Source organism: Neovison vison, chromosome 2, assembly GCF_020171115.1.
Source record: "Neovison vison isolate M4711 chromosome 2, ASM_NN_V1, whole genome shotgun sequence".
NCBI classification, from domain to species: Eukaryota; Metazoa; Chordata; class Mammalia; order Carnivora; family Mustelidae; genus Neogale; species Neogale vison.
Window position 1 is genome coordinate 192,505,476 of NC_058092.1, and position 113,305 is coordinate 192,618,780.

Consider the following 113,305-nt stretch of genomic DNA (forward strand, 5'->3'; position numbering starts at 1 on the left):
TCAGGGAGACAGACCGGCATTATCCCATCTTACGAGAGAGGAAACCGGGGCTCAGAGGGGGCGGTGACTTGCTCAGGGCGACAGCTGATGAGCTGTGGTTCCGTGTCCAGTCCATCTCACCCCGAATCCCGGCCAGGATGAGGGCGGGCAGGCAGAGATGGAGGTCAGGGCAGGGGCCATAGTCCCAGACTTGGACCTCAGATGGCCCCGGCGGGGGGGACGCAAGAGCTGTGCGAAGGGGCCCTGGAGGCTCAGCCCGGCCTCAAGGTGTGACCAGAGGTGGGGGCGGGGGCTCGCTGAGCAACTGGTAGAGGGGACGGCTGCTAGGCTCCCAGCTTGGACTGCGTGGGGACAGGAGAAAGTGCCCTTCGCTTCCTGGCCAAGATGCAGGATGTGGGAAGGTAGCTGGCCTGCGTGTATGGCTCTGGGGAGAAGGAAGAGCAGCGATCTGGGGGAGGAGGTACAGGTGCGGGGCCTGGCTGGGCCTGGCGGGCCCTGGGGGTGGCGGAGGCAGAAGCAGTGTTCCCCTTCGTTACCCCCAAACTTTTCAAGGACAGAGGTGACCGGCAGATTGGGGGGCTGTGAGGGGGCTGGGCCCGGGCTCTGGCTCCCACACAGGCCCGCTCCCCACTCCGACAGGACTCCCCACGGGCCGCAGCTGGTTGTCTGTGGGCGGGTGTGAGTGCATGTGTGTGAACGTGTGTGAATACATGTGTGTTGGGGCGAGGTGAGCATGGGGCCTCTGACAGCTCTGGATAAAGTGAGTGAGTTTAGAGGGGCCTCTGTGCCTGAGGACAGACTGTTCCTGGCTCTGCACAGAGTTCCAGGAAACAACCAGATGCCTGACTCTGGAGGGGGCAGCCCTCCCCCAGTAGACTGCCCCCCTTGTCCCAGCCCCTCCTGCCCCTTCTCCCTCTCCCAGAAGCCATGGGGGAGCCTGGCCAAGGCAGCACTGGCCTGGGAACCGCTTGGGTGGTGTTTGGGTCCCTGACCCTGGTTTCCCAGGCCTCGGGGAGAAGGGTCAGGGTGTCAGAAGGCAGGCAGGGATCTGACTCCCAGCTCACTGGGGGGACCAGCCACAGCTCAGGGCCCTAGACCTGGAGCTCAGGCCCAGCACTGCCTCCACACCCCTGCGTGGGGATGGAGAACTCGGGGTTCAAACTCTGCCACTGCCACCTACCTGCCGGGTGACCCTGGGCAAGCCTTTCTCCCTGGGGGCCTCACCATGGCCCCGACAGAAATGTGAGGGGTGCGAATGGGTGCAGCCTCCAAGGGAGGCAGGAGCCAGCCCAGCGCACGGCCACCTTCCCCAGCCCGCTGACACCCCTTTCTGAGGTGGACTGTCCACTCTCTCTGGGGCCTTGCAGCCAGCTGTCTCTGGACACGGACATCAAGTCTGACCGGAAATCCTTCCTGTCCAGGGGAATTACTGGTTTGCACAGCTCTGGGAGATGTCGAAATGCAGGCTGTGTTTGCCTTGGGTTTGTTTTCTTTCCACGGAAGACAACACCAAACACACATACGGGCGCAAGCACCCTGGCACACCAGGGCAGACAACAGAATGTTCACCCCAAAGTCCCAGCTGGTGCACAGCATGCTCCCTGTGATGCCTGCAGGGCCGGTCAGTGGACCTGGGGGTCCTGGGCAGGAAGCTTGGCTCCCACTCTGACTTCTGTGTGTCACTCTGACTTCCTGTGTGATCTCTGGGAGATGTCTCTGCCTGAGTCACAGACAATGACATTAAGGGCGCCACGTCCCTGGCAAACCCCTGGGTGCCAAGCCAGGCACTGGGCCGTGTGCTTACAAAGCCCTCTGATCTGTCTGATCGCCACACTATCCCTGGGGAGGCCCAGGGCTCAGAGAAGTGGAGGAACATTATCCCCAGAGGCGGCAGGGCTGTGGGGCACAGGGGCACTCGACAGGGCAGGGCTCTGGTGCTCAGATCTGTTCGGATCCCTACTGGGGAAGGCAATGGGCACCACACAGGCACTCTGAGGAGATATCCCCTCCTCCTCCTACCGTGTGGGGGTTGGGTCCCCTTCTCCCCTGCCCTGCTCAGCTCTGATTCTGAGTTCCGGCCCTGTCAGCCACGTCACCCACACTGAGGATAGGCATCTGGGGGTGAGTGTGCCAGCAAGCAGAGAAGGGTTGGTGGCTTCTAGGAGTCACTGGGCACTCCAAATAACACAGGGGGAACATTCCCTATTCCTGAAGTCGGGGATCTCTGCTCCTGCCTGTTTTCTGCCCCTCCCCCACTGTGGTCCCTAATCCCAAGGACCCACACTTTTTCTCTACTCTGTCTCAGAGGCTGCAGTCTGTTTAAAGATTTTTTTTTAATTTATTTATTTGACAGAGAGAGATCACAAGTAGGCAGAGAGGCAGGCAGAGAGAGAGGAGGAAGCAGACTCCCTGCTGAGCAGAGAGCCTGATGCGGGACTCGATCCCAGGACCCTGAGATCATGACCCGAGCCGAAGGCAGCGGCTCAACCCACTGAGCCACCCAGGCGCCCGAGGCTGCAGTCTGGAGGTGAGGGCTGGCCCACAGACACATGATCTGACCTATATACTATCTATAATTTCAGTAAACTAGTTGCCAAAATTTAAAATTGGAAAATTTCACATAACCACCTGGCTTTCTAGGACCACCCCCCTCCAAGTAGCACATTCTTAGACAGCAGTACCTGGCCGGAGCAGAGGATGGGGGCGGGGGGCGCCACCAGGGTGGCCAGAGCCTCTGCCCACCGGCTTCCCCACCCCGGACATCACCACTGGCCCCACAGGACCGCGAGAGACCATTTCAAAACCTGGCATTTCTCAACCTTGTACATGGGACTTCTCTGGGGAGCTTTAAAGACCTGAGGACACAGGCCAAGTCCTCGAGCATCTCTCAGGTGGGACCACAGCATCCATCGTGATTCCAAAGAATAGCAAGGTTGAGAGGGACCAGAGCACTGGCCCCGGTCCGAGGGGCCCCGTGTGTGGGTAGCTTCTCAACATCCATGGCTTCCCATCCGTGGCTCTCAGCTAAAGCCTCACCTTGTGACAGCTCGGCCTTATCCTGGCTCATTCAGAAGAGAGATCCTCTGTTCCCTCTCCTGGGGACTTCCCAGGGGGCCTGGACATTTCCAATTGCTCATTGGGTGATGCCCAGGGTCTGAGGCCCAAATCCTGGGCCTGGCAAGAGGGCCAAGTGTGGCCACAGGCGGTGGGGCCCGGGGTTGTTGCCTCCAAGGAAGATTCACTCCTATATATGGTCACCCGGGAGTCCCATTGCTGAGCTAACGTGTGACCTAATGTGCTGACAATCTGGCCCAGTCTGGGCCCGAGTTGGGAAGGGCCCGGAGTCTGGAGAGAGTGTCCACGTGGGGGCAGAGGGGCTGGGAGCAGGCAAATCAATGGCATGGAGGCAGGGCAAGGACGAGGTGCCCCAGACCTGGGACAGGAGAAAGGCAGCTCGGAGCCCCTCCCACCCGGCTTGGCCTCACGCATCTGTGACGGCGTCCAGCTCCCCCTGATGCTCTGCGTAAACAAGGAAACCCATGAGCCACTCTTGCTTTTAAAAGTTCTTTTAATACAGCATGAAAAGGCTATATTGCTATAGGCAAGCCGTATACAGATTTTCCAGGAATAAGGCACACAACGGAATGCCATCCCGAGGGCGGCCCTTTGGAGAGACCGGGAGCCTTCTCCACGCACCCTCCGAGCTGGGCCCACGGGTTCTGTTTGTCTTTTTAGCTGGACACACACGTATTAACAGATACAGACATGGACAGGGTCACCACACGGGAGCGAGGAGGTCCGACGGCAAGGTTGGCAACAGACGGCGATGGGCCCTTCTGCCACCAGCCCTTGGGGACGGCTCAGCCACCTCCCTGAAGGCCGGAACGCCTCCCACACTACCGTTTAGTTGTTGTTCTGGGCTACAATGTAGTGATGTTGGGTTAAATATGCATTTAGAGTAGATTCAAGTCTATTTGATGCTGGAGGCAGGTGTAAGGGCTCTGGTTGGCACATCCCAGTTCAAAAAGCATGGGGTCCAGAGGCGTGGCTCCGATGACAATGCTCCAAAGAGGGCCGTGGAGAAGTCAACCTCCTGTTTCCTCTTCCCTCCTGGGCCCTGCTGACCGGAGCCCTCCACCAGGCCAAGGAGGCCATCTTTGGAGCTGGCCAACCACGGAGGGGCTGGTGAGTCACCTAAGCCGGCTGTGTAATACTGTTAGGCCCCCTCTTCCCCTGGCCTACTCCCTGCCCCCCCCACAAAGTTAATAACCATAATAACAAGATAATAATAAGAAGGTGCAAAAGAACTGATTACAATGCTGTGTTTTTACCCTCAGCTGGAGAGGCTCAAAGGGGTCACTATTCCCTTTTTGGCTACATTATCTAATAATAGCTTCCCTTAAAAAAAGCAATACTTTCCAAAATACACACATGTATAAATACAGGACATGAACATATTAATAAGTCTAAGCACTCAAATAATATGCTTGGCTACATAATACTGATATTTTCATCCAAGGAAAACAACACAGAGTAACAATATGGCTTAAAGAATTGCAAAGATTTTTTTTTTCCTCATCAGAATTATGTACCAACTTCATATAATATTCTATGTAGACAATATTTCCTTCTTAATGTAGTTCAGTTGCATACTTTTTACAGATCAAAGCATAGTAAAAAATCAAACCAAACACAAAATGAAACAAACAAACAAACAAAAAAACAACAATAAACCCAACAATAGGAAAAAAGAGAAAAGTTCTCACCATAAATATTTTCTTGCAGCTCAAACAGAAGGTTTGCAAAAATACTTCCAGACATCTTCATTTGATATTCTAGTGCCCTCCTGAAAGCTCCGAAGTTTTGAAAATGCCTCTCTTTTTTTTTTAAATCTCAAAAATCAAGCAATTATATTTTTCTTTTTCTTTTTCTTTTTTTAAAAAAAAGGCCCTCAAATATATACAGACAAAGATAACCGTGAAGATTTTGTTTTTTCGGGAGAAGGTAACAAATTCAGTGTTGTGAGAAAAATTGGTAACCAGAAGAAATTTTAACATCTATGATTTTTTTTCAAAATACACACATAGTATTTTTCTTAAAAAAAAAAAAAGGAATTCTGTGTCAAGTATAACTCAAAATAAATACAAATTCACAAGTAGAACTATTGAATACTTCCTACGGGTTAAAAGCCGTTATCTCTCAACTAGGTCACCAGATCTACTAACTGCAGGCGATTGTCCCTTTTGAACATACAAGCCACACACTTTCTTGTCTCCCGGGCTCTCGGGCCCTCTGAGCACTTAATCCTCACAGTACCCGGCGGAGCCCCCAGATTCAGCCAGAGCCATGCAGGGGTGGGCAGTGCAGAGAGGGGCTGCCTAGGGCAGGAGGGCCCAGCCCCCACCTCGGCCAGCTCTGCACAGACGACAGACAGGCCTACTGGGAAGGTCACTTTGGGGGGATATCCCATTTCCTACCGGCCCCAGGGAAGGTCCCGGCCTTCAGCAGTCTGGAGCCTTCCTTCTTTTTAGGGTGTGGGCCGCCCTCACCACCGCAGCAGGGTTGGCAGGCTCCGGGTCTCCCGGGGCCCCGTCCCTGGAAGGGCTGGGTCCGGGTCCTCATAGCAGAGACCAGCACACCGCCCACCACTGCGGACCCCACCTTCCGCACTGCGCCAGGGTGACTGACAGTGACAGCTTCTCCTTGCGGACAGAGAGCCTTGGGCCGGGATGGCTGCAGCTCCTCTCGCCACCATGGAGGAGACAGAGGACGCTCGGAGGGACTCCTCGGTAGCAATCCCCATGGGAGGTAGGGTGTTCACAGTTGGCTGCGGGGCCCTCTGCCCCTGTGGGCAGCGCAGAGGTGGTCACGGGCTCAAGCAGGAGCAAATAGCCTCTTGTTAAGTGCTCAGAGGACAAGCCCCCCCCCCATCGCCCCTGCAGGCCCGCCCCCCTCCCCGGCTGCAAACGCACTCACACCATCTCTTCAACTTGCTCCCTGGACCCCTGGTTATCACTTCCCTCTAACCCCTCAGTTGTACACAGCATTTTCATTTGAAAACAAAAGGCGACCAGGCCCCAGTTGGGTGACCTTGAGCCGTGGTAAACACTGAATTTCAGGCCCATTGCACGGTCTGAATTTGTTTGTTTGTTTGTTTGTTTGTTTTTCCACAGAGGCATAATGCTGGGGCAAAACCAAGTGACCCAGTCCCCGCCAGCCGGCTCTCTCCCACTCCCTGGGAGAAAGGAGGGATGAGGGGGCAGTAAAAATAGGGCTTCTCACGGGGGAGAGAGCATCGAGGCGAGCGTGATCCCTCCCGGCAGCCGGGACCGCGGTCGCCCTGACCAACGTGACTTGCCCAGAGGCCTCCCTGCTCCCTTGGGAGGTAGGAAATCATTGTCCCATTTTATAAACGAGAGGTTCTGTAGCTTACGACGGGTCGGCCTCGCGTGAGGGGGATTCTTCTCCCTCATTTTTGCAGAGGTGGGATGGGGACATCAGGAAGGGCAGGGGTTACAGGTGGTGACAGGGGAGGACAGGCATCCCTCAGCTGTGTTCAAAGCGACTGATGGGGGACCACGTGCAGTGTGGGGCTTGGTGGGCCTCTCTGGACAACGCTTCATGGGAACCCCACAACACCGGAACCGAATTGGGCCTGCACACCCTGGAGACCCTCCCTCACTTAACTAGCGGGCGCCCTGAGGGCCAGAGTCGAGAAGTCCTTCCTGAGGCCTCGTAGTGTGTGAGCAGGAGGGCTGGCACATGAACCTTGGTCTCCAGACCACCAGGCCTGTGTCTGTCCTGCCAGAGGGCCTCCCACACCGGGCCCTGTGGCCTCGATCAGGGGGTGGACCCCAGTGTGGGTGTGAGTGAAGGACAAGGATAGGGAAGGGGCCTGACACAATCCAAGCACAAAATCTAATCCCAAATGGGGGAAGTGTGTGGTGGGGGCGGGGAGAGGCATTGTCTGATGTGTCCCAGGCCACACTGTGGGACACTGGCCAACATTCAGCACCTCCCTGTCCCTGACCTCTGGGTCTAGGGTATGCAATGCTAATGACATCACAGGCAGTGGGGTCTGGGGCTCATGGTGGGCAGGGGGCAGAGATGCCCACTCCCCAGCAGCTGCTAGAACAGGGGTCAGCTCACCAGGATTGCTGACTCAAACAGGACACAAACGTAGGGCTTTTCTGAGAGTGGCTTTGCACACATGGCAAACTGGAAGGTTGTGGGCAGAGAAGGAGGCCTGGCTAGTCTTGGGGAGACAGTCCCCTGCAGGCTTTGGGATTCACAGTACATTTAGTGCACTTGTGGCCAATACAAGGCTGCTCACCCCAAAGGGAGTCTCAGAGGAAGACCGCCAGCAGGGGACACCAAGAGCTTTATGGGGTCCTGGGTGCTGACCTCTGCTTACCCCTGTCCCCTCCACACAGACCCCAGGCCCACCTGCAGAGAGCCCCAGCATTCGGTGGGGGCAGCCACGTCCATAACACTGTTTGGCAACACACATGAGACGAGAACCTAAGACACCCCCGCCCAGGTGTGTAAGGCTGCAGGACACACAGCAACGAGGAGAGGCACAGGGAGTGGCGTCCCCTCCGGCCGCTGGGCGGGTGGCTGCGGGCATGGTGGGCTGGCTCACTGCACCCGGCGGCAGTAGTAACCAAGCACCTTGCACTTCTCGCAGAGGTGCTGGGGGTGCTCCTTGCTCTGGTCGGACACGTCCAGGCCATCGGGCTTCTCCAGGGGTCTCTGCAGAGAGGAAGGGGGAGGGGAGAGAAAGACAGGAACACGAGAGATGCAGGGAGAGTGAGACAGATGCAGAGAGAGGGATGGAGAGAGCATAAGATAGACAGGGGTGGGGGTGCCCGGAGACAGTCTGGGGTCACCGAGGTTGTTTCCCTAGGGACCCAGGCCCTTCCTGCCTCTGGCCTGTGGCAAGTGCGTAGCCCAGGGAGGAGGGGCTCTTGGACCCTCAAGGTCTGGATGCCACTTTGGCCTCCCCCTGGACTGTCAGAGCAGCCACCCCTGAAGCTCATGAAAGCCCAGGACACAGGCAGGACGGTGATGCACAGACATTACCCAGATGAGGAAAGCGAGGCCCAGAGCAGGGAGGACCCAAGCCCATGTCTCCTAACCCGGCACACTCAGCACTCCTTCCCAGGCGACCTGTCACTGCCATGCTTCGGGCTTGGGGTAAATGAGCTCTTGGCTCTGTGAGGTTAGCAGCCAGTGTCCCTCATCCCAGGGCCTGGCACAGTCCTTGCTCTGTCCATTGAGTGGCCAAAGGAGCAGAACTCTACTGTGTCCTAACAGGGTAACTGAGACCCAGAGAAGGGAGGTGGCTTGCCAGACCTGTGATGCTATTCACGCACTTTGTGACCTCAGGGGGGCCTCAGTTTCTGCATCTGGAAAGTGGGCCCTCATCGCACCTCAGTTGTGGAGCAGTGGGAGGAATTGGATGTCTAGATGTTTGTAAACTAGGCAGCATTAGGCACGCAGGAGAGCACTTATGGGACATAAGGAGCTTCCTGCTCCCTCTTTCCCTCCCATCCTGTCTCGCAAAAGCCAGCAGAGACTTGTTTCCCTGGAAAATTTATGAAGGCTATTAGGCACACCTCCTGAGGCACAGAGTCTCTTGGCTAGCAGTCGAAGCTCCCGCCCAGAACCCCCACCTGCAGAAGGGTCCCCTGCGTAGATGTGGGGGGATGCAGAGGAAGCTGGTCAGGGACAGCTGGGACCTACATGCTGAGGAGAGGGGGCAGGAAGCACAGGCTGCTGCGGGGCCACGGACCTTGATGTCAGTGGCTGTGACCAGAGATGGTCCTGGAGGGAAGCCACGGGCAGACTGTAATCTTCCCCAAAGCAGTACACGGGCTTTTCGGGCCCGTCATGCAATCCCCAGTCCGAAGCAGATACTGAGAGCAGTTTGGGAAATGAAAGAACCCTAAACCTCCAGGAGGAGAGCACAGAGATGATGGAAGGCCAAGGTCCAAGGTCTGAGGGTCACAAAACCCATCTATGTGCTTCTAAGCCTAAAGCCACCCAGAGAAGGCTTGCAAAATGGACAGGAGCCTTGGCCTCGTCCAAGGGGCCTTAACATGACCAGTTTTCCTGGCCAGGGGAGAGGAGGAAGACTTTAGCTTTGTGTCAGACAGGGGCTTGAACAACCTACAAGCTGTGTGACCTTGGGCAAGCTACCTGGTCCCTCTGATTGTCCATCTCCCTGTCTGTAAAAGGGGGCGTTGGCAATACTTTTCTCGTGACGTTGTTGTTACAACTCAATGAAAAGAAAGAGCAGAGCTCCTCACATTGTTCGTTGTGATTACTGATGGGGTGGGGGGTACCACCAGGGAAAGGGGCACTGAAGCTGTGATTCCAAGCTGAGCGGCCCGGAAGGCCCCCAGACCTGCTGTCCCAGGCATCTCGGGAAGACCGACAGCAGCCCACGGCATGGCCTGCAAGCTAGGGCTGGGAGCTCCCTGCCAGCCAAGCTGCCTGGCTCTAATAAGGGCTTCCTGACCTGGAGCTGAAACCTGGCTCCCTATCCCTTTTCCCACATCACTGCCACACAGGGGCTCCCACAGATCTGAGAGGGACAGTCCTCAAGTCTCCCCTCCCCCAGGTCAAACTTGGCCTGGTTTCCAGCTCTCCTCCCCAACTCTCCATGCTAGCCAGGGCACCCCCCTGAACCAGTCTTCCGGGTGGGGTCAGAGAGGCCAGAAGAGGCAGGTCCCACAGCACCCCTGCCCCCATGGTTTACACTCCACAAAGCATGGCCATGCAGACCGTACCACCTGACCAGACAACCTCGCTGCAAGGGGCCCAGTACTATCCTTATAGATTACAGATGAGGAAACCGAGGCTCCAGGACGGTAGGGGTCTTGCCCAGGGGCCTGCAGCTTCCCCTATCTACCCAGGGCTATTGGGTAAGAGCTCTCTGCTCTAGAACCTCAGTGCCCCCTTCTGTAAGCCGGGCGGAAGGTTAAGAACATGTAGAGTGTGCGGAGGGAGTGTGCGGAGGGTTAAGAACACGTAGAGAGTGTGCGTGACAGAGATAGCAGGGAACAAGACGACTACCTTAAAGCACTTTATGGTCATAAAGAGCTCTGCAAGACTTCATAATGGCTGTGTGACCTCTAGAAGCTACTTAACCTCTCTGTGCCTCAACTTCCTCTTCTATAAAATGGGGTAACTAAGAGTACCTACTTGATAAGGGGTTGTGAAGAGTGAATAAGATAATTACATGCAGTGTCCACCAGTATTCCCACAAGGACTTATTGCTGCTATCGCTAATACTATGGAGGACTAGGGGCGGGCGGGGGGCAGGGGAGCTAGCTGAGTCCCCGGGAAAATATCCCTGCCATAGCCTCACCACCCCTCCTCCTTGGCCATGAGCCCATCCGTGCCCTTGCCCTCCACGGGTCCGGGCTCCGCTGAGTGGAGGAGCTGGGGATGCTGTCAGGACTACTCCCCTCCAGTGAAGGAAAACCTCCAGCTGCTGGGATAGATCACCCCAGGGCTGTCCCCACCCCCAGCAGGGAGGCAAGGCCCTTCAGTGTTTTCTTCTCCTGGGGGGCAGGGGAGCTGCAGCTGGAGCCTGACGGGAAACAGATGTGGCAGGGGAAGGAGGAGAGGGAAAGTGGAGGGTTCTCAGGGAATGGATGCCAGTACAGGTCAGAGCTCAGTGGGGGGTGGGGGGGCAGGCGGCAGGAGAAGTAAAGGAGCTCTTCTCCACCACGGGGGTGGGGGGTGCTGGGGGGTGGGGACTCCAAGTCCTCCTCTCAGGGCACCCCCCCTCCCCAGCCGGCCTATAATCTCCCTGAGGGAGAAGGGCCAGGTGAGAAGTACAAGGAGCCCAGGAGAGGGCCCCTGTGAGAGCAGAGTTCAGCTCAAAGGCAAGTGCGCTCTTAATTCAACACAGGGGAGAAGGGGTTTTTGGACTGGGATCTCAGACCTTCTCAGGAATTGGCAGGAAATCAGGAACCAGGACACCATGTCTCCTTTAAACTGCCCACCCTTGGCCCCAGACCCTGGACATGTTCCTACAATACCAGGCCTACCCAATGGGTCATCAGGCCTGTCCTGGCACTGCGGGGCCTCGGTCTCCCCGCCTTGACGCCATTAGCATGTGGGCCAGGAGACCCCTGTCCACTGGACTGCCATGGCCAGTTTTGAGTCTGTTTGTCCGCGTGATGCAGTGTGGCTGATGGGAACCACAGAGACCCTGGGGTTGGGGGGAGGGGTGGTAGGGAGGGTCTGCAAACAGAGGCAGTGGAAGCCAGCATAAGGGGCATGAAATCACACAATGTTTCCAACCACAAGAGTCTGCTCAGACGGCTCCCTCCTTTCTTTACCCGCCCCCCACCACCACCCCGGCCGTGCTCCCAGTAGAATAAAGACCAATTTCCAAGCCAGGGCTTCGGAGCTAGCCCCATGCAGCCTGGCCCCCACCTCTGACCACTGCTTCACCCCTCAGCTCCTCCAATGCTCTGTACCTGACCCTGGCCTCCCCACTTTGCAAAAGCTCTTCCCTCCCCCTTGGCCACTCCCTCCCAGTCCCCTCTACCCTCCACCAGAGCTCAGCCAACATCAGTGCCTTCCCCAAGAGCCTCAAAATCCACCTCCCTTTCCATCCTGCCTCCACCAGACCCCCAACCCCTGCTCCCACCATCCTTAGTGACTCAGCCTCCAGAGGGAAGACTGGCCCCAGCCCTGGTTCCTCAATGCCCCTACAACGTCATCAACATGACCCCTCCCACTGCCCCCTTGGCGGCCCCCTTGGCCACACCCTGGACGTGGTCTTCTTCAGAACACCGCTCTCTATGCTGGGCAGCCCCCCCACCTCCCTGTCCACCGGGGCCCCCCTGGATCACGCACCATCACACTTCTGCAAATGCACCAACTCTGCAGCCTTCTACCCTCAGAACCGCAGTCCTGGCGAACCTCTGCCCTGTGCTGCTGTCCACAGACTCTGGCCCGCTCCTGCCCCTGCCCCGTGACCCCCGCTGAAGCAAGTCATAGAACCAGGCTGGCAGCGCTGGTGACAGTTATGACCTCACACCTCCCTGGGCTGGGGATGCAGTTCGATCTCTCTGGGAGGCCCACTTCCTCCTTCGTCCTTCTCCAAGGCCACCCCACCCCTCCTCACCTTCACATCTAGTTGAAAACCTCCTGTCCCGTTTCTCTTGAAAAGACAGAAGCCTTGGAAGGGAAGCCCCTCTTCTCTGCACCAGTAAACCCACCAACCATGTCCCTCCCTCCTGTGCCCATGGTAAGGTATTGCCCTCCTGTCCCTGCATCATCAACCTTTTGCCTCCTTCTGACTGTGGCTCTCTACAGTCAGACCCCCTCGAGGGAGTGGACAGTGAAGGTATTCCCACTGCAGCCCAGCCCCACCAACCCCTTCCTCCCCCGTCATGGCTCCGTGGCCACTGCCCCAGCCAGTGGGTCGCTGTGAATCCACATCCCCATTCCGCCCGTATGCCTGACCTGCAGGGCATCGACTTCCGGGCTCGCAGACCCAAGCTACAGTTCAACAAGGTCTCCAGGTCAAAGTGATGCCCCAGGAAGTCTGAGGACCACCTCCTTAGTGCCAAATCCCCAAGGCACTTCTCCATGGTCAGGATCCCTGACATCTCTACATGAGCCTCACCTGTCCCCTCAAGTGGCACGCCCCGACCCCAGGACTCTGCACTCCCTAGTTCTCCTCCTTGATGGACTTCTCCATCTGACCCCTCAGTGCTGGGATTCTGCAACACATAATCGGGGGAGTTCTGTCTCCACTTCACCTACAGTCTGCAGGAAATCCCATCCACTTCTTGAATACCTTAAGGTCAATGACACCCAAGTATGTAGGAGTCACCTTGACTTCTCATATGAGCTTCAACATAACAAATCCAACTGCCTTCTTGACATTTGGACTTAGATTTCCAGACACATCTCAAATGTAACATGTGTATCAAAGAACTCTTGGTTTTATCTGGGACACCTGGGTCTCACTCTGGCTTGCCTACAGTCCAGGTTGCCCACCCCAGTAAGCCCACTTCCATCAACTCAGGCTGATGACCGTTCTCGTGGGTTCCTGCCCCTTCCTCACTTTCCACATCCAACCCAGGGACACTTTGCATCTGACCCAGGTCCAAGGCCACCCCTCCTCCCAGCATGCATGGGACTATAGCCATGAATTTTCCACTAGTCTCCTCATTTTTGACCACCCAGATGTACAATGACTAGTCTCTGCATACATCAGAAGAGTCATCTCAAAATAAAGCTGAAAGCTCTATTGCTTGTGGGTTTTGAGTGGCCCCCAAGACTGGGAAGCACCCCGTTCAGCTTCCCACCCCATTCCTCTTGTTCAGTTCTCCTGATACTTCACTGAGGTTTGGGCCTCGAGCATTGAAGTCCGTAAGGCCACAGGGCATTTGCACCTGCTGTATGGTCTGCTTGAGATTGCTGTCCCCCACTTGTGACAGGTCTGGCTTCCTCCCATCCTTCGGGTCCCAGAGTAAACAGACCTCCTCTTTGCAGCCTGCAGTGAGTGGATCCTCCCTGGGACAAGCTGCCTCACCACGTCTGCCACCCCCCCCACCCTCCAACATGTCCATGTACACCTTGGCCACCAGCCCCACGCATGGTGCCTGGAACACTGGAGCTGCAGGCGAGCAAATGAAGGAGACGTGTTTTCTGCAGCACGCTGTTGTCCCCGCATTCCCGCTCAGCCTGCAGCGGCACCCCAAGCTCAGTTTCAGAACTCGCCTGGGTCTGCAGTCTCAGGGTCTTGCTGAACTCCACCCCTTTAACCTCCTTCCCTTCCCAGGGAAGTGGTGACCTCTCACTCCCATTTCAGAGAAGACTGACAAAGGGCCAGCCTGGAGAGGTCTGGTCTCATCCTTGTCACATGCAGGTGTAAGCTGAGGCCCAATAACGATCCAGGTCAGCCCCCAGGCCCTCATGACGGCCCCTCTGGCCACCACCTCTTCCTCCCAAGCCCTGCCCCGCTCACCTGCTTATGCGGATACACGTTGATGTGGCACTTAATGCACTCCTGCCCCATGTTGGCCCACGAGTTCCCGCTCATCCATTTTCTCTTGCACTTGGGACACTTGTACTCGCCGAAACAGCGCTTTTTGCCCTGGTATGGGGTCAGACCCTCGCCTTTGGGGCGAGCCTAGAGGACAGGAAGCAAACACAGGGCATTGGGGCCCACCAGGCCAAAATGATGCCCTTACAGGATCCCCACCGTCTTCTCTGTGCAGGCAGTGGGTAAAGCACTTTCACCCCCACCCAGAGAATGCCAAGGCCAGACCCAGAGTGCGCACGCGCACACAGACACACACACACACGGGAATCCCAAGGCTAGGAGACCCATACAGGGAGTCAGAGAACAGGAGGTGGTGGGCGAGTCACATCTTTTCTAGATTTCAGGGAACAAAGTACGAGACCATGGCCAGGAATGACTTCTCTGACTCACAGCATAAAAAGGCAGCTAGCAGTTCCATGCACCTGCACACAGGTGATCTCTAGCATGCCCTGTCCCCTCTGGAGGTGTGGTCTGCATGGTCGTTGGTGAGACAACAGGGGCGCAAGTATGCAATCTAGGATACAGCGAAGGGGTGTCTCCCCTCCCCTGGGGCCCAGCCCCTGGCTCCCCTCCTGGAGGCCACCTCCCTTTCCTTCCCACCAGCCCAGAGGTGGGCTCTGCATTTACAGACACACGCAACACACACAGACACACATGCATCCTTGTCCCTCGCTCCATGGGCACACCAGGCATTGGTTCTGTGCCTTCCCTGTTTCACTTCATAATCTAGCTCGGGCATATTATTATTATTGTAAGATACATAATGGTATATCTTCTCCCCGAATCAGGACACACAGTCCTACTGACTTGTGTTTAATGGCTGTACCAGTGTGGAGTCTCCAGGAGCTCCAGGGTCTGCCTGGTGCCATTACCGAGCTTCCGGGTTGGTGTACAGACAACCCTATGATGAATAATCGTGTGGATGTGTGGGGGGGCGGGTGTCACATTTTGCACATGGGAGAGGACATTTGCGGGACAGATGCTCAGAAGTAAAACTGCGGGGTACATGCACTTTCAATTGTGAAAGGTAATGACGAGTTAGTCCCAGCTTCCACCGCACCACAATGCAGGGGCACCAACATAACGTCCTATCTCCTTGCTGGAAGTTTCCGCCGTCGCCCATCTAAGAGGCAGAAAATCTTCTCAGAGTGGATTTGATGTGTATGTCTTTTATCACGAACAACAGAGAATTCCCCCACGCATTTAAGAATCGTCGTGTTTCCTTTGCTGAGTCTTGGTGTATGTCCTTGGTGATCTTTTTTTTCTGCTGGGGTTTGTTATTTTTCTTGTTGATTTGTAACTGCACTTCATCTATTGAAGAGACTGGTTCTCTCCTGCATGGTGGTTTGTTTTTTTTTGTTTGTTTGTTTGTTTGTTTTTTAAAGATTTATTTATTTATTTATTTGACAGAGAGAAATCACAAGTAGGCAGAGAGGCAGGCAGAGAGAGAGAGAGGGAAGCAGGCTCCCTGCTGAGCAGAGAGCCCGATGCGGGACTCGATCCCAGGACCCTGAGATCATGACCTGAGCCGAAGGCAGCGGCTTAACCCACTGAGCCACCCAGGCGCTCCCCTCTTTTTTTTTAAAAAAGATTTTATTTATTTATTTGACAGAGAGAGATCACAAGTAGGCAGAGAGGCAGGCAGAGAGAGAGAGAGAGGAGGAAGCAGGGTCCCCACTAAGCAGAGAACCCCATGTGGGGCTCGATCCCAGGACCCTGAGATCATGACCCGAGCTGAAGGCAGAGGCTTTAACCCACTGAGCCACCCAGGCGCCCCATGGTGGTTTTTTTTTTTTTCCTTTTTGTTTTAAACCGCTTCAGCGAGCTAGGACTCATACACCCCACATTTCACCTGTGTAAGGTATACAATTCAATGGGTTTCAGGATACTCACCAAGTCTAACAACCATCATTACCAGCAAAGTTTAGAACATTCTGTCATACTCTCCCGAAAGAAACCCTGTATCTATTAACAGCCACTCGACAGACGACCCCTACCGTCTCACCTTCCCCAGCCCTGGGCAGCCACCAGTCTATAGATTTCTGTGTGGTAACTAGTCCATCCAGAAGAGTCATACAATAATTGTCCTGTGGGGCCTGGCTTCTGTCTGTGTAATGCTTTTTTTTTTTTTTAAGATTTTATTTAAAAAATAAAATCGGGCAGAGAGCCCGATGCAGGGCTCGATCCTGGGACCCTGAGATCATGACCTGAGCCGAAGGCAGCGGCTTAACCCACTGAGCCACCCAGGCGCCCCCATGTAATGCTTTTAACCTCCATCCAGGTAGTAGCACCTATCAGTACTTTATTCCATTTTGTTGCCAAATGGTACCTCATCATATGGCTAGGCCGTGTTTTATTTCCTTGTTCGTCAGATGACAGGCATGTGGGTTGATTCTAATCTTTGGCTCTTACAAATAATACTGCTATGAACACTTGTGTACGAGCAGCATGGTGTTTTATAAAGTTGGATTCGTTACCCCAGTGTTTGAAAATGGAAGATGTCACCTAGAACTATGACCACATTGCTCCAGAAATCTCGGTGGTGACCATCAGCTGGGGTCAAGGAGGGTCCTCTCCATTCCGGCCAGCGGCTCCCTGCACTGACATCGTATCTTCGGGGCTTGCACGCTCCGGGTCTGAGACACGCTTAAACGCAGGTTCTATGTCAGCAGTCTTCAAAGTGTGGGTCCTAGACTGTGTCCGCGGCATTCCCCGGGAGCTTGTTAGAAATGCAGACTCTCAGCCCTCACCTTACATCTACTGAATTAGAATCTGCATTGTAACGAGAGCCTCCGGGAACCCATGTGTCATTATGCTTATTACGAGGTGATCTGTTTCTACAGTAATGTTCCTCTGGGTAATTGCCCATGTGCGAAGGACTGCATAAAGGTTAAGCACACAGACTCTGGATCCCAATCCTAGCTTTGTGATCTTGGGCAAGTTATTTCACAAGAATAATGACAGGAACTACCATATAAGGCTGTTCTGAGGATTAACTGGGATAATACGCAGGAAACACCTAGAACAGTGCCTGATACATATAACAGCGGTGTTAGTTATTATGACGATTTACGAACACAGAACAATAGCAGCACACAAAGTGATCATTGCTACCTCTGGGAATCATGTCTTATCCCCGGGGGGCCAGTACCACCACTTGGTGACAGCCTACTAGAATTTCAAGCAAAACACTAAAAAGGGACATATGTGCTGAGTATGTGAATCTAAATCTAGAAAGTGACAAGAATATTGCCCTGATCTCTTGGGCCTGCGGCCGAATGTCTTTTGGATCTTTCCTGGCCTTCCTGGCAGCCATGATATCCTGGTGAGGAGGTTCTGTCTGAGCGCTAAGACAGGGCTGGCTCTCGGCACTGGCAGGTCGGGGAGAGAGGCTGGTCATGCCAAGCCGAGCCCTCAGTGTCCAGGCTCCAGGCGCCCTGCAGTACAGGAGTCAACTTATGCCTCGCAAAGCACTTTGAGCTCTGTTGGTCTCAAGCTAGTGGGTGTGCGGTAAGCCCTCGGACCCCTCCCAGGGCTACCTTTCCTACCTGGTGCCTGGAATGTCAACATCAAAGCCACTCTGGCGTCTGTGGCCCCCCTTCCTCATAATCCCGAAAGAAGCACTACGTGAACTCTTCTCTCCATTCTCCAAGGCACCTCCACTCAAAAGGGAATGACAGGTAGGCCTGGGGTGACTCAGTGACTCACCAGGGGTTAGGATTTGAGACCCCTTGACTGAAAGGGGACTGCTTGATCCTTGGCCCTGCAGCTGGGGCAAAGGGCGGTGGGGGTGGGGGTCAGAGGGAGGGGGCACCCAGCCGAGGGAAGGATGATGATCCCTGGCAGGGCCGACAGTTTGGTCCCAAAGGGTTTCTGCTTCAGAGACGAGCGGGAAGGAAACCCACGCGAAAAAGATGATACCGAGAAACCGGTACCACAAACAGAAGCCGGCAGATGAGAGGCAGGAGTGAGGGGAGGGTCGGAAACTACACGGTGTAATTAGAAAAGCAGCCGTTCTGGAGCCGTCCATCAGGGAGTGTGAACTGCTGGGCAGGGCCCAGGGACGGGGGCCCCAGCTCCTGCAGGACCAGAGGTCCTCCGCACACAGTCCCCACCCTGGGAGGGCCCTGCTCTGACACCCCCGTGCTTGGGACATGACCCACAGCACAGAAGTCCCAGTCAGATGCCAGTGACGGCCTTCCGCCCCTGCCCGGGACAATCTGGGGGACCCTCCATCAGTTACTCAACCTCTCTGTGCCTTGGTTTCCTCATCTAGAAACCTGGGAGAATGGTAGGGGCCTGCCTTTCAGCGCGGCTGGAAGGGTGGGAGGCATTCATGCCTCCGAAGGGTTGGCCGGCTGGCTGGGCATTGCAAGCGCTCCCTGACCATCAGCAAGGTGATTTTCTGCTGGAGCTGGTAGCCAGCTGCGTTCTAGGTGAGGCAGAGGCTGGGACTGAGATCAGGACGTGGAAATCATGGGAGGAAAGCTCCAAAGATGGGAGGGGGCCTGGGTGGAGGGTGGGCTTGCTATCCCCGGGGGCCGGGAGGTAGCAGGCAAAAAAACGGACTGCGTTAGGTGTCTTCACCTTCTAGAATTTTCAGAAAGGAACCAAGAAAGAGAGAGGAAGACCACGGAAGCTCTGCAGGGGGCTGCTAGCAGAGAACAGAGGGAAGAGTGAGGGCAGACACTTATGAGGCACCACCACGGCCTGTCAGCATCCCACTCAGCTCTTCCTGTGGGGTACGGAATATCATCAACCCATTTAAAAGATGGTGAAACGGAGGCATGGGGCAGGGGCAGGACTTGCCGAAGAGGTTCCAGCTTCCGGCGTGTGAGGCTTTGCCACAAGGCTACTCTGGGCTTCCTTTTGCTGTCTGTCACCCTTAAGTGATCCCCACCATGAAGCTGAAACCCCCAGCCCCTCTGCTCAGCCCAGCCTGGTGGCTTTTGCACTCCTGCGGGCAGAGGGGAGAAGTAACCCGCAGGGCAGGGGTGAAGAGGCAGATGATGCAGGGAAGGAAAGACGGGCCAGCGGGCAGCTCTCTCAGCCCAGCAGCGAGAAGCCGAAGCCGCTTCCTGGAAGGACTTATCCCAACACTGTTTATGCTTACAGAGGAAGGCAGGGCCAAAGGGAGGAGGAATTTTTGACGGAACAAAGGCTCCTCTACCCCCCACACTTTCCCCCTGCCTCCTCCCAGAAAGGCCGGCCTCTTCTCATAAACTTCAACATGAAACAGACGCTGAGTGCCCAGCGCGCTGCAGGGGCGGCCGCCCGCCCTGGCTGGGAAGGGTGCCAGGTCTGACCTGCTCTCTTGACACGGGCCCCTGCCACGTACCCCTCTGGGGAATCACATCAGCCAGCAACCCCGGGCAAAACTCAGACACCACCCCTTGTAGCACAGATAGGGCCTCTGGGGGCCAGAGAGGCAAGGCAACTTGCTCAAGGACACACAGCAGGCCACGGGCTGAGTTGAGAGATGGGGCTGGGTCCCCAGACTTCCACACCACGGCTAGAATCCCTGCACGGGGCAGCCTGGGAAGTGGACGGTCGTGGCTGCTGTGGGGGAGGGGAAAGGAGCTGGGCCTAGGAGCCACAAGAGCAAAGCTGGGCGGGTTGTGGGAGGAGCCATCCAGAGATGAGAGCCTGGGAAGAGAGGCGGATGATGCTGACATTATCTGGGCACTTTCTCAGAATGGCTCCATGTTTTTTTCCCAACAGTTCATGCAATTTCTTAGGGTTGATGGTAAGATGGTGAGCTCCCTGTCATTGGGGGTATGCAAGCAGGGGGCTGGGTAAACAACTATCAGGAAGGCTGCCAAGGGGGCCTCTGTCTTGGTCAGGTTATTCTGAGGGCACTTCTCCCTCTGTAGTACTCCAGCTCTTGCTGAGGAAAGCCGACCAGCAGGTGTGGAGAGGGGGTCCTCTCAGACACTGCTGGTGGTAGGGCTGAACAGGTGTATTTCCTACTAGATTCTCAGAGCACAACTAGGCAACAAGCCTTTACACTTTTTAGAAATGTCCATCCCCCCAGCAAATCTATTTCCGGGCAACCATCCTAAGGACCTGATCAGAGTTGGGGACCAACAGGGTGTTCAAGAATGTTCATCACGGGGGTGCCTTGGGTGGCTCAATGGGTTAAAGCCTTTGCCTTCGGCTCAGGTCGTAATTCCAGGGTTCTGGGATCGAGCCCCGCATCGGGCTCTCTGCTCAGTGGAGAGCCTGCTTCCTCCTCTCTCTCTGCCTGCCTCTCTGCCCACTTGTGATCTCTGTCTGTCAAATACATAAATAAAATCTTTAAAAAAAAAAAAAAAAAGAATGCTCATCACAGCATGGTTTATGACGTGCAAAACTAGAACCGTCTAAATACCAACGCCAGTGCTCTGGCTCCCTCAGCGATGTTACGCTCATTGGATGAGTGACAGCGAACCATTAAAATACTCATGAGGAATTTTTTTAAGGGTTTGGGAAAATGTTTATAAAGAAAGCAGGACAAGGGATAGGCTATAAACGACTCCCTAAAGTAAAACCGTAAAAAGGAAAAGTGGGCATGAAAAAAGCTGTGAGGAAAAAGATCAGAAGTGTTCAGAGGTTGCCTTTAGGAGACAGGATTCTCTGTTCTAATTAATGAATTGTCTTAAGGAGTATGACTTTGATGGAGAGGAGGAGGATGGCTCATCCGCCAACTCCCTGGCCTGCCAGCCCCTCCTGCCCACAAGGGGGCGCCCCACGCTTTCCCACGGAGGTGGCAACCCACAGAGATGGCAACTCTGTCCATACTTGCCCCCGCTTTGCCCCTGCAGGTGCATCCACTGGGGCCCGCGTGCTGGACACTGGCTGACCTCTGGATGCTGGTCATCCTGTTGGAAGAGCTGCCCTGCCCCCAGCCACGGAGCAGACTTCCCACCTCCTAGATCCTACCCGCTCCCTCAACTGAGGACAGCTGGGAAGTAGCCACACCTGTCACATGACATAAGAGCTTGGCTAGTCATTCTGCCCGTCCTTTTCCCTGCCCCTGCTTCCTGGAGTCCCACCCAGAGTAAGCCTTGAGGGTGACGCTTGCTCTTCCCTCGGCCCCTTTTTAGATAGAGTCCCTTTGGCAGCAGGAGGACATTGTCACCTTGGTAACTTGTGGCAGAGAATCCCAGGGACCCAGTGCCCAGGAGGGGGCAGCAGGGTAGGACTGCGGAGGCTCATGTCATGTCAGGACTCCATGCCAGGGTCTGCCCCAGGATACACGGCCTCTGCTCTCGGGATCTAGGGTTCTGGCTGTGCCCCAGCCACACCCCAACCCCAGCCACATCACCCCCACCTGCCTGGGAGGGCAGTCTGCGGCCCGCCAAGCTCTGCGACGTTGGAATGGCCACACTCCCCACAGGTCTCGCCAGGGCCAGGCTCTCTTGGTATTCTTACAAACACCACCGCCTCGTGCGCTAGGCCTGGTCTGTCCCAGTCTTCGGAAAAGAACACTGAGGCAAAAAGAGGTTAAAAGGACTTGCCCAAGGCCACATTGTCGGCAAGAGGAAGAGTCTGGATTTGAACTGAGGCCACCTGACCGAGCCCACTCTCTCCATTGCCCTGCCAGGCTGGCACAAAGATGAGAAACCCACCCAGCCTCAACGCGGAGAAACAGGGATCAGCTGGTACCGTCGCACACGGGTCCTGGCACGCTGGGTGCCCTTGGGGGCCTCCCTTCCCCTCGCTGGGCCTCAGATTCCCCATCTCCAGAATGAGAGCGGCACTGACTGCTGGACCTGCTGGACAGGGTCACTTTTCTCTCCGGGGCCCGCTAGTCAACGTGCGTCTTGGCAGCCCCACTCCTACGCCCCTGTCTGCTGTGGGGCGCGAGTCCAGCCCACAGTGCGTTCAGCGAAGAGGCAAGGCCACAGCCGGGAGCAGCAGGGGAAGGAAATAAGGACCAGATGGGCTCCTTGCCGGCTCCCCATCCCACCCTGTCTGCCTGCTCTGCTGCAGCCGGGTGCCTGTGGAGCTCTGGGCCCAAAGTCAAGAGAGGAAGAGCTCTGGGTTTAGGGAGTTTGAGATGCCCTTCCACAAGGAGGCCCTGTCATAGTCCCAGGACCATTTGTGCAGCTGTTCTGGACCTTCCTGGATAGTTCAAGAGGGTTCTGGGGACTCTTTCTGGACCTTAGGGGTCCTTCCTGGAGGAGGCACTGCCCTGCTTCTGGATGCTCCTCTTCTGACCCCCCCTTCCTCAGGCTTACCCTTTTGCCCTCCCTGCTGTGTGGGCCAACGTGGGTTGAACAGGGGCTGTGGCCAGAGGCCCAGGTTTAGGCCCTTGCTCTCCCACACTCATCACCAGTTTCTTCGCCTGCAAGCGAGGGGGCTGTTCGAGAGGATCTGGGACACCGACATTTAATGAGCACCTACTATGTGCCAGCCACTTTCCAACCACAGCCTCCCCATTTGACAGAACAACAAACTGAGGCCCAGAGAGGCCAAGTAACAGGTGGCAGGTCCCACAGCCATGGAGTCTAGACTTGAACCCAATCTGCTAGCTCCAAAGCAACCGTTCCCTCCTTGTGCACAGCCTCTCCACGGAATAGCTATAAGAAAACCAGAGTACACGCCTGTTTCTAGGAACATGACCCCACCTCTGACCTCGGCCTGTGGACCCTGCCTCAATCACTCATTCATTCAACTAACAGCTATGGACTACCTAGTCTACACCAGGCCGGGTGAATACTCCAGGAAGACAGATGAGGAATGTTCTCACAGTGGGGCCTTCCAAAGGGCTCAGTCAGTCCCATGACCCATTCTCCAACTGCGGCCTACACCAGTCACGGACACGGTCAACCACACACTTCTAGCTCTGGCCCAAGTGAGACTCGCACCTGTAGAAACACTCTTGGACCCATATCCTCAGGCAGAACCTACACATCACCCTCCCAGGCGACAGGCATGGAGCCTGTGTGTGACGCTTGAGATGATCTCTAATCGATGCTTGAGATGATCTCTAATTGATGCAACAGCCCTACTAAATCAAGACTCTTAACCCTAACGATAGAGAGGGAAACTGAGGCTTGGAAAGGGGCAGTGACTTTGTCCTAACTGACATAATTAGTAGGCAGTGGCACCAGGTTCTGGGCTCAAGTCTGTCCCATGCTGAGACCCACTCTTTTCCTTCCCTGCTTTGGGGACCCTCCAAAGACTCCCACACTCACGTGTCCACACACGTGGCCCATGGAGGCAGGCAGGAGGGCCGCCTCGGTGTCTGCAGCCTGCAGGTCCATTCAGCTGCAGGGTCCACGGAGGCCCCAAGCAGGGATCAGAGGGACAGGTGGGCTGGGCTGGGCGGCCTGCAGGCTGCTGGGAGGGAGGAAGGACGCTCCAAGAGGCCACCCTGGGTTTCCTCTGGAGCCTCAAGGGCCCCCTTGTCTGAGCACAAGCGTCCTGGCCGCCTCCCCCGCCCCGGCCCCCTCCCCTTTTCTGGGTTTCTGCCGCAGCCCAGCATGGGCCCAGAAAGCCCAGCCTCCTGTCACCCCTCCCGCCCCGTTCCCAGCCCAAAGCCGCAGCAAAAATGCCATCCTGATTCCACAACACTAGGGTTTGTCAAAGTGCCGGGAACAATGGAAGCTTTCACAGTGCCAGGAAAAGGTCTCAGGAAAACCCTGGGGAGGGGGCACAGAGTGGGGGTGTGGAGAGGAGGGAAGAGCCCAGAGAGAGGGGAAAACAAGGCGGGGGGTGGTGGTGGTGGTGGTACGGCAGAGAGAGGCAGGGCAAGGGGAGGCAAAGACATCAGTTACAAAGGACAGAGAGGGTGAGGTGGGGTGGGAGCCAAGAGCCCCTGTTGGGGACAGGGCAGCAGGACAGGGCAGTCTGGGAGAGGAGGACCAGGGAGGGACAGGACGAGGTTAGAGAAGGCGGGAAGCGAGCTACAAGGGAAAGCGGAAATGGACACACCGAGACAAGAAGCCCCTCCAGGCACCCCGCCCGCCCCCACAGGCCTCTAGCTCCCTTCCTGTGCCCCAAGGAGCCCTGGTGACAGCAGGGCAGAAACCCCTCTCTCCAACCCCACCCCGAGGCCAGGCAACGTGAAGCCTTTCAGGGCTAAACTTTTTGGAAAGCAAAGACTTTTGAATCACATGAACAACCCCTCCCTGAGTTATCTGTTTCCTGCTTCTGGCCTTCCTCCACTAGCAAACCGCATGGATCAGAACTCAGGGGCGGGGGGAGGGGAAGAGGGGCCCGTCCGAAGGGGTGAAAAACATCCGAATCACAGCGATTGCAAAAGATGTGGATTTTCCTCCCCTCGTGCGCCTGCAGAGAACAGCGGCCCACACCGCGGCGGCTGCAGGAGGTGGATGGAAGACTCGCAACCAGCCTGCGGTCGGCCCATAGCTGGATGCTACCGAGTCTGAAACCGCTGGTTCCGAGTAGGCCTCCCTCTCCCCGCACATCCCCATTTGGGTGGCCCGTCTGACTGTGGCCCCCCTTCCCCCACTGCAGACAGAACTTGGGGTCAGCAGGGCAGCCTCCCCAGCGTATTTTAATGAGCACAGCAGCCTCGGACAGCGCCCCTCCCCACCCCCAACTGCAGGACTGAGCCAAAAACACCTTAGGCATTTGAGCCCCTTCCCCACGGGGCCCAGATGACCTTCTCACCTTAGTGCCAGCTAGCTACTCCCCCTCCTACAAAACCTACACTCAAGGACAGCAAAATCACTTTCTCCAAGTGCTGTGTCCTCCTCCCTACCCCCACCCCTACCCCCCCCTCCCCCGGGGCCTCTGCTCTTGCTGTTTCCGATGCCCTAAACATTTCTCTACCTGGGGACTGCCCCTGCATCCTTCAAGGCCAAGCTCAAAGGCCACGCCCTCTGGCCTCCACCATCCCAGACAGAGTTAACTGCCCTCCCAGAGGACTCAGTTCTGAGTCCCAGGCTCCTAGCTGAGAACCCTCCCACCGCCTCCCCCAGAGAAGGCCTCAGCTCCCCAAACTCCCAGGGGACTGTGTGGTCTGCACCACTCGCTTGGCTGCGGGTCATGTCCTGCCCTGACCCTGCCTCCAGCATGCCGGAGATGATACAGCATGCCAGAGACTGCATCCCGAATTTAACCACTTCTGCCTTCTTGTTTCCCACCCATCTGTATGTGTGCGGTGGGGACGGGGAGCCCTCCGTATCTCCCACTTCCCTCGGAGTCCCAGGTGGGGCTCGGAGCACGTGGGCTCTAAGGGCACACGGGCATGGGCAGTGCCCATGATGGGTGAAGTGTGCAGGCCAGGGCTGAAGTCACGTTGGCGGGAGGGGGCAATGCTGGGTCCCGGTGTGGGCTCTTCCGCTCACAGGACACCCCTCCTGGGATGCACTGACCACTCTGGAGGGCCACCTTGGGCCGGCAACACTGTTTTCCCAGGCTGGGTGGTCCCCAGCTCCACATCTGAGACCATCCCTGGCCAGGCCAGGCCACATGTGACCAGCCCAGCCCCACCTGCTGGAGGAAAGCTCTGCACTAATCCTAGGGGTGCTTCTGGGGACAGGAAGGTTGCAGTAGGGTACCTAGTGGTGATCTTCACCTGGGATGAGGCTTTGGTACAAGCGCCAAAGCCTTAGGAGGAGGGGACAGGGGAACTCAGCTCAAAATAGCGATGGGGGAAGGGTGTGGAGGGTGGCCCAGAGCCAGAAAAGAAATCTGATCTGTCCTGGCCGGTAAAACCCTGAAGTCAGCAGTTTGGGGCCACTCTGGCAAGAGCCAGTGCTGGGGCTCCCACGGCTGCCTGGAGGGAGGCTACAGGCCCGACCTCCAACCTCAGCTCTACCCTCACACCCGTCCCTCCTCTCTCTGGGCTTCGATCTCCTCGGTCCTCGGAGGGGTGGAAAGAGAAGCAAGCTGTCCACTTCTGAGAACCTTCCACGGGTGAGTGCTGGAGCCCGAGTCGCTCAGGAGACCACAGCCACCGCAGACAGGAAAGGACTGTGCTGAACGTCCACTGCCCACCAGCACTGGCCACATTCCTGGCCTGCAGGAGGCTTCATTGTGACCCCGTTTCCAGATGAAGAAACAGAGGCCCAGAGAGGTTTTGTCACCTGTCAAAGGCCATCCAAGCAAGTAAAAGGCAGGCCTTGAACTCTAGTCTTGTTGGCTGTTGTCCAATTCCCTCATTGCCAGGTGAGGTCCCGAAGGCCACGGACTGGTTTCAAGGCCACCTGTGGCAACTGTGTTTGGGTAGAGCGGAGATTCAGAGGCTCCCACGGGCCAGCCCAGCTAGCCACCGGCTTTTCCTGTGGTTCCACGGTGTCGGACGGGCTGTGGGCAGGGGGGTGGGTGTGCATACAGACCTGTGATGTATATGGGAGCCTCTCATGGCCACTGCCACAGCACAAACCTACCTGTGCTCTTCCCCTTCGGGGTGGGGACCTAGCAGAGGAGGAGCTGCCCTTATGGTTCACGAGGAGACAGAAGCCTCCCATTTCTCACCTCCATAGCCCAGACTGCTGCGGGCCTCACTTCTTCACCCGCGGACTACACACACCTGCAAAACCATCCCTTCCCCGCTGCCCCAGGGCAAGAGTGCTCAGCACAACGCAGCATGGCTCCAGAGAGCTCTGCTTCATGTCCCCAGACGCTCCATTCCCCTCCCTGGGCCCCAGGGTCCCCGCCATAAAACCCTCGCGGGTCCTGCCTGTGTGCGGTATAACCTCCACCAGCCATTCCCTCTTCACTCTGATCCCTACAGGTGAGGGATCCAAGACACAGAGAGGTGGGGAGATTTGCCTGATGTCACACAGCCAGGAAGCAGTAGATCCAAACCCAGGCCTGGCTGACTCCCACAGCACCACGTGCCTCCCAGAGGGTCTCCACTCTGATTTTGGGGAGGTGTCCTTGCCCTTGCCCGTGGCAGCTGCATATGAGGAAAGAGAGTGTGTGCCCATCACTGGAGCGGGGTGGGGGTTCCTGGCTAGCGGTATTCGTTCTCCCGTTCCCCTCTGTGCACATCAGTCTTTCTGTCCGGCCTACCCTGTCTCCCCACCTGATCCAGAGGAAGCTTCCTTGCCCACTTTCTTTGCCCACTCCTGCCTGCAGGGACCTTTCTGGTCTCTGCTCCCCGGGGTGGGGGGACTCCTCTTGTCTCTGGGCCACGACCCCTCAGGCAGCATGACAGCCCACTTCATACCTGTGAGGGCAAGCAGTGCCCTCGCCCCCCACAGCCTGGGTGTGGGCCCCTCTGCTGGGCTTCTGAGCCAGATCCTTTAAAGTGCTGACGTGGCAGCATGAGCCAGACGACCCTGCCCTCACGAGTGTCTTTGCCAGAAGAGCGGTGTGGGAACCTGGCTGACCCGTGCTCAGTGTTGCGCTTACGTGGGAGGAATAGTGACCCATTTTCCTTACCAGGGAACTAAGGCTCACTTCCAGAGCCACACAGCTGAGAAGTCTGCTTTCCATTTCCCTGACTCGAGATCCGCCCACTCCTAATGCTAGAATACAGGTTGTTTCTCAGGCTTGGGCCTGCATCTGAACCATCTAGCGGGGCAGAAGGGTCGGGGGTGGGGGGTGGTTCGCTATAATATAGGCTGCTGGTCCCATCCCCAGTTTCGGAACCAGTAGGTCTGGGATGGGCCCGGGTTTTTGCATCTCTCACAAGCTCCTTGTGCTGCCGGTGCTGTCAGCCCAGGGACGCACTGTGTGAACCACTGCTCTAGATGATATTCAAGTAGGTGTGTCGCTCAGACACTGTCTTCTCTGCCCCACTCCCTCCCCACATGCCCATTCTGTGCCCTGGAAACTGAGGCACCCAGAAGGCAAATGAGTAGTCCCAGCCATACAGCAAGTGAGGGTCAGAGCCGGGAGTGGAGCGCAGGGCTCCTCACCCCAGGAGCAGGGCAGTGAGGCTGCCGGGCTGGAGCCAGGCGACAGCCTGCAGTGGGAGGAAGGGCCATCTCTTTGAAAGCAGGACTGGCGCTGGTGGAGGTGGCCGCGGGGTGCTGGGGGAGGGCTGGCCTGGCGCTCCTGGCTCAGCCCCAAACCTGTGACTCCTCAGCATCTGGAAACCATCACAGGGAACAATGAAGGGAGCAGGGGGCCTGGCTGCTTGGGGCTCTGGCCCTGTCTGTTCAGGAGAGCAAAGGAACTCAGGGCCTACAGGCACTCCCCCCACCAACCCCCGCCCCTGCTGTTTGCCTTGGCACTGGCATGCACAGCTCCCGAGGGGCCCAGCTATCAGGAAAAGTCAGTCTCTGAGCTACAGAAGTGGGGGCTCGTGGCCAGGTTGGGTGCCCAGAAGTCAGGAGATTCTGGCTCAGCTCCCTGCCCAGGTTGCAAGACTCCCCTGCAAGCTCACTACTGTGGCTCTCTGGGTCTCAGTTTCCTCACAGGAAGCTCAAGTACCACCCCGACCGGGCTGACGGCTTACCATGTCCTGGCAGGTACGTGACCGGCTTCACGGCTGGGCCCGTGTTGCCCCTGGGGGGTCCCACTAGTCCTTCTCAGGCCAGTGGGGACCAAACAACCAGGCCTGGAGTGGGAAGGGACTGAGGCGTGGTCGCTGTGTGTGTTTACCCCTCCTGCCACAGGGTCTCCCATTCATGGCCTCAACACTTCATGTACGAGTGCCAACGACCTACAAGGCACTGGAGCAGGGTGCCCAGTGGGACTGACAGAACCCTGGCCCCCAGGAGTTTACGGTCAGGTTGGAAAGAAAAACCCAAGCATCTCATTCAATATTACACTTCGGAAGCAGTGAGGGGCCACCTCGGACTGGCGGGGTCTCTTCTTCACAGGTCGGGGGGGTGGGGGGGTAGATCTGTCCCAGCCTCTGAAGCCTCACACTGGACAGCTGCACCCTGGCCCCAGCCGCCACCAACATGCTCTGTGACCTGAGACCTGCCCCTTCCCTTCGTGGGTCGCGGTCTCCCTTGTATCAGCAAGAGTGGGGGAAGAGAGCCAGGAAGGGCCGGTAGGTCATCCTGGGTATCATTCCAGCTCCTTGAGGAGGATTCTCCGGGCAAGGAGGGTGTGACTGGGGAGGTGCTCGTGGGCTGGGGGTTGATAGGCACCCATGTATTGTGCTGGCATTCCTGCCCTAGGTCCCTTCTGCTGCAGACGGTCTGTAAGTGGACAACACGCAGGCTGGAGAAGCAGCCAGAGTTCACGTCCCAAGGTGGAGACCATGGCTTCCTTCCACCTCTGAGACTGTAAAAGACACCTGTCCGCCTCTGCCATGCCGTACGGCCAGCATGCCTTCAAAATGGAACCCGGGGTGTAGGAACACTTTAGAACTACAACTCCTCCTCCTCCAGAAAGCCTTCCCTACCAGCTCTCCCTGTAGACTCAGCCTTGCCCGTGCTCTGTATATCCCTGTGCAGGCGGTACGTGGGATGTCTAACTTGGTTCGTGCGTCTGTTGCCTCATCCTCTGTCCCCTCCCTGGGGAGAGAGACCGTGTGGGATTCTTCTCTGATCCCAGGGCCCAGCATGGGTCTGGCACAGAGCAGGGAGCCTCTAGGGAGGAGGTGAAGGACAAAGTGACCATTTTGGACCTTACTATCAGCCTGAGAAAAGTAGTTAGAGGAAAAAGTCAGAAGGGGTTGGGGACGCCTGGGGAGGGGGGCAGGCAGCGGCCTGGCGACTTCCTGGACAAGCATGCCGGCTGATGTTCCTGGCCCTCAGTGTGGCTATTGTCCCTGCTGGTCCAGAGACTGAGCTCAATAGGGCCTCTGTCCCTCCTTGGGCAGGCCAGCCTGCGCGGTGGCATCCCACCCGGGCAGCTGGGAGGCGAGGCCCGACACTTCCTGTCCCCACTGAGAGCGTTCAGAAGGGCGGGGGGAGGGGAGGAGGCTCTCAAGACAAGTGCCCATCTATGTCCCCTAGAGGAAGGCTGCCCAGCTGGGGGAGGAGGTGGGAGAAGGGAGAGCAGGGCTGGGGACTTGCTCACTCCTATGCCTCAGCCCCTCTCCTCCCAGCCAGCCCTCTCTCTGAGCTGGAGCTTTCAGGAGGGCCACTCTGGCCCTCCTGCTCGTCTTTGAACAGGCCAAGCACATCCTTGCCTCACCTCAGGCTCTCCGCTCGTACTGTTCCCTCAGCCAGGCCTGTCCTTCCCACAGACCTCTCCCATCACTCCTTCCTTGCTTCACCTGTCCCTAGCAAGCCATCCCTTTCTCAGAGCAGCTGTCCCCGACAACTCCAGCTGACCTGACCTAACCCCTTAGCACACCCATCTGTACCCATTTCTTCACCATCTGACGTCCCACTAAAGCACAAGCTGCATTCTTCTGCTGTTTTCTTGTTCACCATGGTACATGCCCAGTTCCAGGAACAGAGCCTGGCACGTACTAGACACTCAGTAAAGCCATGTCAAATTGACAGAGAAAAGTGCCACACTTCAATAGTGATCTACGTACCAAGAGATGGGCTCTGGGGAGCAGAACCCTGTGTTCTGGGAGCACAGGACCAGGATGGTTGGGGAGGAAGCACAGGGAACGCAGCAGGGCCAGATGAAGATAAAGGGCAGGGGAACCCCTCGTGGAGAGGGCTGGGTGGCAGGAAGCATGGGGGGCTTCCGGAGAACCAGACCACTCAGGCTCCTAGGCCTACACTGCAGGACTGGATGGTAGTCCTGGAGCCGTGAGGCACCAGGGAAGGGTTTACAATCAGGGCTGGCCAGAAGAGCCTGGCATTTCCAGAAGGTCTCGGGCTGCGCATGGAGAATGGGTTGAATGGGGGTCAAGACTGGATGTGAGGACACCAGCCAGAAAGGGGGTGTTGCCCCATGCTGCTGAGAGGAGCTGCTGGTTCATTCTGGGGAGGAGAAGTGGAGAGAGGACAGACAGGGGACAGAGATCCGCTCCCCCTCACCCTCGGCTTTGGTTGGCCCTGGCGAGGGACAGCCAGGAGTCAAGAATGACTTCTGAGGTTGTCTGACCTCAACCATCCTGCATGGCTATGGGGATGGGCCAGAGACCCCCTCTTGGCTGGTGGTTGGAGCAGGGGAAGGGGGGCAGGGGAGGGCAACGGCAGTACCCTGCAGCTGGCAGTGATGGATGGAAGGGGGACAGGCCATCCCTGGGCAGCAGGCAACAGTGGTAGATGGGACAGCCTCATGACAGCTGTCTGTCCTGGCTCCTTCCCAGAGGAGTTGCCGATAACCCTATCACCTGAGCTAGTGAAAGACACCCCTGGGGACAGGGTCCACCACAGAGCTGACGTGGAAGTGGGGTCAGCTCCCCTGCCATGTGCTAATTATCACACACACGCGCATGTGTGCAGACACACACACTCCCCTGCCAGTGAGCACAGGGGCTCAGGGCAGGAAGGGCCACGCTGGAAACTCCCATGCTCCCCATGGCCGGCTCAGCCCCAGAACAACTGATTCTTCAGAGCCCAGAAGGAGGAGGCAGTGGGAGAGGTGTGGAGTCCCCAAAGGCAGAAGGCCCTTTTGAAGGGGAAGGAGCTGGATGTGGCTGGAAGGAGCACCTCCTGGAAACAGCTTCTCCAGGCTGGGGACCCACCAGGGCTCCCGGAGGGCCTCCACGCCACAGAAGAAGGCCGTTGTACCTGACTCCGGCCGCGTCACCAGGAGGGCACATCCCCCCTGATGGCGGAGCAGTAACTCAGTACAGGCACCCAAGACAAGCCCCCTGGAAGCCCACCATCCCACACGTGCTCCTTCCTGGTCCTGGTCTCCCACCCTCGCTTCATTCCCAGCAACCGCAAAGGCCCGGATGGCAGGAGTGGCGGGAAGCACCTAGGAGATGCTGGCATGTGAAGGTCTGGAGCAAAGCCTCCTTGCTCTGCCCACAGAGGGCCATTGAGCTTGTGCACGGAGCTGGGCCTTGGGTGGCCACAGGTCTGCAGACACGCACGCGTGCACGCAACCCGCACAAGGAACGACGCACAGGAATGTCTCAAAGGCACACACCTTAAGATGACCGCCAGCTCCACTTTAAGTCAACCCACAGGGAAGCGAACGGTCAGGAGCACAGCGGCGGCCCTTCAAGCTGCTCCAGGACCCAAAGGGAGCCCGGTCTGCCGAGCTTCCCGTCTACCTCACGGCTCCCCGGGGCTTGGCAGCAGCGAGACCCTCTGTGCAAGTGTGTGTACCAGCATATCGGCGAGGGGCGGACGTGCCCGCACGCACACTCGGCGCTCTGTGCACGGGTGCCGAGTGTGTGGCTGCACAGAGCCCCTGCTCCACACCCATCCCCACCAGCCTCAGTGGATCGGGGGGAGGCCTGGCCACAGGCAGCCCTGGACTTCTCAAAATCCCACAAATGACTGTCTGGAAAACTGAGGGAACCATGCTGAAGGAAGGAAAACTGCAACCGCCCTTCCCTGTTCTGGAAAATGTCTCTCTGCCCTGGCGGTGGGAGGAGACGGCTGCCGTCTAGCTCCTGAGCCCGCCAGGTGCAAAGTGCAAGAGGGCGCGGGCCATGCGGCTGCGAACCGAGTTCGAGGCCTGCCTCTGCCATGACTGGCTACAAGCACCTGGGGGAGCTGCCAAACCTCTCTGAGCCTCGGTACAGGCTCCCCATCGCTCCAGTGGGGGAGGAAGGATGCGTTTTGGGGGGAGCCGAGAAGATTTAATGAGCTGATGAATGCAAAGTGCTCGGCCCAGAGTTGGGACCCAGGAACGAGCAGAGCTCATCGTTGTTACAGGGACACCTGTGTAAACGCTCATATGCCCACCATCTCTATAATCTTTCTTCCCTACCTTGCCGTGGGTAAAAACCCAGAGAAGTGTCTGAAATCCCAAATTACCACCCTCCATCCCGCCCAGGGAATATAAATAAGCCCAGTCTCCATCTCCTTCAGCAAACATGAGGAACGGGCCAGGGCCGGGTCGGTGTTGCGGGTACGGAGTGGGCAATGGACAAGGCCGGTCTCCACCCCATCCCAGCCGGTCAGGGTTTCCTATATAGAATCTCAGTTAATCGTTTAACCAATTAAAAAAAAAATCTCAGTTAGGATCCACCGGTCCACAGAGAGGAGCTTTCTTGAGGTGACAGGGTGAGGATGCCCACCCCATGCCCCACTGCTTCCAGCCCACCGTCTGCCTCCCAGTCCCCGAGCCCGACGCTCCCTGGTGCATGCCAGCCCCGGTCCTGGGAGGTCATGTGGGGCAGAGAGAGCTTCTCCTGGGCCTGGTGTGTGAGCCGCTGGCCAGAAATGTGTGATCCTGAACTGCCGGGCTGGTCCCCATCACCTCGGAGGGACCTAAAGGCTGACTTAGTGCTACAGAAGGTCCATCATTCTGTGCAGAAAGCAAGGCTTAGGGAGGACTGGTCGGAGGGCACCCGGCAGGGGCTGGCCTTGGCCACCAACCAGCTCCCTCAGGCAAGTCACCTCCCGCTTCCAGGCCTCAGTTTTCCCACCTGGAACCAGGGTGTGTGCCCGTGTGTGTTTAGGGTTGGGCTTTGGGTGGGATAGACTGTCATGCCCTGCACCAAAACTGACAGACTGGGAGATGACAGCTCAGTTTTGAGACAGGGCCAACGCACGAAGCGAGCTCGAGATGTTGCTACACGCGTCGCCCACCGGCCTTTCTGCTGCGGATCAGACATGCCCTCACACTTGCCCTGCCCTCCACTCCTCTACCGCGGGGACACAGCCGGAACCAGAGCACAGAGAGCTCTGTGGGGTCTCTGCTCTCCCCACCCCCACCCCTTCCCCCAAGAGAGGCCAGCCAGGCCAAGCAGGGGAGGGGGCACGCGTCCAAGCTTGCACAATCACCACCTTGTCTTGGGGAGACAAAGGCCAGGCTCCGGGCCCTGGCGGCCAACTGCCTTAGATGAAATGACAGATCACAGAGTTGCTGAATTTAGAATTTTTTTTTCAATGTTAGTACCATAATAGCTTAGATTCTTAGAATCCTTGCAAGTCCGTCTAATAATACGTTAGACTCTGAGATGCAAGGGATCTTCATTTTAAAGAAGGCAATAGTAAGAGCAGGTTGAAATCCTGAGAGCGGGGTGAGTGCAGAACCGCACCGTCTGGGTCCGGAGGGATCACAGAACCTCAGACTCTTAAAATCATATGATTCAGAACAACCAAGTGTCAGAATCATCCCGTGTAGAAGCCTCCTCCCACAGAACAGGAACACCTTATAATCATGCGATCTAAGAAATCTGGGACTGAACATCATACAGTGCTAGAAGGGGGACCCCTGGAATGTTCAGTTCCGAGTTTCATGGAATATTGTCGTCTTGCATCCCCAGGTCCTTCCCCTGCAGCACCTGCCCGAGCTCCCCACCACTTCAGACCTGGGCGAAGGTACACACCAGAATCACCTAGAGAGCTGGAAAAAAATGCCATGGGTAGGCCTACCCCAGATTTCCTGAATCAGAATTTCCAGCACCAAATTTTTAAAAAATTCTCCAGGTGATTCTAATGTGAGGCTCCAGTGGAGAATTACAGATCTGGTCCACTTCCTTCCATGCAGGTAGGCAAACAGATGCAAGTAACTGGTCCAAGGACCACAGTAGTGGTCCCTACCCCAAGGTCAAGGCCCTTAGCCTTCCCTTGCTTCCTCTACCTGGACCCTTCTGTCTCCAGGGGCCCTGTTCCCAACTCGTTGTGTCTATCTCACAGTCCCCCTGCTCCAGGGGTGCTCCCGATGGTCTCGGGGACCGAGTGGGCCAGGACAGAGGGAGACACCTGGAGGCTGCTGGACTCAGAAAGTCAGCCTCTCCCTCATCCCCAACTGCATGCTCCAAACCCTCCATACCATTTCAAAGGGAGGCTGGAGGGACACTTCAAAGGTCATCAATGTCAATCCCCAGCCTCCAGAGAGACCTGTAATGAAGAAACGCGCCAGGCATGGCAAGTCACAAGCTTGGGGTCCTCACTGTCACTAGCCTGCTCTGTGGCCTTAGACAAGTCACCTGCTCTATGTCAAAACAGTCTAAGGCTGGACAGAGAACCTCTGGGAATCCCTTCCACCTCTGCCTCCTGCCCTCTTGCAACATAGCTACACATTTAAGGAGGTGGGAGCCCTCAACATCCTTTGCTGGCTTGTTCCCAATCAGTAAGTTCTTTCTTATTTCCAACCAAAACATTCCAGCCACTGTTTCAGCCCTTTGCCTTTCTGGATAAAGATGGAGACTGTCTGGGCACAGATGCCCTTCCCTTGCTCAAAGGCAACCCCCAGCTCTCCAGCATCCCAGCCGAGGATGTCCCCCTCTGCACCCCTGTTGTAGGTCTGGCCAGCCCTGCTGACTCATGGGGGGCTGCGCTCGCAAACAAATGTAGGGGGCCTGATCAGGGCTGCCAAACCACAGAGGCTGTCAGAGTCTCTGCCCGTTCCAGTTTGAATCTGATGTGCTCCTATCAGGGGCAGAAGACCTGCCAGGCCAGAGCGCTTCCGAAAATAAGATGGGGATTTCCATGTAAGAACCCCTATTGGACTATGGAAAGGGGGCCAGGGGGAGCCCAAGGCTCAGAAATGGGGCAGCGGGAGCCCAGATATTCCTTAGACCAAACTGTAATGTGCCCAACAGTCACCCAGGAGTTTGTGAAAATGCCAGTTCTGATTCAGCAGGGCTGGGGGAGGGCCCAAGGCTCTGCATTCCTGGCAGGCTCCTGCTGATGCTGCTGCTGGTCTGAGGACCACACTTTGAGATGTTCATAAATAAAATCTTTTTATCCCTAAGGACTCCTTATTTTTGTTCAGCTTGGCTTGCAATTCGTTCCAGCCCTGATGGCTTGTGAGATCCACACAGCAGCTCTAAGGGGCAGCTAGGATGTTTATCACAGCACAGAAAGGGAAACTGAGGTAGAGCAAGGGCAAGCGGCTTGTTCTAAGTCACCCACCTGGCTGTGCTCCCTCCTCTAAATCCTCCTGTGGTTGGTTAGAACCACACAGCTTAGCAACGAGTGGCCTCACCCAGCAGCTCCCTGTCCTGCCTACCCCATAACTGTGTAGGCCTGGGGGTGGAAGCCAGCTCCTCTGCCCTGAGGCCTCGCGGGGTCCCCATGAGGCTCTTGCTGAACCTTACTGGCTACTGATCCAGCTCCTGGTGGGCTGGATAGGTAGAACGAGGAGTTAGGAATCAGCGAGGCTGCAGAGCCACGCTCCTTGGGCTCATGCCCCAGCTATGCCCTTGGCTCCTGTGTGGCCCTAGGGGAATTTCTTGATGTCTCTGAGGACATTGATGATGTGCAAGGACCCAGAGAATGCTCAGCCTGTGTTAGCTCCCCACCTTCCCCACACTGCACTTGAGTCTTGTTCATTTCTTCCTCCCTCCCTCACAAATTTATAGCAGCACAACCTCTGAAGCAAGACCGTCTGGACAGCATCTGTGCTGTGTGACCCTGGGCAAGTCACTTACCCTCTCTGTGCAATGGGGAAAATAGCATCCCCAGCCAAAGGGCTGTGGCAGGAAGCAGATAAGTCAACATGTGAAAAGTGCTTACAGCAGCACCTGCACGTCGTGCACGCCCCCCACATGTGCAGCTAATGTGCTCTCTCCCCGCTCCAGATGGTGGCCCCAGCTCTGCAGCAGGTGCCACAGCAGACACGGGCATCCAGACTCAAAGCTGCAGAAGTAGCTCACATTTGCTGAGTACTCACTGCACACCAGGACTTCCAAGGCCCCTCCACCCCTGCCCCAAGAGCATAATCAGGACACAAAACACTAAGCTGGTTGTGTGCAGATCTTGGGGAACACAGAAGAAGGAGTAATCGGTGAATGGGCAGAGCTCGAAAGTTCAGTGGGAGGAGGGGACCCCTGGCCCTATTTGAGCTTCATGCTCCCCAGCAAGGGGTAGAGGAGCTTGGGCTTCCGGCAGCTTCTAATCCTTGTCATCAGGCTCACCACCATGGAAATACATCCCCTTCCTCACCATCACCCCGACCTGTGGGATGAGAGACACCAGCTCCCATACAAAGCCTCCCTCCCTAGCCAAAGCCAGGGAAGTGCCAGGACACAAGGCAGTGAGGAAAGCCTGGGGTAAGAGGGGGGCACCCTTTCTCCCACAGCCTGATCGTCGCCTGGGTCTGAGCACAGCAGGTGCACAGTGTGTCCTAGTGGACAAAACCATTCTTGTAGGCAGAGAGGGGCAGTGGGAAAGGCTGGACCCTGGAATGGGGCCGACTTGGCCCAATCTTCACCAGCTGTGAGACAAGTTACTTAACCTCTCCATGCTGCTTTGTTACAAAACAAAGAAGGAAGAAAGGAAGTGAGGGGGAGATGAAGAGAGAGAAGAAGGTGGGCAGACGGACTGCAGAAACAGCCCAGGCTACAGTGAGAATCCCATCAGCCACGGATAGACGTGCTCTGTAAGCCAGGCAGGAGGGAAGTCTCATTGCCCCTGACTCCCCACCCCACTCCAGGGGCATTCCTTCCCTGGCCTGGCTGCCTGACTTCTCTGCAGCCCGATCTGCAGCAGGTGGGGAGAAAGCCCAGCTCTTCAAGGCCGGCCGGGTCAGTGGTGATCAGTCCCTGAATTCAGAGGCCAGACAAAACCACGGGGTGCAGGAGGACCCAATCAGGCCCTGTCCCTGAGCGCCACCCCAGATGCAGAGGGAAGGGAGACTGCTGCCCTCACGAATGTGCCTCCAAGGCCCGGGTGCAGAATAGGGCACTTGCCAGAAGCCCACATACCGTCTAATCACTCAGGCAAACATTCTGTGGGCAGCACTGGGCTGCTCGCTGGGCAGTGGGGCAAATGGCGCAAGCTGACAGTTTTCAAAACACATTAGGGGCACCTGGGTGGCTCAGTGGGTTAAAGCCTCTGCCTTCGGCTCAAGTCATGATCTCAGGTTCCCGGGATCGAGCCCCACATCGGTCTCTCTGCTCAGCAGGGAGCCTACTCCCCCCTCCCTCCTCTCTGCCTGCCTCTCTGCCTACTTGTGATCTCTCTCTGTCAAATAAATAAATAAAAATCTTTAAAAAACCACATCAGCCTGCTCACCACCTCTGGGTCTCACACAGGTTCTGACATGGGCTCCCCGGCTGACCCCATGTCCGAGGCTCAGGCAATGTGGGGGCCCAAGGGCAGGACAGGTTTGGCCAAAGTTGGACAGTGACTGAGAAGCAGGCCTGGGACAAGAGCGGCCCCCAGAGCCCACACGTGCCCCCTCTGCCGGCCAAGAAGACACAGCCCCCGCCTGGGCCAGGCCCCCAGAGAGTAGGACAGAGAGTTGTGTGCAGATCAGCCCAGCGCTAGGTGGGGCTCAGCAAACCGGGGTAGCAGCAAGGCAGGGGGCATGGAGGGGCGCAGAGGATGCTCCACACGAAAGGGGACACGTGGGCTGGGCTGGGAGAAGATGGAGAAACTGAGAGAGAATTAGCAGCCAAGGGTATGGCACAGGCAAAGTCCTGGGGCAGGGAAAGGCTTACACCTCAAATGGCAAACACGCAGGCATTGCTTCCTGGAGCAGCGGTGGGGCCACCTTCCAGGCCTGGGGCAGAGCACAGCCTGCACCCGAGGGACCTGCTCTGTCCTCTGGGGCCTAGATGGAGAGGCAGTACAGGTGAGAAGCCACTGAAGGCCTGGCTTTGGGGTGCTGGTTATGAAAAGTGGGCTTCAAAGAGGAGAGCCGGTCATCTAGGATGGCTGGAAAGGCACCTGAGGGAGGGGGACTCCGCTGGGCTCTGAAAGCAGTAGGAGGAAAGAGAGGAGGGAAGGGTGCTGTGGTGAGGGGGGATAGCATGAGCTAAGGCAGAGGCTGAGGGCCCCAGGTGTACATGTGTACGCGCAGGTGTGGCGTTGCACCTGTGTATGTGGTTAAGCTGCTGGTGGGGGTGGGGCAGGGAAAAGGAAAGAGGAAGGTTCGGTGCCCACTGCACCCCAGGCTGCTTCTCACCTACCTCCCACCAACCCTGGGAAAGCAGGCTCTTTACAAATGAGGGCTGATTCGGCTTGGGAGGCCCCAGAATGCACCGTGAACGACTAACAAGAACTGCCATTTTCCGAAGGCCGTGCGATGCCAAGCTCTGTATCAGTTGCTTTCCGCACCCATTTCCCACAAACACCCTGCAAGGTGGGTGAGCCCATTTTACAGACACCCGGGTGACGCTGTGTGATGGGCACAAGGACATGCAGCTGGGAAAAGGCAGAAGTGTGAACTGAGAGCCCAGTTCTGTGAGATTCTACTGCCCTGCTCTCTCCAGTCCTCAGTGAGGCTGAGGGGGCCAAGGGATGACCCTGTCGGAAGTTTCCATGGCTCTGAGCTACTCCAAGAGGAAAACAGCTGTGTGAGTCGGGGGCAGGTCAAGAGCCTGGCACACTGGAGGTCATGGGCAGGTAAGGAATTAAAGAGTGAGTGAATGGGCTCCTTCAGGTGTTCAGAGGAAAGCAGTCCCTTTGGTCTTAGAGAAAAGGAGAAATCAGAGAAGCCTGCCTGGAGGAAGTGATACTGGGGAGCTATTCAGTCCAAGGATGCAACTGCTTGCCCTCTATCCACTAAGCCCTGCAGGTGGTTCAAGGACCAGGGACGTGTCCTGGCTCCTTGTTCTGCCAACATCTCTGCCCCTCAGGGCCCAGGTGCAGAGGATTGAGAAGGTAAGGCCACCTGACATGGCAAGATTGCTGGGGGCTCCGAGTCACCCTCTGTGGTCCACTTAAAAGGAGAACTGGCAGCTGAGGATGTGAAACTGGCCCTCTCGGGCTCTTTCCTGCCAGGCCCGGGACAGCAGGAAGGATGGACAAGTGGCTGCCCAAGGAGCCCCCACGCCCTGCGCCCTGCCTCCCCCCACAACCGCAGCTGCTCCCACTTGTCTGTGCCAGGGCCAGCACTTGGCTGGGCCATCCCTCGGCCTGGGCCAGAGGGGAGCTAACAGCCCAGAGGAGGCACTGGGCATCTTCCCTCCATGCCTAGCGCCCTCCTCCTGGAGCACCCACTTGGGCAAAATGGAGCCTCCAGGACCCAGTCCCTACATTCCTGCCTTAGGACCCCTGCCTAAGAGGTCCCTCTGCCCCCATCCCAAGGCTCCTCTGCACCTTTCTGGCCCGTCCCAGAGGCAGCCCCTTCTGCCTGGAACCAGGGTGGGATGGGAGGACCAGGCCCCCTCTGATAAGCCCACAGCCCTGAAGCACTGTCTCAGACTTCTAGAATGTCTTAAAACAGTCCGACCAGCTGAGCATAACAGGAATGATGGTCATTAAAAAAAATCCCACTTGGCGTGTGTACGAGGTGCCAGGCTCCCTGTTAAACAGTAGAGATGAGGTAATGCATGTATCCTCATAACATCCCACGATTGCCGTCTTACACAGGAGGAAACTAAGGCCCAGGGACATTCCATTAATTTTGCCAAAGACACGCAGCTAATACATCCCAGGACCGGGTCGATCCCAGGAGGGTGGGCATCAGGGTCTGTGCTCAGAACTACCCCGCCACAAAAACAGAGTCTCAGAAGAGGCTGCCGCACTGGCTCTGGGGTCCTTCTCCAGCGTCAGCACCTATATGCCGATCTGGAGGCCCTCCACCCCCCGTCAACACCCATCCCGGCTAACATTCCCTGAACGCTTGAGACATTCCAGGTCCTGAGCCAAGTGCGGGACATCACAGCCCAGGCCCCTTGGCCAGGCAGCCAGCCCCAGGGTCCAGAGGAACCCTGCAGAACTACTGCGTACACATGCAGGCCGCCAGCCCTGGGCCGGCCCTTCCTTGCTGGAGACACATAATGACGCTGTTTGTCTTCCCACCTTCCCTCCCTCCCTTCCTTCCTTCTTCTCCCCTCCTTCTTCCTTCCGCACTCTATGGATCCTTCATAACATGTAGTCCTGGCCTGGTACTGTGAGAAAACCTCAGTTTCCCCACCAGCACACTGATGGCTCTTAACTAATCAAGGATCCTGAGCCCAGGGTTCTGCAGGGAAAATTCTGCATGTCCTCAGTCCCTCTCCGCCCATCCCCTCCGAGTTCCAGTCCCTCTGGCCCCAGAGGAAACCCAGGCCTGCAGTGAGGTCAGGGCAGGAATGGGGGCTGGAAACCCCAGGAAAGGATTGGACAAGGCCTAGTGGTCACAGAGCCCCACAAAGACCCCAGCCTGCTCTGGACTGGGGAGCGATCCAAGAGCTAAGGTCCAGGGGCTATAGAGATTGGGGTGGGGAAGAAGAGGGGCTGGGCCAGCCTTTGCTCTTCCCTTGCCTCCCATCCCTCATCTGAGCAAGACCCTGAAACTATTTACATGCCGCCTCTAAGGTTTCAGCTGTTCTAGGATCCATTCTCTCCCTGCTCTATTTTTCTTCTTCTTTTGCAATCTCCAAGTAACCCAAGCTGCCAGATGGGTGGGGGCGATGATTGTTTTCTGTCTGACATCTGGATTTCATTAGCAGCCCTGGGCATGCTGACTCAGGAACAGCAGCTCCCCTGGGCTCAGGCCCTCCCTGGACCCATCACAGTGCCCGGTCCTTCACTGGACACAGGAGGCACAGGTGATGACACCCCTCAGACCTCCCTCAAGGATATAAGCAGCCCCCTCCCCACCACCACCGAGAACGTCCAGGGAGTGACAGAGACTGAGAGCTTGGAGAATGTCTGCTCCCAGCTCAGCGCCTGAGTGTGGCTGGGCCTACTAGCCTCCATGAAGGGTGAACAGGGGCCTTAGGGCAAGGACGCCCGTCCTGGATGTCCTGCCCTCATCCACACCCCAGCTTCCTCCTTACAGAGACACTGAGTGGACCATCAGGGCATGGACCCCAAATCGCAGATACATTTAAGCGATGAGGAAAGGCGGCCCAGAGTGGTCACCATGCCCCAGAAACGGTACCTTCTTACAGTGCCGGGAATTTGTCCCCTCACCTCCAACCTTTGCTCACCCTCCCTTGCCCAATGTCTGGTCTTATCATCCGTCCACATTACTGGACCGGTTTTGTTTGCAGTCTTGCCTCCTCCAGCCTGGCCTCCGACCTGCCACCAGTGTGAGCTTTCAAAATGCCAATCAGAGCATGTCACCTAAATCCTTGGATGGCTTCCCCCTGCCCTCCAGATAAAGTCCAAGTTTGTGCAGCTTGGCACACGGGCCCTTCCCCACCTGCTGGGGCCACACCTCCCCTCCTCCCCTCAGGCACCCCGCACGCCAGCCACGGCCAAGGGTTTGCGCTTCCCGGAAAGCATACCCTCATTATTTACACGCTTGCTTGGAAGCCTTTCCCACCCCAGTTCTAGACTCCTCCTCTTGGAGGCTTCACATGAAGCCCCAGGCCAAGGCAGTCCTTTGCTACGAACCTCAACCAGAGCCTGGCTACCCTGAACAGCCCGCAGTGTTTCTGTCTACCCAACTGAGAACAGGGATGGGGCCTTACAGAGCATTGGCCTGGCACACAGGAGGAGCTCTGAGAGGAGCCTAGTGTGTCCTGGGCCCAGCTCTGTCCTGGACAGACTGTACATCCTGGGCACAGAGATGGCACCCACCACGAAACCCCATACCCACGCAGGCTCAAGTGCAGCTGGCTCAGAACAGAACGCTGCCACTCATGTCTTCACAGCCTGTCACGCTGGGGCGCAGAAGCCAACATGAGATGCACAGGTAAGCCTGCAGGGGGGCCCTGCAGAAAGCAACCATGTCTCTCTCACAGCCAGTTGGCATTCTCGCTGCCCCAGCCCACCCCAGCCTTCCTGACTGCACGAGGAGGCACAGACACCCTGGGGCTGGGCCAGGGCTCCAATCTTCCAGACACAACAGCTTGGCCAGGCCAGGTCTGCTATGGCCCCTACCCACATGATCCTCATCCCTCCTCATTTCCAGGAACCCATCTTTATAAAGAACCCTGACTAAAAGTAAAGAAAGAAAGAAAGAACCCTGACATTCTGAAAACGATGAATACACTGTAGGTGAACTAACTTGAATTTAAATATCTAAAAAAAATTAAAAATAAAGTAAAAAAATAAAGAACGCTGACTTCCTGAGAATGACAGGGGAGATCCAGGTCTGGATGTGAAGGCAGATCACAGAACCTAATTTTTAAAATATGGGCCCTGGGCATGCTTGGGCGGCTCAGTCGGTGGAACATCTGATTTAGGCTCAGGTCTTGGTCTCAGGGTCATGAGATTGAGCCCCAAGTCGGGCTCCATGCTCAGTGGGAATCTGCTTGAGATTCTCTCTCCCTCTTCTTCTGCCTCTCCTCAGCCCCTCTCTCTCTTAAAAAAATAAATAAAAAATAAAAAGCATAGGCTCTGGAATGAGGAAGGCCTACATTCCAATTCTATCTTTGCTGTTTTCTAACTACGTGACCTTAGGCAAGTCACTTAACTTCTCTAGGCCTCAGTTTTATCATCTGGAAATTGATCTGATAGAGTTTTTGAGAAAATTAAATGAGTTAATGCATACATATTTCATACTAGCTCAGTGGTCAATTCAGTGTGTACAGACTAGTATCACTGTTATTAATATTATTATTACCCTGGAACTCAACAGCTGCAGACACAGGGTTTTCAAGAACTGAATGGTAGACATTCTTGACTCCCGGACCTTCTAGGGCCAGTGCTGACATTGGCTGGAGATGGACTTTGGCCCAGGCACCACCTCACCCCACAAAGAGGGGCTGCCCTTCAGCATCATTTGTAATTGGTTTCCACCACCTTCTGCCTCTGCTTCAGGGGGCTCCCAGTCTTCCTGTAGTGCCCAATCCCCCTCACACTGCTCTCAGGACCTATGAAAAGCCCCATCAGTCCAATGACTGAACTCTGGACATTTCTCTCCACCCTTAAGTTTGGAAAAGAATCATTTAACAGAGTACAGGGCTCCTGTACACTCCGTAGTATGTTCTAGGCCCAGCTCTGTCCTGGACAGATTGTGCTTCCCGGGCACAGAGGTGGCACCATGCCAAGCCCCCACAACAAACCCCCATACCCATGCAGGCTCAAGTGCACCTGGCTCAGAATGGAACGCTGCCACTTGGGTCTTCACAGCCTGCCACGCTGGGGCACAGAAGCCAATGTGAGACACACAGGTAAGCCTGGAGGTGAGCCCTGCAGAGAGCAACCATGCCTCTCTCATAGCCAGCTGGCATTCTTGCTGCTGCCAGAGCCGGCAGCCCCAACCTTCCTCGGCCTTCCTGACTGCACTGGGGGCTGCAGAGTGTCTCCTGGCTCCTAGGTGCCACTGTTCAGGCTGTTGGCAGTGAATGCCTAGGGTTCCATTCTATCCCCAGTTAGATTTAAGATTTTAAAAGCACTTAGACCACTGAAAAATCATTCCACAAAAGGAGAGGAGAGAAAGGAGCAGAAAAAATATTTGAAGAAATAATGGTTGAAAACTTCCCAAATCCAATGAAAAATCTTAATTAATACATCCAAGCAGCTCAACAAGGTCCAAGTAGGATAAACACAATGAGATCCACAAATAGACACATTGTATTAAGTGCAGAAAGTAAAACAAGGAGAAAATGCTGCTGCAAGCAGCAAGAGAAAAAGGACACATCCTTCACAATGGAATTGCAACAATATTAATACCTGACTTCTCATCAGATATGATAGTAGCCAGAGGGCAGGGGGTAAAATTGAATATGTTCAAAGTTGGGGGGGGCACATTAGCCAAGAATTCTATACCCTGCAAAGCTATCTTTAAGAAATGAAAATGAGATAAAGACATTCCCAGATAAACAAAAACACAGGATTTCATTGCTGGCACACCAGCCTTTCAAGAAATGCTAAAGGAAGTTCTTCAGGCTGAAAGCAAGTGACCCCAGACATAATGCAAATACACATGAAGAAATAAGGAGCTCTGAGAAGGTGGTTATGTAATTATAAAAGATAGCACAAATGAATTTTTCTTTTCCTTTCTTCTTTTAGCTGATTTAAAAAGCAAGTGCATGAAACAGTACATATGTAACTGTACTATCTGGTCCTATAACATTGGAAATGTAAGATATTTGCCAATAACAGCACAGAAGAGGGAGGTAGAAGCAAATCTGTCTTGGGTTAAGAAAATGATGCCAGGTGGTCACTTGAGTCCACAGGAACAAATGAAGAGAGCAAAAAGCTGGAAATAAAAGGGCTAAGATGTCAAAAGTTATGGGCATATAATTGCTCTCCTTTCTTCTTCCAGCTTCTCTGAGACACATAAAATTACACAAAGTAATGATTATAAGTATTGTTGAATTTGCAACATACAAAGATATAATACGTATAATGATAATGCCCCCCAAATCAGGAAAACAGAACAGAGCCATAAAGGAGTTGCATTTCTAGATCTCATTGGAATTAAGTATAAATCTGAAGCAGATTTTACATGTTAAGATATGTAAAATAAGCCCCAGGGCAGCTACTAAGGAAATAGCTTTTAAAAAGTAGAAAAAAATCATTAAAGAAATCAAAATGTCCCATTAGAAAAGTATCACTTAATGCAAAAGAAAGCGGTACAGGAGGAACAGAGGAACAAAAAAAGACATGAGTAATTCAGAAAACAAAAAGTGAAACAGCAGAACTAAATTCAACTGGATCAATAATTGCATATATCAAATGAGCATTAATAAAAGCATTAGCAATAATATGAATGGATCAAACAATCCAAACAAAAGGCAGGGCTTGTTAATGTGAATAGAAAGTGAACTAAGATCCAACTACATGCCTCCTACAGGATACACAATTTAGATCTAAAAATATGAATAGACTGAAAGTTAAGTGAACAAAGACCTATCATGTACATAGTAACCATAAGGAAGCCAGCTATATTAGTATCAGACAAATTAGATTTTAAAACAAACAAACAAAAATGTTACTAGAGGTAAATGGGGACACCTTAGAACAATAAAAGGACCAATTCCTTAGAAAATAAAACAGTTACAACATCGATGTAGCTCACAAAGGAGTATCAAAATACATGTAGCAAAAATTGGCAGAATCGAAGAAAAAATAGTTAATTGAACAATAATAGATATTTCAACACTCCTACACTTATAACAATGATTAGAAGAATGAGACAGAACATCCACAAGGGGACAGAAGACACCAACAACACTGTGAACCAACAGACACCTACAGAACCTTCAACCACAGCAGAATTCATTCTTCTCAAGTGCCCACGAACCATCCTCAAGGACAGCCCAAATGCTATGGAACAAACCACAACAATCTTAGAAGTGCTAAAATAATACAAAGTGGAATGAAAGGAGAAATCATTTTTAAAACACATTTGGGAAACTCACAAATATGTGGATATGAAACAACACACTTCTAAATAACCAATGGGTCACAGAAGAAGCCATAAGGTAAATCAGAAAATACTCTGTGATGAATGAATGGGAAGAGACAACACACAAAATTATAAGATCCAATTCAGAGGAAAATGTATACCTGAATATCTATATTAAAAATAGAAGAAAGATGTAGAACCATTAACGTAACTTTCCATCTTGAGAAATTGGATGAAGAAGAGCAAACTAAACCTAATACAAGCTGAGGGAAGGAAACGATAGAGATTAGAATGAAGAATTGAAAGCAGAGACTCAAAGAGCTATCTGCACACCCATGTTCATAGCAGTGGTGTTCACAATAGCCAAAAGGTGGAAGCAATCCAGTTGTCCATTGACGGGTAATTAGATTAACAAAATGTGGGTCTACCTACCTACCTACACACACACACACACACAGGAATATTATTTGGCCTTAAAAAAGAAAGGAACTTTTGAAACTTGTTACAACATGAACGAACCTTGAGGACATTATGCTAAGTGAAATAAGCCAATCACAAAATGACAAATACTATGTAATTCCACTTCTACGGGGTCCTTAGAGTAATGAAATTCATAGCAACAGAAAATAGAATGGTAGTTGCTAGGGGCTGGAGGGGGGTAAGGGGGTTGTTGCTTAATGTTCCATACAAAAAAGGAGAGTTCCACAGGTGGATGGATGGTGATGGTTGGTGGTGGATAGTGATGGCTGTCCAACACTGTGAATGTACAGTTGACCCTTGAACCATGTGGAGGCTGAGGTGCCAAGCCCTGGAGCAGTCAAAAATCTGTGTGTAGGGTGCCTGGGTGGCTCAGTGGGTTCAGTCTCTGCCTTCAGCTCAGGTCATGATCTCGGGTCCTGGGATCAAGTCCCACTTTGGGCTCTCTGCTCCGCAGGGAGCCTGCCTCTTCTCTGCCTGCCTCTCTGCCTACTTGTGATCTCTCTCTGTCAAATAAATAAATAAAATCTTAAAAAAAAAAAAGAAGAAGAAGAAAGTGCTGTTTAAAAAAAAATCAGTGTTTAACTCTCGACTCCCCCAAAACTTAACTACTAACAGCCTTAAATAGTCAAGTAATCCATATTTTGCATGTTACATGTATTCTATACTATATAAATAAAGTTTGCTAGAGAAAGGAGAATGCTATTAAGAAAATCATGAAGAAGAGAAAGTAGTTACTGTACTGTATTGTATTCACCAAAAAAAAAATCCATGTATACATTCAAACGGATGTGGTTGAAGGGTCAACTGTTCTTAATACCACTGAATTATACATGTAAGAATAATTAAGATGGTAAGTTTTATGTTCCATATATTTTACCATAATTTTTAAAAAGTTTCGAGTGGAAATTAATGTAACAGAGAACAGAAAAACAGTACAGGAAGTCAACTGAACCAAAAGTTATTCCTTTGAAAAATTCAACAAAATGGACAAACCTTTAGCTAGATTGACCAAGGGAAAAAAGAGAGAAGACTCAAGTTATAAGAATCAGAAAGAAAAAAGGGGGATATTATAACTGACCTTACAGAAATGAAAATGATGGTAAGAGACTATTACAAACAACTCTATGCCACTAAATTTGATAACTTAGATGAAACAGACAAATTCTACAAAACACACAAACTACAGAAACTAACTCTAGAAGAAATAGAAAATCTGAATCTACCCATAAAAGAAAGCCCAAATTCACATGGCTTCATGGGTGAATTCTACTAAACATTTAAAGAAGAAATTTTTTAAAGGTTTTATTTATTTATTTGAGAGAGAGAGAGAAAGAGAGAGCGTGAGGGAGGCAGAGGGAGAAGCAAGTAGGCTCCCCCACTGAGCAGGAAGCCCTATGTGGGACTTGATCCCAGGACCCTGGGATCATGACCTGAGCCAAAGGCAGACTACATGCTCTACTGACTGAGCCACCCAAGTGCCCCTAAAGAAGAATTAATATTAATTCTTCACAAATTCTTATAGAAAATAGTACAGGACAGAACACTTCCCAAATCATGGAACTGATAAATGCTACTATGTGCATGAACCTTGAGAGCAATATACTAAGTGAAAAAAACCAGTGACAAAAGACCACATATTATATGATTCCTACATGAGATGTCCAGAACAGGCAAATGTATAGAGATAGAAAGTAGATTACAGGTTACTAGGAGTTGAGGAGCCAGGGGGTAGTGACAACTAAAGCCTATGAGGTTTCTCTTTGAGGTGATAAAAGTGTTCTACAATTGGGGCACTTGGCTGGCTCAGTCAGTAGAGCATGTAACTCTTGATCTCAGGGTCATGAGTTCAAGCCGGACATGGGGTGTAGAGACTACTTCAATAAATAAAATCTTTTTCAAAACTATTCTATAATAGGTCATGGTAATGGTTGAGCAGCTCTGCATATGCTAAAAGTCACTGACTTCTACACTTCAAATGGGTCAATTATATGGTATGTGGATTCTGTCTCACTAAAGGTGTTACCAAAACAAGCACTCCCACTCCACTTTTAAATATTCTATACACTGAGCTCATAATATTTCATTTGAAACAGAGGTTTGCAGGCTTATAAAAACCGCGTCTGCCCATTCCTTCATTCCAGAAGGCTTACACTGAGCGCCTGCTGTGTGTGGTATCTTGGTCCAGCAGGGGAATACAGAGATGGATCCAGCCCAGCACCTGCCCCTGGAGTTTGTGGTCAGGTGAGGGTGGAGAAGATCTAATAAATTCCAGCCTGCCAAAATCTCTAGTACCTTGCCACATAGGCACTCCCCATCCTTACCCAAAGGAAGAAAAGATATAATGCTAGCCAACATTTATTAAGTGCTTACTGTATGCCAGACACTGTGTTAAGTACTTTCCATGCATTACTTCCTCGGATCCTTACAACGTTACTCTGTGTTGGTACTCTCATTAGCTTTGTTTCACAGATGATGAAACTCTCATGACTGGTAGAGGAGGTCCTTGGGCCTGCAGGAGTCTCTGATAGAATCAGGTTTGAGGAAGAGCTCGAAGAGGGCCTCTAACAGCTCGAGAGGGAAACTGAGGCCCCAGAGGTCCTGGGCGTCTCAGCCTGGATTGGTATGGATGCTCAAGAAAGCAAAGAGCACTGAGGTCCCAAGCCTCGGGCTCTCATAGACACTCTGCCCTCTCCCCAGCACTTCAGGTCTCTGAGACTCTGTTTCTTCACCTGTAAAATGGGCCAGTATTCCTTCTGCAGAAGAGGTAAGAGCCCTGCATGAGTGCACTCGCTATGTGTCCATATAAAAGAATATAAAGGAAGAACCAGGTTTTGCACGGTGCTAGAAGTCAAGAGGCACTGAGGTCAGGGACCCTCTGTCCCCACTTTTAGGAGAGCCCTGGCCCCTCTAAAGAGAGGGCTGGGCATGCACACACCCTCACCTGCACACCTTCACCGTCCCTCCACTGCTGCCTCAATATCCCTTGCCTTTGGATACTGCTCACCCTTCTTCCAACAACCAGCCAAGCCCCCTCAACTTCTCCTTCTCCTGGAAGCTTTCCCAGACCTCCAGCTCAGCACAGCCCACCTCCTCAGAGCCCCAGGGGCCCCTGTTGGTGTCTGAATGTCACCTGCTGGCCGGGGTTGAAATTCCAGCACCTCCACAGACTGCCTCAATGATCCCGTGTGAGTGCTTGACTCACTCAAAGCATCACGTAACGAGAGGCTAATGAGAGACTTGACATGTCGGCTAATTGTGAGCCCAGGCTGCAGGCAGAAGACAATGAGGGAAGTTTCCAAGGTATGGTAAGTGACTGAAAGTCTCCTCGGAGAGGCTCAACTGGGGAAGGTGCAAGGGGCTGCTGCCAGGGTGGGCCGGGGGCACATCCTTGAGGACCAACGGGATCCTGAGTCGCCTGCTTGCTCCTCATCCCGTCCGGAGAACCCCTGGGGGGTTAGGGGGTCTTACCCTGTGCTGGGAGCTCCTCATCCCAAGGGCCCCTGGCTTCCTGCATATACTGAGGGCGGACAGCGCCCACTGGAGTCTGGGGTCTGGAGAACAGCCATCAGTGGGCCAGCTCCCACACTCAGGGTCAAGGGTGGGCTTCCCTTAACCAAGGGATGGGGGAGGCTGAGATCACGGGTATACACAGGTCCTGGGACTTCTACTAAAATGCAATTACAGGCTGGGCCTAAGACTGCATTTCTGACAAGCTCCCGGGCAGCTATCCTGGCCATACTTCACGCAGTGAGGACCTAAAGCACGGCACAGCTATTGCTGAAAAGAGCCACAGGCAGCAAGCACATCTCGGCCTCCATGCATCTGGAGGCACCCAGCCCCACCCAGCCACACCCTGGGCTCCCACCATCTGGTGGGTAAGACTACATGGATTTTCTGAGTTTCCAGAATCCCATTTCCATTACATATGTAAAATAGAAGCAAAAAATACACATTACAAAAACATTAGAAATTTTGAAAAAATAATAGGGAAAAGAATCACGGATCCATCTCGTACTGTATTGGAAATGACTTTACCCTCTCTCCCCAGGCTGCCAGAGCCCAGTTGGCCAGAGCCAGGAGTCATTCTGCAAGTGGGACCTGCCCCCAGGAGCCCCAGCCCATCACAGCGAAGCACTGGGTGGGAGATGGGGCTGCTCCCCACATTCTCCATCGCCTGGTCCCCTTCCCACGCTGAAAGAGAGGCCCAGCCTGCAGTGCCGGAGGCCTTCACCCAGACCCACCCTGTGCGGGGCACAAAGTCAGGGGCAAGGCCCTCTCCCCTCCCCCGTTACAGGCAGGAGACTGAGGAAACGCTGCTGCGGAGGAGGGAGAGGTGGGGTCTGGGGGAGGGGGTGCACATCTGGATTCCTGGCCCAGAGCCTGCATTCTTTCCCTGTGAGTGTGAGGAGATGGGGTCTCTCTCGGGAGAGCTGTGAGGAGGCTGCTGGCCCCCGTCCTGCCCCACTGTAACAGGACCCACCCTGGCAGGAAGACTGGCGGAGACGGGAAGGCCCGGAACCTCATTTTGGGGCCCTCACCCAGATTGCTCACTAGCCAGGGCAGGCCCAGGCTGGGGCTCTGTCCCATCCACGCCAGCCAGTGCCTCACAAATACCAGAGGGGAGGAGAAGGTGGAGACCAGAGGGCACAGGGCCACTTGTTGGTGAAAGGGGCCCTGGGGGTGGGAAGGTGGGGGAGGAGGGACATGGGGCCACTCAGCCTGTTCTACCCAGAGAAGCGGGGCGCCTTACCTGGGGGCAGTCCTTGATGTAGTGTCCTTTGTTGAAGCACAGGTGGCACAGGTAGTTGGGTGGGGGCCGCTTGCTGGGCTTGCGGGTCTCAGAGGTGAGGGTCAGGTCTGAGAAGTGCTCAGTGAGGGAGCTGAGGCCATCGGCGATGTTGTTGAGGGAGCCGTAGGGCGAGGCGCTCTTGTACACGCTGCTGCTCAGTGCCTGGGAGGAGGGACAGAGATGTGAGGGCTCCCCGGGCCTGGGCACGCTTGTTTGCAGCTATGGCCTCACGGGTACATGTCCACAGGCACATGCACGCACACTTGTGAATGCACACTCTCTAGCTGCCCGGGAGCTCTGGCCCCCTAGAGCCCCAGTTCATATCCCAACTCCTGCTGTGCATCCACAGGAAAGCCAGTGAACGGCTCTGGGCCCCCGGGGCCCTGTCTGGAAAACAGAAGTAATGAGAGCCACCTCCTAGGGTTCCTAGGAGGCTCAAGTGAGGTCACTGTATCTCCCACCTGGCACTGAGCAACCACTCAGTAAGAAGTGAGGAGGAGGAGGATGGTTCTCATTAGTTCTTTACACATTCCCAGGAGTTAAGCAGGCATAGCAGAAAGCAACCTATTGGATCTGGGGCTTTGCCATTTACTAGTGCTTTAAACAAGTCACTTATCACTCAGCTGACTCAGTTTCCCCATCTTACAAGAAAGAGGGGCATCAGCGTACAGGATTGTTTCCATTGTACAGAAGAGAAGACTGAGGTTCCACGCTCTGCCTGGTCTCCTGTGGCATGAGGCCTGTGCAGACTGTGTCCGGGGAGCCCCGAGGCTGGCCCAGGCCTGCCCTCTGTGAGCCCAGGAGGAAGTGGCCCACCTCTCCCACCTCCAGCTGACAGGAACCAGATGTCTTGCCTGGCTTCAAAGCAGACGCGGCCCAGGCCCCCTCCTGGTGTATACAGCCTCTATTTATAGGAGTCACGGGCTCTGGGCAGCCAGGCACACTGGAATTTAGCAAAGGTGGGGCCTGTGGTGAGGTTGGCAGGGAACAGCCATGGTCCCCTTTTCCTGGGGCAAGGCCAAGGCTGTAAGGGTCAACGACAAACCTGGGCATCCTCTGATCCCCGCTTAAGGTGCTTAAGAATTCCAGGAGGGAACCACAGACCTTGGGGAGCCTTGGGTCTAATGGGAAGACAGCCTTGTTCCTGGAAGTCTCCAGGCCGCTAGAGGAAGACGGCCCCTGAGAAGAGGTAGCCTCAGGCTCCCTTACGAAGACAGGGCAGATGGAGGCTCAGAGTGGGCACAGTCCCTCCTTCCGTGTGGGCAGGGAGGGAAGGGAGCAGAGAGCAGGCCCCTGGAGATCAGGCACCCCTCCCCAAACCAGGACAGAAGCCCCCCCTCACACATGTATACCTCAGCCTCCCCACTTGTTCCATCTCTGGGAGCCTGGCATTCCCTCCTAGAGGACACAATCCTCACCATCTGCGGACCACCACTCTTCTTGGCTCCCTGGACACCCTGCTCTGTGGCCTGGGGCCAGTCCTTTCCCTCTCTGGGCCGTGGTTCCTGCTCCTATAGGTTTAGACTGGAGCCTAGGAAAAAGGATGCAGTGACCACATCTAAAAAGCAGCCAGGCTGAACACCCAGTCAGCCAGCCTATGATGTCTGGGCATGGGACTCAAAGGCTCCTGAGGACCATCTCTGCTCTACCACTGCCCAGGGCTGTCATGAAACCCAGGACCAGTGTAAAATACCACACCTTGCCTACACTGTGAGGGTGATTATCCAGCTCTCAGATGAGCCGAGAGAATGGTCCATCCTGAGAGGCAGAGGGTCTCCCATACCTGCAGGTGTGCGAGATGGTTCTGGACAACCAACCATTCTGGACAAGGGGTGTGGAGAGCGGTCCAGTGTCCACAGGATTTGATCCCAGTCCCATCTACTGAGCAATTACAGTGTCCCAGCGGCTGGAAACTGTACACTTATTAAGACAGCCGACGTTCACCACAACCTGTGGCCCCATTTTACAGATGAGGCAAGTGTGTCCAACTTTGTACTGAGCACCTTGAGAAACTGAATCAATACAGTTTTCTTGGCCCCACCTCAGACCTACCTACCTACCAAAGTAGTCACCTGGCACCGAGAGCCTGGAGCCTACAGCTTTACTGTGGTAAGAAATTCATTACAGAGAATCGACTATTTTAGTTCTGTTTTTTAGCGTATGGTTCCGTGGCACTAAGTACATGCCCATGACTTTGCGACCACCAACCACCACCATCACCCACTTCCAGTACTTTTACATCGTTCTAAACCGAAACTGTCTCCCCCTGACGCACTAAACCCCCACTCCCCCGTCCCCCAGCCCAGATCTGCACGTTCAAGCTCCCCAGGGCAGTCTGTCCAGAGAGCCCAGCTCTACCTGGCCTTTCCAAACACCCAGGTCTCTCCTTAGCTTGAGTGGAAGCTTCTCCTCACCCAAACAGGCCTGAGGGAGGGCAGCACCACCACAGCCTCCTGGAGAAAAGTTCATCCAGAAAAGAAACTCCCAACTCCAAATGGTGTGACTCACCCTCATGGCCGGGAAATGCAATTTCACAAATAACAGCCCTCTTCATTTTTTCCCCCCGTTCTCCCTTTTCTTCTTCTTTCTTTCTTTTTTTCTTTTTTTTTTTTTTTCCTGGATAAGATTTAAGCAAGTTCACAGGAATCGGTACTGTTTTGGCAGCAAACTGTCAAGAGGAAGGGGAAGTCTGGTGGGTGCCAAAAAGTGCATTAATTACACCCTGAACAGCCTCTCCCCTGCCTTGTGGCCACACTGCCCTGCCCACGGGTGACCCCTCGGGCATCCCCGGGCAGCCAGAGCCCTCCGAGCAGGCTGTCCTCTCCCCAGCAGCTGGACACCCGCACCCCCCACCTCACGAGGGTCACAGCTTCTGTCCTACGAGCAGCTCCGGGAAGAGAAGCGAGGTCAGAGCTCTCCTATTCACCGCTTCTGCCCCCCTCCCTCGGGTGCTCTGGCCTGTCCCTCCTGGTGGCTCCAGCTCCCTTCCCCCAGCCTCAATTTAAGACGACACCACCTTCAAGTGGAAAGGAAGAAGCAGAATAGCTGACCCAACTGCTTGCACATTCCAGATGGAGAAACTGAGGCCCAGAGAGGCCCAGGGCACAGACCAGGGCACACAGCCAGGCCCAAGGGCCATGAGTCCTGCTTGCCAGCTGGCTAAAAGAGCGGGTGGGGCAGCGAGCTGTTTCCTCTCCCAAGCCCCAAGGAGCTCCAGCCATGGAGGTGAAAGGCAAGCTGCTCTCAGACCTTTCCCCGGCCGGCCTGCGGGGATGGGTCGGCACAGAGGCCAGGACACACCGTGTTCCGGCCCCTCTGGCTGCGGAGGCAGGCCTGGCCTCGGGCTTCCCGTTTGTAAACTGAACCCGGAACAGGGAAGGAGGGCAACATGGATGACCTTCGCAGTCCCGCTTTCTTAGGGTCCAGACACCAGCTACTGAAAGACCACCCCAGAGCCCAACATGCGGAGGGCACTCGGTCACTCTGGGCACCTCCTTTCCGAGTCCTGCTGCCTATAGCTGGAGGGTGAGGCCCAGCAGGAGTGGCCCTTCATCAGGGAGCCCTGAACTCCCTAACGGCCATGCTTCTCCTCCTGGTGTCCCATGGGGCACCTGCTCTTCCCCCATCTAGTTCTACATTGGCTGTCCCCCCAGGGTGCCCTGTGTCCATCCAACCTCCTCCAGGATGTGGCTCTCGATTTGGTCATACCTCTGGTGGTGTGGCCTTGAACCCATCCCTTCCTCTTACTCAGGCCTCAGATGCCCCTGCCTCCTCCAGGGGCCTCCTGGACCTCATGGCCATAGCCTTGTCTGTCAGGGCTAGGCTGGGTGGGGATCACCCCGTGACTCTGCTGCCCTTGACTGAAGGAGCTCTGAAGCCTCTTCATTTCCCCACAGGGCAGGACATATCAAAAGGCAAAAATTCTGCAACATTCCGTCACCCCCAGAGCCCAGACTGTTTCTGCCATCCCTCATACCTGCCACTGTCCCGGGTACAAATCGTCAAAGGAAGAGAAGGGTCTGGGAACCCTACGCAACAGATGAGGCAGTGAATGCCCTAACACCTCAAAGATTCAGGTTGGGGGGTCTCTGAGTTGCCACAGATGAAGTGGAAGGCACTCTCACCCCAGATTAAGCCGCTCTGGGCACTGGTTGAGGGCAGTCCCACTACTATGGTGGATGGAAGCCACTGGGCCCAAATCACCAGCCTGAAGGAAGAGACCACCTCTCCCTCCTCCCCACTCCCAGCAGCTGGCAGGAAGTGTGGGATCCTCATACCATATCTGGGGGACGGAGCATTGGACTCCCGCCCATTGCTAGAACGTCTCGGAGGCTCTGGCTTGGCTGTTGGGGAAAGTTAGAGGTGAAGACACCGAAATCTAGTCTCATTCTGTTTGTGTCTTAGACTTCACTGGATCCTTTCTCTTTCCTGGTCTTTTTATACCTGCAAGAACACTATTTGGATGGGCATAATTGGCTCCATTTTACAGAGCTGGAAACTGGGGCTCAGAAAGACTGAGTAACTTGCCCAAGGTAAAACAGCCAGCATGTGGCTAAGCGGAGACTCACACCCAGATCAGCCGGCCTGTTACATTTCATCTCCCACATGGCCTCCAGGCTTGGCTTCTCCTACAGTAAGGGGAGCCAAAGGAGAACACAGGGGTGGACCACTCTCCCTTGGGCCTGTGACTTCATATCACCAAGCCCCTCGGCCCTGGCAAGATGAGGCACCACCTTCTCTGTGCTGCATGAGGGGTCTGGGTCCTCGGGCTGGGGGTTCTGTAGAGGGACCTGGAGTGTGCAGGCCAAGACTCCCAGGGCTGATTCAAACTGCCATACACTGTTGGCCCTCCCAGGATCAGAAGAGGGTCCAGAGGGAGGGAGGCAGACAGAGGTTAGGGCAAGTGCAGAGAAGCCTGCTCTAGGGAGAGGAAACCAGTGCAGAGAAGAGAGGAGAGTCAGCTGGCAGAGGTGGAAACACCCACAGAGAAGGACACAGCAGTGCGCAAGGCCATGAGAAGGGGAGCGTTTGAGGAAATTGACCGGAGCAAAGGCTGAGTCTTGCCCGAAACCCGAGGCCAGAAATGGCTCTGAAGGGCGCATGTGGAGGGTGAGGGGGACTCTCCGATCCCAGTTCCCAGCTCTTCTTTCATCAGCTGGACAACTGCTTTCTCATCCCAGAATGTCACCCCGCACCCCCTTCCAGACACACAGACACATGCACACACACGTGCACACACATACGCACCCACACCCTTCTCTTTAACACAAGAAACCATTCATTTCACAAATGGCTCCACCCATTCTCCAAGGAGATCTGCACTTCTTCTACCCCTAGGGTCTGTCTGGGGCTCCAGCCCCAGAGTCACACCCTTACCCCATCCCCAGGAACAGGTGGATGTGTACTGCCCTCAGGGAGAGGAGACTACCCACTGGCTGATGGGAAAGTGAACTCACACCTTGACTAAAGATTTCTCAGGTGTGGTCAGAGAGCAGCTTGGTTCCTGCAGGCCAGGAAGCTGACCTGTGGGCCAGGAAGGTAGCAGGGCTAGCCATCACCAGAGGCAGCAACCCCTCGCCCAAGAATGCCCAAGGGCTCCACAGCCTTCTAGAGGCCCATTCAAACACAGGTCCCCGTACACAGCCGGAGCTCAATGAGAGATTCTAACTTAAATAAGCAGTCTGTGTGCCTTTTGGAGGTTGGGGGGAATGGGGAGAGAGAAATGAGGAAAAGACCCAGAGAGGGAGGAGCACAGTGGTGGCAGGACACACAGAGAAGTCCCAGGGCGAGCCTCCCTCCAGACTCCATCCCTCCAGGTCCTGCCCAGCTCACGGCTCACCCGACAGGTGCCCACATTTTCCAGCCGTATGCCCTCCACCCAGCTAGAGCATAAGCACTGGGGACCAGCTGCCTCTCGCTCTAGAATGTAGTCGTGGAATGAAAGCAGAAAGCACGAATTTGATAACCTAAGGGCTGAAAGGGACCCCAATATTCAGCCAGTCCAAGGGTACCACTGAGGTCTGCAGCCCCTACGGCAGGTGGCCTCGGTTTGGATCTGTTGTCGACACGGCAGGGTGCCAGGAGCCAGTTGAAAATAACAGGAAAGGTGTGTGTCGGTGTGTGCATGGATGCCTCTGCTCTGTGAGTGAGTGCTGAGGAGAACTCTGGTGATATTCAGCTTCTCGAAGAGGTCCAGAGTCAAGAACCATGAGCATACCTAAGTTTCTACTGGAACATCTCTAGGGACAGGGCTTTCCTATCTCCCAAGTCAGCTCTTTTCCAATCAAGCAATCCATAAACATTTTGCCAGTGAGAGAAAACAGGAGATAAGAAGCTGAGGAGGGAGCCCCTGGGTGGCTCAGTCGGTTAACCGGCTGCCTTCAGCTCAGGTCACGATCCCGGGATCCTGGGATGGAGCCCCACATAGGGCTCCCTGCTCAGTGGGGAGCCTGTTTCTCCCTCTCCCTCTGCTGCTCTCCCTGCTTATGCTCGCTCTCTATCTCTCTGTCAAATAAATAAATAAAATCTTTTTTTTAAAAAAGAGAGAGAAAGAGAGAGGCTGAGGAGATCATTCATGTTGTCACAAGTCACCCGTCTACCTAACCACTTAGTACCTGAACACTGGTCAGTCCCAGGCACTGACCAACAACAGCAGGTGGAAAAAGACAGGATTCCCACTCTCCGCATGCTGACAATGTAGACAGACCCACATACAGCGGATGCTCGTCCGCAGAAGCAAATGCTCCGACATGCCTCACCGGAAGCACGTCCCGCTCTTCTGCCACAGCCTGCGGACACTTGGAAGGAGGTGAGCTTCCCCGTGGCAGCTGGGGAAGGCCTCTCAGAGAAGGGGCAGCCTCTCGTGCCAGATAGAAGTTGGAATCTGTCAGTTGTTGAGGGCAGGCAAGAGCATTTGAGGTGCAAGCAGCAGTCAGTTCAAAGCTTAGTGCCTTCTCGAAGCTTTACAGTATAGAGGACAGAATAAAAGATGATGCTCCGGCACCCCCACAGCCACACGGCCCAGACCAAGCCTCCTGAGACCTCGGCTGGAGCCCGAGTCCTGCCACTGATGCCCTGACTGTATCATCCTCCTCTTGAAGAACCTTAGTTTCCCCACCTGGACAATGGGGACACGGCACAACGACTGTGCCATGAGAGAAAAGTGCCAGCAAGTGCTCATGCCCATCCCCTGACTCCCCCAAGCCAGGCCATCCTTGGACTTCCATCCCAGGGAGCCCCACACCCAGTCTCTGGGGAGGGGCTAGAGCCATGGGTACGACTGAGGTAGGGACACCGCGCGACGGCTGGGACCCGTGATGAAGGGACCAGTGCCCACCACTCCTCAAAAAGTCTGGGATTGGGGGGCAACACATCAGAGGCCCCAGAGCTTGACAGAATGTTCCTGGGGATTGCCTGCCTTGCACTGGGGCCCCGAGAACAATCCAGGTGACAGCCAGCACAGTGAGCCACAGAGCCAATTCTAGCTGGAATATGGAGGCATTCTGCATGTAGCCCAGCCACTGACTCGCTGAGGGTGCCTTGCCAGGCCTGCTTTCTCTTCTAGAAAGAGATGAAGAAAGAGATGCCAAGAAGAAAGCACTGCCCAAGAGTAAGGGACCATGACTCGGGGCTGCCTTCTCTGCAAGGAGCCCCTTTAGGCGCTGACAGAGCCTGGCTCACGGCCACGGCTCATTACAGATTACTAACCCTGCCTGCTTTCTTCCCTCCCACCTGACTCAGAAGGTCCACAAGGTGTGGCCTCCCCTCTGAGTCCAGGCCTGCCCAGTCAACTTACTTTGACGGAGGGAGGATAGGGCCACCTCAGCCTACAGGCCCTCGAGTGATGGCCCTCCTTGTCTGAGTCAGAGCTCAGCTTCCCAGGGCTGGCTAAAGGGGCCAGGCAGCCTCCCAGGCTCTGCTGGTCTGGAAGGCCCATCCCTCCTGGGACCTGGTGCTGCCCCCTTCCCACCAACACACACAGACCACGAAAGTTGCTAGGAACGAACTCCAGCCCCGAAAGCCCACTCTCAGCCCCACTGAGGCAAACCTCCATCCTCACAGAGGCTGGGGCTTCGTCTGCACCTGCGCCCTGGTCAGGCAGCCTGGGCTCACCTGCACCTGTGGGCAGCACAGGTGATACACAAAACCTTCACAAGACTGTCAACACCCAGGGGCCCTTGAAAGCAGGACACCTAAGTGGCGCCTCGAAGGGTCTAATAGCCCTCTCTGCAGAAGGGCTTAAGCCCTGTGCATAAAGCCTCGGGATACCCCTGCTGCCTTCAGTGGATAGGCTAGTGCTGCAAAGACGAGGGGGTCTGCAGTGCTGGGGTTGAGAGCACCAGGATCAGGGTGGGGCTGGGGAGAGGGCTTGAGTCAACAGCTCCTGGAAGAATGTCCTAAGGGTTAGAAGAGATGTGCCTTAACGGAGCTGTCCCTGGGCCTGGAGATGTTCAGAAGAACACTGTCAAACGTTCTATGCCAAAAACATTCTCTGGTCAAATACTGATGGAAATGTGGGGCTGACGAGAGGGAAATACGTTTCTATGCCGCAGGACTTCTCAGAGCCTTCACAGTGCTGGGGATGGCGGGGGTGGGGGCATTGTGTGTCTCCAAGGGAAGGACAGTCTTTTGCTTTCCAGACAGATTTGACCCCAAAGCCCTTCCCCCAGCCTCCACAAACCATGATTTCACTGTAAAGCCACGTCTGTCTATCCCTGGAGGAAGAGGGAAAGATAACAGCCGCCCTCAGACTCTGACCTGGAGTGGGACAGCCATAGCTCCTCTTGAGGGAGTACAGGCACAACGCAGGAGGGCTTCTGGGCATCCCTCTGAGGGGCCCAAGAGCTAATTCTCATTCTCACAATGAGGAGTATGTCTCCTTCTCTGGAGGTGCAGTCCCACAGCTCCTACGCTGCTGTGAACTTAAATGCCAAGCTAATCTTGGCAGGGAAGACCCCCACACCACCCAAGCCCCCACTCCCTCTAAGAGCAGCCTTCCTTGGTACCTAAGAGGAGAGCAAAGGGGCTCAGCCAAGAGCCCCCGGAGTCTCTCTTCAAAGACATGTAGTTGTTGCCACAGATCGGGGGTTGAAACTGAAGCTCCCAGGGCCCATATTCTAGACCGAGGCCTTTAAAAAAAACTGCACAAAATGTCTGTGCCTGCTTTGGCCTGGCACCTTTACCACCAGCTGGGAAGCTGAAGAGCCCCCATGGGCATCCAAGACACCTCCTGGTGTCGCTCCTGCCCTCGTACACAGACTCTGCCATCTTTCTGCTCCTGGGGCCAGTGTTCCACTCAGAACCCTTGGCTTATCTTCAGCTTCCAGAGCTGAGGTTCCAGGGGCACAATGGGCTTCTGTGCCCCCATGTCCTCAACCCCCCCGCCCAAATCCCAGCTGCATTCATGGTGTTTTGCTATTGTGGTGGGAGCAGCCTAGGGGTGGTGCGGGAGGGGGTGGGCTCTTGGCACCGGGACCCGCGCAGACAGGCCGTGGTCAGCGGTCAGCATGCAAGTCACATCCGCAGGCACTGCCACCAGGCCTGCCAGGCCTTGTAGAGAATGGCGATGCTCCTGAGTCCCTGGGTCCCTTCACAGAGTCCCCTCCGGCCCATACATGATTTGCTTCTCCAACCAGCCCCTCGGTGGCATTCAGGTGGGGGGTATTTTTTCATGCCTTCTCAGCCAGTTGCTATTTCGGAGCCATATTAGGTCACTGGCTAAGCCCTGGATGCAGGAAAGCCCAGGAGCACAGCTGGGGCTCCAAGAGGCTTTAGGAGGTGAAGTGGGTGAGGGGTGAGAGCAAGTGAGTCGAGAGCCCAGAAAGCCATCCGGAAGTCAGCCAGCACAGCCCTCCAGTCCCTCCAAGGAAGCCACTGGTCTGTCAGCATAGGAGAAGCCCCTCTTACCTCCCCCAGCTCAGCCTGTCTGCTTGTGTACGTATCTCTCAAATCCCATCCTAAGGGGCAGCAGAGACTAAATTCAACGAATGTGTAAACTGAGGCCAAGGCAGAGACAGGGCGTTCCCCCAAAGTCAGGTCATAAGAGACTTTCTTCTACCACTGCTCTGCATAACCTTTATCAGCTTCTTTTACACTGGCCCTCCTCACAAGGGAAACTGGGGTCAGCAGCAGCAAAGTGACCAGAGACAGGTTTCACTGAGATCTCATGGAAATGTTAGACATTTCCAACAGAAGTCACCACTTCCTACTCCTACAGAAGACTTTGGATGGCTCAAAACTTCCAAGCCTCTCAGCAGAGACCCCCATTCAGGGAAGAAGGCAACCATTGGGTAGGAACTGGGGGAGGCTAGTAGAGGATGTTTAGGGACACCCCGCCCCACTTGACCCGTGAGGGGTGAGAGAGTTCATGGTCACATGCGTCATGGTCACTGTCCTCCTTGGGATTCCCACAGCACCCGCATGAAACTACCTACCACTCACGTTGTAACTAACAATCTTGTCTGTCTTCTCATCTGGGGCCCTCACTGATCTGTCCCTGCTTCCCCAAGGGCACACACAGAACTCAACAAATGTTTGGTAAGATAACAACTAAAGAGACCCGGGTAGTGAGGAAACACCCATAACCTGTACTCCAGCCGCCCGTCATTGAAGCCAGTTCCCTGAAGAGGTGGCAAGTCTCTTATAAGAGAGAGGATTTCCAGCCAAGAATAACTCCTCCCGTGGAGAGAGTGCTTTACAGTTTACAAAGAGCTTTGGTGGACAAATGCTTTCACTTGGCCCCAAAGGGTGGCTCTCCAGACCCATCTCCCTGCGCTATGCCCAACAAACCCAACACAGGTCAACCAGTCCTTCTCTCAGCTCACGCGGTACTGACCCACTTCTACGCCTCAGGTCAGCATTTTATGTCCACATCCTCCTCTGGCAGAGTTGAACACATTATGGGACCAGAAAGGGAGACCCTCTGCCTTTCCCCTCTCATCCTAGCACACTCGCACATTCACAGGCCCTTGTCCTTGACTCATTCAGGACTCTGAGTCTCCTAAACCAAATGCCATGCTCAGGCCCAGAAGGAAAAGGAACCCTCAAGCGTGTCCTCTCCTCCACCCCTTCCCCCTGCACACTTGCAGGGAGAGCTGCCAGAAGACAGATGAGTGAAGGCCACAGAAGGGTATCTGCAATTCCCAAAAGAGACCAGAGTCGATGGGAGGGGAGGAGGAGGAGGAGGAGTCCAGCTGAAAGGAGAGAGGAGTGGTATCTAGGAAAGCTCTGGAGAAGACCTCTGAAAAGGGGCTGGGAGGTCCTGGCAATCTGTGTATTTATCTGGCAGGGAAGACACGCTGCCCCTTCCACTTTGTAACCGAATCCACCCAACAGGCAGACTTTGCAAAGCAGCCAGCCCAGGTTTCTGGAGAAGGCACTGGGCAGCTGAAACCTCTCCCCCTGGCTAGCCCCCCTCCCAAGAGCTCAAGAGGATTTCCCTTTCATTTCCTTCCAGTCTGGGAGGGCGGGGGACAGCACAGTCTGTGGGGTCAAGCCCTCAAAAACCACTTCCTATGTGGCTGGGGGAGGGCAAGCAGCTGGAGGATGTATCTGGGGGTCCCTGTGTAAGAACAGCAGGAAAAGCCCTGCTCTCCAGGGTGCCCTTCGGGTCAGCCACCACCGAGGTCGGAGGAGAAAAGATTTTAGGCCCCTGCAGAGAAGCTCAGAGCAGAATCTGCACTCCCGGTCCCAGCGAGCGGTGGCCAAGAGGGGGATGGGGCTGGGCGTGGGAAGGACACTTGGAAGGGGCTCTCCGCCCTGGCCGCGCCTGGGCTGTCTGGAGAGAATCCGGAGCCCCCCGCCCAGCCCGGGCTCCCCCCAGTTCCCTTCAACAGGGCGCTCCGAGCTGGGAGAGGGAAAAGAGGGCCCCGCCCGCGCCTGAGCTGCTGGGAGCCGGGCTCAGCCGGGAGGTGACGCGCTCCCGACGCCCCGGGGACATCGGGTGGCGAGTTTGGCAGAGCTGAACGAAGCCAAGCCAAGCAGGGCCGGGCAATACCGAGCCGGGCCGGGCCAGGCCAGGAAGAGTCAGGCGGATAGGAAAAGGCCCGGCGCGGTCGACGGAGGGCGGGGGCGCGCGGGGGCACCCACCTCTCCGCGCTGCATCTGGAAGAAGCTGTTGAGATAGCTGGAGTGCAGGGGCGAGCCCAGCTGCTCCGGGCGGCCCTTTCCGAAGGCCAGTTCTGGGGGCGCGGCGCCTGCGGGCGGTTCGGGCCGAAAGGCATCGAAGGCGCTCGCCTGGTGCGTGTCCTGCAGCGACAGGTAGACCCAGTTGAGTAGCTGGGCGGGCTGGTACACCGAAGCGGCGCTCGTGTCGATGGCCGACAGCAGGCTCATTTTGCGGCGGCGGTGCCGGCCCCTCCCCGGCCGCCCGCTTGCGCCCCCCTCCCCCGCAGCGGAGGGGCGGGCACCGGGGAGCCTGCGCCCACTGCCCACCGCCCGAGCCCGGACGGCGATCGCCCAGTGCCGTGAGCCCTGCGCTCTGCCCGCAGCCGCCGCCGCCGCCGCCGCCTCCCCCCGACTGCAGCCGCAGCGCGCGCGGGCGGAGGAAGGAGGCAGCGAAAGTTGGGCAGGAAACTTTTGGGCCCGCCCCCTCCGCGCCGCCCGCCCCGCCCCGCCCCGCGATCCGCTATCTGCCTCAGTGCTGACCCCTTCGGCAGCCGCTCCCGGGGCGGGCTCCAAATGGACCACGCCCCCTATACACTGTCCTCGCCTTCCATTGGCCGTCTCATTGAATATGGAGTAGTGGGGCGGGGAGAGCGAGGAATTGGGGCTCATCTGTGCTTGCCGCAGTCTGCTGGCCCGCCCATGGGCGGGCCCCTTCCAGGCCCTACCCCACCCCCCGCCCGCCCACCCGCCCTACACCCGGAGCCTGCGGGAGCTCAGGACAGCCCCGGCCTAATCAATCTGCTCTTTCTCTGCTTGGAGCTCTTCTGTCTCTCGTTCTTTCTAAATCCACTGCAATTATTTCATTTTCACTCGTTTCTCTTGCTGGATTTTTCTTCTTTTTTTATTCTCTCTCAGCTGTCTTTCAGATTAACATCTCCTGGGTCCCTGTCTCTGTCCGGCTCGTCGTCTTCTTCTGTGGTTCTCTCTTAAGTGCGTGCGTGCGGGTGTGTGTGTGTGTGTGTGTGTGTCTTTTCTATTTCCGTCTAGTCTGGTGTGTTTCTCTGCCTCTCCTCCTCCCCTCCCAGACACACGCGTGCACACACACACGCCTCCCTCCCTCCCTCCTCTCGCTATCACCGTAGGACCCTCCCCCTCCCACTTAATTCCTTCCATCTGCGGAATCGCTTTGCGGGCCTGCTCCGCCGAGGGGGGCCAGGGTTCCTGCCCCAGGAAGGACTCCCCGCCTCCTTCTCTCGCGTTACCCCCTCCCCCTCTCCCTTCTCCCATTTCTGCTCTGGGCCGGCCTTTTCCTCCGCGCAGACCCCCGGCCCCAGCCCAATCCGGTGCTTCGGCGGGCCGCCAGGACCCCAGATGGGACACGGGGAGCTCAGGAAGACGACTATCACCCACCTTCCAGAACGACCCAGCTACTCCAAGTATGCTTGGGGGGAACCTCCGCCCCCGTCCCCTCCTCGGCCTGACACACCCCGAAGCCCAGGGCCTTCACCCTCTCAGTCTGGGGTAGTCAGTCATCCCGCGCCTGCGCTAAGCCATCGCAGCTAACTGAAGGCGAGGTGTTTGGAGGGGACGTAGTCACCTCTCCCACCGCACCCCTGGCTCTGGAGCCATTCCACCGGGCGTTCAAGTGCCAAGTTGGCAACCCTCCAGCTCAGTGACCTCCGCATGGCGCCTAACCTCAGCGAACAAGCCTATTTTCTCCTCTGTAAAATGAGGATGGTCACCATCCTTCCTCTGGGGATGTTTATGAGCTGACCCGTTTGAGTTTGGTAAGCAGAAGACATTCCATAAAAGTCAACTCTCCACCACCCCCTTCACAAGGATTTCTCTCACTACCTACGCAGAGAGCATCTGTGGGTTTTTGGACTTGAATGGTCTTCAGGGATGTGTCCCTCTTTCCCACCATATCACCAACCAGGAGCCCCTTCCATGATTTTGTCTCAGATCATTCGATGATGTCAACGATTTTGTCTATCAAACAATCTAGGATTATTAATACAGATAATAGTGCCTATCCCAGGTTTATTTTAATCTATGTTTCTTTATCAGAGACCTATCCCTTTACATTTTAAATCATGTTTAGTCAATCTGTTTAAGCAGAAGGTACACTTTTTTTTTTTTTTTTAGAAATAAATGTAATAACTCCTGGAAATATTTGGAGTCATCTCTGGAACTCTACTACTATCTTTAAGGTTCCAAGATGGGAGGAAGAGGAATAGGATTTGAAACCACCAATTTAGAGTTTCCCTGGACATTTTAGAGAAAACTGCTGTTCAGAGAGGGGGCATCTTCAAGTTGCACAAGCAGGCAGCTGGGGAGCACAGAGGAGACCCTGAGGCACCCAGGCCCAGCCCCGAGCTCTCCGTCTCTGGCCCCCACTCTCCTTCTGGGTGAAGGGAGTCCTGTTATGTTGTAGTGCTGGCATTTTTCCCCAGTGTGGGTCGCACATTCACACTGCTTCACAGGCTGGGCAGGTCCCACCAGGTATAAGGCAATAAATGGGAAGTAGTGAAGTAGCCTCATGGAGAAGGGCTAGCTACTCAAAATCTTTCTGTCATGGTTCTCAGCCTGAAATTCTGAGTCTGTCACCTGCCTAGAGAGACATCTGCTCGAGGGCTCCCTGCTCATCAATGATTTGATGCTGTCTCTCCTCCCGGCCAGGACTAGGCATTGGGTTCCTAGTGAGGGCTCTTGCCATACCTGGCAACAATGCTGGTGGCCTCTGCCCCTTTTACCCCCTCCCCACACCCACCCCTGCCCCATAGTTCCTACACAAGTCCTGCTGCATCAAAAGTAGATGATCCCCAAATGTTTGCTAGGTGGAGGGCTGGATGGAGGGTTGGAAGGGTGGCCAATTTTCCTCCCCTTTGAAACCTGAATGGCTCCTCTGGTCTTGTACTTTGCTTCCTCCTCTTGCCCACAGCACACCTGCCCAACATGTGGGCTCTATACCCTGTAAGTAATCAATAAGTGTGAACAACTGCTGGGTAGTTTGCCTGAGTAGCAGCTGGTTGCCGTGAGGTCAGTCCCTCGGCCCATCCCAGAAGAGTCCCTGAAATAGCATGTCCCGTGGGATGGGAGGCGATGGGGGCAGATGGCCAGATAGGTATCAGGGGCCTGGGTACCAGGCTCAAAAGACCCACCCAGGCCCAAGCTCTGTGCCTCCCCTGTTCCCTTCATGTACACATCAAGAAGCCTAGCATTTGAATGTCAGAGGTCTTAGCCCAAGCCTTCACTTCAGAGAGAAGGAGGCACCATATTCCAGAGAAGGAAAGAGACTTGCCCGAGCTCAGCCAGGAAACCTAATGGCTAAGCTACCTTCTCGTAATCCACCCACATTCTCATTCCCCCCTCACTGGTCCCCATCTGGCAGTCTCCTGGTATAGCATGGCCCCAGACATACAGGTCAGAGGGTACTCCCGGGTGAGACTTAGGTCCCTGCCTCCTTCCTTTTCTGGTAACTCTGTCCACCTCATGGTTTCCAGAATGGGACAATGGAGAAAAAATGGGATTTGGAGAGCAGAGACCTGGCCATGGGGCTTTGGGCAAGTCTCTGCCTTCTCTGTAAGCCTCCATTTTCTCAACTACTGGCTGACTTGGTCAAGTGAGGATACAAATAGGAAGACGGTGCTTTGCTAACTCTGAATAAGCCATCATTCAAAAGGGAAGTGTGGTATTAATAATTTAAGCAAGAGAAATATTCAGTTTATCTGGAGGGGTGGTTAGAAGGAAAAGCGTGCATGGAGGGGAGGGTCTGTCCCTCAAGTTCCCCAGACAACAATCTGATAGATGTTTGGGTGAGTTTCAAAACAAGAGCTTTGAGCTCAGAGAAGCAAGAGAAACTTTGGAAAGAAGGGCATGCAGAAGTCTTCATGCAACAATCAGCCTTCAGTTTGGTGTTGAAAGGCACCAGACAGGAGCCGAGGAAGAAGATGGGGCCTCACGACCCCATGCTAACTGATCAGTGCTAACTGATGCTGCTTATTTCTCTAAAGCACATCAATCGCATGGTAATTTACAAGCCTTAACCCTCTTGAACCTGCCCCTACTCCATGCCCCAGGAATAAACAGCGAAGTGCACCCTGGGAAGGCTGAGTGTTGTCTCTCCTCCCGGCCAGGACTAGGCATTGGGTTCCTTTGGACTGTGTGTTGACACAGAAGGTGTCAGTTTACAGCAGTGATAGCAAAATGGCAAAGAGTCTCCCTGCACACGCCACTGCCCCATCCCCCCACCCAGGACAGAAGTCACTGAGTGCAGAACTCTTTCCCGGACATGACTTCAGACCCCTTCTCAGCGCGGCACTCTGTCACAGTGAAGGATGGAGTGGACCCGGAAGATGAAGACTGTTTGCTATCTCCTCTTCCCCGTGGACGTGGCGTGCTTCTGGCAGGGCCATATGACTGCTAGCTCAAGTTCAGCATCTTCGTGCAAGGCTCTGACAGCCAAACCATGGGGGCAGCCTGACCAGTTCAGTCCCCAGCCACAGACTCTTGACTCTTGATAAAAGAACCACAAAAGATGAGGGGATCCATGAACCTTCAACTCAGTCAGCCACTCCGTGTAGGTTCTGAGCTGTGGAGAGTGCCTGGGCCTTTGGAGATGGTCTGTTTCCCAGCTATGACTTTGGCGAGTTGATTATCCTCTGCTCGACAGTTTGCTCATGTGCAAAACCTTGTCCCTATTACTTGAACCCCACGACACAGGAGGGCATTGGACATTCTGACAGCCTTGGCCCCTGGAAGGCTATCAGAGGATGCTTGCTGCGTTTCAAGGCTGGACAATGAGCATGAGCATGAGGGGCACCAGCCTGGATGTCAGAAGCCTCAGGTTCTCTGCCCTACTGTTGTGTGTGGCCTGGGGAAGCTGGCAGTGCACCCTGGATCTCTGGTCCCCAGAAGTCATAGGAGGAGGCCTAGTAGGCCACTGCTCCCTGAGGAATAGCCTTCAGAAAAGTGCCAAGGAGAGATGGGGCCATCCTCACACAGAAGCTAGAGGAAGCCATGACTCTCCTTTCAATTTCCTACCTACTTTTCCTTAAAATATAGCGACAACAATAACAACAAGAAACAAACAAACAAAAAACGAGCTATATACATTTTACCAACAGCCCCTTAGGGGCTCAATCTCTGAAGATACCCTGGGCCTCCAGGGCTGGAAAGAAGACACCTGGTCACTCAGGACCAGTGATGAAAATATGATCCCATTCTCTTGTGGAGGACATGAGGGAGTGGCTCTGAATATCCATGTATTTAGGCTTATGAAGCATCTGTTTGGAAAATGGAAATTAAAACACTCACTCTGAAGTTGAGTGCACAGTGCTGTCTATACTGTTTTGGGAAAAGTCTTGCCCATATCAAAGAATGGAGAAAGCTGGATGATGGGGACTTTGGGAGGGGCTCAACCTGCCCCTCCAGGCACCCCTTGACCTTTCTTGCCTGCTTAGACAATCTTTCCATGGCTGCCCACTGAGTAAAGTCCAAACACTGAGCATGATGTCCAAGGCCCTTTGGGCCTCTGGCTGTTGGCCACTTTTCTATCCTAATTGCCAGCCCAAACCACCTTCTAGCTCCTAAGCCCCATGTGCCGCCTGCCCTCCGGCAAAATGAGACAACCAGCCTTTCCCATTCAAGCAAGGCCTTCCTTGCCTTAGGCCTTTGCACATGCTGTTCCCCTGCCAGGAAGAGCCCCCACTGTTAGTCTCTTGGCAGTCTTCTCTCACCCTTCAAAACCTAGCTGAAAAAATGACTTTCTCAAGAAGACTTTTGTAATCATAACCCCCGTTCTCACCCTCACAACCACCCATTTGATAGTCTCTTTCGTTCTTGACTAGAGGGTGTTCAAATGACATCACGATGTTCACAGAACAGTCAGTCCTCCCTTCCCACCCGCTTCCACCCGGCAACACCACCGGACTATGAGCTCCTTTGGCTGGCCCAGCACTGGAGCAGAGCATACCCTCTGTTTACTTAAGGAAGGAGTAAATAAACTCAGCAAGCCTTTGTGGTTTGTGGACTCAGAGACAGGAGACTGTCAAATCTGGTCTGGAACAGCTCACAGACTCGAGGATTGCAGAAACACAGGAGGGCCCTGGCAAGAAGGGTCACTCTTCACTCCGCGTCCATGTCCTCCCTCCATTTCCCAGCCTCCCTTGCAGCCGGGAACTGCACGAGACTCGTTCCTGACAACAGGACAGTGAGTAGAAGCAGGGTGTCTGTAACGAGGCAGCACAACGAGGTGCGGCTTCTCCGTGGCTCCCCTCTCCCATTCTGGAGGCGGGAAGTGACCGACTCCAAGACAGAAGAGGGCAGATGGCTGAATCAGCGCTGTGGGAGATCTGGGGCAGAGAACTTCCCAGACTGTGATGGGCACTACGGACAAACTCTCTGGTGTTCGACCACTGAGACTAGGGGCTCATTCGCCACAGTAGCTAAGTCTGCTCTAACTCCGCTCGTGGAGGGACTCGAAGATGATCTGGTCCAATAAACCTCATTTTGCCTGTTCGAAAACTAGCATTGAGAAGAGGAAAGTCACGTGGCTTCTGATTCTGTGATTTTGAGTTGGCCTGAATCATTAGTGGGTGGCAGCTGTCCCATCTTCTGATGTTCAATACCAACCTTGTTTCTCTCCCTCAGCCCAGGTGCACGGGAGGTCATTAACCATAGCCCTTGCTTTGTAACATTATTTTGTAATTAATTATCTATGAATGTAATCAACCCCCATGAACAAATCAGCCAGCATAAAAACTAGGTCCTGGGCAATAACTTATATATACCCATGAGGTCTACTCCTAGCCAATGGCCCAGGCTCCCCAACCCAACATAAGCACCATCTGGAACCCTTTCCTTGCCTTCCTATTTATAAAGTTTTGTCTCCTCTATGTGTATTCTGAAAATATATCTTTGACTTGTTCTTTAACATGATCAGAATGGTGTCGTGCTGTTTGAAATCTTTGTGACTTACCTCTTCCACTTCCCATAGTACCGCTAAAGTTTAATCCTATGATAGTCGTGCCCCTGTAATTCATTCATTGGGATCGCTATGTATCCTAGCCTGTACTGTAACTCGGCGGCTCCTTCAGCCCCTCTCCTGCTGATGGCTCTTGCCATGATGTGGCTAGGACTCTTCCTGACATCCATCCATAAGATCATCTCCAGAGTAATATGCGTTTGCTGCACTGTGGAGACGTAGATGTTCGCGTTTGCAAGATACTCCTCAATGTGCTGTAGCACAAGAGGTCCCGTGGGTCCACACCCTCCCCAACACTCAATCTCAGACTTTTTAATGTTGCCACATGCGTGCAGTTAGTCTGCTGCAGCAGGCTCCCTGATTTCCCCGGACCTCAGTTTCCAAATCTATTGCAGGAAAGTGATCCTCAGAAGGCCTGCAAAGCTCCCCAATTGAAGTTAATGTGGGGACTGAGTGGTGTCAGTGCAGGAGACATGAAGCCAAGGAGTAGAAGGGCGGCCTTCCTTCCACCGTGGCCCCTACAGCGGGCCACTAGTCCTGGCTGAAGCCTGCGGGACCTGGCAGGACGCGCATTGCAGAGAAGGAGCCCCTGACCTGCAGAGCTGGGTGGTCAGCAGCAATGCGGGAAGCAGAGGGAAGCAGAACATGAGCGCTCAGGGCTGGGAAAAGATTCTGGCCCTCCCTAGTGGCCAGCTCCTTGCTGACCCATGCTTGGGGGGTTTTCCTGTTGGCTCGTGAAGTGATATGAAGTCAAGGGTATTGTTTATCCTGGTCTCTGCCATTGATAAGACAGAGAAAAACAGCTCCAACAATAACGTGGATGCCGCCAGCCCTTCCTGCCATTTGCCTTCCTGGTTAGAGTCCTCCTCTCCTGGGCTCCTTCCTCCCTCCCCTTCCAGAGACTGTGATTCAGACCCAGATAACATTTGGGGAGTGGAGGGTGAGCTCCGTTCCCACCATCGTGACCTCCATGAGCCCCAAGCCCCATCCGACCTTGGATCTTCTGTCTGTCAGAGCTCGAAAGGCTCCGGGGCAATGGTGGAACTAGAGTGGGCTCACACGCGCTCGCTAGAGCAGACTGTACGTGTTTACAGATTTTGCAAGCCCGTTGTTAAACACCACTATTATTAAACATTTAATTATATAAGATTACAATTAAATTACTTTGAACACAAAGATAATAAGTACTGAAAACACATCAAGTCCTAATTATTTTATCATGCTTTACTGTGACCTATGCTCTCGATAACAACAGCACTGTGTTTTCAGGGTGGAAATGCTATGTAATGGTGTGTGGCTACGCATCTCTTCCCAGGATGCAGGAGTCACCTGAACGTGACCTGGAAACTGGTGGGAGTATTAATACCATGGAAATCAGTGAATGTTAAAATGAAGGACTTATTTTTGGAAAGCTAGTTGTTAAACATTAACTAGGACGCCACTGTTCTAGGCACTTCCCAAATCCCCCTCTGAGGTCCAAAGAGGGCTTGGGATTTGCCCAAGGCCACACAGGGAGCTGTAGGTGGTACGGGAGATGAGGGTCCAGGTCTTCTGAAGTCTCTCACCACCAATGTACACCACACTTGTCCTGTTGATCTGTGTTACTGTAAACTCTCTAGATACACACACCACTATCTCATTTTCCCTATTTTTAAATGAAATTCTTTTACAATAGCTGTATGTTGTCATTGTCAAAAATTTAAGCCACCTGTGATCCCACCAGCCAATGATAACCGGTATTAACATTGTGATGTACATCATTCTAGTCTTTTCTCTATCTAGTCTTTTATCTTTATCTTTTAAGATAAAACCAGATCAAAAACTGCATCAACCATTTACTGTCTGAATCCTGTTTTTGTTTTTCAACTCTGCAAGATAATGTGACATCTTTCCAAGTCAAGAGTCATCCTTCTCCAAAAGATTGAGTGCCTCTTTCCTTGTCAAGAGCTACCTTCTGCAGTCAGGCAGAATTGGTTTAAATCTCCACTCAGGCCAGTATTTGCTATGTGACTAAGGACAAGGAAAGTAACCTCTCTGTGCCTCTTCTGTAAGATGAAGACAGTACTAGGCCCTAATCCATTGCATTATCCTGAGAATTCAATGAATATGCATATTGCTCCCAACACTGCTGGGCAGAGAGGAAGCTCTGAGTAGCTATTAACTAAATTTTTTCTATTGCCTCAATGTTTCACCATGGGTTGCTTTCTACCTGTTGTGTGCTTTCTCAGGAGCTGATGCTAAGCCTGGAGCACGAATAATTAAGAGGAGTGAAATTGTGCTGAAACTGACACCGCCCAAACAGAACTCTTGATTACCTGCAAATCTGCTCCCTCCCCATGGTAACCCATGTCAGTAATCAGCACTGCTGTTCCCCAGCAACCCAAGCCAAAAACTAAGTCATTACTAATTCCTCCCTCTCTCTCCCTTTACATCTAATTCATTAATAAGTCCTGTCCATGCTGCTTCTAAAATATATCCCATGTCTGCCCATCTGCCTCGGTCTTCACCGCCAACATTCCAATCCAATCCTCTATCCTTTTGTGTCTGGATTTGTGCGGCACCTTCCTCGCCGATCTTCCTGCCGCTCCTCCTGCTTCCCCCCACGCCTCCCACAATTTTACACCCAAGGGCCAGAGCAATGTTTTAAAAGCTGTGTAGGGGCATCTGGGTGGCTCAGTGGGTTGAGCTGCTGCCTTTGGCTTGGGTCATGATCTCAGGGTCCTGGGATCGAGCCCCGCGTCGGGCTGTTTGCTCGGCGGGGAGCCTGCTTCTCTCTCTCTTTCTCTCTCTCTTCCTGCCTCTTGTGATCTTTCTCTGTGAAATAAAATTTTAAAAAAAAATCTTAAAAGCTGTGTAACCTGTAGGTTATAACCAATTACTGGGTGTGAAATCAATTTAGTGGGTCATGACCTGATTTTCGTTTTAATGAAATAGAAGAACTGGGACTATCAGGATACATGGCTCCAAATAGCTATTGTTTTGTGACACTTTTGTTTGATTTTGATGTGTTCGAAAAACATATGTTTATATACATACCTAGTATACCTGGTCATGACATAACTTGTATTTCTTTCTTTCCGTGTGTGTGTATGTGTACGTGTGAGATAGGCACACTTAACGTAAGATACACACGCTTAACAAATTTTTAAGTGTACAATACAAAATAGTGAACTGTGGGCACTCCGCTGTATGCTAGATCTTGAGGATTTATTTATCTTGTATCCCTGAAACTCTGTATCCATTTCCTCCTCCTTTTGGCCCCTGGCAACCATGGTTCCACTCCGCTTCTGTGAGTTTGACTACGTTGGGTTCCTCATGTAAGTGGTATCAATTCTGAGCCTGGCTTAGTCCATTTAGCACAATGTCCTCAACATGTATTTCTGAAGCTCTTGTTTTAAAACATCTATCAGATGCCACTCCAGTGCCGTTCAAACTCCTCCGACAGCTTCCACCTGCTCAAACCAAGCCCAGAGTCATTACCCTTCCCACAGGCCCTGCAGGACTGCCTCCCGTCTCATCTCACCTTCTCTTTCAGACGCTGGCCTGATTTTCATTCTTCTAACATCCTCAGTTTGCTGGTCCCTCAGGGCTTTGGTATGAGCTGACTCTGCTGTCTGGACCGCTCAGCCCCAATTTTGTGCCTGGCTTCACACTTCATACGGGCTTCACTTCAAACCTTGCCTCCCTGCTCATGTATCTGTTCACTTAGGTGCTGGCTGTGTCCACCCCCCACTCCACCCATCTCCAAACCAGGATGTCAGCCCCCTGAAGATGGGGGCCTTGCCCAGCACACGGTATGCTGCCTGGCACACAGTAGGACATCATTTCCTGTTGCTGGGGTCAATGCACTGACCTCAGCACCTAGGGCAGCCCTTGGTGACTTCTCACACCCGGAAGTGAGCTTGTGGTTCTCCCTGAGCACATTTGCACAGCTGTCCTTATGAACTGCTACCTCACTCACCCCCCTCCAAAAGAGATAAGGGATGCCATAAGGTCATAGAACGAGTGTGCAGAATGAGGAGAGTGGCCACTGTCCCCTGCTGCCCCTGGGCTCCCCCGCCCATAGCCAAAGGCTCTGTCCTTGAGCCTACTTCAGGCCCCAGCCCTGTGGGAGTTCAGCTCTCCTGAACCTTTATCAGGTGGTTTGACACCTTTATTCCTTTTAGCTTTGTTCTTTTATTTTGCTTGATTGTATTTCACTTGGGCTGTATTTCATAGCATTTCAGTATTTTGTAATAACAGTCCACAGCTTCTGTATTCCGGCGAAGGCTAATGATTTACTAGGAGATCTCGAGCTTTGGTCATTTTTCTTCTCCCTGCATCTCCCTCCTTCCCCAGTGAAAGCTCTCTCAGGTTGATTCCCCTCCCCTGTGCCCCGCTGGCTCAGGAAGAAGGCACTATGTTCCCTGGGCCTTCCAGGTGAGTTTCAGGGTTTGCCACAGCTCCCCCCACCCACCCTACAAGAGCTGATGTCCTTCCGGAAGATCCCTTCCTTCGTGGGCCCCAACTCCAGAGCCTCGGCAAAACCTCCCTGAACCTTAGTGTTCTCATCGGCGCCTTTGGCACTGGGATCTGTGCTGTGCCTACTACCTAAACCTGAGGCGATCCAATTAAAATAACAGATGTGAGCACTGTTTGTGGAGTCTGAGGCTCAACATGGTTGTGAGCAAGTGTGCACAGTCCAAGCAGAATGCACTCTCATTTATCCCGCGGACGCTCCTGTCCAGAAGCTGACCTAGCTGGTGTTGAGTCCTTTCCCCACGCTGGTTCCCCTCCTCAGGCTGATACTCTTCTCTCAGCCATGCTCAGGCCTGGCCCTGCCCTCCCTGCCTCCCGGGCCACCAACAAGGCTTTCGGACGCATATGGCCGCTCCAGCCTCTTCACCTTCCTTCACCGTATCTGGCAACCCTACTTCAGAGGTTTCCTCAATTTGCCTTGGGTCAATCACCTACATCACATTCTGCCTTGGTTTCATTTTCTGAAAGGAAAATGTAGCAGATAATTTTCAAGAAAGTTATGAGACTGAAAAAAAATGCTTGAGAAAGTCCAAAACAGTATGACTCATGTAGGAGGTGGAGCACATCTTATTCTCCCCCAGGTCTGGAGGTGGTGCCTGTGTCCTCCACTGTCCCCAGCCGAGCTTCTCACCCAGGCTCTTCCTCCCCTTTAAAGCCCCTGCTTGGTGAGCTTCCTGGCATTGGTCATGCCACCTTGCCTCACTCTGTGCTCAGCTGCCTGCGTGTCCCATCGGTCCCTAAAGAAGTCATCTTCCCCATCCTGTGGGCTGCCATCGGCCTGAGCAGCTGGGACTCAGAACGATCACAGGCCTCAGTTTGCTCAGGACAATCCAGGCCCATGCCTGTTACTCCTCTGTACACTGTAGATCCAGAAAGCCTCCTTTCCCTTGCAAAAGTGGACAATCGATTATAGGCTGACCCATCGCCACCCTAGCTTTCAGTTCCTTGACCGCTTCATCTGCAGGGACCATCACCACCACTGCCTTCTGTTCCCCATACTTTCTCCACCACCACCAGCCATACTCTGGCCATGTTACCCTGAGCCACCCCACCTCTGACGGTGAGAATGCAAACATCACTCTTTGACCATAACTGCTCTCATTCTGACTGACTGGGTGATAACCCAGCGTCTCCTACTCCCCTTTTCCCTTTTTCCCTCCACTACCTTCCATGACTTGGCACAGCTTGTCAATCACCCTGATAGACATCCCTCTTGTCCCGTTGGCCCTGCCGTCTCACCTGGGTGAGAAATTCCCAGGACGGGTTCATTCGTCATCAGCCTTCTCTGGACTGGTCTGGGCCATCAGGGGCTGCTGGAGAACCTCACACCATTGGACAGTCTGAAGTCACTAAATGTTTGGTCTTGGCAATGGCGGGTTGCTTCTGGAGGCTTGCCCTGGCTACAGTGTGGAGCCGAGACTGGAGGGGAGGGCCTGGCAGGCAGGAAACCAGACAGGAGTAATCCATTCACCAAGACTTGACTAAGTATCTGCTTTTGGTCGTTATCCCAGTCATCATTAAAGCTTTAATTAATTGCATGGGCCATGAGCGAGAGTGGAAGATGCAATCGGGAGTTGTCAAAGGGGTTTGGTGGGGTTCGGGGAACCTGCAAGAGCAAAACTCTAGGAAATCACCCAGCTCTCTGGCTTGGGTCATTGGCTTCACGGCCAGGCCTTACTGAGACTGCAAACATGGGGACAGAAGAGAAGCAAGTCTTCAGGGAGGGATGAGGAACCCAGCAGGGGTGGGCTGAGTTTGGGACATCCTAAGGCCCTAGGCGAAAAGGTGGATAGGCCTGGGACTAATTGGATATTCAAGTCTTCAGGAAAGATATCTGGGCTGAGGTGCCAATATGGGAGATTAAAGAAGAGATTAGAGCAAGATCGGACTAAAATTTGGCTCTGCAATGATTACAACTTATCAAGCCCATCCCATCAGACATTAGACACAGACCCTATCTCATCTGCTCCCACGGCCACCCTGGGACAGCGGTCACATCATTTCCCAGTGTGGGAGAGACACACAGAGGTGTCAAATGAATTACCCCAAAGTACACTTGTATTAAGTGGTGATCCAATGAAGAAACTGTTCTAATATCCAAACCTGGCTTCTTTCCATGGCCTCTGAGTTTAGCAGGATCATGGGACTCTTGACCCAAACACCAACCCAAATACCCACAACACACCAGGGAGGGAGTTGAGGTCCAAGACAGGGAGCCCTGTGGGACCTGGCACAGGCGCTTGGTAGGCGCTTTCTAAATGATGCCGGATTGGAATGTGCTAGTGAGTCCTGCCAAAGCCCATGGGCGTGGGCAGCTTGGAATCTGAGGCTAGTCAGTTGTGGTCCCCATGCACTGCTCAGGACTGGTTTGCCCCGGCATGGCCTAGGAAGATCCCGAGAGTCCCACAGGGGTCAGCTGTAAGTCAGCTGACCAGAAGGAGCTGCCGCCGCAGAGTCTCTGGAGCCTAGGAGCTGAGCAGCCCCCATCTTCCATTCCCTGCGTCTGCCTGCCTCACACCTCACACGTGTTATTGTCCTTAGCCTGAGCTGACGGTGCTGGAGACTTGATTTTGCTCGGGGAGCACAGTTTAACCTCTCGCAGAGGGAGAGGCAATGCTAACTCCCAGCCCCCATCATCCTCCCAGCACAAACCGCTACCCCTCGTTTGGTGCCAACAGGCTTAGCGGAAATTCTTTTTACTGGTGGGCATGCTCCAAGCAGGTCAGCCGCTCCTGACCCCCTCCATGGTGTCCAGGAGCACCCCTCCTCCCTTCTCTGGAGCCTTCATGTCAAAGTCATCCTCTGTACCTGTGAAGGGGAAATGGATTTGTTCTGCCAGAGAAGGTTCGACCCAAGGGAGGACCTACTGGCCTCTGGATCATTATTATCATCATCATTAAAGCTTTAATTAATGGCACAGTGTGAACTTGTTTTTCAGAATTGGTCACTGCCCTGGGAATTTGTAATCTGAGACACATAGACTTGTTCAAGATGCTAGTAATAGAAAAGTCATTTACAAACCTCAGGCAAAGTTCGGAACTACACAGATGGAAAGAATCTGAATTTAAGGTTGGAGACTGATTATATCTTCGATACGCCACCAAAAGCATCAGTAACAAAAGAAAAAAATGGATAAATCTGACTCCACCAAAATTAAGATTTTTGTACTTTAAAGGATACCATAAAGAAAGTGAAAGGGCAACCCACAGAATGGGAGGAGACATTTACAAATCGTACATCTGATTAGAAATCTGTATGTAGGACATATGAAGAACTATTGTCGCCTATTAATAAAAAGACAAATGACCATTTAAAAAAATGGGCTAAGGATCTGAATGGACATTTCTCCAGGGGTACCTGGGTGATTTAGATGGATAAGCATCAGACTCTTGATTTCAGCTCAGACCAGGATCTCAAGGTGGTGAGAACGAGCCCTGCATCAGGCTCTGCATTCAATGGGGAATCTGTTTAAGATTCTCTCTCTCCCCTCCCCCTATATCTCTCCCCAACTCTGTTCACTCTCTCTCTGTCTTAAAAAGAAAAAATGAGTAGACATTTCTCCAAAGAAGACCTACAAAGGCCAATGAGCACATGAGAAGATGCTTCACATCATTAGTCATTGGGGAAATGCAAATCAAAACCACAATGAGCTCCCACTTCACACCAACTTAGGATGGCTGTTTTTTGAAAAAGGAAAATAACCAGCATTGGTAAGGATGTGGAGAAACTGGGGGTGGGAATGGAAAATGGTGCAGCTGCTGTAGAAAACAGTTTGGCGGCTCCTCAAAGACGTAAACACAGAGTTACCATATGACCCGGCAATCCTAGGCAGATGCCCCAGAGACCTGAGAACAGGGGCTCCGACAAACACTTGTCCACACATGTTCACAGCGGTCCTCTTCCCAGTAGCCCAAAGGTGCAAACAACCCAAATGTCCATCAGCTGATGAATGGATAAGCAAAATGTGAAGATCGCTGAGCCATGGAAAGGAATGAAGGTATGAAGCATGCTACAACATAAAGCTTAAAACATTCTTCTGAGCGCAAAAAGCCATACGCCTGTGTGATTTCATTAATACAAAACGTCCAGAATAGGCGAATGGATAAATATGGGGAAAGCAGTTTACGGGTAGCCAGGAGCTGGGGAGAGCAAGGGCAAGGATGGGGAGTGCTTGTTAATGTGTGTGGAGTTTCTTTTCCAGTGATGAAAGTGGCCTGGAACTACAGAAGGGTGATGTTTGCACACACCTGACTACATTAAGAAACCATACCTTAAAAAGATGAATTTATGTTTGTAGGTTATATCTCAATTTTTTAAAAAAGATTGAGTGTGCATTCTCAGAACCTGTGGGGACCCATTCTCCAGTGCTCCCAAAGGGCGAATGCAGACCCTTGCTTGTTGCCTCCATCCCGGGCTGTGTCGAAGGAACAGGACAGCAGGGGTGCTGGAAGGCGGACATGGAACAGGAGCCTTCTCAAAGTAGCTTGAGCGAGAGGGAAAATTTGCCAGAGAGATCCAGGAATAGCTCACTTTACCTGAGGGGTGGCAGGGCTGGACACTGAAAGAGTGAAAACAGGAAGGGAAAACTGTCAGAACCCAGGGCAGGTCCCCTCCCAGCCTCCCTCGGAGCATGGCCCCAAGCTTCCCCGCGGCTTATGTAAGAGTCCTCAGGACTGCCCTTCAAAGGTTCTGTTTACCTTCAGCGCTCAGCACGGCTAACATCGGACCCTGACCATCTATACTCCAGTTCTAGGAGACACAGTCTGGTTGGTTCAGTTCAACTTCTGCATTGATTCCCCCAGGGTCAAAAGTCCACCCAGTGTCCCATCAGTTGGACCTCAGAAGAGGCTGGGGGAAGTGGGCCGTTCCTTCTGTCATCTCTAGGCAGTGTGACAGGCAGAGCAGAAGAGCCCCTGAGCCGGGGACTCCTTCATGCTGTGTCTTTTGTCTCTGCTTCTCTCTGTTTGTCAGCTTTGTTCTCTCACTGCAACCCGGTGCTCTCCATGTGGCTTCCAGCAGCTCCAGATCTACATGACTTCAAGAAAGAAAGATGCTTCCACTTTCAACATGATAAGTCCCAGAGCAGAACCCTGGTTAGCCCAGCTCAGATCATGGAGAAGGTCAGAAGTCAACAGAACCCTGGGGAATGGCGAGGCACTCCCACATAGGCACGTAAACGGGGTCAGGACAGTTTCCAAGAAGTGGGAGTGAAGTTAGAACTGCAGGTCTTCTAGAGGGTTCATAAAAGTTGGAGGCTGGCGATGGGGTAGGACCATTGCCCTAACTGATCATTATGTGAGGGTGTCTTAGAGGAAGGCAGGAGTTTGAGAACGTTTCTGTGATAGAAGAGTTACCATCTGGTGCCTTCAAAGTGGCAGGGTTATCAGAACAAAAGATTTATAACCATCTCAACCCAACCTGATGATCCGGGGAGCCTCGAGGGAAGCTTTCACCACCAAAGCTCCCTAAGACACACATCTGTTAAGAACCTGGCGTATGGGCGCTCACGCTTTCCCGCAACAGCTCCCCAGATGAGTTCCTTTCCCTGTCTCTCAGATAAGCCAAACTGAGGCTCTGACGGTCAAAGTCCCTTATGCCGGTAGAGCAGGAGTCACTGGCGGGCTTTCGGCCCCAGCTTGGATTCTTCCCTTTGCTGTGTACTGCTTTCCGCTGTGCAGACCCCTGAAGCGAGGAGAGGTCCAGGCTGCGGCTCAGTGTGGGGCCTCATTGAACGTGACCCGATGGGGGCGGCCGGGACCTCAGGACTACGGCCACAGGGCATGTGGCCATCGCCGGGCACTCCAGAGCTCCCGTGGGAGGCAGGCGGGGTGTTTGTGCTTCTGGGAGGTCACATCCTCCAAGTAAACACATCCGTGAGGGAACCGGGGCTCCTCCCTGTGACTGAGACTGTTTGATTGGCTTCTGGGCAGTAAACTGCAGCTGGCCTGGACACTGGCGGATACTTCCGGAGAAGCAGCCCATCCGAAGCTCCAGCATCTCCGAGATGCCTGCCCGAGGACCGCACCCAGCCCCTTACTCCAGACGTTGGGGCCCTTCCGTGGCCATGATGTGAGAGACGACAGGCCTGGCGGTGGTCAGCGTGCTCCACGGAAGTCTTAGGGGAAACTCGAGCCCTGTTTGCACATCCCTGTGGGATTCAGATTAGAAGCAGATGAAGCAGATGTGTCATGGGAGCCCCAGAGAGGACACAGGAAGATTCCCACCCGATGTGATGAGGAACTTCTAGGGGTTAGCGATGTCTTCAGGACAAGGGCAGGTTGCTGGGTGAGGAGCGGGCTCCCTGGTGTTGGAGGGATGTGGGTTGAGATTGAATATCACCCTGAGGACCGACGAAGAGCAGCGCGGGTAGATTCTACGAGGTGACATCCTAGCCCTCTCCCAGCCTGAGCTTGCTGGTTCCCGTCGTCCTCTCTTGGAAGCTGTATTTCTGTTCCATTCCTTTTGTTCCAGAGAATATTGGACGTAATGAACTTTGCCGTTTGCTTCCCAGCATTCCAGAACAGCGGCCATTCCGTTCTGGCAGGACTGGCCCCACCCCAGCGCCAGGGGGAGGCCTGCGTTCACCCCAGCCAAGGAGCATGACCCCATCTCTTCCCACGGTGATAGGTGGCTGGGTGGGCAGTAACTGAGCACAAAGGCAACCAGGACTGAGCATTCTCCTGGACACAGCTTTCAGTTGCTATGTGGGCATGGGACGGGACAAACCTCAGTGCACCCCAGGACTATGGGCCGCCAGCTGTGGGAAGGACTGCTCCCTCTCCCAGCAGGCAGGACAGAGGAGACACATAGTTGGGATAACAGACACACTCAGCGCCCTCCCCAGAGCCCCCATCGCATTGCCAATTGGCAGCTCTGGCTTTTTTGTTTGGTTTGGTCTTGTTTTTTGGTCTGAGGCTTTTTCTGGCTGCTGGAGCCTACTGGGCCTGCTCCCGGCGCAAGCCCGAAGTACCAGGGTCAGTGGATGGGATAAAGTGATACATGGTTCGACACTGTTCCCCAAAATTCCTCAGTGGCCATGCACTCCAGTCCTCTAGTTGTCTAGATAACCCTTGATGGGCTATTTCCCTTCCCAAGTCAGTTTGCCATTTTCCTACTCGTGTTTCCTGGGATCACGTCCCAAATAAACTACTTACATCCTCGGCTCAGGATCTGGGGGAAATCTAGCAGTAAGTACCCGGCTTGCTGCTGACAGCCATCCTGAAGCCTTGTGAGAGCTCGTATAAGGATGAGGCCAGGACTGCGGGAGACGGTGGGGCAGGAGAACAAGGCAAAGTGGGTCCCTGGGGACATCGATGAGCTCCAGGACCCACCCTTTGCTTGAAATCTGCCTTTCCTCTAGACATTCCATTTCTGTGAACCACACATTTTCTTTCTAGTTTAAGCCAACTTGAGTTGGGGCTCCTATCACATGTACCCAAAAGCATCATGAGTGATCTCATTCACAACAAGGAGAGTCTCATTCACAAGGAGAGAGGCTCCGTGTCCTTGGAGATGGGGGTGGCTGAGAGTGAATTTTGGGTGAAACAGGGAAAAAGCATGCCGTGGAGGTGAAAGTCACATGGACCTCTCAGAGCGGCCACCCGGCAGAGCTGCTTACTTGGCCTCTCCAAGGCTTGCTCCTTCCTCTCCAAAACAGGACAGTATTACCAGTCTTTCAGGATTGTAGTGGGTTTTGAAAATATAACACTTGAGGGGTGCCTGGGTGGCTCAGTGGGTTAAGCTTCTGCCTTCAGCTCAGGTCATGATCCCAGGGTCCTGGGATCGAGCCCTGCATTGGGCTTTTTGCTCAGTAGGGAGCCTGCTTCCCCCTCTCTCTCTCTCTGCCTGCCTCTCTGCCCACTTGTGATCTCTCTGTCAAATAAATAAATAAAATCTTTGAAAAGGTTAAAAAAAATTTTAAAAATAACACTTGAAAAGTAGCCAACCCATAGCAAACATTCAATACACAGTAGTTATCATTGAGAATGGGAGATGGAGGAAGGGAGAAAGGAGAAGGAAGAGAGGGATGTCATCTTGCCCTTGAAGACCCCATAGCACAGATGGGAGTTGGGAGGGAAACAGGGAGGGGCGTGGTCTGACTGGAAAGGAGGCTCTATCTTGGGATGCACAGGCGGTGCAGAGAGTAGGGGCACAGCTGCAGAGAACCTTCTGAGCACCAGGCACTATTCTGAGCCCTTTTCACTTGTTCATTCATTCCATCATCACGAAAACCCAAGAGATACGTGCTATTATGACCAGCACTTACTGGTCTACAGAGAAGGAAACTGGGGCACAGAGAGGTTGAGTAACTTGCCCGAAGTCTCACAGCAGGTGCGTTGGGAGAGTCAGATTGGAAGGCAGGCACTCCCTGCCTAGGCTGCTCCTAACCTCTGGGCTCCCCTGACTACAGCCCCCAAATGAGGACATCTCTGCTGATGCTGAGTGGCTTTACTCACAGGACAGGACGTGTGGGCTGTCTCCCACAGGCAGCGCAGATGTACTGGTACAGGCCTGGTGACAGTGAGAACATTGCATAACCCCCCCGTCATCGGTGAAATGGCTGTGGAGTCATCCTAGGAACCAGATTTTCATCCCATCCTTCCCATGGGAACAAAACCTCCTGTGTATTTTCCAGCGGGGAAACCAGAGAGCTGGGAAGCTGTTTTTAACCCCACTGAGAGATGAGCTAATGATGCAGGAGAAAAAAATGGAGGTTAAAATAAACTCTAAGAAAAACTCGCACATGTTTGTGAGACCCTAAACTGTGCTGTCGTAAGAGGCTGGGAAACTGCCCTCTTCAAAGAAAGCAGACTTTGACCCATCTTAAGACGGCTTAGGGGCTGAAGGAATACCCCGAGGCCCTTAAAAAATGAACCCCAGGAGGGGAGATAGGTGTTCTCTCAAGTTTCAAGTCACACAGCTGTGTTGCCCCTCCCCAACCCCAGCAGCTCGAAGACCTAAAGAACTATAGCAAAGACATTTAAAAGCTAATAAATAAATACATAACAGTGTCAGAAAGAAGACAATATGTATGTGAACCAGAAACTTGGAAGAACCCTTCAGAAACCCAAACAAATGATGAGCCTGGATCTAGAAAGGGCCAGCATGGCACAGAACACACCTAGCTACTACACCTGGCAAACCAGCACCACTCAGCTAGAGCAGGAAGGGGACTGTGGCCAGAGATACAACTCGGGAGTCCTTTGGATACAATACAGGCTGAAGTAAGGACCGCTGAGTAGAAGAACTCACCAGGGAGAAGGTACTCTGGGTAGAGTGAAAACAATAAGCACAAGATTTCTAGAAGATGGGCAGAGGGAGCTGATTCCATTCAATGACCAATCATTCAATTTCTTGACTGTAACCCTGAACTTCACCGCTTCGGTCATTTCCCTAGAAGGCTTGTTGCAAGCAAGACACTGCTTACTGGGGACATGAGAGTGGCTGTGCCAATAGAGAGTAGACAATGGGCTACTTGCTCTCTTTGCCCCTTCCCTGCCATCCCACATTGGTGCATGTCCTTGCTCTGAGGCCTCAAGCTCAGAATGTTGAGTCTCCCTCTCCGTTCTCCCTAAGTACGGGCCTTCAAAGCCCCAAGGCGGAGATCACCAAGGGCAGGGAGCTGGGACGGGGGTCCTGGCTGAGACAGGCACCGGGAGACAGATTTGGAGCAGAGGGTCTTCTCCCATAACTGGAGCCATATCAGCCATGACTTGACAAACGCAGGCCCTACCTACTTCACAGGCAGGGAGATCAAATCGCAGCCTTGGAGAGAGGGAAGGGGAACACTGCTGGTTGCAGTTGGTGGGCTGAACACTGGCACTAGCTTTCACTCCCTCCCACTAAAATGACAGTGAAAGGGTCAAGAGAAGGTATAAACCCACGAAGATAATAGGAGGAGAAGAGGGGATTAAGCAACATCACAATCTAGGCTGGAAAGCTGACGAAACAGTGGAACCAGCTCAGCACACCAGAGAAAGGGGAATCGCATGCGGGCAGGCAGAAAGCCATGAAGCAAGTAGATCGACACTGCAGAACCCCCCAGAAGCTTGAAGACAAGCGGCATCCCTTCCCCTGGGAGTGGGCATGAAGGTGGGGTCAAATAGAAGAATGATTGGTCACAAGTCTGTTGAATGACCCAGCTGGTCTGAAAACATGTGCACACACGAAACCCAGGGTGCAAATGCCTCTCTGTGGTTTTTCCCTCAATAACACATCATTCCTGCCTGATCACTAGAGAAACTTCAGAAAAAATCTCAGTTGAAGGACATTTTATGAAATACCTGACCAGTACTCCTCAAAATTGTCAAGATAATCAAAAACAAGGAGAGTCTGAGAACAGTTCTAGCCAAGAGAAACCTAAGGAGATATGACTGGACACAGGTAGTTTTTTTTAATCCATGGAAACAAAAAATGCTAGACAAGGCTAGCTAGAACCCAGAATTCTTGAAGAATCTACTTGACTAACAGATATAGAATTATTTTTTGACAGGAGTATTTTGTTCAAGTGTACTCATTATAAGTACAGATTGAGGATTTTAAAATAAAAAGATCTTTGGATTAATGTGACCAAAAAGTATAAATTTTGGTAAAAATCTTACCTTAGGATGACAGAGAAACAATTCCATCATATTTTTATTAAAAGGGAGTTATTAGAAATTGGTGTAAAGTCCATACACTCTCATATCTTCACTTCTGGTTTTAAAATTTAAGTCCCCAAGCACCGTAAAAAGATAGTAGATGTTATTCTTGTAGAATACAAAAACACTGGGGGGAAATGAAATTTTCTCTTTGGAATGAACTCAATATATTACGCCCCTTGAAACAATCTAACAACAAACGTAACCCCTGGATCCATTCCCTGCCTCGCTACACAGGTTGGGGACTGTCTGTTCTCCAGCTCAGCAGAAGCCCGAGGCTTCATTTTCTGGATGGGATAAAACGAGGATATCCAGACAGGAAGACAGCAGGCACGGATGAGTGGGGAGTATTAAAAGTGGGATTAAATGTAAGTTTACTTAATAGATGTTACAGTCTCCGGTCTTCTTCTCCCACTCCAATCTCGAAGTACCAGCAGTGAGGCATGATAGGAGGATTCAGGCACGGACCGTGTAGGCGCACCCTAAGAAAAGGTCCGGCCTGATTGCCTTGAGAGAAGCCCGTAGTCACCAAACAACACCTCCACAACGCACACATGCTTACGCATGCGCACACAACATCCAATCAGATTTTGGGGGTCTTCCTTAGACAAGAAGACAGCCAAGAACCACCTATCTTTTGAAGAAAGCCTCTACTAAGAGACAAATGCAACTTGGAAGAAACAGGCTGTGTAGGAAGAGGAAAAGGTACAAAAAATAGTCATAAATATCTTCAGAGAGATGAGAAGGGCTATTGCATGCATGAAACAAAAAGGTGAGCCATAAGAAAGAACATCCAGAGAACCAAAAGGAGCCCTTAGAAATTAAATCCATAATAAGAACAAAAGTTCAGTATGTAAAAAGAAAGAATAAGGCACGCCAAAGACTAGGAGAAAATGTTTGAAAAACACAGATGTGGTAAAGACTTGTATCTAAAATATACAAAGAACTCTTAAAACTGAACAATAAGAAAACAAGCAACCCAATTAAAAATTAGGCAAATGATCTGAACAGATTCCTCCTCAAAGAAGATAATACAGATGGCAAGTAAACATACAACAATTTGCTCCACATCGTATATCACTAGGAATATAAATTTAAAATAGCGAGACACCATACATACTCATTAGAATGGCTAAAATCCCAAACACTGACAACACCAAATGCTGGTGAACATGTGGAGCAACAGGAATTCTCCTTCATTGCTGATGGGAATGCAAAGTGGTACATCCACTTCAGAATGCGGTCTGGAAGTTTCTTGCAAAGCTAACCGTAGCCTACCTTATAATCCAGCTACTTGGTGTTCACCCAAATGAGTTGAAAACCTTTGTCCACAAAAAACCCTGCACATGAATGTTTATAGCAACTGTATTCCTAATTGCCCCCAAGCTAGAAGCAACCAAGATGTTTTTCAGTAGGTGCATTCAAAAAGGATCCATACAAACAAGTTATTCTGAAATAGGGAAGTAAATACCAGCAGAATTATTTAAAAAAGTTGGAAGTAATTGTTTCTGGAGAAAAATAGTGAGGACAGGGTGAGAAACGAGTTTTTGTTGAAACGAAAGTACAATTTGCCTCTTTGACTATGTCCATGGATAACTGTGATAAAAATAAAAACAACAACAAAAAAAGAAAAATAGAAAAAGAGCTGGAGAGGAAGGAAAAGTCACACATAGACTGAGCAGCGCTCTGAGCCAGGACTGTTCCAGACACGTCCTTGTGCTTTTCCTCACTGTTTCCCCCTGCCCCTGACCACAAGCTTACCTCCCCTCCCCTGTGATGTCGGTGAGAAAAGAGGCCCAGAAACACCGAGACCCTGCCTAGGGACGCGCAGCCAGCAAGAGGGGTCAATCTGTCCATCTCTCTCTTCCAATCCCTTTGGGCCGCTCTTACCAACACATTATTTTTCTTCTGAATTAGTTCCTCTAAGGAGCAAAGGTCTGGTCCCTTCCCCAAAGCCTTCCTGCAACCCCTGCTGAGTTGGGGACATAACACTGTCAGTGGTTTAATTCAAGCCAGATGGAAGGCTCTACTTGGCTCTTAAAGCGCGCCCTTTGAGAGTGCTGAGATTTGCAGATAAACCTTGAGATGTGAGAGGAGAACAAGAAAACAGGAAGGTGACAGCATAGGAAGGTTGGGGTTGGGGCCTCATTCAGGGATGAGTCTGAACCTGATGGAGAACCCCCTGCACAGCTGTCAGGCCTATGGCCAAGGGTTGGGCCTTGAGCCAGCAGCCCAGAATCTTAGAGGCTGAGACTCGTGTGCTCCACCCATTCACAAATTCCCCAAACACTTTTGAATGCCCAGGGGCAGGCTTTGGGGTGGGAGCTCGGGTACAGTGTAGAATCAGACTTAAACCTCTGCCTGGAGGGATTTAGAGTCTAGCAAATAAGACGGTAAAATGGGCAGACAGCTGGGTATCCAAATATTTAGGATCCAGTGGGACCTGCAAGTAACATTATAGTAGAGGCAGGGACAGTATAGGAGGACAAGAGTCACAGTCTTGAAGGCATTGACATGGGGCTGGGTTATGAAAAATGAACCGGCACATGCCAGGGAAAGAAGCTGGGAGGCCCAGCCCAGGCAGAGAAAAGAGCAGGTGCAAAGGCACAGTGGCTTGGAAGGGTAGTTAATCATAGAAGCAGGGTGAGAAAGAACTCTAGGGTTGCTTGGAGCAGTCCCATATAGTTCAGAGGAGCTGATATCATGAGACAGGGCCTCCATTCCTGGTCCTTCCTCTTGCTAGTGGTATGACCAGAGGAAAGTCACCTCTATTCTCAGGGCCTCGGTTTCTATATCTGTTTAATGGGGAATGTAGATTTGAATTTTTTCAAATAACATGAAAATAATATATTACATTGTATTCTTTAAAAAAAGAAAACCCAAGATAAGTTATATACATGTGTGTGGTGAAAAACAAGTTTCTTGGTCCAGTCCTCCCTACCTCTGATTTACGTCCCCAAGCAAACTTTTTAAATCATTTATGTTTTTGTTTATTGAGGTCCTTGGTCTCTGAAACTCTGAATACAATATTCATGGAACCGTTTCTTGATTTACTGACTTTAAGTAGTCTGTTGACTTCATAGTCAATGAAAAACAAGAATTTAGTTCACATAAACTCCCTTCTTTGTCTCTTCCTCTCTGTTCTTTCTTTCTTTTTTTTTATCTATGCATCATCATCTAACTCTGTGTTCTATTGATTACATTTAAACACTTTTTTTTAAAGATTTTATTTATTTATCAGAGGGGGGGGAGAGAGCGAGCACAGGCAGACAGAATGGCAGGCAGAGGCAGAGGGAGAAGCAGGCTCCCCGCCGAGCAAGGAGCCCGATGTGGGACTTAATCCCAGGACGCTGGGATCATGACCCGAGCCGAAGGCAGCTGCTTAACCAACTGAGCCACCCAGGCGTCCCAACATTTAAACACTTTTAACAATGTACTTATACTTCTATTTCTCGTTTTCTCAACTCTATTCAATATTTCAACAACCTGTTTGAAAACTAGGCTCTTAACTCCTCCACTTTTTATTTCACTGTCCCCCCAAATGTAAGTATTCCATTGACTATACGTGTATTTTTATATTATCAAGGTCATTAACACTGCCATTCTGTCTTTAATCATCACTAAGTTTCTACACTTCGTTTGCAAGTTATTTGAAAATAAAAAACATGGTGAATCACTAAATTATACACCTGGAACCAATTTTACTATATATGTTAACTAGAATTTAAATTAAAAATTGAAATTAAAAAGTTTTTAAATAAAAATAAAAATGGTATTTGCATTCTTATGACTACATTAATATTATTTACTATGAAATTAATAGTATGCTATGATTATATTGCCTTTATTTTTTCCCTTGCTTTATTTTTCTTGGAGTTGATAACTGCCTTTCTTTTTTCTTTACATTGTCTTATTTTTGTCCTATCCCTAAGTTATTCCAGGGTCACAGGGATAATATAAAATCTATGGAAATTCTAAATTGTAAGCTCCACCAGGCAGGCATTTTTATGTTTTGTTCACTGCTGTGTGTCCTCAGTCTGCTATCTTGAACCTGAAGTCAAAATAATTTTTATGTAACTTCCAAGACTATTTAAAAACTCAGTTGTGGGGGCACCTGGGTGGCTCGTGGGTTAAAGCCTCTGCCTTCAGCTCAGGTCATGATCCCAGGGTTCTGGGATCGAGCTCTGCATCGGGCTCTCTGCTCAGTGGGGAGCCTGTTTCCTCCTCTTTCTCTGCCTGCCTCTCTGCCTACTTGTGATCTCTATCTGTCAAATAAATAAATAAAATCTTAAAAAAAAACTCAGTTGTGCCAAAACAACTTTATTTTTTTATCTTGACTTTTTAAAAGTTTATTTATTTATTTAAGCAATCTCTACACCTAACATGTGGCTCAGACTCATGACCCTTGAGATCAAGAGTCACATACTCTTCTGACTGAGCCAGCACGGCTCCCCTTCAAAACATCTTACTAAATGTTAAGTACTATAAACATAGAATTATTTCCATTATCTCTATTATTATTTATCTCTATTATTATTTTTATCCAAATGTAGGAATCCTCTCCATCACCTCCCGGACTAATGATTATTCAACATCTGTATGCAGTAACGAGAAGCTCCCTTCCTAAATTTGGGCATCTCTGATTCCGAGAACCTTCTTTCCTCTTTTAAGCTTAAAATTGCTTCCTTGTAATTTCTTGCCAGTGGACTTAGCTCTTCTTCCTAGGGTCTCAGAGAGTCAGGCAGCTTCCTGCTTCCTGGGTCAGGCGTTTAGAAATAGCATGGCTATTTAGAAATAGCATGGCCAGTGCCTGTACCTCTCCTCTTGACCTTTCTTGGGTCTGTTTGTCGTAAGAAGTGCTGTAGGTCTTCCCTCCTTCCACCCACCAGGCAGGTTCCCATCCCTCACCACCTGACCGTGCTGCCCAGACAGCAGTGCCTACAACTGCCCACAGACTCGAGACCCATTTCGACACTCACAGTAAACAGTAGGTGTGCAAATGGATATCATTTTCTTAAATTTTCTTAAGCTCTTAATCCTGGGAACAGCATGAAGACCAAATATAGAAAACAGTGGCAACACTACCTGTCTTTACTTTAAAATGTCAGGTCTTGGGGCCCCTGGGTGGCTCTGTGGATTAAAGCCTCTGCCTTCAGCTCAGGTCATGATCCCAGGGTCCTGGGATGAAGTTGCTTGTATTGGTTTGTGCCTGAAACCCAGGGCAAAAATACGAACAGGTTTGTGGTTTTTCACTTGTTTATGAGAAATAGAAAAATTGAGGACATCATAGGGAAATATTTTGTAAAGTTAAATTTATTACTTTAGAGGACTTTTCTTTATTGGGACACTCTATTCCTCTTCCTTGTTTTGATCATAAAATAAAAAACATAGATCTTAAAATTTGTATTTGATTATTTTTTTAAAAAGATGAGTGGTTCCCATTTAAAAGCTCCAGGAACATTTTGGGAAAATTGAAATGCAGATCAGATATATTTTTTTTTTTAGTATTTATTTTTGAGTGGAAGGGAAGGCACTTATGCATGAGCAGGGAGAGGAGAGGGGCAGAGGGAGAGGGAGAGATAATCTTAAGCAGGCTCCCTGCTCATCTCAGAGGTGACACAGGACTCCTTCTCATGACCCTAAGATCATGACCTGAGCCGAAATCAAGAGTCTCATGCTTAACCAACTGAACACCCAGGCAGGCCAAGATGAGATAATATTATAATGGGTTTCTTGGAAGTATTAAAAGTTGGGAACATCATTTGGTTTCCTACATTGGGAGTGTGGGGAGGGTTTGCTTAGAGGCCCATGAAATCCAAAATCCAGGAACCACTGGGCTAAATAAAAGGGCGGAGAATGGAAATCCAGGTGGTCTCTGACTTTCGCTGCAATGACTTTAGGTCCAGTCCAGGCACAGGCTGTTACCTTGCTGCTCTGGAGGCCTGGCCCGGGGAAGTGGCAGTGGGGACCCACATGTGGCAGCCTTGATTGAGGAGATGGTCAACTGGGAAGGTGCCCAAGCTGGCGTGCTGGCACTCGGACTATAGAAGAGGCTGGTCTTGTTGGGCCCTGGAATGAGCCCTGATGTCTTTTCTACTCTTGGAGCTATCTCCCAGGAAGGCCGGTGCCTGTACCTCTCCTCAAAAAGGAAGGGAGGAATGAGCTTTTGTTACACTAAGATGGGTAGAGCTGAGCATCCAGTAAAAGTGACAAAAAAGGAGATAAAGGGCAGTGATTTGAGGCAAGAGCTCTGAAAAGCCCCAGACGGGGGCTAAAGATATCTGGGAAGACTTCCTGGGGGCGGAGGGGTCTGTTTAAGCCGGTGTCTAGGTTAGAGTTAAGGGGAGGAAGAGAAGCGGCAAAGTGCATCATGTCTACAAGGACCATGCCAGAGTCTGGTCAGGCCAGATGGTAATTGGGGTGAACTTTTCTATATGTAAGGAAGTGTTAAACTCGAGAAAGGGGGTTCCCTCTTGATTAATTTGGGGAATGGTACATTTAACAAGTCACCCAGCCTTCTTTACCGCACAGCTTTTAACAGGGTGGTGGGACCTGCGAATCTCCAGAAAGCAAGTGTTGCACGTTCTCAGTTATGCACCCTTTCCTCAGAAACTGCTCGGGAAAGTAGGGAGAAAATCATGAAGAAGCTTGCCCCACTAAGATCATGGCAAGACTGACGCTCTCACCCTGTGCAGGAGAGGACTGCGGGCAGAGTACTAACCGTGCAGATTCCTGGGCCCCATCCCTCCCAACTCACCTCCCGCCACAATAAGAGCTCTGGGGCAGAGCCCAGGAATCATTGCGCCTAGCAAGCTGGTGCCCACGCAAGGGTTCTAGCCACTGCACTTTGAGAGACAGTATCAACCATCCAAAGGCCTGGAAACTATGCTTCAGAAGGCAGTCACAGATTCAAGCCTCTGCGCGCGGGGGGGGGGGGGGGGCGCTTGGGAGCCCAGAGGCTCTGGTCAGGTCCGCCCCCCTGCTGTAGGGGATGGGGGTGGGAAGAGCCAAGGGGCCTATACCGCTGTGGGGCAGAGAAGGGCCCAGCAAAGCCACTTGTCTTCCCCCTGGCGTCTGAGGTCAGGTACTGCAGGTCAGAGCTCACAGACCCAGAGGGCAGGCTGACCAGCTGCTGCCCCAGGGAAAGGGGCCAAGGATCAGCTCAAACCTTGCTTCTTCCAGGAAGCCTCTCCAAACTTCCTCTGCCTCTCTTTGCTCCTGCAGTGCTCATCTCTGAAACACACCACCTCACTTTGCTACACCTCCCCCTGAGGTCTCTAAAACAGTCATTTTCGAGCTTATGCAAACACTGATAGTTTTATCTCATTAAGTGGGGGAGCCTTAGGGATACTGTTGACAGCTGAAGGTCTATGGATATTAATTAGAGTTACAAAGATAGCAACCAAGGAGCAAATGCCAGGGATATAGCTGAAGGGAGAAAGGGGAGGGGAGAAAGAGAAATCTCCCTTCCAGTATGATCCGACTTCAGTAAAATAGATCAATCAAGAGATAGCGGAAAGGCTACCCATTGTCAGCCTCATCTATATGACACTGTGGAAAAGGCAAAATTGCGGAGACATAAATTAGCTCCGTGGTTATCAGGGAAGATCTGGGGATGAGCTGAAGACGACAATTGCTTTGCAATCATGCTTGAAGGCAGGAGGAGGGGGAACCACACGGCAGAGCAGGGGTGGGTTAGAGAAGGTCCCAGAGTACACCCTACCTCCAGAAACCACGTGGCAGTAGTGGAGAAAGATTAGCCTACTCGGCCAGCACACAGAGCCCTCCCCGCCCTGCCCTGGACACTGATGAATGTCACTGGGATGCGGGAGGCCCAGAAAGTATGCTGCCAAGGATTCCATGCACAGCAGGTCACAGCATCTGGGGTAGGAAATGAGATCAACAGTAAGAGCAACTAATTAGAGCTTCCCCTGTGCTGGGTATGGTGTGCGTTGGGCTTCACAGGTATTATCTCATTTAATCTTCACGACAATCTTACAGAGTTATTACTACACCCCATGTAACAGAGGAGGGGACCAGAGCCCAGAGATGTTAGGTAATCTGCACAAAGTAACACAGCTGGTAAGAGAGGATGGGATTCGAACACGGGCACCTCTGGCTTCAGAGTCCTGGGCCTTAACCAGCACTGCTCTTCAGAGACACAAGGGCCATCTCCTATCGTCCCAATGACAGCAGAGTCTCCTCCCCTTCCTGCAATGCACCCATCCTGCCTTGGTTTGCACACCCCTGTTGGCGGGTACTCACGTTTTTCCCAGGAAGGTCATGCTTAAATGAATTTATTGACTTCTGAATACATGCACTCACACTCAGTCACCCCTCTGGGCCCTGAGTCAATGTTGCCCAGCAAACATTACCGCCTGCTCCTGGGCACTGGGGAGGATTGTACTTCCTGGCTGCCAGGACTTAGGTATTCCTATATGCCTTCCTCTGGCCAAGGAAGTGGGAACAGACACTTTATAGGCCATTGTCCAGTTCCCTGCTTCCGATGCTACAGTGTTTGGAAGGCTCACGTCTGGAGGAAACCCCCCTCGGCGTGGACTCCTGAGTGACGAGGACGAGCGGAGCCTCCCTCCTGATCTGTGCGGTGATGTGAGCAGGAAGTAAAGCTTGCCTGGGTAAGCCACTGAGATTTGGGGATCGTATGTTACTGCAGCAATACCGAGCCTAGCCTGGCTAAATGGGCCACAGAGCAAGTCAGTCTGCTCAGGGCCAGCAACAATCCAGACTCCCCCAAATCTCCTCTAAGCTACCTAGTCCCAATTTTTTAGCCAAGCCTCCCACGACTTGGTTAGCTGACTTCTTCCCTGCTCTTCTCTTCAGGATATATTACAGCATGAGAACTGGACACAACACTCAGCAAAGCCTGTTGCCTCTTCCCTCCTCCTCCGTGCCCTGCCCTAGGGATGCAGCCCATGATTTCACTGGTCTTCACCAGGACAGCAAGGCCAGCTCCACCCCAACCCCCAAGATTCCATTCTGACCGACCTGGCTCTAATTCTTTGGGCCTCTACTACTAACTTAACTGGGTCACTGTGGGCAAGTTACTTAACCTCTCTGAGCCTTATTCTCAAATGAAGGATGGATATAATAAGACCGACCTTGAGATAGTGGTCCATGTCAGGTGAAGCACCCAGCTGCTCCCTAAGGGCCAGTAGCTCTGTGCAGATGCTACTTCCCTTCCTGTCCCCCAACTCCATCTCCTCCAGGCTCCCAAGATGGGGAAGGGGGAAGGCATTTCTGGAATGAGGCCCCAGGCGACTCTTATACTGTTGCTGGGCCCTAAGCCTTGTCTTAGACCAGTTGGGGGGGGGGGCTCCTGTCCTCCCTTGCAGGTTGCAGCTGTCTGCTCCGCCATCCCCCATTCCAGGGGGCTGTCCCATGGGGGTGGGGAAGAGGGAAGTGGACTCCGGGCTGCAGATGTTCAGTGCTCAGAGAAGGCTGCTAGGCTAATCCCGGGGCTGCTGGCAAGGCTGGGCCAGAGTCTCAGAAGTAGGCTTCCAACAGGCCCTCTCCTGCCTGCTGGCTGCCTGTGGCTCGGCTCGAATTCCCGAGGCCCCCAGCTCAGGAACAGCTGCGTGGCTGCCCCTCCCTGCCTCCGATCTCTCTCTTCTCTTCTCTCCACATGAGTTAAACAGACAGGGGAGCAGTGCTAACCCAGGGTCTGGACGGAATCCAGGCATCTCCCAGCCACGCAAACCAGTTCTCCGAAGCCTCAAGGAGCTCAGAGCCACGGGGTTTCTTGGGCCTTTCAACTTGGAGACACGTTTCCTGCTGCTCTTCTTTTGGCAGAAAGTCTCGGGTCCAGCTTTGATGCTTGCACTTTTGCCTGCCCCTCTGCTCCCTGGCTGGCTGCACTTTTCAAGATACCCTTTAACCAGGGCGGTGGGGCGGGACTGGACCTGGGGTGGGGCTCAGCAGCAACCTCACCGGAAGAGCCTCCCCAGCCTCCTCCCTCCCCACCCAGGTCTCTACCCGCCTCTCCTAACTGCCTCCCTTCCCATGTCACCATTGTCACCACCACCCCCGCAGAGGGGGGTGCGTGTGTGCGCACGTGCCTGTGGGTGTGTACTCACTACCATTTTCTGAATGTTTGTTACAGGAAAAGCTTGTGTTATTTTATCCTCCACGTTCTTGCTGCTTCTCTTTGACAAACACGGAAATAGACAAGAAGAGAGGGTGAGAATCTTGACTTGTTCACAGAAATAGGAAATGACAAAGCCAGGCTGTGACCCCAGTTTTGATGCTCTGATGACTTCTGCACCCGTGTCCCCTCTGCAGCCAACCATGGAGCCTGGTAAGGACTAGTCCTCTGCGTGGGAGCATGTGGGGCAGCTACGTGATTTACCCCCACTGGATATAGAGCCCCACCTGAGCCACAGATGTAGGTGCCCCTGTAGCTGAATGTGTCTCAGGAGTGACACCGAGGACAGCCTGATTTAGCCGGGGGGAGGGAGATCCCCACCATCCCAGCGTGCTGGGGTGAAGCACGGGACGGGACAGCAGAATCTGTTGCCCTCGGCTGGGTCCCCAGGCTCTACCACTAGATTGTTCCTCTTCAGGTTAGGAGTAATTTCAGGTGAACATAAGGGTACTTCTCATGATTGACCTTAAATACAAGCCAGCATCCACCAAAGAAATCAGGTTTGAGCCAAGGCAGGGGGAATACCTGCCCTCGTGGGTTTTTTGAAGGATCATGTGGAGGGGTCCACCAGGTGTCTCCTGAGATATTTCCAAGGGTGACTTTGATGCTACATGGTCTCTGTCTGTGATTACAAACTAAGCCCAAGCATGAACAGTTGTCCCTTACTCGTGGGGAAATTGCCTCTGATGATGAGATCCCAGGACTGGAGAGAAATCTGGGGAAAGACTGGAGACCTGGGGCTTCCAGGGACCTTGGTCTCCCTTTGAGGTCCCCAGGGTTCCCTGCTGCCCTTCCCCATCTAGGTTTTCAGTGTGGGGCAAGGCACACTGCTGGGCAGAGAATGGGATCTGGGCTGCAACGTGGCTCTGCAAGAGGACCCCGGGCCGGTCACTTAGCATCCATATGGGCCCCACGTTCCGCAACTGTCAGATAAGGTTGTTGGACAAGTAATCCTGCTGAAGCACTGGGGGCCCTTGGGGACTGCATCTGGAATGGGGAGGGCTCCAAACCCTAGCCCAGGGAGCAGCACGGACTCTAAGACTTGTTGTACCTTGACTGAGGCTTCCAGCAGCCTCTGCCCACTTCCGGTAGTTGCTTCTGGTTCAGGGATGGCTTCTAGATCTGCTTCCAGAGATGGTATCATCACCTCATTTTCCAGGTGAGAGAGACACCTGTTGCCCATAGGGCCTTCCCCCACCCATCTCCTTTCCAATACCTCCATCCTCCCTCTGTCCCTCTGTTATGAAGTTCCCATGTCCTAGCACTGTCCTCCCAGGCCTGTCCCTTTGCAAAGCCTCAGTGTCAGGTCTCCTCAGAACCCCCACCAACCCACCATAATCAACTAGGTGTCCCTATTCCCTGGAGAATTGCTCCCTGTCTTTTTCCCTCTGTTTCAAAAGTCTACATTTGGGCTTGAAATAGTCATGGGCCCAGTTGCCCTTCAACACCAGCTGGTGACCTTGGACAGGTCACCTCAACTCTCTGAGCCTTAGCTTTGACATTTTGAAAGATTGCCTAAAATAATAACAATAATTCCAGCAGTGACCACGTGTTGGGTGTTTATCATGAGCCAAGCTAAAAATCGAGTCCTTACATACAACTCAACACCAAAAAACCCCAAACAATCTAATGAAAAACTGAGCAGAGGACCTACATAGACATTTCTCCAAAGAAGACATCCAGATGGCCAGCGGACACATGAAAGGAAGCGCGACATCACTCATCGTCAAGGAAATGCAAATCAAAACCACCATGAGCTGTCACCTCACACCTGTCAGAATGGCCAGAACCAAAACAACAAGCAATACCAAGTGTTGGCGAGCATGTGGAGAAAAAGGAGCCCTCCTGCACTGCTGGTGGGAATGCAAAACTGGTGCGGCCACTCCGGAAAATAGTATGGAGGGTCCTTCAAAAATTAGAAATAAAAAAATTAAAAATAGAAATACTATATGATCTATTAGTGGGTATTTACCCAACGAATATAAAAATACTCATTTAAAAAGATATATGCTCCCCTATATTTTTTGCAATGTTATTTATAAGATATAAATATCTATCTCTCTATATATATCTTTATATATGTGTGTATATATATGTATACATATATATACATATATATATGAATATTACTCAGCCATAAAAAATAATGAAATCTTGCCACTTGGAACAACGTGGATGGATCTAGAGGGTATTAGGCTAAGTGAAGAAAGACAGAGAGCACCCAGCCTTGGAAGCCAAAAGTCCTGTTGTCATCACTTGGGGTGAGCAAAACCCCAGCCAGAATCATCCCCATAAAGTGCATGGGGACAGTGAGTGTGAGCAAGCCGGTCAGGCACCGTCCTGCCCGGACAGCATTATGACTGCCGTGGGGGCTTGCTGGGGCAGCTGCTGGGCAGTATGTCCTGAAGAGCTTGACTTGCTTTGGCCTTTATTCAGATCCCGTGGCCCAGGGCTGAAGGAGAAGAGGATGGGAAGAGACCGGAAGGTGGGAGGGAGGGAAGGAGTGAGAATGAGCTACCAAAGAAGCCTCCGAGGCTTCTGGCCAGTGGGCGGAGTCCATGGTGTACAAAGCCTCATTGCGTGGGCCTGAGTCTTACCGGAGCCCTCCTGAACATGATCACCTGGATAGGGCGTGGGCTGTCCAGGTGGGGAAACTGAGTCCCAGGAAGCAGCAGAGGCTTGCCTAGTCGATAGCCAAGCCAGGGATCGAAACTGGATCTTCTGATTCTCAGTTTGGGCTTGATTTGCCTTCTAGACATCAGCGTGGGACCTGGGTGCAGGCTTGCAGAGGCTATCCTACCTCCCCCGTGGGCCCGTTCTGTAGCTATGGAAGGAAACAAGGAGGCCAGTCCCCTTCCATACGGTGGGGTGGGGATGGACGAACCAGTGCTGGTTCCAGCTGCCCTCCAAGGCTCCCACAAGCCTTTTCCGCCCTAGCAGCTTTCTCCCTCTGCAAAATGGAGAACTTCAGTTCTCTGGCAGGTAGTTGCGGGGTCAAATGAGAGCATACCTGGGAAAGGGGGTTGCAGGCTGTAAAGCCCTATCCCGAGGGAAGGGGAGCTTGCTAATGTCTCTGGCGCATCGGGGGCCCCAGGGAAGGTGAGGTCGGGCTGTCCTGTCCTGCTGGAGGAAGGACTGGACCAAGTGTGTACTTACCTCACCCCGCTCTGGGGTCGGCTTCAGGCTCTGTGGGCCAGGAAGACAGTTGAACCAAAGCCTGGCCCCCAGCCCTGGAAAAGAACTACACACAAGGTGATTTCATCTCCTCACCTCCCCAGACATGGGCTAAATTAAGTGCATCCCAAGCCATAGTTCCGTTCCTATAAACTGAATACAATCTTCCTCCCGCCCCCTCCTGCCTGCAGTTGCGCCTTCCTTCCATCAGAGCGGTGGCTACAGAGTTGATAGGCGCCCCAACCACAGCCCCAGGGGCTGCCTCTGACCCCTGGCTGTTCCTGGGTGGTGAGTGAGTGGGGGGACAACATGGGGAAGGGAGTTGCCCCTAGACCCTCACCACAGGCCAAAGCCCAGGTGGCATGTCGGGGCAAAGTACCCCCCCAACCCCCAGCCTTCCCCTGTTGCTTCCACACATACTTTTCCAGCCCCTTCTAAATGTTGCGCCCTCTCCATCAGGTAAAATGGGTCCCTGCCCTCAAGGAGCTTATATTCCTACCAGGGGCTCAAAAAGGGGACCTCCTGGGTAAATTAAGCACTGTTACAAGATGGCTAGTGCTACTCTGGAAACAGAGAAGAAAGACCCCTCTCTGAAGGGGCCAGGAGAGCCAGTGGGGTAGAGGGGGACGAGGAGGCATTGCAGTTTGAAAGAGGGAGGTCCAGACAGGCTTCCTGGGGACAACGGCAGCCAAGGCCCCCGACCTCCCCCAGCCAAGGGATTTAAAGTTTTCAGTTGCTGGCATCTGGCGTTCGTTTTGCCTTTTCTCAGGGGTGGGAGGACATAGAGTGTTTGGCAGGGCTATTCTGGGTCAGGCTCGGGGACAGCTTCTCTGTGTCCTGGTCAGGGGGGAGGCTCTTCTAGGGGTAGAAGTCGCCCCTGGAGCTCAAGGCAGCTGGTGTGCCTCAGGGAGACCTGTGGTGGGGATCAGGCCAGAACGAAATCCCCATCCGTGCCAAGCATTTGGGCCTTATTTAAAACAAAAGACACTCCAGTGGACACCCTGAAGACCGGCCTCGTCGGGGCATGCTGTCCTAGCTGGGCCGGGGCCCCGCAGCGCCTGAGGTCCATGAACTGGGACGCGAGTACCACTAGAGCCCAGCGTGTCTGTCCCAGCCCTGCACGTGCTCCCACGCACTCACACACACAGCACCGCACACACTCACACACACTGCTCATCACACGTCCGTCCCCATGATGAGAACGTAGCCACCACATAAACACACACACACACCTACCACAGCGCCCGACTCAGAAGGACCTCCCACACACGCTCACACAGACAGATCCCCACGTGGCGTAGACCCACAACACATATACACACCCCCCACGCCCGTACACAGTGTGCCCCAGATCACCTCACACGCACGCGTGCATGCGCCCTCACAGACACACATCGGACGTCCACCCACCACCACATACGCACATGCGGGCCGCACGCCACCGCGCTTTGTCGCCCTTAAGTAGCAGGCCTGACGCCGCTACACCAGCTCTCGAAACCGTCTCCGTCGCTTACGTAGCTAGGTGAGTTCTGACTCCCTTAACCTACAAGGTATCTGTCTGACAACCACTTTAAGATTTAGTTAGTGAGTTAGTTCTTTGGTTGAGAAAAGGAGGCAGAGTGAGTGGGGGAAGAGGCAGAGAGAGAGAATCTCAAGCAGACTGAGCGGGAGCCCATCGATGCCACTCGGGGTCCGATCTCAAGACCCTGAGGTCATGACCTGAGCAGAAACCAAGAGTCAGGGTCTTCTCCGACAGAGCTGCCCAGGTGCCGCCTGCCTGACTACCACGTTATCTCTGTTCCAGGGCAGCTCGGAGTGAGAAGGTCAGAACTGTCTCTGTGTCGCTTCATAAAATGCCCAGCAAGGAAGGGACTTTTTCTTCCATCTTGTGGAGCTCTCTGGGACAAGGCGAAGATGCTCCAGCACAAATGTCAGAAACCAGGTTTTACCCCTAGCCTGTCGGCTACCGGTTACATGCATGTCACTGGGCAAAGACACTTCGCTCCTCGAAACCTTAGTTTCTTCATCCACAAATTGGGAATGGAAACTGCGTTTTCCAAACTTCTCAGCGGGGGTGAAACTCCATGTGAAATGGCTTTGAAGTCATGCTGATACAAAATGGGATCACCAGTAATTTGGACGAATTGTATAGGCTTTGTTGCCTAACCAGGCAGGAAGCACGGGTGGTGGGTGGAGAGCATGTCTTCTTGTCCTCTGTCTCCCTGCTGCTTCCAGGAGGTGGCCTGAGGGAGTCACGTGGACATGGAGACGGTGCTCCACCGTGGGCCACCCCTTCTCATCCCAGGACCCAGCAGAAAGTGCTTTTTGCCAACAACCATTCTCCGGTGGGGTGTCCAGGGCCGAGAAGCTAGAGATGGGGAGGGAGAGCAACAAGGCAGGGCAGAGAGCCTAGCTGGGGAGGAGAGACAGAGAGCTACAGCGTCACAAGGCCTAGTTTTCCTTCCTTGATCGGGGCTGACGCCAGCCCACTTTGCAGAAATCACTGGAAGGCCGCCTGGACTGCAAGAGAGCTTTTCTGTGTGAGGTTATAGCTGCTCTGAGCGGTCGCAGGGCTGGGGGTCCTAGGCAAGAACATGACTAGGTCCTGGGGTACACTGTAAAAAACTACAGTAAAGCTCTTAAAGTTTCCTGGAAAATGGGGACTCTGTCCTTCTCAAAATCCACAAAACGTTGTAATAGTTTAGCTGGGGGCCCCAGGTTGGCAACTCTGAGCCACTGCTACTTAGTTTGGGTCTCTCTCGTGTGACAATCCTAATAGCACCTTCTAGAGTTGAGGCAGCAGCCTTGCAGCTCTGAGGACAGTCTCACTCATTCTAGTTTCTAAACTCGGAAAGTGAAATAAATACAGGAAAATGTTGATGAGTACCACTACTGTATTTGTCTTCTACTGCTGCATAACAAATTCATCAGAGCTAAAAAGAGGAACCATCTGTTGGTTCACTGATGAGCAGCCCAGAAGCCCACGCATGGCATGGCAGGTGGGCTCAGGGTCCTACAGGCCAATGCCAAGGAGCTGGCTGGGCTGTGATCTCATCTAGAATTCTGGGTCCTCTTCCAAGCTCATGGGGTTGTGGCAAATTTAACTCCTTGAGGTTGTAGGCCTGAGGTCCCTGGGTCCTCGCTGACTGTCAATCAGGATCTGTTCTCAGCTCCTAGAAATCATCTGTATTGCCACAGAGGCCCCCTCATCTTCAAAGCCATGTATGTCACATCTTTCATGCTTTGAATCTCTGAATTTCTGTTTCTGATCTCTAGATACAGGTTTAAAAGGATCTTAGGACTTGGTCAGGCCGACCTGGTTAATCTCCTACTTGAACTCACATGCAACTGGTTAGTTACCACAGTCACATCTGCAAAATTCCTTTTGCCATATAATACGACACAATCGCCAATGATACCTGTCATATTCGCAGGTTTTGTCTATACTCTGGTGCTGGACAGTATGTCATGGTGGTCATCTTAGCATTCTGCTTACTACAACTACATTATCATTCATAACTTCAAGTCTTCAAAAGACATTCATAAGGAGGTTAGAAGAGATAACAATTTATCAATATACATAGATGATAAAAGAGTTGTATCTCAAATATAGTTTATAACGCCTATAGATTAATGGAGGGGGTGGGAGACAAAACAAGAGAAAAGCAGATAAGGAAATAATAAACAGGCATTTCTCAGAAGGAAGGCAAAATAATGAATGTATGGAAACATGCTCATTATTAATTGGGGAAAAAATAAATGAAAACCCAGTAAAACACCATTTCGCCCTCACCAAATTAGCAAAATTGTAAAAACTCTGACAGCATCAAGTACTTGCAGTGAATATGGAGTAATGGGAACCTGCACACACTCCTGATGTGAGTTTCCATTGGCGCAACCTCCTGGGATAATGAAATGTAATTATCTCTGAAGTTGAAAATGCACATAATCTATAATCCAACAATTACACTCCCTAGGTATGTACTTGACAGAAATATACCCACATGGATGTCTAAGGCAGCAAAAATCTGGAAACAATAGGAAAGAATTCAAATGCCCTCCACAGTAACATGTATAAATAAGTTAAAATATATTCATATAATAGATGACTTCAGAGGCAATAGTATGGTTCCATTTCTTAAAACTGGTGGAGACTACACAGGTGTTGGTTCCATTGTTCCTTCGGGAAGTCTTCCCAACTCCTTTGTCCCTTCCCCTGAGCAGAAAGAAGTCAGAGGAGGACAGGTGTTTAGAGATCCGGAGCCTAACCCATGGCGTCACAAACAAGGAGACAAGGGAAGAAGATACGTGTCAGGTTTTCCAAGGGCTTCTCTTGATCCGTCCTCCTTTCCGTCTCAGTACCCATCTATAACATTCTCTTCATCTTTCAAGGTCTTCCCTCCGGATGCTTGGAGACCATCCTAGCCCATGCACCCAGTGAGAAGCCCAAAGTTCAAAGAGGTTGAAGGATGTGCTCAAGTCACACAGGCACGGGGAGGCGGCTCAAGCTCTCTGGAGTCCGCGCTGTCTTTACTGGCAGCATCCAAGGCTAATTCATATCTCTACTCTATAGCATCCTCAAAGATAGTCCCTATAAACAGGAAGTGCTCAGCTAATGCAGCCCTGCCCCTCTTGGGTCCTTAGCTAAGTTTGAACAAGAGCGTTGCAACTCTTATTTTGATGCTGCTACACAGGAAATGACCAGCAGATGGTAGCATTTCCCTTTCCTGGCTCCTAACTCGTCCCAATTGCAAGTGTAAAGGGAGGAAAATTGGCTATTTTCCCTTCTGTTCTCCAAACTCGGATGTCAGTATATCCCAAGGGCCTATTGCTCCCATTCAAAGCATGCATCTGCTTACTCCTTTGCTGGGAAAAGCCTACTTCGCATCTGCAGAAACTCCAGTGTTAGACACTGAAGGAGGAGAGCATGGGGATATGCAGCAAGCACATGAACGAAGCCTTATGAAATACGGATCCCCACCCCCCCCACAGGGATACAGTGGGCAGAGAATGCGGCTTGCTTAAGGTTCCCATTTTCCTTTGGGGAAACAGGCTCAGAGAGGTAGGGCAATGTGCTCAGAGTAACACAGCAAGGTCAGATTTTCTGACTCCCAATCCATTGCACCCTGTGAGTTCTGCCAAGTTCATTCTCAAAGACAAAACCTGCCCTGAGGGCATTTTTCAGCCTATATATGCAGACAGGAGATCTGAAAGTTAAAACACAATTCAAAATGCTATATGGTGAATATTAAGGGAACAGCATAGGAAGGAAGTGGGGGCTCAGAGGAGCATACCTTACCATTTTCAGGGTGGGGGTGTGTGTATGTGAAGACCTGTGAGGTCAGGGAAGAGCTCCTAGAAAGAGAGGAGCGCTTACCCTTGAAAGTCAAGATGTACAAAAGACAAGGAGCCGTGGTGGAAACTGTTGATCAGGATGGCAAATGTGTGACCTGTGTCTGCAACTTTCTTTATTCTTCTGCACCCTCCATCCAGCACCCGGGCCCATGGTAGTCATCATTAATTGATTGTTGGACTCTTTCCCCCTGAGCACTGGGCCTGCCCAGGATCCGTTCTAGCACAGGGCTCGGGGCATCCCCCTCCAGCCCATCACAGGTGGCCCGGCAGATGGAGGCTGCTTGCTCCTCCCGGGCCTGCTTTGTGGCCTCCCTGCTCGCTTGCTGTCCTTTATTGCTCACGCCCTAGGGGGCCAGAAGCCACGCTGAGTCCTTTACACACACCTGCCATTCAATCCACTGGACAACAAAATCTCAGGTTTACAAATAAGTGAAACTGAGGCACAGAGGCGCTAAAAACCTTTCCGTGGCAGAGCCAGGATGCACACCCACGCCTGTGTGCTTCCCAAGCCCAGGCTCTGAGACTGCTAGAGTGTTGTGTAAGCCAGTGCGGGAGAAGGGCTGCAGTTTAGGCCCTTGTTGGGAAGGTAGTAATGAGACTAATGGGGCTTCAGTGGACACTGAATCCCAGAGAACAGGGGGCATCAGAGGTGCTTTATTTGACCATGCATTCCTTTGACATATATTTATTAAGCACCTACTGTATGCCAGAAACCTTCTAGAAGCTGGGAGTATAGCTATTAACAAAAGAGGCAAGACACCCCGTCCTCAGTCGGGGGAGTCTAACAAGTGCGCCATATGTCAGGTGCTGTGGGGAAAAGTAAAGACTGGAGAGAGCCGTGACGAGTTATACGGGGTTCTCAGGCCTGGGAGATAAGGGATAGCCTGGGCGCCTGAGCTTTCTGGAGTAGACTGAGGCACATGGACATAAAACCCTAAGGAGGCAGATCCTGATGGCCTCAAGGCAAATAATGGTGGTGAGGAGTCCCTGTGCGGAGGAAAGAGCGGGGCCTGCCAGCAGTATGAGGGATTCCGGAGGTCTTCTTCACTCCACTGAAGGTGATGTTGCTGCGGGAAAGGCGGTCTTTCAGAATACACAGGCTTCTGGGCCCCCCCGGACGCTGGCCGGTGTGGGATGGAGGCAGAGTTCCGTGTATGCCTCATACAATATACGAGCACCTAACGGAATCGATTTCATTCTTCAGGGGTCTCTGACCACCGCCCCCTGGATGGGGCTGGAGCAGGGTGGGAGGTGAGTTTTCAGCCTCTGGGCCCTCACTCCCAGCAGGGCACTGGGAGGAACTCCATGCCACGAACAGTGGAAAGCATGGAAACGTGCTGGTCACTATCGACAAGATGCTTGGTGTTTAGTTGGTGGAGGAAAATGACTTTCCAGGAGTCTGTTCAATAAGAAGCCAGGAAGCCTGTTGTTCGAGCGCAGTGCCCTCTGTGTGCCCAAGCTCACAGACAGATTAGCTAGGCTTTGGGGAAAATAAACAGGCAGAAATAAGATGGACTTGGGTGGCTCAGTCAGTTAGCATCCAACTCTTGATTTTGGCTCAGGTCATGATCTCAGGGTCTTTGGATTGAGCCCCATGTCGGGCTCTGTGCTCAATATGGAGTCGGCTTGTCCCTCTCCTTCTGTTCCTCCCCTGGCTCACATTCTCTCCCTCCCTCCTTCTCTCTCTCTTTCTATCTCAAGTAAATAAATAAAATTAATTATTTTAAAAAAGGAAATGGGCTTGCTCTGCTAGGGTTCAGGTCTCCCTTGGGTGCATGAGCAATGTGGAAGGGAGTAGAAAGGAGGAAGAATTTTAGAAGTCTCGTGGCCAGTTCTTTCATGCCACCTTGCCCCACCTCCCCCCGAGGGTTCAGTGCTTTATGGAGGCTTTCTTGTGGCCGGCAGGGAACCATGAAGCATGTTCTTCACTTGGGGTCTGCAAGCATTCTAGGAGTAGTGTACCCTCTCAAGCAGGGGGGATTAGTATACATATGAGTCCCTGCGTGACTATAGGGATGCACATCTGTGCGCATCCAGCTTTCTTCAAATGCCCCTATCATGTCTATACTAGTTATCAGTTTATGACTTTTCAGCTCCAAGTTCACCCACAAATACTTGCTGCCTGCTAATGGTCAGGATCCCCACAAGCATCTTGCCTTTATAGTGAGCATGCTGGTAAGTCTTCTAGCAGAGTGTGCCGGGAGAACTCCACAGGAGGACGGGACTTCTGCTGTTGGTTTTGACAGGTACAGGAAGGACATCTTGTGGTTCTCTGTCTCACCCATGTGTCCGGGAGGTCCCCCAGAGACCTAAGCGTCTTATCCAGCCTGGTGATCACCTTCCCACGACCCTCCCCAAACGGACACTGTGTGTTCCTTGCTGCCCACCTACACTGCCATCTGACCCCTTCTAGATGCCCACAGACCCCACCACCAGGTTGTGACTCACCTGCACTCAGGCAGATTGCTTCATCCTGTCTAGCCACAGAAGGCCAGCTCTGGCCAAGACACACGCTAATTCCTCCACCATCCAAGGGGCTGCCATGATGCCTTCTCCAACAAGGTCTGGTCCACAGCCTTGAGAGGCGGCCCCCTTCTGAGGCTGTACCCCCTCCTTGGGTTCCCTTTCTCAGCTGTAGAGAGAGTAGCCTTCTAGGGCTCTCTTTACATCCTACAGTTACTCTTTTATTACAGCATAATTTTCTTTAGAGTAAATTCCCATTGCTTAACTGCTTACAACTCCCATTGTTTCCATCTCCTGTTTCTGACTGAACCTAGACAGAGAACAGTGCTTAGCTCCCCAAGGATCTACCATAGCTAGTCTCAGGTAAAACAAAAATAGAAAACTCTCAGCTCAATGCTCAGCACACAGAAAACAATAAACCCAAGTGGCTCTCTTACTACTCTGTGTTTGAGGTAGAGGTCACTTCCCCAGCTACCAAAGGATTGGCGGCTCCAGATGGGAGAATTGGCCTTAGGCATTTCCTCTTACCTGTTTAGCTTGAGCTGCATCTCCCCTGGGGTGGCAGGAACAGAATGAGAAGGTAGAGCTATCATTTGTGGAGCACACCCCCTATAGGAAGCGGTGGGTCAAGAGTTTTGTGTGTATTATTCGTCCCATTTGCAGACCAAAAAAAAAAAAAAAAGCCAAGGACTCAAGAAGTTAGAATGTTGCCCGACATTTCACAGCTGGCCCAGGCAGAGCTGGAATGTGAACCCTGTATAGCCTATCCCAGAACCCAGAGGCTTAACCACCATGATGAATTTCTTCGTGGCCAAGATCCATTGCGGTGTCCGGCCCTGTGCTAGATGAGTCACAGAGGTTACATAATGTGTCTCCATAACAACTGAGTTTGGCACGCAGTGTTTTGGTTCCTGTCACACAGATCAAGAGACTACGTTTCTTACCCAAGGCCACTCAGCTAGTGAGCACGGAGGCAGGATTAGAGATGGGCCCTCTGGCTCCAGAGCTATGCATTTAACATCTAGAGTATGGCTGCTTCCCTGACTCCCGTAACGGAAGTGAACATTGGGGGCAGGATGTATGTAGATCTAGGGAGCGGGCTGGGTGAAGCATTGGGAAACACTTGACATGGCACTTGACTTCATATATGGTGTCCATGCATTTCCAACCATGCCATGTGGCATCAAAGATGAAAAGCTGGGGAGAGAGAAGGATAGAAGAGTCGATAGGCTTCTCTCCCTGTGTCATCGCCCTACTATACCTGTCCTAACCCCAGCTCTATGTGAGAGGGATCATCTGCAGGCATTTCTGTAAGACTAGTTTGGAGACAGACCTGTGTTGGTTTCCAGCCCTCTTCTAGGGAGGGGATTGCCCGACACTCAAGACGAAAGGCACAGCCCCTCAAGCACCTTGCCAACACTCAGGTCTGATTCCATTTCACCAATGGTGCCAACCTGAGTGATTAGTTCCCTTTGGACAGTTTCGTGCTTCTTTATCAGCTTAGCCCTAAGACCCTAGCAGCAGATACAGAGAGGGAAATAGCACCTATCGTAAGATCTAAGAGTATTTGCAGATTCCAGAGAGTGAGGCCAAATAACACATTCATTTCTATAAGTTGTCCTCTTGGAGAGGTTGCTATGGACATAACAAGCCCTGTGCTCTACATCTCTGCAACGGAAGAGGGATCCATGTTCAAAGCTGTATTTTGCATTATGTTGCTCAGTATAGATTGAGGGCCTCCAATCAAAACACAATCCACTAAAAGTTAATCTTTAAAAAGCCATAGGAAGCACTCAGGTGCTGAACTCTGCGGCTCCGGCTGAACTGGTATTATATGTATTTAAGAATATGAGTCTGGGGTGCCTGGGTGGCTCAGTGGGTTAAGCCTCTGCCTTCGTTCGGCTCAGGTCATGATCTTAGGGTCCGGGGATCAATTCCTGCATCAGGCTCTCTGCTCAGCGGGGAGCCTGCTTCCCCCCACCCCCGCCTGCCTCCCTGCCTACTTGTGATCTCTCTCTGTCAAATAAAGAAAATCTGTAAAAAAGAATATGTGTCTAGGGATTGAGTAAAATACATACTTCATAGGTACTTGTCCACAAACAGCATTTCTTTCAGCCAAATTTTTAAACAGTACATTGTGGCTCTGAGGCTGAGATTCGACTCGGAATGCTGGTACTTTCCGTTGCCATTTATGAAAGGAGCCACACGCATTAATAATAAACTGATCTGGGACTTCAGTTCAATCCTCTGAGGAAAACTGGGGCGCCAGCAAGCACGTGTTCCTAAAGCAAAGGCCAACACACATCCCCTCCAACGTGCGTCAAGAGAACCCCTGCTGGTGGAGCCAAGAATTGCTTTAGGAGAAACTTCCAGAGTTCTCTAAGAACACCACAGGAGGGTGGGTAACTGAGGCCCCACAGTTCCACCTGGGACCATGCAATGTCAATGAAAGTCAGCCTGGGGAAACAGGACAGCAGGTGTGGAAGCACAGATCCTTTCTGAACACACAGGCAGATACCTGCAGCCCCACTCAGGCCAAACAGCCATCGCTGCTAGTCAAACCGGCTGTGAAATGCACTCCCTAAGTAACTAAACAGGGTAGCTTTTCTGCACATAACTGTTTTCTCCAAATCCCTAAAGTTGGAGGATAGCTCTTAAAATGATTGTTGGGGATCCAGAATTGGTAACCCTTGTTTCTGGAGGTAATAAGAGAGTAGTAGTGATTGTCTATTAAGACCATTCTGGGGGTGCTGCGGGGGGCGCAGTTTTAAGCATCTGATTCTCGGTTTCTGCTCAGATCCTGATCTCGCTGTGGTGGGACTGAGCCCCCTGTCGGGCTTTGCTGCGCGGAGCATGGAGTCTGCTTGAGATTCTCTCTCTGTCCCTCCCACTCGTGCTCTCTAAAATAAATAAATAAAACTTAAAAAAAAAAAAAAAAAGACCATTCTGAGTCCATGATATCCAAATCAGATTTCCCAGAAATTCTTCAGTGCTTTTAATTCCCTGAACATTACTTGTCAGCTTTTTTAAAAAAAATACCAGTTTTTTCCTTTCCTGACATTTCTGGAGTTTGGGGCTGAAGAGATAGACTACAGCACGTGTTCTGTCCACTATTGTGAAGGAGGAAGTCCGAGAGCCTTATTACACAGAGTTTCAGCAAAATACATTTGCTGAAATTGTTTTTAAAAATATCTATTTCGGGGCGCCTGGGTGGCTCAGTGGGTTAAGCTGCTGCCTTCGGCTCAGGTCATGATCCCAGGGTCCTGGGATCGAGTCCCGCATCGGGCTCTCTGCTGAGCGGAGAGCCTGCTTTCCTCTCTCTCTCTGCCTGCCTCTCTGCCTACTTGTGATCTCTGTCTGTCAAATAAATAAATAAATAATCTTAAAAAAAATATCTATTTCTGTATGTTTATATGTAGTCAGTGCATATGTTGCCTTATCAAGTAAATTTGCTACAAGAGAACTTCCATTTTAAATGGGCATGGACAAGGGGTGCCCCGGGGGGCTCAGTCAGTTAAGCTAAGCACTCCTGATTTCATAACTCCCATCATGACCTCAGGGTCATGAGACAGAGCCTCACTTCGGGCTCCACGTTCAGCACAGAATCTGCTTCTCCCTCTCCCTCTGCTCCTCCTCTCACTTGCATGCTCTCTCTCTCTCTCTCAAATAAATAAATAAAATCTTTTAAAAATAAAACAAAAATAAATGGGCATGGATGAGGATAAACTTACATGCTTAAAACTTCACACATACAATGTTCGGAAGAGTTTTCCATAGACTAATTTCTGGTTTCAAACGTATCAAATCTTGTTTCTCCTTCACTGCCTACATTTTTCTGAAAATAGGTGAGAGAGGACATGTTTATTATTGAACTGTCTCGGGCTCTCCTGGCTGAATCAGAGCCGTGTTCCTAGAAACCATTCCCACACTGAAAGATGAGCAGTAATGTAACCACACACAGAAGTGACTGGAAATGGCACGAACACATCTTATTAAACCATAACTAAGAGAATCTTAAGCTTGCCTTTTTTTAGCTAAATCCCAAAAATGCCTATGGCTCCTCTGATGTGAGGGGTTTTTGGAGAACTCAGGGTAGAAAGAACCAGATGTCTTAATTGCTTGTATTTAAAATAGCTTATTTCTGCAAACTCTACAAAAACATTGGAGCATAGAAAGGTTTGCTAAGCCTCTCGCATGAGGAGCTCACGGAGGTGAGGTGCCCTGTAGTGCTCCCTCAGCTGAGATACAGAAGCCAAGAGAAAAAGCAGGTTGAGCAGGAAAGATGATTAGTTCACTTTTTGACATATAAAGTTGGGTTTTAGGAGGGATATTCTGGTAAAGGTGTCTAGGAAGCAGCTATCTACTCATATGTTTTTAATTCTTGCAGCACCTCCCTATTAAATAAAGAAAATTCAAACATTGCAAAGGGAAGTAGGAAAAGAGAAAAAAAAAGATACAAAGAGAAAGCGTATTTCACATGATATTCAAAATATGAATCCACCTACCTGGCCCCTTTCCTAACCAATTAGAGACTTGGAAAAGGTGCTGAATAGCCCTGGGATAAGCATTGCCCCTTTTGTTGCTTGATCAAGGGAAAATTAAGGGTGGAGGTACTATGAGGTCTCAAGGCAACAGCTATTTACCAAGCAGGATGAAAGAACTTTGACTTTTTACAATTTACAGCATTTACCATTGTGTTTTAGATGAATAGCCCTGAATACGTGTGTGTGCATCTCCAAAAAAGGGGCAGAAATAAGTCCAAATATTTCTGTAATCATTATTAATATAAACTAAACTCATCAATTAAAGGCAGGTACCCAACTGGATTTTTTAAAAATTGTTTAAAAAAAAAAAAAAAGGCGTCATTTCCAGGAGATGAACCTAAAGAACAGGAAAGCCTGAAAACAAGACAGGAAAAGCACACCAGACAAATACTATCTTAGCAATACTGAAAGCAGGCCTAATAATTTTTTAAGGAGAAAAAGGATAAAAGAAGGTAAGTCACCAAAAGATAAATCAATTATGAACTTGTGTGAACCTAATAATTTGTTCTCAAAATTATAAGGCAAAATGAGAACAAATTATAGGTGGAAATTGGCAAAGTATAATAAAGGTAGGAAACTTTAAATCAGCCTTCTTGGAAATCAACGGCTGGAACAGAAAAAACCTGGGGTATAAACAATCTGAGTAACTAGCACACTGGAAGGAAAAACACATAGAAAGAAGCTTGTGCATTCACAAAAACTGGGACATTAAAAAAAAGAAAAATCCGTCTGTCAGGCCACAGAGAAGTCACAAATTCCAAAAAGAGCACCTTTTCTCATCTCTAAGCATTAAAATTAGAAATTCATGACAAAATTTTTTTTTTTAAAGATTTTATTTGTTTATTTGACAGACAAAGATCACAAGTAGGCAGAGAGGCAGGCAGAGAGAGGAGGAAGCAGGCTCCCTGCTGAGCAGAGAGCCTGACAGGCTTGATCCCAGGACCCTGAGATCATGACCTGAGCCGAAGGCAGAGGCTTTAACCCACTGAGCCACCCAGGCACCCCCAAAATGTTTTTTAAAAAGCTACAGAAACACGCTTCTAAATAATACACGAATTAAGGATAAAATCCTAATTTAAAAAAAACCAAAATATTTAGAACTGAGAGATAACAAAAGCATGGCATGTTAAAACTTGTGATATGTAGTTAAAGCAGGATGTACAGGGAGATTTATCATCTTAGATACATTTATCAGAGAATAACAAGAGAGAGATTTGGAAAATGACCCAAATGTTCAACTCTAGATACCAGAAAAAGATCACCAGGGCAAATCCAAGGAAAGAAGGAACAGAACTACAAAGATAAAAACAGAAATATTTTAAAAACAGTAGATATTTTAAAAAGAATGAATATAATTTATAAAAAAAATTAGGGACGCCTGGGTGGCTCAGTCGGTTAAGTGTCTGCCTTCAGCTCAGGTCACCATCCCGGAGTCCTGGGATCAAGTCCCTTATGGGGATCCCTGCTCAGCAGGGGCCTGCTTCTCCCTCTCTCTGCTGCTCCGCCTGCTTGTGCTCGTTTTCTCTCTCTGAAAAATACATTAAATCTTTAAAAGATTTTTTTTTTTAAATTAAAAGGGGATTGTAGGGCGCCTGGGTGGCTCAGTGGGTTGGGCCGCTGCCTTCGGCTCAGGTCATGATCTCAGGGTGCTGGGATCGAGTCCCGCATCGGGCTCTCTGCTCAGCAGGGAGCCTGCTCCCTCCTCTCTCTCTCTGCCTCCCTCTCTGCCTACTTGTGATCTCTCTCTGTCAAATAAATAAATAAAATCTTTAAAAAAATATAAAAGGGGATTGTAAAGTCTGGCCAGCCTGATCAGAAGCAGCCTTTCCGGATCCCATCCTCTACACTTTCCTCTCCCATCCCTGACCCTCTTTACAAGCCTGTGTTTTGTGAGGTATTTGCGATTTGTTTGTTTCCCCACTGGAGAAGAGCTGTGTTTACAGCAATAGAGTGTTCGATAGTCCCTCTTTGTGTGG

At 52.4% G+C, this 113,305-nt stretch overlaps 1 protein-coding gene across 1 annotated transcript; it reads right to left on the minus strand.

The window, feature by feature from the left end:
* Window positions 1-3,550: 3,550 nt before the first annotated feature.
* ZCCHC24 (zinc finger CCHC-type containing 24) lies at window positions 3,551-63,842 on the minus strand. The gene is made up of 4 exons (XM_044239927.1): window positions 63,471-63,842; window positions 51,345-51,545; window positions 14,006-14,170; window positions 3,551-7,752 (listed from the first exon to the last, which is right to left on the minus strand). The coding sequence occupies exons 1-4, from the start codon at window positions 63,714-63,716 to the stop codon at window positions 7,639-7,641; spliced, it is 726 nt and encodes a 241-aa protein (XP_044095862.1). The 5' UTR covers window positions 63,717-63,842; the 3' UTR covers window positions 3,551-7,638.
* Window positions 63,843-113,305: the final 49,463 nt, after the last annotated feature.

Coding starts and splice junctions, on each gene's coding strand:
- ZCCHC24 (XM_044239927.1), bottom strand. CDS start 63,716: ATGAGCCTGCTGTCGGCCATCGACACGAGCGCCGCTTCGGTGTACCAG. Junction 51,546..63,470: donor TCCAGATGCAGCGCGGAGAG/GTGGGTGCCCCC, acceptor CCCTCCTCCCAG/GCACTGAGCAGCAGCGTGTA. Junction 14,171..51,344: donor ACATCAAGGACTGCCCCCAG/GTAAGGCGCCCC, acceptor CCTGTCCTCTAG/GCTCGCCCCAAAGGCGAGGG.